General features: G+C 36.3%; 1 protein-coding gene and 1 long non-coding RNA gene across 2 annotated transcripts; one reads left to right on the forward strand and one right to left on the reverse strand.

Annotated features, from left to right (window-relative positions):
• The first annotated feature begins 5,303 nt into the window (after positions 1–5,303).
• BCAT1 (branched chain amino acid transaminase 1) lies at positions 5,304–76,317 on the forward strand. Its single transcript, XM_027838757.1, has 11 exons — positions 5,304–5,375; positions 6,696–6,755; positions 30,992–31,192; positions 37,666–37,776; positions 42,524–42,643; positions 47,030–47,193; positions 52,526–52,668; positions 61,975–62,060; positions 65,075–65,215; positions 68,547–68,621; positions 76,233–76,317. The coding sequence occupies exons 1-11, from the start codon at positions 5,334–5,336 to the stop codon at positions 76,272–76,274; spliced, it is 1,185 nt and encodes a 394-aa protein (XP_027694558.1). The 5' UTR covers positions 5,304–5,333; the 3' UTR covers positions 76,275–76,317.
• Positions 39,414–81,671, reverse strand: LOC114025339. Its single transcript, XR_003567011.1, has 6 exons — positions 81,574–81,671; positions 76,140–76,269; positions 55,475–55,601; positions 52,496–52,594; positions 41,902–42,102; positions 39,414–39,633 (listed from the first exon to the last, which is right to left on the reverse strand). It is a non-coding gene; the product is annotated as an uncharacterized LOC114025339 (long non-coding RNA).
• Between the last annotated feature and the right edge of the window lie 62,508 nt (positions 81,672–144,179).

Below are 144,179 nucleotides of genomic sequence, written 5' to 3' on the forward strand. Positions count from 1 at the left end.
GTAACTGACCTTGATGCCATGTTATCTTCATTGAAAGCATTCGACAACATGGATGAAAACATAATGCTAAAAAGCATGGGACACAGCCTTCTTTCACTCTAGAGACCTATTCACTGAATGGGTGTTACCTCACTCAAAGTGAGAACCTGAAAAGACCTTAGCTTAAAAGGGCCAGGGCCTCCCATTGCATCATGGGCCATCTCCAGTGATCCTGATGAATATCTGGCCACTGGACCCAGAAGGCTCTGGAGGAGAAAGTGAGGCTGGTGACCTTGCACAGACCTCCCTCACTCAAATTAAAGTCAATTGCAAGTCATGTTATCATCTCCCTGATGTCATGGTCCTCTTTGAGAATGAAGGGCAAACATAACAACACAAAGGAAGTGATTACATGCACAATGCCTTGAAATAGTAGAAGCTTAATAAATGCTTATTGACTGACTGCTTATGGTCACAAATCTAGTAAACGATGAAAGTAGGACTAGAAACTATGTCTTCTACCTAATACATGAATTGCTTTTTCTACTACATTATTGTGTCTGGTAGGGACTTAAATGCTCTTTAAATATTCATTTGCAAACTGATCAAGCTCTTCTAAGAAAAAAAATAGCTATTTTAATTTCAACCATTTTGTTCAAATTAGTAAAACACAAAGAACAATCTCTATGTTTAATTCTGTGTGCTACTCAAGAAGTTGTTTGAATTCATTTTTCTACTTTGGGTAGAAGATCAAAGAGGGGATAGGAACATTTCTTTTGGTGGTTAGAACAATGATAACTGTTGAGAGAGAGGAAACAAAGCTGCTCAATTCATTTTTTTTCTTCTGTTTTCTCTGCCAAGGAGAATGATCTTTTAACTGCACATCTTTGCCTGTTTGTCCCATTGGCATTTCAAACCCAACATGTCTAAAATCAAGCTTACCATCTTTCTCTTTAAACATTCACTTTCTCCAATAGTTCTGTTGAAGAAATCATCATCCTCCAGTTACCCAGGTTCTAAATTTCAGTATTGTGCTTAACTCTTTCTTCTCTCTCACACCCCGTCCACTTGCCAAGTCCTGTTAATTCAATTTCCATAGCATCTTTCAGATCAAACTCCATTGGTTTTTAGCCAATGCCATGTTTCTCCCTACTTAAAACAAAAACAAAACAAAACATTAAAAAACATGAAAAATGACAAAAACAAAAACCCAACCCTTTAGTGGCTCAGTATTACCTCAAGGATAAACTACAAACTACTTAGTCTGCCTTTCCAGGTTCTATACAATTCAGCTCCTATCTGCTTTTTCTGTCTTTCGGATCATTAATTTTAACTTGTAAGGGACTTTAGTAGTCATGGAGTCCAGCTCCCACATTTAAATAATAATTGTGATATTTATACAGGGCCTATTATGTGCCAGGCACTGTGCTAAGGGCTTATAAATATTGTCTCATTTGATCCTCACTGACAACCTTGGGAGTTAGGTGCTTTTATTATCACCCTCATTTTACAGACAAAGAAACAAGCAAATCGAGATTAAGTGATTTGCCCAAGGTCAAACAGCTGTTAAGTGTCTCAGGCTAGATTTAAATTCAGGTCTTCCTGACTCCAGGCAAAGCACTCTATCCACTGTGCCACCAAACTACCTCATTAAAAACAAAGTATAATACTTTACATTTATTTCTATCAGAATTTATCTTGTTACATTTACAAAATGCTTTCCTCTGAACCCTGAAGGGTGTAGTGTATGAAACTGAAGCTCAGAGAAATTAGGTGGTTATATGCACAGTTCTTTGAATATAGTGTTTAATAAATGTGTATGGATTGACTGACTGCTCGGGGTCATATATCCAGTAAATGCTATGAACTAGGACTAGAACCTTGTCTTCTAAGTAACAATAATTCTAATAGCTAGCATTTAAGTAGCACTAACTTTTTGCTAAGCACATTACAATTACTATTATCGCATTTGATCCTCACAACAATCCTGGAGGGGAGTTACTATTATTATCCTCATTTTACAGATGAGGAAATTTAGGCAAACAAATGACATGCCCAGGGACACATGACTACTAAGTGTCTGAGGTAGGACTATCCTGACTCCAGGCCTCACACTCTACCCAGAACACCACCAGATGCCCCAAAGGATCACTTTTTCTCTCCTGGCCTGCTGAAAAGAGGTGGCATTGATGTAGCTTAGGGGTTCAGGGGTCCTGGGACCCCAAAATTACAACACACGGGTCCTGCCCAAAAGAATTTGACCCAAGCCTTCTTTCAACCAAAGACAAGGTTTATTAGAACATCAGTCATATTGGACAGACTCTTAAGGAGTCTGAACATTACTGAGCTATTGGCTAGATTATAAGAATTTCAGCACCTTAATGGAGACAAGATGGACCTTACATACAGAAAGACTGTGGGAGGAATCTAGGAACGGCCAAGTAGTCTGGGGGTGGTGCCGGGGGACTGTGAGGTAATAGAATGCTAGGGACCTGGACCACGTGGCCAAGGGAGAATGGAGCCTACCTAGGATTAAGGGTGGGAAGTGGCCAGGGGCTATAGGGAGGTTTGACAGTAAAGGGCCAGGCTAGGTTAAGGGTAACAGAGATAGACACAATGAAAGACTAGTTGATGGGATTATAGCCTCAGGCAAACGCCAGAGATTTGGCCTTGTGGGAAAGTCCAGGGTTTTTCCTTTTTGGGGTCTAGCTCCCAACCTCACCAATTTCAGCTGATGCTTTGTGACCCCATTTGGGGTTTTCATGGCAAAGACACTGGAGTAGTTTGCCGTTTCCTTCTCCAGTTCATTTTATGTATATCAAACTTATTTGTACATATTTTGCATTCCTGTCCCCAGGAGATTATAAACTACTACTGATGAGGTCTAGAGATTTAGGGGTGCTGGAACCTTAAAATCATGACATTCGGGTGCTGCCCAAAAGAATTCCACCCAAGCCTTCTTTCAGCCAAAGACAAGGTTTATTAAAGATCCACCATATTGGCCAGACTTAAGGAATCTGAACATTTGTGAGCTATTGGCTAGGTTCTTAAGGAATCTGAGCAGTGGCTAGATTTTAAGAAACTGAGAACCTTAATGGAGACAAGATGGACCTTATATACAGAAACACTGTGGGAGAGATCTAGGAAGGATCTTGATGGGAGTGACAGGGAGGGCAAGAATGGGGTCTAGACTAGGTCAAGTGTGGGAAGTAGCCCAGGGCCATAGGGAGGTAAAACAGTGGAGGGCTAGGCTAGGTTAAGGGTAGGTGATGACAAAAGACCAGCTGATAAGGATTGTAGCCTCTGGAGAACTCCAGAGACCTCTTTGATCAAGTGGGAGAATTCAAGGAGACTCCCTTAGACAAATGGAACCCAAATTCTTTTTGGGTACATGATCTTGGTACATCACTACCAGGGCTTAGCACAGTGCCTGGCATGTAGTAAGTGGTTAATAAATGCTTTTTGACTGACTGATTACTTGAGTTCAAGGACTGTTAGGTTTTGACTTTGTACCCCCAACCCATTATCACAGTGTCTTGCACAAAGGAGATGTTTAATAATTTTTTTTTACTTGAATATAAAAGCCAAATTTTTGTTCATTTTTTTGGGGGGGGGAGTGTGAAGGTAGTTCAGAGAGGAGGAAGTAAGGGAGGAGGAAGTATACAAGTTCAGGCAAGGTCAACCATCAAAAGGAAAAAAAGCAGACACAAATGTAGACATGGAGATATAAAGGGAGAGATAAACTGATTCTGTGGGTTATGAAGATAGTGTTGATCTGATCTTATAAGGCTCATTATTAATAACAAACTTTTGTTTATTTTATTTTTGTTTTTGGTAGGGAAGGTTGTGACTTTGGATGAATGCACAGCAACTGGCACATGATAGGCACCTATTAAATGTTTATTGGATTGATTTAATGGATTGGAGGCTAAAGGGGATTGATCTGAGAGATGTTATGGAAATTAAATTAATGGGATTTGGCAAGTGGATGTGGGATGGGAGGTAGAGGAAAGAGTTAAGGACAACACTGAAATTAAGAACCTGGGTGACTGGAAGGATGGTGGTGCCTTCAACAGAATTATTGGAAGAGGTGAATATGACTATTATTAATAATGATTTAACATAAACTTATTTAAAAAATAAACCTTTGTGCTCCTTACTTTAGCTGGGGGGTTGTAGTTTCCATTCTATATTTAAAATACTAATTAGCTCTTTAACCTTTGTTTAAAGATGCTCGATTGCACTTTATCCTTAAAACCTCAAAGTTCCTAAACCTTAATTTCCTCAGCTGCAAAATGAGAGGTCAAATTAAGGGACTTTTCAAGGTTCCTTCTGACTAAATCTACAATCTTATGATTTTATGGTAGATGGAGTAGGGATGTTATACAGTGTACTCCTAACAGCTCTCCTTTCTATGGATTGATAAGATTTACAAAGCACTTTCCTCAGAACGACCCTGTGAAATAGGCTGGGTATGTATCTTTGTCCTCATTTAACAAATGAGGAAATTTGGGTGAAATGACTTGCTCAGGATTAATAGCAGCGTTTTACATACTAGTTTAAATCCATATAACCCTGGATAGAGGTCAGGCGCTCTTTCTACATCAAGGTACCTCTGATGACAGTTGGATATGCCCCAGCTGCTAGAGTATTTTCCAGGTGGCGTATCTTGCCAGTTCTTAGAGGCTAGGGTTTTGCACTGGGTGCTCAGCATTAAAGGTGTGAGTAAAGAGGCAAGAGGGAATAATTTTCCCCACGTTGCAATTCTTTAGGAAGAGGAATTGTTTCTTTGAGTTGCAAATTTTGAGCGTGTAATTAACAGAAATTAGCGTACATTGACCCTGATGTCCCATCCCAAACCTTTCTTTTAGCCACATCATAGCATAAAAAACCAAGCAGGCCTTCCCCAGAGCCCCGCCCCCAGGGTCTGCTCAGTCATTGCTAATTTGCTCTGGGTCCTCCAGATGGGGAATGGTTCTGCCCACTCTCTCGAATCCCTAAGAGTGTACGGAGTTGGAGGTAATTTGAGTCTTGGTGATTTCTGGCCAATGATCGCATTCTACGGATGAGGAGGAAAGAGGCTAAGACGTACGTCTTTTCCAGCTCACCAGGGACCGGGAGGGAAGGACTGCATTTGTCTCGTGCCGGTGGAAGGAGGGCAACAGTGCTGCGACCCTCTCGCGCCTCTTCTTGTCCCTGGCCCCGTGGAGTTGGAGCATCACGCGGCAAGTGGGCCGTGCGCTGCTGGCACAGCTGGTGGCTGCCTGGGGCGCTCGCTAGCTCTAGTTCGGAAGAAGCCTCGTGCTGCAGCAGCTAGAGCCGCGGCGCACGGCCATCGCCCTTCAGGACGCAGCATGGCCAGCCAGCCCGGAGCAGCCGAGGCCGTTTCCTGCCAGGTACATTGGGTGAGGGTGTTTGAAGTGGGAGGAGTGGGGGGTAGGGGGCTAGGAGGGTTAGGGGAGATTTAAGCTCGTCCATCTCCCCAGTCTTTCTTGCCCTTGCCTTTTGCCTCTCTGCAGCCGCTCCTGCACTCATCCCAGTTTCCCTGCGCTGCATTCACCAAGACATCATTTCTTCTACATTTCTTGCCCAAGGGTACTCCCCCCCCCCGCCGCCCCCAGTCTCCTACCTTCACCCCTTAAAAAAAACAAAAACAAAAATCTTTTCAAATGGTCCTCATCTCCCAGCCCCTACAGCAGTAAGCAAGAAAATCCTGGAATTCTGTGACATCCTTTTTTGTCCACAAGGTTAACGCTGGTGTGTTGTGGCTCCCAGTTAAGCTCCGCTGAAAGCAGCTTTTTGTGGGGGTGGGGTGGGATGCAAACGTGATGAATCTCCGAGATGGTAGCGGGACATCCCCCGGGTGGTGCCCGAGCCCCTGGCGCTGTAAAATTTTCCCGCACCTGTCAGTAGCTTTGAGAATTTTGGGCATTGCCTATTGCTTCATTAGGCTCCCATTCTCTGGCTCCCTTACCTTTTCCCTCCTTCCCTCCCACTGTTGCATGTCAATCATTGATTAAGGAATCTCTAGATCACCCGATTCCTTTGAAGATCTCCCAAATCACACCCCTGAAGAATAACCAATTTTATTTGGTTTGGAGTCCTGTTCCCCAAAACGCCTTCTAAAACATCTATTCTTTGTCATTGTGGCCACTTTCAAAGGTAGGTCTGTCATTGTATATATCTTGATTATTGATTTGGTTTCCATGAGTCTGTATTCAAAACTACTGGCTTGGAGAAAACGGAGGAAAATAAAGAGGCCACCACATCCTTTTCTACCCTTTCTATTGTGCTCCAGTGTTTAAAAGACTGAGCCTTTCCCAAGAGGATGCTGGTTAGATTGTTTAAGACTAAATGAAACCATTTATTCTGATATAAGAAAACCAAACACAAACCTGGCTTCAGTAGAGCAAAACTTAAAATGTAACAGTCCCATGGAAGTCAGAAGAAAAGCTAAATAAATAATATGGATTGTCCTGGAGTGGTGGCAGCAGTGTTGGTTGGTAGAACATAGTCAGTGGAAACATCACAATCAATACTAGGTGGAAATGAGAAGATAGAACAAGTGTTCAAGGTTTCATTTTGCTTTATGTTTCTGCTAAATGGTGTTTTCTGATTTTTATGGCCCCTCCATGTCTTGATTTTGCTGGGGACTGGACCTTCTGTGAAATTTTTGCTTTGACTTTAGCTGATTGGATTCTGATTTCTTCTTTTAGGACTGTAATCATGAATGCTGTGGGACAGGAGAACTAGAGCAAATGGCAGAGACTTTTAAGGTAAGATGCCTACAAAGGCTAGATATCTGAAATATCACAATATGCCCATTTCTTGATGTGGGCACGTTTTCTCTGTGCAGTCAAACAATAGTTTGGAGTTGCCAACATATACAAACACTAAATCCATTAGAGGGTCTCAAATTAAAGTTTTGTTGACTTCAGAGTCATTTTGGGATAACATTCAAAATGCTTGAAGTTATGTTTCATCTCTTATTTAAATAAACATTTTTTCTGTAAATTAAATAAATTTTTAAAAGGATTTTGCCTGGTTACATAATGAATCCGATTAAATTAACCCTTGTTAGTTAATCCAAGTCAAACACATGATTATTGTTGTTCACTCTCTGACTGTTTCATGACCCCATTTGGGATTTCCTTGGCAAAGATACTGGACTGGTTTGCCATTTTGTTCTCCAGTTCATTTTACACAGGAGGAAACTGAAGCAAGTAGGGGTAAGTGACTTGCCCAGGGTCCCACAGATATTAATTGTCTGAGGCCAGATTTGAACTCCGAAATGTGAGTCTTCTTGACTTCAAGGCTGGTGCTCTATCCACTGCATCAGCTAGCAGCCCCTATAAGTCTTAGTTCTAAATTTTAAATAGTATTTTAAAAGAAAAACTATTATAATTTTTTCCTTGCCCCTCCTTTTTTTTATTTTTATCATTTTTATTTAAAGTTTTGAGTTCCAAATTCTATACCTCTAATGTGTTAGATCATTGTGTTGTTGAGAATAGCAAAGTCATTCACAGTTCTTCATCAGACAATTTGCTCTTACTGTGTACAATGTTTTTCTGGTTCTGTTTACTTCACTGTGCATCATTCATGTAAGTCTTGCCAGGTTTTTCTGAAATCATCCTGCTTGTTATTTCTTATAACACAATAATATTCCTTTACAATCATATGCCAGAGCTTGTTTAGCCATTCCCCAGTTGATGGGCAACCCTTTGATTTCCAGTTCTTCACTGCTATAATTATTTTGTACAAATAGGTCCTTCCCTACTTTTTTTCCCCCATCTTTGGGATGTAGACCTACTTGCCCCCTTATTTTATTTTATTTATTTATTTTTTAATTGCCCCTTTATTTTAAAGACCTTATCTACCCAAACAGCTTTTTTTTTGTGAGGATAAAATGAGGAAATGTATTTTAAATTTAATTGAAAAATGTCAAATATCCTAAAATAATGTAGTGATATTTTAATGACTACTATTATATGAGGGGCATGCCTGGAGTTAGGAAGACTCTTCTTCCTGAGTTCAAAATATGACCTTAATACTTACTAGCCATGTGACCCTGGTCAAGTCACTTAACCCTGTTTGCCTCAGTTTCCTCATCTGTAAAATGAGTTAGGGAAAGAAATGGCAAACTACTGCAGTATCTTTGCCAAGAAAACCCTAAGTGGGGTCACCAAGAGTCAGATATGACTGAAAAAGACTGAACAATGAAAAACATATGAGGCCTTTTGTTTTAATTTGTTATCCCTCTTAATGTTAGTTTTCTGCCCAAGGATACCTCTAGCACAGGAAGGACAAGGTAGGAAAAAAGGCAAAAACTCATTTCATTCCATTTTGTTTTTTGTCTTAAGCAACTTTATTTAAAGAAAAACAAAATGGTTGGGTATGAGAAACTAATATTACCAATCAATATTTGTAATTAACTGTGAATTTAATTATGAGTTATCCTTGTTTCTCTCCTGGTTTCACTGAATAGCTGGAATATGGCAAGCCTCTAACCCCGTATTACTCACTATGTTACAATAAAAATAACATAATAGTAGTAATGCTAATTATGTTATTCACTTAAGGGGGGGCTCAAGAAAAATCAGATGGTATTAAACATAGCAAGTCTTAGATCCAGGACACTTTGGGGATGGAAAATAAACATGTTTCTGTGGAATTCAAATTCATGACATACAACAATGAAAAAAACCTTGAAGCATAGAGGAATTAACAGTTTGAGGACTCTTAGAGGTCATCTAGATCAACCCCTAGTTTTGCAAATAAACTAGGATTCAGAGAATAAAGTGAAATACAGGCTAGACAGAATTAGTGGCAGATTTGAGTATGAATGTAGGTCTTCTGCAGATTTCTCTGTTCAGGTATTCTTTTCATCATACCACTATACTTTGTGGCCTTGTGACTCTCTGTCTCTCTGTCTCTTTTTCTGTTTGTTTCTCTTTTTCTCTCTCTGACTTTCTGTGTGTCTGTCTCTGTCTCTGTCTGTCTCCATACAGACATATATACAAAGAAATGTATACATATGTGTATTGTGTATATATTTATATATACATATATACGCCAGTGTGTTTTCAACTGAGAGTCCTTTTTCTGCCATGTGTTTTCCCCAGCACTTTCTTTTCATAGCATCTGATTACCCAACCATTCATGATGAAATAGTAAAAATAGTAAAAATTTTATTTTTTATATAGCCTGCTCTGCCAATATTTTCACTGTGATTTCACAGTCCACTCATTTTGACATTCCAAATTTTTTCCAGAAGCATATGGCAACAAGCATGTAGATTGTAATCTGAGCAAAGCACTTGAAGCATCTGAAAGAGATAGATTAATTATACAGGAGAAAGTATCTTATTACAACTACTTTGAGCTAGGGAAGGAAATCTTAGGATGTTTGAGACAGAAAAAGTGAACTTAGAGACAATCTAGTCCAACTCACTAATTTTGTTGCTGATGAAAAGGAGGCAGAGAAAGTTAAATTGACTTGCTTCAAATTAAATAGCTAATAAGTGACAGGATTGCAACTTTGGATTCCAAACCCACTGTTCTTTCTCCTACATACCTTGTTAAAGTGTAGGAAAAAAGAACATTATGACTTTTAAGAACACTAATAAAAAGAAAGACCAAGATTTAGAACTGGAAAGGAACTAGAAATTCATCTAATTCATTTGCCTCATTCTACAGGTGAGGAAATTGAAACCCAAAGAGTAGAATGAATTGCTTAAGGTAACATGGTTAGTAAATAGCAAAGCCCAGGTACTCCAACTCCAAATACAGTTCTCTGGGCCTGGAGTCAAGAAGACTTGAGTTCAAACTTGGCCTTAAGACTCTGACTAGCTGTGTGACCCTGGGCAAGTCACTTAACCTTTGTTTACTAAAGTTTCCTTGACTGTAAAGTGGGGATAATAACAGCACCTAACTTCCAAGGCTGTTGTGATGGTCAAATGAGATAATATTTGTAAAGTGCTCTCTACTTACACTTAGGGACTTAATAAATGCTTGTTTGCTTCCTTCTTTTCATTATACCACACTAAAAGTGACATGCAGTTTTTTAAAAGAGGTAAATGATTGCTTACTGAATACTTGTTATGCATTATATCTTTTTCCAAGAGTTTAAAAGTGACTTTGCTGTTCTTCAGTGAATGATTTTAGTTTACTCTTAAATTTGACTCAAGAATGTAAGCTATTTAATTTTATTTTGTTCTTTTTTTTTGTTTTGTTTTGTTTTTTAGGCAATTGGGGTTAAGTGATTTGCCCAGGGTCACACAGCTAGTAAGTGTCAAGTCTTTGGTCTGAGGCCTGATTTGAACTCCGGTCCTCCTGACTTCAGGGCCGGTGCTCTATCCACTGCACTGCCTAGCTGCCCCTATTTTGTTCTTAAACAGTCTCTTTTTTGAACTCTAATATGATTCTGTAGTATATGGTCTCTACGACTGCAGGAGACTATGCTGATAAAGGGAACTGCAATTTTGGATCAAATTCTAAAATCATATCCAGGTCTGCCTTTCCTTAGGAGGTATGCTTTAGAATGTAACTGAAAAAATGCCACCTCCACATGATAACTTCCTCCCTGCATTAAGACTTCCTTTCTTGGATGTGACATGAGGCTTTCCTTTGCATGTATCTAATGCAGGCCTGCCTAACATAAGGCCTTTGGGTCACTTGCAGCTCACCAAAAGATTTCAGGCAGCCCACAAAAAATGTAGAGGATGTAAAAGAAAGTAAAGATAGAATGAGTGCTTTGGCCATCTCCCGCTTAACTTGCCTTCCACTTGTCACTATTGTGCCTGTCTTGTAACATGGCGGGTCAGTTGCTACTGTGCACTTTCTCCTGTTTGTGACATCACCAGTTGCAACTAACCATCATCAGTCTGTCTTTAGTCTGAGAGGAGTGATTTCGTGATAAATAAAAATCTTAAATAATAAGTATAATTAATTGAGATTTCCCTTTTTAAAAAATATGGTTTATTTGCAAAATAGTTTACTATTAATTATACGTTTCCTTGGAAAGTGAGCCACTAAAAAACCTATCTGTGGCTCAAAGTTTAGCCTATTTTAATTTTGGCCCCTACCTACTGCCAAGTTGTGCAGGTCTGATCTAATGCCTTACTGTTAGCAATTTTTGTGTCTGTTTCCCCCACTAGAATATAAAGTCAATGAGAGTGACTCTGCTTTTTAAAAAAAAAGTTTGTATTCATAGCAACTAAAACAGTGCTTTGCACGTAACAGTTACTTAATGTTTGTTAAATTGAACATAAGGAGGAGCTATAGGAAAGTTGAGATTTACAAAACATTGGCTCGGCCCCTCTTTAACGTACAAATAGATTATTTTAATTATTTGTTTCCAAAAGGAGTTACTAACTGCTTCTTTTATATAGCTAATGTTTCTAATGGTTTTCAAATGTGGTTTGATTATGCTTTGACCTTTGATCTAGATTAAAGTTTTAAAAGCTTAGCTTGGGTGGTCCATATGGTGTAATCAATGGAAAGGTCATTGAATTTCGGGTTAGATCTACTTTCTTAGTGCTGCCTTTAACTAGTTTCTGGCCTTTGTACAAGGCATTTAACTTTTCTGGCTCTCATTTTCCTCATTTGAAACAGGGAGATTGGAATAGATGATCTCAAAGGTCCTTTCTCCTCTAAAATTCTGTGATCCTATGATTTGATTGCATGAAATAGCTAGGTGATGCAGAAGGTCGGGTACTGGATTTGGAGTCAGGAAAACCCAAGTCCAAAACCAACCTCGCACACTAGCTTAGTGAACTTGGACAAATTACTGAACGTCTTTTTCATCTGTAAAAGTGAGGCTAATAGTAGCATCTCCCTACCTTCCAGGATTGTTGTGAGAATAAAAAGATATTTGTAAGGCACTTTGTAAAACTTAAAGTGCTATTTAAATGCTAACAAGTTATATATAAAAGCAGAAGCCCATAATTATGCGATATTCTAGGTTCCTCTTTATTAATGGTTTAAGCTGACAAGAATGCTATGGGAATGATGACTGGACAAAGATTCATATTATCATAATAAAAACAACTTATACTTACAGAAGGTGGTTAGGTTTGGAAAGCAATTTCTTCACTGCAGATCTGTGGAGTAGATAGGTAGTATTATTATCCCTACTTTACAAACTGCAGGAGAAAGTTAATCTGACATATTTAATGATATGCATAACCCTTACTGAGCTACATGGTAACTATGCATAGATGGTAAGCATACAAGTAAATGCATGCAATTAGAATTAATTTTGCACAGCCAGACCAAGCCTTCCTGGGTTCAGCTCTGGGGAGGGAAGAGGATAATAGGGCTGATTAGAATACTTCTCTGCTGTGCCACAGAAGAGCAAACTTCCCAAAGGGGGTGGATTCCCTACCTGGAAGGTATAAGGTTGGTTTAGAATGAAAGCTCTGCAATGAAACAATGGTCCCTAGCTCCTTCTAGTTAGGCTCAGAAAGAGAAGTGGGAAATTACATGAAGCGGAAAGCCTCTCAGTTCTCCTCCCTCTGAATCCCTCCAAGAAGAGATTCTTTTGTTTTAATAAACGACCCCTGCTAAGGGTCAGGGCATAAAGGTGTTGTTTCATTGGATGGTAGATTGAATTAATTGACCTTTAAGGTGCCTTTCTATTTTCTCTTATATCTGAAAATTCAAACACAGTGCCAGGTTTTAGGAAATCAGTCTGACAATATAAATTCACTATGGGAATAGGCAGTTTGCTGGGGGTGGGAGGTTGAAAGGGATGTTCATGTTTACATTAAGACTATTTGGAAGTATCCATTAAAGTCACTTTTTTTCCTTTTTTTTTTGATGGGCAATCGGGGTTAAGTGACTTACCCAAGGTCACACAGTTAGTGTTATGTGTCTGAAGCTGGATTTGAATTCAGGTTCTCCTGACTCCAAAGCCAGAGCTCTATCCACTGTGCCACCTAGCTGCCCCTTGAAGTCACTTTTGAAGGGTGCTACAGTGGTGGGAATATGTAGAGTAAGAGAATAGCAGGAGAGTACTGGACTCTAGGGGTAAGGAGTATGAGAAAGGGAGATCTGGCAGAGATCTGGCAAAGGTAGCAAGAAGTGATACTGAGCAGGGGCAAAAAAAGGAGGATTTAGGATGTTTTCAAAAACAAATTCCACATAGAAATTTTGTCCAGAGCAGTTTATTTCCCTCTTTATATTCGAGGCTGAGTATATTTATCTTGAATGCCTGTGCATTGAAAGTAGTTTGTTGAATGAATACATATTATGTAAAGTATCTTCACATAGAGGGACCAAACCATATAGCTTTTATAGAAATCTGAGGGCTCTATGGGGGGAAGCAATTTAGGGCCTTTCTTTAAAGCATATTGCTCACAATGACAGTATCTTAGAGGTGAAAGGGACTTTAGATGTCATCCAGGATGTCATCATCAACTTATAGGAATAGGAATTTCCTCCACAACTTCTCTGACAAGTGATCATATACCTCCAATTGAAGATCTTCAGTGATGAAGAGCTAACTACCTCCTAAGTCAGTCAATTAGTAATAAGTCAATAAGTTATTAAGTGCCCACTACATGTTAGGCACTATGCTAAGTGCTGGGGATACAAAGAGAGGCAAAAACCAGTCCCTGCTCTCAAAGATCTAATAGTCTAATGGGAGATAAAATGTGCAAATAACTGTGTACAAACAAGATATGTACAGAATAAATTGGAGATAGTCAACAGAGAGAAGGCATTAGTCAGGATGAAAGGAATTGGGAAAGGCTTTTTGTAGAAGATAGTGTTTTAGCTGAGAACTTGAAGGAAGCCAGGGAAGCTAGAAGGAGGAGATGCATAGAGAGAATTCCAGACAGGGTCACTTGGACAGCCTTTTTTGACTTTGCCAGTCACTTTAGGACAGCTTTTATTATTAGGAAGTTTTTTCTTATTCCCCAAATTAAGCTGAAATCTGCCTTTCTGTGATTGCTGCCCATTGTTTCTAGTTCTGCCCTCTGGGGCCAATTAGCAGAATAATTGAAATACTTCTCCCACAGGACAACCTGTCTGATACTTGAAGATAGTTATCTGGTCTCACCTAAATCTTGTCTTGTCTAAACATTACCACTTCCTTCAACAAATTCTCACAGGCTGTGGTCTCTAGTCTTCTGGGTTGCTCCTCTCTGGAGTTGCTTCAGCTGGTCAGTGTCTTGACATTAAAATGTGGTGCCTAGAACAGAACACAGTGTTTCCAATGTGGTCTGCCCAGTACAGAGTACAGTGGAAAGCTTGTCTCCCTGGTTCAGGACATTATGCCTCTAATGATGCAGCCTAAGATTCCATCAGTGGCTGCCATGTCACACTGTTGATTCATATTGAATGTGCATCCCTGTAAAACCCCATATCTTAGTTATCCTGTAAGGCCAGATTTGGGAGGCAGGAGGAAGAAAGGTAGTCTGTGTCCCAAAACACATCTACCCAAGACACATTTACCCATTAGTGTCAGAAACTTAATGAGAAATTATCTTAAATTTTGGGGAAATGAGCTGATCAAAATAATAAATACTGAGATGTACTGAAGATCTGGTTGTTTTATGTGGTTGAAGGGGGGGGAAGAGAAGTCAATTAAAGATGGGGTCAGCATGCTTGGCTAGCTTATGATACTGTGGGGCCTTTGGGTAGCCAGAGGGCAGCACAAAGGCACTAAGCTTTTGAGAGATAGACAAGGGCAGCTGTTACTTATCAGATTATTATACTCTCCTCCATTATCTGTTTTGATGGGAAGGATAGGCCAGTCAGCTTCTATAGTCCTAAAGAGGAATTTCCTTCTCCATCTTCTAACCCTGAAATAGGAGCTACTCATTTCTTGTTCTGTCCTGTTATCTACCTAATTTCCACTGGAGGAGCCCACCCCATTGTAAAACCCCCAGGTCAGATGATGTCTTTGGTTTTGGTTTATGAACATAGTAGAAAATCCTTATGTGTTAACTAATTTTTAAGCAAACATATCCTGCTCTTGCTTCCTCTGTGTGTTTATGTCTTTTCCTGTGCTAGAAATCTCTTTGCTTCCTTCCTTTGTCCACCTCATCTACCTATTAAATTTTTACACATCTTAGAGCTAAAAAAGGGGCCACAAAATCCAACTATCTGATCTGAAGCATAAATTCTGTTTATAAAATCCCTCACGAATTTTCACCAATCTTTTTGCCCAAGGGTCTTCAGTACTTAGAAACCACTTTAGGAGCTCCCCAAAGCAGCACTTTCTGATAGCTCTAATTATTAAGAAGTTTTTCTGAATTTCTAAGTCCAGATTTGCCTTTCTAGAACTTCCTGGTGTTTCTAATTTTATACTTTAGACCAAATAGCAAAAGTCCAATTTTTCTCCCACATGACAATCATTCAAATACTTGGGGCCAGTTTGCATGTTCCTCCTAAATTTAGGTTTGAATATCCTCATTCCCTTCAAGGGGATTTAAAGCCCCTTCATAATCCTGGTTGTCCTCCTTTGTTCAAGTTCTGGGCAGTCAATGTTGCAACTAAAGTGTGACACCCAAGAATTCCAGTAAGATGACTGCATGAGTCATTAACAAGTCTAGCCTGCCTTCATCTTCTCAGAATAGCAACAGCTACATCAAAGAAAATAAAAAGGATGTTGACCCCCACCCTCCCCCCACCCTCGGCTGTCTCCAAAGCAGTAAAGAATCCTCATGGGGAAGAAATGAACAAGCAAAGAAAAAAGGCCCCAGTACAATCAATTAGCAAACATTTTTGCCTGCTGTATGGGAGACATTGTGATTACAAATTTAAAAGGCAGATTCTCTGCTTTTAAGGAGAACATTCTCCTAGAAGGATATAGCATGCTTCCAGATAAGTACATAGAGGATATAGGATAGAGTTCTAAGAGGTGGAAATGAGAAGGGAGAACATTTCAGGCTGGAGGCTCAGTCTGTAAAAAAAAAAATAAACGAACAAGGAGGTAGGGGACAGAATGTCCTGTATGGGGAGCACCAAGTGGGCAAGAGTGCAGAGTGTATGGGGACTTGCAAAGTGTAATCAGGTTGGATGGATAGTCTGGAGCAAGATTGTGGAGGGCTTTAGAATTCAAGAGCATTTTGGCCTTGGTGTAGTAGAGAGGAATATCAATTTGGCACCTGTGTAGGGGAGAGACAAATGTGAAGAGGCTGTTTAGGAGGCTATTACAAAAAGTCTAGGGAAAGATGATGAGGACCGGGACTTGAGTGCTTGTGGTGTGAGTTGAAAAAAGGAAAAAAAGATGAAAGATGTTGAGGAGGTGGAATTGCCAGAACTCTGTGACATATCCATGCATGGAGGATGAATTTGCAGAGGAGGGTTTGACAGGCGTGAAGAGGACCGTAATAAATATGTCACATTGAAGCCCAAGGAGGAGACAATGTTCAGAAGTGGGGCTGATCAGCAGCAACATATGCTTTAGAGAGTCAAGAAGGATGTGGAGCAAGAAAAGACCTAAAATATACAAACAGAGGGATCATTGGTGATCTTGGAGAGAGCTGTTTTAGTGAACTTTCAGGACAGGTGAATGGGAGGTGAAGAAATGGAGACAAGTATAGACAGGTTTTTATAGCAATTTAGATGTGAAAAGGCAGAAAGGTTAAAAAACAAAACAAAACAAAAAAACCAAAAGTTTGAGGATGATGATAGTATCAAGTGATAGTTTTTTTCCCCTTTAAAAGTGGGGGAGATCTGGGCAGCAGGGAAAGAGCCAATGGGTAAGGAGCTGTCAGTCTTTAGGGGTGAGAGATGATCAAGAGAGGGGAAGGGATGACACAAGTAGAAGGAATACCATTGGGCAAGATAAGGCCACATCCTCTGAAACCGGAGCAAAGGAGGATAGGGGGATGTCTACTCCAAGCAGGTGAAGATTTCCCCAGTGGGATAGGCAGATGAGAATAATTTGTTCCAGCCCTTATAAAGGCAACTGAAGCAGGCACTGTGAAGTGATTAGAGTCTGGTCAGACATTAGAGATGCCAAGGTCATCCACTGCGTTGCTTGACTGCATTGTCTTGATTTTTGTCTTGCCACTGGTCTTTAACCACTCTGGAAGACAGAATGATGATGGCTTTGTGTAGCTCTGCCTCACTTAAATCCTATTCATAAGCAAGTTAAGATCTGTGATGTCCTCTTCAAAAATGAAGGACTAACAACAAAAGATAGGGTGTGGGATGATGTCAAGATGCCTGAAAGTGTTGGATTGGGAAGGAGAGAGAACTTGGACAGATGGGTTCAGATTTTTTCAGTGAAGTATGAGATGAGGTACTCTGTTTAGAGGGAGGGTGAGGTGATAGTGTTGGTGGATTGAAAGGGAAGGTTTGAAACAGTCACTGTTGAAACAGTCACTGTTGGAACAGAAGGAAAGAATAAGACTGTGACATCAGATATACCTCTGGAAGAGAGAATAGATTATTTCAGAAAGGCCTCTATTATAGGAGCTTTAGTACAGAAAACTGTTGGGAAAACTAGATTGCAGGTTGTCAGGCACAGAGATTAGATTAACATCTTATACTATATACAAGTGTAGAAATTAAGTAAAAAAATCAGAGGAAAATGGACAGTCACATTTCTCATATTTTAGTACCAGTCATGACATAGAGAATATTATTTCCATTGTTGTTGTGCTGTTGTTGAGTCATTTTTTCAGTTGTGTCCAACTCTTCTTGACCCAATTTGGGTTTTCTTGTCAGAGATAGTGGAGTGCTTTGCCATTTCCTTCTCCAGCTCATTTTGCGGATGAGGAAACTGAGGCAAATGGTGTTAAGTCACACAGGGTCACAGAGCTAGTGTCTGAGGCTGGGTTTGAACTCTGGTCTTCCCAACTCCAGACCCAGCTCTCTATCCACTTATGCCACCTAGTTGATGATTTCTATTACTTAATATGTTAAAAAATATTTTATCTTTTATGTACATTTCTGTGGTCTCTCCTTCATCTCCAGAACTGAAGGGAACTTGTAACAAAAGTACGATTAAGCAAAACCAGTCAATATTGTGACCTTGATTGACAAAATAAACATTCTGCCCTAGAATGTTAGAAAATGAGATGCATCATTTTCTGAGACCAACATTTTTTAGAGTTGCTCATAGTTTGCCTTTTTTTTTTTGGCAAATAAAGGGCCCTTCATGTATTTGACCCCTCTGGAATACGTGCATAATAATACCATTGGGTCAAAGGTTATGAACATTTTAATGACTTTATGAGTGTAGTTCCAAATGATTGTTCAGAATAGTGGGATAATTTCACAGCTCTAACAGTGCATTAGTATCTACCATCCCACGGCCACAGTAACCAAAACATTGTCTGTTACTAATAGCATATGCAACATTCACTACCCATAGTTCTCAACCTCTCCAGTGAATTAAGAAAGGAGCAACTTCTCATCTATTTTTCATGGCTAAGCTTGACCATTGCAATTATAGTTTAAATTAAATTAAGTTTAATGTTACTGTTCTTTTCATTTACATTACTATAGTCATTATAAATATCGATGTCCTGACTTTATTTCCTGTACTTTTGCATCAGAAGACATTGGTCATTTCTTCTAGTGTAGTAATGTTGTGTCTTGTTCATGAATCACAATTTGGCAGACAATTTTAGATGATTTTATGTAACTGTTTAGGAGCAATGTACTTTGGTTTTGGTGGGGGTGGTGGGGTATTCATTGAGATAGACCTGCTATGTCAGCATGAAAGAAAACTATCATTAAAAACAAATGGGGTATTATTAGATTCATTATTGTAACTCTTGTTCCAGGACCTCATTCTTGACAGGATAGGCCTAGGTGTACTTCAAAAAAATTTTTGTCTTGGACTTAAAATTCTAAACTGGACAAACATCAAATAAAACAAACATTTCTATATACACAGTGGAACAGCAAAAGAGGATTGTACATGCAAATTTCTGTTATATACAGCTTTTTATTTTAAAGTTTATAATAAATGCAGTATGTAACTTTAAAAGCTGTCTGTCCTGCTTATCTGATTCCTTCTGACCTTCCTCCTATTCTCTTCTATTCATTTAAAAAATGTTGCAAGGACCCTTTTTTCTTTTCTTTTTTGGCAACCTTATCTCTAGCTTCTTTCTCCCACCCACCCTCACATTGCAAAAAAAAAAAAAAAAACACAAGCAGAATCCTTGTAACATCATAGTCAGGTAAACAAATTCCTACACTGATTATGTTCCAAAATGTCCATCTTATTTTGTATTTTGAGTCCATCTTTAGGTAATTTTTTTGAAAATCATTTATCTGGCCTGCTACTCCCACCCATGTGGAACCTAGGAACCGTAGTACCAGATACTTCCCCAAGTGTTCAGTAGCTCCCTTTGTAAGTCTTCAAACTCACTAGGCTTCAAAAACAAAGAATAGGTTTTAGATATAGAGTAAAAGAAAATGAAAGAATTCACATCTGACCCATAGAAAGCTGAGAAACTGTTTCTCTCCAGGGATTTGTAGAAAGCCTGTGACATAACAGGAGTAAACTTAGTTGGGGCTCCAGCAAAGCTCAGGGAGGATTTTTGTCCTATACCTTGATATTTCTTCAGTGAATTGCCCTCTCAAAATGTTGCTTTTTCCAGGGGCTCATCATCTCTGGGCGGCTTCTCCACTGATGTTTAACTCTTCTGTGATCCTCAGTGCCACAAGGTTTTCCAAGCTTCCTGTTTTCATATTTTTCTAATGGTCTGACTTCTTTTCTTGCCTTGTGTTGTTTCTCAGAAGCTTTACCTAAAAGCATGAGGGTAAGGCAGAGGAGCAGTGCCTAGTCCCCATAAGTGCATGCAAATGTTTTCAGTTTTTACGAGTTTCATGTGAATAGATCATTTCCCATTTTCTTGGCCAGCATCTCCAGTTGTAAACCTCATCGTGCAGCTGGCCTTGCCTCTAAATCATCTCCTACCTGGGGAGGGAGGATTAGTTTAGCAATATGTAATTCACTTCCACTGATGCTGTGCTAAGTAAAGGGTCTTTATTTTCTTGTGTTACAGACTGCTTTCAGTCCCTCAGTGGTGATTACCTTGATTTCTGAGACAAGAAGCTTTTTGTTGTTGTTCAGTCATTCAGTAGTGTCCAACTCTTTGACCCCATGGACCATAGCCCTCCTGGCCCTTCTATCTTCGTCTAGCTCCAGAAGTCTCTAACTTCGTGTTCATTGTTTCTATGATACTGTCTATCCAGCTCATCCTTTGTTGTCCTCTTTTCATTTTGCCTTCAATATTTCCCAACATCAGGTCTTTTCCCATGAGTCTATCTTTTCATTATGTGGCCAAAGTATTTAAGTTTCAGCTTTAATATTTGTCCTTCCAATGAATAGTCTGAATTAATTTCTTTAAATATTGACTGATTTGATCTCCTTGATGTCCAAAGGACTTTTTTTTTTGGGTGAGGCAATTGGGGTTAAGTGACTTGCCCAGAGTCACACAGCTAGCGAGTGTTAGGTGTCTGAGGCTGGATTTGAACTCAGATCCTCCTGACTTCAGGGCCAGTGCTTTATCCATTGTACCACCTACCTGCCTGCCAAAGAACTTTCAAAAAGTCTTAATACTGTCCCTCTTTTTCCATATAACCAACCAATTACCAAATCTTGCTGTTTATACTTTCACATCTTTCGCTCCTAATCTATTTTCTCTACTTAGCCACCTTCACCTCTCACCTTGAGAGACCACAGTCTCTCAACTGGTTTCCCTGCTTCAAGTCTTTCATTACTCTACTCCATCCTAGACTTTTGCCAAAGAAAATCTCTTTAAGTATAATTTGACCACGGGATTCCTTACTTAGTCAATTCCAAGGACATCCTGTTGCCTATAGGATAAAATCAAAATTCCTGTGTAGCTTTTAAAGCCCAACACAACTTGACCCCAACCTAACTTTACAGAGGCATTGGACATTAATCCTCCACTGGGGCACTGGGATCCACTCAAACTAGCCTTCTCTTTGTTCCTCGCACATAATATTCCATCTCTCATCTCTGTGCCCTTGCACTGGCTATACTATGTGCCTGAAATGTACTCTTTCCTTAAATTTAACTTACAGGCTCTCTCTTCCTTTAAGGTGTAGCTCAAACACCATTTTCTGTATAAAGTCTTTTCTGTTTCACCCCAATGCTAATCTGTTCCCTCCTAAAGTATCTTGTATTTAACTACTCTGTGTATTTGCATTTATTCACTTTACATAAATATATTTGTATACATGTAATATAAAATTCCTCCCTCCTTCCTTCCCTCCCTCCCCTTTTCCTTCCTTTTTTCCTTCCTTCCCTCCCTTTTTCCTTCCCTCCTTTCTTCCCATTTCTCTCATTAGAAGGGAATTTCCTTGTGAAAAAATATTTTTCATTCTTTTACTTGTATTCTGAATACCTAGCATATTGCTTGCCACATAGTAGACTTTTTATAAATGTATGTTGAATGCTTGATTGATAATACTTGGAGTATTGTTGCAGAGAAGTCATGGATTGGTTGCAAAGTACATTCATGGAGCGAATATGGGCATCAATGAGATGCCAGATCCATTGAAGGATTTCAATAGTAAATACTTGCAGTGCTTGCTATCAAATGTCATTGTGAGGATCTGATGAGATTTATATTGGAATTTTTGTTTTTCTCTAATGTTGTTAACTACAGGAAGACCTTGGTAACTATATAAAGACAACAGTGGCTCTTTTCTCCTTGAGCACTTTTTCAAATCTATTTCATTTCAGCATTGTTCTGAAGGCATTTTTATTGTTAGCAAGTTGCAGTTCACTGACTTGTGTTAAATGTGAAGTGAACAGGGATTTTCATCACAAAATCCTCCCTCAGGTCTAGACTGAATCTCACCCTGTTTTGCTTGTCATCTATATTAGTGTAAAGGCCAAGTGTTGAATGAATATGGGAATTAAACCTTTTATTCACTCTCATGTGAATTGAAATTATTGCCATCACAGTGATAGCACATGCAGCAGACTATACATGCATTGCTACAGTCACTTGCATTTATATCAGTTTAATCAACTAACATTTTCAACTTTACAAGAGCTAGTTTTATGATTAGAAAATGCGTTTTAAAATGAGTATAAGTATATTTCAAAGGACTGTCATCAGAGATATCTATTTTTTTTTTCATTTGCTTGGGTATAGATTTGTAATTTTATTGGTATGGGAAACACTCCCTGGGGTAGGAAACTACCTCCTCTGATGCTGCTCCTCACCTTGTAGAATAAATAGGTGATAATGCTCATGGTTCCCCTGCTAGAATATGTTAGAGAAAATACTTGAACTCAGGTCTTCCTGACTCTAGTCACCTAACGATTACTTCGTCCATAATTCCTTTCTGAGATATTTGCATTTTATTTAAAATCACTGAGGAAAATTGAAGGTACTATATTCTGTATATTGCCCAAGATTCTGAATAAGTAGTCAAGAAGGTATATGACATATACACAAAAAAATGAGTGAATCTATAGGCGTAAGAATGTTTTGTGAATGTTTTGTAGCGAGAAAAATTCACTTTGATGGTACTATTCTATAGGATCACTTGCTATGATCTGAGGTGTTTTGACAACGTAATCTCTTCAGTCCTAAGTGATTACAGTGAGCTTTTAGAAGTAAAGGCAACATTCTATTGTGTAATGAAAACAAATTAAAGAATGGGAACCAAGATGGTAGAGTGGATGGTAGAGCGACCCAGCTGAACTCTCCCAACATTGCCCTCCAAACAACTTTAAAATAATGCCAAAAATTTTGAGCAGGAGAGTCAACAGAAGGTCAGGGTGAACATTTTTCCAGCATTAGACAGTTTAGGAGGTTGATGGGAAAGGTCTATGATGCTGGGGTCAAGGCTTGCAGCACTAGTGGTGGGCCTTGGAGGCAGCTGAATAAACATCAGTAGCAGTTTTGGGAGCTCTCAGCCTAAAGAAAGTAAGGGGCTTAGACAGCTGGTCAGAAGGATTGCAGGGGAAACTTTGCTGACACTGGGTGCAGATTGCACTGATTGGTAACGCCATTGCCCATACATAGTTAGGAGTTGCAGTTAAGCACCAAGAGGAATGCTTATGGTCAATCACAAGGGAGAAGGGGCCCCTGGTTGCGACACTAAGGCAGAGAGGAGCACTAGAGCTTGCATCTGAGGGACAGCCAGGGACTTGGTCAAGGTTCTAAGGTCAAGAGGAGCTGTAGAGCTTGTGACTGCAAGGAACTTCACAAGTTAAAACTAGAGAGAGCAATGATCACACAACCTTGGAAGCAAGGGAAAATTGCAGACTCCTAGAACTAGCTCTGAAAATGTGAATTGGTCTCAGGACCAACAAAGGAGTCCTGAAAGAGCTCAAAAGGGATTTTAAAAATCAAGAGAGCTAGAGGAAAATTGAAAATTGAAAAAAAAAAGTGGCAAGAAAATCATGAAAAAAATAGTCAAAAGTTTGGTAAAGGAGGCACAATGTGGCTGTTACTTTGTACAATGTTCTCCTGGTTTTGCTCACTTCACTCAGCATCAGTTGATATAAGTCTTCCAGGTTTTTCTGAAATCCACCTGCTCATCATTTTTATAGCACAATAGTATTCCATTACATTCATATACCACAACTTGTTCAGCCATTCCTCAGTTGATAGGCATCCCCTCAATTTCCAATTCTTTGCCACCACAGAAAGAGTTGCTATAAATATTTTTGTACATGTGGGTCCAAAAAGAAATTATTTCAAGAAATTAATAAATGCTAACTTACAAAACAGGAAAATGATAAATGCTGGAGAAGATGTGGGAAAATTGGAACACTAATGCATTATTAGTGGAGTTGTGAACTGTTCTAACCTTTCTGGAGAACAATTTGGAACTATGCCAAAGGACTATAAAGCTTTACATACCCTTTGGTCCAGCAATACCACTTCCAGGTCTGTATCCCAAAGAGATCATACAAATGGGAAAAGCACCGACGTGTACAAAAATATTTATAGCAGCTCTTTCTGTGGTGGCCAAGAATTGGAAATTGAGGGGATGCCCATTAGTTGGTGAATAACTGAACAAGTTGTGGTATATGAATGTAATGGAATACTATTATGCTATAAAAATGAACACGTGGACTTCAGAAAAACCTGGAAGACTTATATCAACTGATACTGAGTGAAGTAAGCAGAACCAGGAGAACGTTGTACACAGTAACAGTCACATTGTGCAATGACTGACTTTGATAGACTTATCTCTTAGCAATGCAAGGATCTAAGACAGCTCCAAAAGTTTCAAGATGGAAAATGCTATCCATATCCAGAAAAAAAAACTATGAAGTCTGAATGCAGATGGAAGAGTATTATTTGTTTTCTCTCTCTCTCTCTTTCTCTTTCTTTTTTGGTTCTTTCCTGTGATTTCTCCCATTGGTTTCTCCAATTCTTCATTATAAAATTAAAGTATGAGAAAGAGGGATGCACTGAGAGAAGGGGAAGGAGAGAAATAGAATTTGTAAATTATCTCACATAAAAGAAGTGCAGAAGAACTATACAGTGGAGGGGAAGATGAGGGTTAGTGGGCAATGCTTGAACCTTACTCTCATTAGAATTGGCTCAAAGAGGGAATAAAATACACACTCAGTTGGGTATAGAAATCTATCTCACCTTACAGGGAAGTAGGAAGAAAGGGGGGGGCAAAATTGGGGCTGATAGAAGAGTGGGCAGTTTGGAGTTGGGACAGGGTGGAGGAGAGAGAGAGAGAGAGAGAAGGAGAAGCAGAGAAAAATAGGATGGAAGAAAATACATAATAATCATAACAGTGAATGTGAATGGGATGAACTGATAAAACAGAAGCAGTTATGAAAGTGGATTAAAAACCAGAATTCTACAATATGTTGTTTGCAATAAACACACTTGAATTAGAGAAACACACATAGAGTAAAGGTAAAGGTATGGAGCAGGATCTATTATATTTCATCAGAAGAAAAAATGGGATAGCAATCATAATGTCAGACAAAGCAAAAGCAGAAATAGGTCTAATTAAAAGAGATAAACAGGGAAACTACATTTTACTAAAAGCAACAATAAACAGTTAAGTAAAATCAGTACTGAAAATATATGAAACAAATGGTATAGCATCCAAAATTCTTTTTTTTTTGGAAGGGGGGATATATTTATTTTAGAAAAATGAATTTATTTTTAGTTTTTAACATTCACTTCCATAAGATTTTTAGTTCCAAATATTCTCCCTCTCCATCCCCTTTCCCCACCCAAAGATGGTGTGCAATCTGATATAGGCTCTACATATACATTCATATTAAACATTTTCACATTAGTCATGTTGTGAAGAAGAATTAGAACAAATGGCAGGAACTGAGAGAAAGAAGAAACAAACAAACCAAAAAAAGTAAATAGTATGCTTCAATCTGCATTCAGACTCCATAGTTCTTTTTCTGATGTATGCAAAATATTTTTATTTTTTAAATTTATTTATTTTTAGTTTTCAATATTCACTTCCATAAGGTTTTGAGTTCCAAATTTTCTCCCCTTCCCTCCCATACCCCCACCCAAAGATGGCATGTAACTAAAAAAAAAAAAGAAAAAGAACAAATTAAAAATCCCCAATAAAACATCAAATTGGAAATCCTGAAAATCAAAGGAGAGATTAATAAATTTGAAAATAAGAAAATCATTGAACTACTAAATAACTGGTTTTATGAAAAAAAAATTCCAATAAAATAGATGGACCATTTGTTCATTTGATTAAAAAAAGAAGAAAATCAAATAACTAGTATCAAAAATGAAAAGTGAATTCACCAGCAATGAAGAAGACATTAAAACAATCATTAGGAGCTATTTTGCCTAATTATATGGCAATGAATCTGACAATCTAAGTGAAATACAAGGAGAGTACGGCAATATGTCTCAAATCATGCATTCTGACCAGATGGGATTTATACCAGGAATACAGGGCTAGCTCAGTGTTAAGAAAACTATCAGCATAACTGACCATATCAATAACAACTGACAGAAATCATGATTATCTCAATAGATATGAGAAAGCTTTTTGATTAAAACACCACACCTATTCCTTTTAAAAACACTAGAAAGCACAGGAATAAGTGGAGCTTTCCTTAAAATGATAGCTAGTATCTACCTAAAATCATCAGCAAGCATTATTTGTGATGGGATAAGCTAGGAACCTCAATAAAATCAGGGTGAAGCAAAGATGCCCATTATCACCACTGTTATTTACCTTTGTGCTAGAAATGCCAGCTATAACAATAAGAGAAGAAAAAAAATTGAAGTAATTAGAGTAGTCAATGAAGAAACAAATTGTCACTCTGCAGATGATATGATAGTATACTTGGAGAATCCTAGAGACTCAAGTAAAAATCCAGTTAAAATAATTAACAACTGCAACAAAGTTGCAGGATACAAAATAAACCCATATAAATCATCAGTGTTTCTCTGTATTACCAACAAAGTCCAGCAGCAGGAGATAGAAAGATAAATTCCATTTAAAATAACTGTAGACAATATGAAATACTTGGGAGTTTACCTGCAAAAACAAATGCAGGAAAACAATTATAAAACACTTTTTAAAATTTTTTTATTAATTTTGATTTATCAGCAATCACTTCCATAAGCTTTTGAGTTTAAATTTTTCTCCCCTTCGCCCCCACCTTGCTCCCCAAGACCACGTGCAATCTGATATAAACTATACATATACATTCCTATTAAACATATTTTCACATTAGTGATGTTGTAAGTAAGAATTAGAACCAATGGGGGAACCACCAGAAAGAGGAAACAAAACACAACAGAAGAAAAAAAATAGCAAATAGTATGCTTCGATCTGCATTCAAACTCCATAGTTCATTCTTTGGATGTGGATAGCATTTTCCATCATGAGGCCTTTTGATATGTCTTAGATCCTTGTATTGCTGGGAAGGGTTAAGTTTATCAATATTAGTCATTGCACAACGTGGCTGTTATTGTGTACAACGTTCTCCTGGTTCTGCTCACTTCACTCAGCATCAGTTCATATAAGTCTTTCCAGGTTTTTCTGAAGTCTGCCTGCTCATCATTTCTAATAGCACAATAGTATTCCATTGCATTCATATACCACAACTTGTTCAGTCATTCCCCAACTGACGGGTACCCTCTCAATTTCCAATTCTTTGCCACCACAAAAAGAGCTGTTATAAATGTTTTTATACTTGTGGGTCCTTTTCCCATTTGTATGATCTCTTTAGGTTATAGCTCTAGAAGTGTTATTGCTGGGTCAAAGGGTATGCACATTTTTATATAAAACACTTCACACAAATAAAGTCAGATCTGTACAATTGGAAAAATATTAATTGCTCATAGGTAGACTGAGCCAATATAATACAAATGATAATGCTGTCCAAATTAATTTAGTTATTCAGCATCCTACCAACCAAATTACCAAAAATTCATTTTATAGAGCCAGAAAAAATAACAAAATTAATTTGAAGGAAAAAAGGTCAAGAATATCAAAGAAATCAATAAAAAAAAAATGAAAGTGGCCTAGCCATGCCAGATCTCAAATTGTGTTACAAAGCATCAAAACAATCTCTTACTGGCTAAGAAATAGAGTAGTGATTAGTGAAATATATTAGCTACACAATAAAAATAATAAATGACTATAGTTATCTATTGCTAAACTTCAAGCTTTGGGACAAGAATTCACTATTTGACAAAAACTGCTGAGAACACTGGAAAACAGTTTGACAGAAACTAGGTATAGACTAACATTTCACACTGTATACCAAGATAAAGTCAAAATGCTACCAAAAATATGTACAAAATGGTAATGGATTTAGACATAAAGGATCACGTAAGCAAATTATGTGAGCACGGAATAGTTTAACTGTCATATCTATGGACAAAGAAATAATTTGTGACCAAACAAGGGGTGGAGAGCATTATGGTATGAAAAATTGATAATTTTGATTACATTAAATTAAATAAGTTTTGCACAAACAAACCCAGTCAAGATTAGAAGGAAAGCAGAAAACTGGGAAAATGTTTTTTACAATTATCTCTGATAAAGGGGTCATTTCTCAAATATATAGAGAACTGAGTCAAACTGAGTCATTTCCCATTTGATAAATGGTCAAAGGATATGAACAGGCAATTTTTGTTTTTGTTTTTTTGTTTTTTTTGCTGAGGCAATTGGGGTTAAGTGGCTTGCCCAGAGTCACACAGTTAGTGAGTGTTAGGTGTCTGAGGCTGGATTTGAACTCAGGTACTCCTGACTCCAGAGCCAGTGCTCTATCCACTGTGCCATCTAGCTGCCCCCAACAGGCAGTTTTTGGATGAAGAAATCAAAGCTCAAAGCTATCTATAGTCATATGAAAAAAATGCTCTAAATCACTACTGATTAGAATGATACAAATTAAAACAACTCTACGGTAGCACCTCACACTTATCAGATTGGCTAATATGACAGAAAAGGAAAATGACAAATGTTGGAGGGGATGTGGGAAAATTGGGACAACAGTGCACTGTTGGTGAAGTTGTAGAGTGATCCAGCCATTCTGGAGAGCAATTTGGAACTTCGCCCAAAGGACTATAAAACTGCATGCCCTTTGATCCAGACCTACTTAGATCTGTATCCCAAAGAAAATTTTTTAAAAAAAATGAAAAGAACCTATATGTACAAAAATATTTATAGCAGCTCTTTTTATGATGAAAAATAATTAGAAATTGAGGGGATGCTCATCAATTGGAATGGCTGGCAAGTTGTTTCATATGATTATGATAGAGTACTATTGTGGGGTAAGAAATGATGGGGACGAAGGCTTCAGAAAAAACATAACACCTATATGAACTGATGAAAAGTGATGCTTATTGACTGACTACAACTGACTACAGGTATTAATAACCCCATTCTACAGATCAGGAAGCTGAGACTCAGGTTAATTATCTTACCCAATGTCATAAAGTTGATAAATGGGAGAGGTAGGACTCCAACCTAGATCTTTTGACTTTGAATTCAGTACTCTTTTCAGTAATCAGCAGCATACTCCATCATTGGTAGCTTTTTTGAATCTACTGATTCAGAACAATCTAACTCATTCCAATCCAATTCAATAAGCATTCATTAAGGATTTACCTGTCCTAGGTTTCAGGGTCATAAAAAAAGGGGGTAACAGACGAGGTGAATCCTCTAGAGATTAGCATTCTCCTGTGTACTCTCCCCACAAGTGACTCCTCAGGAGCTGAGTAGCTTTCTTCTCTCTCTAACAGATAGTGTTGCTGGAATATGCAGTAGAATGTGTAGAGGATAGTGAAGGTAAGAAGACTCCATGACTATTAATAAGGGGCTAGGTTATGGAGAATTCTAAATACCAAATGAAGGTATTTATATTTGATCCTGGAGTCCCCAAGCCTCATCTCTGCACCTTAGAATCCCTAGTTTTCTTCAAAATTTAACTCATTTGCAGCTACCTACATGGACCTTTCCAAATTCTCTACCTGCTGGTGTTTTTCTCTCAAAATTACCTTGTATTTACTTTGTATAGATTATGTACTTGTGTTTCTATGTTCTATCTCCAGAGATAGAACGGAAGCTCCTTGAGGACAGTGTCTATTTCATTTTTGTACTTGCATTCCCAGTGCCTACCATAATGTCTTTTATGTGTCAGGTACTAAATAAGTTGTTGGCTGATTTAGTTTGGAGGGTCTCATCAAGTTCTTTACAGCATTTCTCTATGTCTTTGTCATCTGCAACAGATAATTGCATAACCTTGTAATTTCATGGAGGTCTTTAAAAAAAAAAGGAATTATGATCACTGTAATACAAGATGACCAAACTGGCCCATGAAATGTTTTTTGTTGTTGTTGTTGTTGTTGCTTTTGAGGGTATGATAAAAACAACTCTACTAACTCCTTTATTTGTCTCTAAGTAGAATTGGAAAACCACTTTTCCATTTAGCTACAATTCCTGTCTTTCAACTGCTTTAATTAGCATCTAAGTGGCTTAGTGAATAGAGTTCTGGGCCTAGAGTCATATGAATTCAAATCCAACCTCAAACACTAGTTGTGTGAACCTGGGCAAATCACTTACCTCTGCCTACCTCAACTGTGAAGTGGTGAAAATAATAGCACCTATCTTCCAGGGTTGTTGTGAGGATCAAATGAGATAATATATAATTTTTTTAAGGCAGTAGGGGTTAAGTGACTTGCCCAGGGTCACACAGCTAGTAAATGTCAAGTGTTTGGTCTGAGGTTGAATTTGAACTCAGGTCCTCCTGACTTCAGGGTCGGCACTCTATCCATTGTGCCACCTAGCTGCCCCCTGAGATAATATTTTTAAAGTGCCTAGCATGGTACCTGACACATAGAAGGCACTTAATATTAATGTCTATTTCCTTCCTTCTTTCCTTTCTTTCTTCCCTCTCTCCCTCCTTCCTTTCTTATGAGAATTTAAAAGTACTTAATTTCTCCAGTAACATGCCCTCTTGCTGGTCATTGAACAAAGATTTCACATTTAAAGTACTAACAATGTCCCCTTTTTATCACTGTCATGACAGAAGCAATGGGAGATACATATGGTTGAGGACCATCTTGTATTGTATATTGCTTCATGGTTTCCTTGGCCAAAGAATTAGTACTCAGGTGTCTACTGATCCTAAACCTTTCTATACTTATCTAGGCTTGTCCTCAGAAAGGAAACTCAATTTTCTCTTACTATTTTACTCAATAGCCATAATTTTTATTGGTGTGGTTATCTATTTTAGTGATGTAGATTGCACCCCTTCTCAAGTTGCTATGGATTAAAAAATCATTACCTGTTGGACAAACTTTGGTTTGCTACACACAATTTATACTCTTTTGGAATAGGTTTTTATACTATGATGATACACTGAAGTAGAACTTTACATGAATCCATAATGCAAAGCATTTAAACTGTTTCAGCTACATATTTGTCTTAACACTCAGCTGAATTGTGAACTTCTTTATCTTTTAAAATATCAAATTTGCCAAGAGTAAGTACATATCTGATGGATTTTTTTCAGCAAATTCAATTAAATGCTGATGATAATAAAAACCTAAATTATTTATTTTTTCTTTTAGGCTAAAGATCTGATCATTACACCAGCCACCATTTTAAAAGAAAAACCAGACCCAAATAATCTTGTATTTGGGACTGTTTACACTGATCACATGTTGACAGTGGAATGGTCTTTGAATTTTGGATGGGAAAAGCCTCGTATTAAGCCTCTTGAGAACCTGTCATTACATCCTGGCTCATCAGCCCTTCACTATGCAGTGGAAGTAAGTAATATATTCCTTATGACATGTATATTTAACTTTATTTTCTATGCATTGCATGCTTATCCCAAAATTGCTTTTGTGCAGTAGGTTTTTTTTTTTAATTCTCTTTTTTTTTGTGATGTTCATTTGGGGAAATTTGTCATCTTTTTTTACAGACAGATTAAAGAGGTCATTACATATTCTTTATATAATTGTATAGTTTATAAAGGGGGACTGAAAGAATAATTGAAAGCAAATAGTAAGGTAATTTCATAGAGAAATTTACCTAACCAAAAGTGACTAATTAACATTTTATGTATCATTTAGCCTTTCAGTCTTTTACTACTGTGGAAAAAGAGTCCAATAGTATGGCTGGATTTCAAAGTGAGCTGGATACTTTTATGACTAGTAGTAACATTTATAGTTATGAATGTTAAAAGAAGCATTTAACTTAATGTCTTTCTTCAGGCATAAGTTTAAGTTTATAAGCATAAGGGTTTGAGAAAGTAATTTTTCTCCTTCCTATCTCTTTATGGCACATCTGTATGTGTGTATGGGCATGTGTGTGTATTATGTTTTCACACATTATCTCCTCTGAAATAATGAATATAATGGGAATGACTAAGAAAAATTTTCGCCCAAATATTTGGGGAGGAAGTGAAAAAATAAATCAGTACAAGGCATCTTAGTTTCAGCCCATTGAGAAACTCCACTTCTTTTTTTAGTTGACTTTTAAAAGGAATCTCAAATTAGAGACTAGGACCCTTCCTACCAGCAGTTGTGGTTGAACTAAGGTGTCCATTAAGAGACTGAGTTGCCCAGCTGTATATGATCTATCTTCACTGCCGGCAACTCTTGATGCCAGATATGATCTTAAATGGCTCTGGAATATTTTTGCTGCCTAATATATCAACATAATAATAGTCTAATCACGTGAGGAGTTGAGGAGGCCAATGATGGTAGGTGGAAAAAGGGAAACAGGTTGATTCTCGTCTCTGAGACTTTGCAGAGGGTACCTCTAGTTTCTTCCAAAACAGCTCAGGTATCTCCTGCATCAGGCCTTTTCAGTTTCCCAGAGCTGCTAGTGCCTCATTCTCTGACTTACCACCTTGTATTTGCTTTTCATATGATTTGTCTTACCTTTACATGTACATGTTGTTTTTCTGATCAAATGTATACTCTTTTGACAGTAGGTGATGGCTGTATGGTAGGTCACAAGCAGATTATCCCTCAGGTTATGAATTCCTGCTTAGGCAGACCATTCATATTTCTTTGGGCCAGGTATATATGTGCATGAGAGTGAGTGCGTATGCATACGTGGACATATGTCCATGTTCTCATAATGGCATTATTTATCCAGTTCTTCTCGAAGGTATAAATGAACCTGTCCTCCACTCATAATCTTGAGTCTTCTACAGTTACGAAAGTCTACCTTCTCTATGAACTAATTATACACCTCTCTACCTCCTTTCCTCTGTCTCCTATATCCTGAGTTCAAATCTGGCCTTAGACACCTACTAGCTGTGTGACCCTGGACAAGTCACTTCACCTTTGTCTGCTTCAGTTTCCTCGATTATAAAATGGGCATAATAATAGCACCTACCTCCCAGGGTTGCTGTGAGACTCAAATGAAAAAATTGTAAGTTGTTTAGCACAGTGTCTGAGACAGAATAGGCACTTAATGAGTGCTATTTTCTTCCTTCCTTCTCTGTGTGTCATTTACCATCCTAAATATATAGCAGGGCAACCCTTTTAAGATCAGATTTGGAGAGCAGGTTTTCTAGCCCAATTCTCAATAACTGGATCCAAGGAAAGTGACATATACACCAAGTGGCTTTATACTCTTCTCTAAAAGAGACTACTAGTATACAGGCATGAAATCTAGAGTTTTAAGTTACCCCAAGCACATAGGCTTTACCATTCATGTGCCTCCCTGCTGGGTCTCCAAAATGTTGAGGTCATACTCTTTGAGGGTAATCATTGGTATAGTGAAAAGAATATTAGTTCTGGATTCAGAAAATTGGCATTCAAATCCTGGCACTTCTCTTTCTCAGTTCCCTCATTTGTAAGATGAGGATAATAATATTGCATTACCAACCTTGCAGCATTGTTCTGAGGAAATTTTCTTTGTAAAATGACGGTGCTCTTTTCTGGTTCTCCTCTCTGTCTGACTGTTCCTTCTTATTCTCCTTTGCTGGGTCATCCAGGTCATGTCTACTACCATTAGAATCCCCCAGGACTCTGTTCTGAGACCTGTTCTCTTTTCCTTCCATACCGTTTCGCTTGGTCATCTCCTCAGCTCCGATGGATCCCATTACCATCACTCTGCTGATAATTGTCATATCTACATATCTAGTGCTAACCTCACTCCTGCATTCCATTTCCACATCTCTGGCTGCCTATTGGATATCTCAAACTGGGTGTCCTTTGGAAACCTCAAACTCAACATGTTCAAAACCAGAACTCATTACTTTTTCCCACCAAACCCTTCATTTTTCTTAACTTACCTATTACAATTGATGGCATCACCATCTTCCCAGTTACCCAGGCTTGCAACCCAAGAGTCATCCTTGACTCCTCACTGTCTCACCTCCAATTTATAATTTGTTGCCAAATCCTGTTGATTCTACCTTCATAACATCTTTCATATACTCCCATTTCTTTCCTCTGACATTGCTTTCACCTTTCTTTACCCTCATTACCTCATGCCTATATGATTGCAATAGGTTTCTGGTTGTTTTCCTTGCCTCAAGTCTCTTACCAGTACAATTCATCCTCCACTCAGCAAAAACAGTGATCTTCCTAAAACACAGAAATTCCCCTGTAACTCCTACTTAATGAATTCAAATACCTCCCTGTTGCCTCCAGGATCCAAAATAAAACCAGATGTTCTGCATTCAGTGCCTTTCACAAGCTGGTTCTTTGCTACATTTCCAGTCTTCTTACACCTTACTCCCCCTCCATGTACTCTTATTATTCAGTGACACTGGTTTCCTCACAAAAGATATTCTACTTCAAAACTCCATGCATTTTGTATGTGTCATGACCTATCCTTGGCTGTTCTCCATGGTTAGAATTCTATCCTACATTTTCTTTACTCCTGATTTCCTTTAAGTCTCAGCTAAAATCTTACCTTCTGCAAGAATTCTTTCTGTATCCTCCTTAATGCTAATGCCTTCCTCTGAAATTATATCCAGTTATATTGTTTGTACATAGCGGTTTGTGTGCTGTTTCCCATTAGTCTATGATCTTTTTAAGAGCAGAAACTGTTTTTGTCTTTTGTATCCCTCATACTTAGCACAGTGCCTGTCATATAGTAGGTACTTAACAGATTCTTATTGATTAATTATTCCCTCTTTATTATTAAATTATTAAATATTCTCTCTTTCCCTATTATTTGACATAGTATTAGAAATGCCATCTATAGCAATATACAAAGAAATAAATTTAAAAGTAAGCATTGAAGAGTAAGAAAAATTATGCCAATTTTCAGAATATGGTTTACTTAAAATGCCCCAGAGAAAAAAAACTAGTTGAAATGATTCATGTTTTTAGTAAAATAGCAGGAAACAAATCTACAATTATCACCAACATATTTGCACAATACTAACAAATACAAGAAGGAAATGCTAGAAAGAGAAATTCTATTCCAAATATTCCTAGGGCCCTTACAATATAGCTCTCCAAAAGCTGCATCTGGTTTCAAGTCTCTCTTTGGGTCAAAACCTTTGCCTTTGTGTTCTCTCTCTCTCTCTTTTATTAGGCAGTTGGGGTTAAGTGATCTGCCCAGGGTCACACAAGTAGGTAAGTGTACAGATTTGAACTCAGGTCCTCCCAACTCCAGGGCTGGTGCTCTATTCACTGCACTACCTAGTTGCCCCCTTTGTGTTCTCTTAAAGACCAAACTGGAACAAACATAAATCATAAAATAGACTACATAGGGGAAAAAAACAACAACTCTTTTCCCTCTGTGTACAAATGGGCTTTTTCAAAGATTTCTAGGATTCTAGTGGCAAAGAAAATGTTTATTACCTGGACACTTCATGCGTACCAATGACTGTTTCAGAGTTGGAACATTTGTTTGCCTCCTAAGTTGGTGCATATAGTTTTCCATAGAACTGCTAATGTCCTATGAGATGCTTGCTTCGGTGAGTTCCCATTCACAATTAGTTGCCACTGTCGTTTGCTGCTTCTTTATTGAATTGCAGCTGGTAGGCAGTCTTCTTTAACGAGATTTCATAGCTCTTTTGTGAATCAGACCCACAGCAATATCTAGTCATCATAGTAAGAGTCCTTTACTGTAAGTCTGTCTTTTAAATATTATATATAAAATGTAAAGCATAACTTAAATGTAAGCTATATTTCCAGAGAAAGAAAAAAGCCTTGTGATCTTACAACACATTTCCCTTCTCTATTTAAAATTATATTACCCAAGGTCAAAAAGGCAGGCAGCCAAAAGGAAATACTTAATCTTAGTTTGAGAGCATTCTGCCTACCTAGCTTTTGTTTCCCAAACCCCAAGCTGAAAGTGTTGGTTCTTAGTTGGGGAGATATTTTGATCACTACACCCCAGCAAGTTGGTTAGTAGGTTGCTCTGAAGAAATGAAGTCCAGAAGCTCAAAAAGAGAAGCTATAAGCCAGTTGAAATGCCCAGTATCCACCAGTAGATCAATGCCCAGAAGAAAGGATGAATCCAATGGATATTAAAGACACAATGCCCAGGAAGAAAACCCTAAAAGTAGTGCTAGCATATTATTGAAGACATCACCAACTCTGTAGCAATCATATATGTGCTTTACCCTGGTATCCCATATTCTTTGTCCACATATGTCCTTTTTGTGTGTGTTCTCTGTTTGTCTTGGCCAAATATATTCCTGGCATGAACCTTTTTAGGTGTGTTTCTTGGCCACTTATGCTTCTTAAATGTGTGTCCTCAATATTTCTTGGTTTACTGTTTTCTCTTGGTAACTTCCCCTACTGTGGTGTGACCAGTAAGGGAGAGTATCCCATGTTCACAAGGCAGTCTTCTTGTCACCTCTTTTGTTATGCTGTTTGATTAAATGTCTTTTGCTGGAACTAATGTATCCTTTGGTTGACTGGCAAACACTTTGATGAGGGTCACATTCTATCACAAAAGATAATATATGTGTGTGTGTGTGTGTGTGTGTGTGTGTGTGTGTATTCTCTTTCTCTATTGAAGTATTAGGTAAATGATTATTTGAAGGTCTAATATGTCATCACTGAGAGGCATATTAGAGAGATTAGGAGAGAGTAAAATCCAAGAATGCGACAGCCAGTGCAGAGGCACAGAGATGGGAGACTTAGTGGTGTATATGAGAAACGGCATAGAGCAGCAAGATCAGGGATAAATGGAATGCCTGAATTTCATTTTGGCCAATAGTTTTAGCCTATTCTCTCTCATCAGAACTATTAATAAATATCCATATTGTCAAGTTATATCACCTTCTCACCTTCATTAAGCCCCACTCATGCATGATATTAGCATGACATAGACAGAACCCTGGACCTGGTGTCAGGATAACCTGAATCACATCCTTCTTCAAACCCTTTATATGTGACACTGGACAGGTTAATTAAACCCTCTGGACCTCAGTTCCCTTATTTGTAAAGTGAGAAATTTGGGCTAGATGACCCCCAAGGTCCCTTTAAATGGTCCTCTCTGTTCCTGGAGAATAGGGACCTGGTTTTCTCTATCTTTTTACCACTTAGCATTGTGGTCTGGCATGTAGTAGGCACTTAATGCATGGTAATTTTTGCATTGTATCTACAAATCTGTATGAAAGCATCATTAGATAGGAAGGAAAACAAAACTCAGATAAGTGACACAATGACCATTTAGCTCTTTGAATTTGATGGGAATAGTAGTGCCTTCTTTCCCTGTGCCAAAGTTTTTTGCTAACACTCTGCTTAGACATAACACTGCTGGTGCAGTGGAGTCTGGAGTGGTACACTTGGCCTAGAATTAGGAAGACAAGAGTTTCAGATCCAGCCTCATTTAGCTGTGTGACCCTAGGCAAGTCACTTAACCCTGCTTGCCTCTGTTCCTCATCTGTAAAATGAGCCGGAGAAGTAAATGGCAAACCTACTCTAGTATCTTTGACAAGAAAACTCCAGGGGCAGCTAGGTGGCACAGTGGATAGTGCACTGGCCCTGGATTCAGGAGGACCTGAGTTCAAATCTGGCCTCAGACACATATCACTCACTAGCTGTATGACCCTGGGCAAGTTACTCAACTCCATTGCGTAGACAAAAAAAAAAAGACAAAAAGAAAACTCCCAATGGGGTCATCAAGAGTAGGACATGATAAAAATGACTGAACAACATACTTAGATATAATTGTTCTCCCTTTAAGATAAAGGCAACTTTAAATACATAAGGAAAGATGAAACCTGGAGAAGTCAGTCTTTTGATGTAAGTGGCTCTTTTTACTAATTATCATTGGTAATAGATTTTCTATTGTCTTTAAACTTCAGTTATTTGAAGGACTGAAGGCATATCGAGGAGTAGATAAAAAAATCCGTCTGTTTCGACCAGACCTCAACATGGACAGGATGCTTCGATCTGCAGCAAGGATAACTTTGCCTGTACGTAAGTCAAACAGTTTATGTTCCTTTTTATTTGGAGAGTTCCCCAGTATACTATTTGAAATAAATTTCTATGAATTTGGATGAAAATAGGTCATTGCAGGGAACTAGCAAAATGAATTGTGTTTCTAAATAGTCTGGGTATTGTTTCTTGCCTGCTTTCTTCTCAAAAAATGACGACTGAAAACCTTCAGGAGGTAAATTTATTTATTTGGTAAGTGCATAATAAGAGGCAGTATGGCTTAGTGGATAGTTAACTAACTAGCCTTAGAAGGAAGAAGACATGGGTTCAAGTTAGGACCTTTTGTGGTTCTAGGCAAATCTAAGTCACTTAATCTCTTGATGCCTTAGGCAACTTTCTACTTTTTTTAATAGTCAAAATTCTCTTTTTTTTCTTAACTGTAGAACAATTGGTAAGAGTTTTAATGTTACAGTTTTTGAAAGATAGTTTAAACAAAAAACCCAGCAAAAAAAGAACAAGGGGGTAGCTAGATAGATAGAGCACTGGCCCTCAATTCAGGAGGACCTGAGTTCAAATCCAGCCTCAATGACACATAACACTTACTAGTTGTGTGATCCTGGGCAAGTCACTTAACCCCATCACTTAGCCAAAAAACAAAAACCAAAAAACCCCCAAAGAACAAGACCCCTACACAGTCTAAAGTATTACACTGACATGCCAGAAGGATTTGGCAGACAGACATTAATTTTAGTCTAGAATGATAATGAAAAGAAGGGGATTGGGAGGAATAAAAAGGATACTCAATAAATAAGTATCCTCTTCCTAAGACACATTGGAGTCCAGACAGCTTGCTAAGACTTGAAGTTTCAGAAGAGGTAGTCAACTTGCACTGGGGGAGGGAGTTTCCTCTTTTGGCAGTTCCCTACGCAAATTAAATCATGGATCTTGTCCCTTTTTCTCAGTAATTAGTATTTGTGTTTGTATATGTGTGGGTTCATGAGAGTGAATGAGGAGAGAGAGCTAGACCAGCAGTCAAAAAATGAGTTCAGTTCCCAGGTCAGCCACTTAAGAGTTATGGCAGATTATGGATAAGTCAGCCTTATATATACATAATTTTACCAATATATAAAATAAAGATGTTTAATTAGATAACTGAGGCTTCCTTCAAACTGAACATGCTATATCCATATATAAATCTAAAAGAAGATCTTCTGTAGTATTGAAAAGAAAAAAATGATGCTCGGAAAATGTAAGTGCTTTTTCAGGAAATTGATTGCTGTTCACACTAATAAACATGTTAGAAGTCTTAAATTACTTTTAAACTTTTTCCAAAGCTGTGTAGACTGAAACATTTTAAAATGAACGGACATATATTGGAACTGGGGCTGTTCTTTACTAGTAAGTTGAATTAATTATAAGATGTCTTGAACATATCTAAGGCAGTAGTCTTCCTTAATGGATTTTCACCTCTTATTGAGAAATTAGAAGATCGTTTTGCTACAAACTGTGGGAAATGTACTCATCCTATAATTAAGAACTCCTTAGATTTATCAGTAAGTTCTATCCATAATTCTAATTAACTTAGCTCAGTATACTTCCTGAGAAAACCAAAGTGTAGTTGAACCCAAAGAAGAAAACTTCCATTTAGCATCTTCTAATCTTTGCCTTCAGGGTTGAGTATGGGAGCTCTGGGTAGTATCCTGAAATTGGAAAGTAAACTTACGTGAGGTCCCTGACATCATATGCATATCATCTTTCTGTTTATTCTGTATACGTAGATATGTAACTTGTTGACCATTCAAATCTAAGCTCCATGAGAGTAGGGATTATTTCACTTTTTGTTTCAAATTCCAAATTCCCAGCACACATCTTGATGCCTGGCATATAGGAGAAGCCTATATAAATAAAATAAATAATATAATAAATATAATAAATAAAATATATATAATATATATATTATAATATATATAATAAAAAAAATAATTCTTAGGAGCAGCTAGGTGTACAGTGGATATAGCACCAGTCCTCAAGTCAGGAGAACTTGAGTTCAAATACAGCCTCAGACATGATTGCCTCGTGAAAAAAAAAATAAGAAAAATACCTCTTGGCTAATTGATATCTTTGTATTTTATTTTATTTTATTTTTTTGGTGAGGCAGTTGGGGTTAAGTGACTTGCCCAGAGCCACATAGCTAGTGAGGGTTGTGTGTCTGAGTCCAAATTTGAACTCAGATCCTTCTGACTCCAAGGCCAGTGCTATATCCACTGCGCCACCTAGCTGCCCCTTGATATCTTTGTAAAACTATGTTTCTACGTGTCATGTAATTCTACTCATTTTAGTTAAGCAGGTGCTTATTAAAGGCCCAATGTGACCTTGTGCTTTTAATCTCTCAGCACTCAGGCTACTCTCTGAGCTCTAAATATTGCAAAGCAGTTGCCAGTATGAATTGGTGGAGGGATTTTCAGAAAGGAGAATTACATTAGTGAAATCAGCCAAAAAAAAGTACCAGGCACTTTGTACAGCAAAGACCAAAATGAAGCAGTCCCTGCTCTCCAGGTGTTTGCATTCTACTGTAAGGAAACAACACATACACTGAGAAATAGGAAATAAGTCTACAGTAACAGGAAAAAGGGAAGGGAAGAGAATACATTCTACTAAGAAGCGTGAGACTCCGTAAAATAGTTTTAAGATCCATGGAAAGGATAGTTTGGTTGGTTTATTTGGGAAAATAGTTTTATGATTTGTGGAAAATGTATTATACCAGTAAAAAGTTACGATGATTTTTCTGGAAAAAGCCAGGATACAAGTGTACTGAGAGGTAAAGGGATGCCAGCAACAGGTACAAGAGACAGAGGGTTGACCCCTAAATTGCTAATGTTCTTGCTGGTTTGTATCTTCTGACAGAATAGGCTCAGGCAAGGAATACAAGTTATTATAAAAAAAGATACTATAAAAAAGAATCTTCTTAGACTGAAGTCATTGAATCAGAGTTTATATATTACAAACTAAGATATTAGTAATCTATTTAATATACCCTAAAGCCCCCAAATTGGACTAGTTTAACAATGTTAAGCAAATGCATTTATTAATTTATAATCAATAAAATACTTTTGTTTAAACTGAATACTTCAATTTATTTCATATTTTCTAACAGGATGAATTTTCTGATTAGTGAATCTTTTTGGCAGGGTGACAGCTTTTCAGGAAGTCATAAAAGGGCTTACTTAGGTCAATAAATGATTATTCTTTATATCAGAATTATTAATAGTCGATGAATATACTATCTTCTATTTCATGTTTCTGAATTGCCCCTCAAATTTAGGCTCTAATTAAGACAGATCATAAGGAGTAAAATCATGATATGTTCTTCTAATTTGAGACTTAAAAGTTTAGGAATCATGAAAGTGAAGGAAACGTTTGCTAATTTTTTTTCCTGGAAAAAAGTCACAGGTCTTGTGATGTTACTAGTCAAATTCTAATGAGTCTTATGTCTTATGATGGTACTAGTTTTGTTTCTTCTTATCTGCCTTTAGAATCTGGCATTCCAAACTGGAGGCAGAGAGCTATATTCCAAGTCTCTGCCTCAGTTCCTTCCTTCTTTACAGTGGTATGGCCATCATAACATCAAAGTTGAGAGCATAAATTATTAGGTCTATCTTTAGCATGTGCTAGTTCTTGCTTTTTGTTTTAAATGCCTTAAAACTCCATTTTGTAGAATGTTCATCATCTTTCTTAGGTTTATTCACCTCACAGATATAATTAGTCTCTTAAAGCATGACTTACAAAAGCTTACAGCCCTTCCACAGAAGTGAAATCATGCTGCCACAAGGCAGCTGTCATCTGGGAACCTGAAGGGTATTAGCATACATCTGAGCTGACTCTGGGGTTCTATTCTAGGCCATGGTGATTGCACTAAACATTACCATGGGGAATTGGAAAGAGACAATTTTTGGTGGGTTTTAAGGCCACAAGTACAGAGCATGAAAAATTTGTTTATGGTTTAGAGCTTTTATGGTTCTGTTCTCTTTCATTTAGGAGCCAGCTCATGCTAAAGCAGGACTTTCTAACTTAGGGTCATGAACTTTTTCTTTTTTTAGTATTTTGATAACTTCATATCAATATAATTGGCATCCTTTGTAATTTTATTTTATTTTATTATATACCTTTAAAAACATTATTTTGAGAAGGAATCCATAGGTTTCACCAGATACCCAAGAGGTCCGCAACACACAAAAAAGCGAATAACTCCTGAGAAGGATCATTGATTAGAAGTTTGAAGTCCCAGAGTGTGAATCCCAGCTCTTTCCCATACTAGTCACATTACTATGAGTAAGATACAACCTCTCTGAGCCTCTGTTCCACAGCTGAAAAACAAGAATAAGAATATTTTTTATTACCTATTTTGCAGTTGTCTCAAAGTTTTTCTTTTAAAATGCTGTATATGTCTAAACTATTATTTCATTATTTCCTGGAGTCAGGAGTGTAGCTCCTGCAGTCTCGATAATTTCTTCCCAAAACTATTAGTACTAACCACTCCCCAGTTATTTTGTGTTTATTTTTTATATATTTTTGTATATGTATACATATTGTTTTTTCCTACTTGAATGTAAACTCCTTATTGGCAGGGACTGTTTTTTGATACTGTTATTTTGTCTTTTATTCCCACTATTTAGCTCAATGCCTAGTACATACAAGGGCTTAATAAACCATTGCTGAATTGAATGCACATGAGAAAATTCTGATTTTTTTTTTCTTGTGACCTTATTTAGTTTCCTATCCTTTTAGGAATTTGACAAGAAAGAACTCTTAAAGTGCATAGAAGAACTTGTGAGATTGGATCAGGAATGGGTTCCATACTCAACATCAGCCAGCCTCTATGTCCGCCCTACCTTTATTGGAACTGAGGTATGCTATGACTCTTTGGGGCATATTTTGTCTGTGTATATTAATTCCGTTTTTCTCCCCCCTATCAAACTTTTGCCGCTTGATCCAGTTCATAATTTGAAATATATAACCACCTTAGTATACCATCAATAGATATTTTTTTTTATACTTATATAGCAATAGATTTGAAATTATTTCTGCTGTGTGTATGTACCTTTGTGGTCTTTGCTGTTCAGGTACTTCCTGAAAGGCTCTGTAAATGTATGTAATTGGGGACCATTTGAGCTCACCAGAATGGGGAAGACAGTTAAGTTTTAAGTCTGATAGGGAAGGAGACACTACACAACCCTGGCCGACTGTGTGGTAGAGTTGGAAGAAACAGTAGAGACCTGTGAGTTAAGGCTGCAAGACCTACTGGGACCAGTTTCTTTGCCCGGAACCCCTGCAGTAAAAGGTACCAACTAAAGGAATCTGAAAGAAATGGAGCCACGCATGCCAGGGAGTAAGTTGTATAGAGTTTGGAAAGTGTGTTGCCGCTTGTTCCTTCTCCAGTGAGGTAGCTGGTATCAGCAACTGAGTAATACTGAGAGGGTTGGTGAAGATGGTTTTAAAGATTGTTTCCAGTTTTAGATCTGATTACTGCGTCATCCACACTTTAGGCAGTTTAAAGACCTAGAACTGGGCCAATTCGAGAAATTTGTTGAAACTATTTACTAAATTTGTAGGATAATACTACAGTTATTTAGACAGCTCTGTGGTTAAAGTAACACATCCACCTCCCCCACCTCACAATGTAACAATCCTGCATATGCTTGCCAGAAGCTCTGTCTTTCATCTCATCCTGGTATGAGTGGTGAGACACTGAAAATTAGCCATACGATTATTATTCATTTCATGCTCTTGTGTTTACAATGTAATTTGGTTTAGAGGAGCCTACTTAAAAACTTGATTAATATATTTAGGAATCTCAGAAGATCATATTTTAGCTGTTGATAATATTGAGTGAAAATGATAAAACTTATCAACAGCTAAAATCAGACGTATTTGAGTATCAGTCCATGTGTTTGCCCCAAACTTTCCTGGTGTTACTCTAGTTCTCCCCAGATTCCATGTCAAATAAAATATATTTCAAGCTTGTCAGGTGAATTGAAAATTAATGATCTGCTGTTAGTGCAGAATCTTTATCTTACTTGTCAGAAGTCACATAAATCGGGTAGGATTGAAGGAAATTTAATTGTGTAACAATGCCAGTAAGAAGACAAGGGAGAAGAAAACTTTTTTTAATAAAAATGTAAAATGAACCCATGGCAGTGGTACCACATTGCTTATTGCTTGTGTTGAAGTAAGAGACTGGACAGCCTGTCACCAAAGTTGATTTAAACATGGTGACAACAAATATGTTTATCTGTCTACACACCTTCCTGATCTTCTACATGCAGCAGTGATGAAATGTATCCTTTTTCATCTATCCCTCAAAGAAGAAGCTCTTGGATTCTTCCTTTTCCTTCAGTTAAGTATCCCAGCTCTTAGTAAATGTGTGACCATGGCACATATTTGACATCTATCAGTCTTGTTTTTATTAATCTGTAAAGTGGTGATAATAAGTCACTTTACCTCTGTCTGCTTCAGTTTCCTCTATTGTAAAATGGAGATACTAGCAGCTGCCTTGAAAGATCAAATGAAATAGTGATTGTAAAGCACAGTGCCTGGTACATAGTAAGCATTATATCAATGTTAGTTATTATTATTTATAAAATAAGGATAATAATACTTGTATTACCTGCTTCATTCGTAAGCCTTAGAATACTATATAATAAGAATTGTTATTTTTGTTGTTTCTGCTCCTTCTGCTGTTGCTTGGTTTTCAGAATTGGTATAGACTTACTCACTCAAATAATCCTTCCCATGCTCTCCCTCTAGTGGACATCATTTTTGTTTAGATCGTGGTTTTAAGGTATGCAAGCATCTGGTAAACTAATTAAGAAAATTTAATGTACATAAAGATAATAATTATGAGGAATGGAATTTACCTTAGAAAATTTTCCGTGGTGCTAGTAATTGCTATTTATTTTTTCAGATAATCTATTACATGTTGTTATGTAATTTGTATTATATGTAATATGTGGTATGTGTTATGCGTAATTACCCATTACATAAATATTTTGTTAATACAATAATATAGACAAAAGTAGACACATCTGTTTATATCTAATATCAACAAAATACAGTTGTTAAATCAGTTATTTGTATCACAATTTGTAAATTGAGTCTTACAAAGTCTCTGAGCTAGAAGAGTCCTTATCAGGGATGGAGAAACTGTGGCCTTGAGGTCACATAACCTCGAGGTTGCAGGTTCATCATCCCTGGACCATCTAGTTCAAACCGTACCCCACACCCCAATTTTACAGATACAGAATGAGATAAGACCCAAAGAAAATAATAATAGTCAGCATTTGCAGAGCACTTTACAAATATTATCTCATTTTATCTTCACAACAACCCTGAGAATTCAGTGCTATTAGAAGTCTCATTTTACAGATTAGAAAATTGAGGCAAAAGTTGACTGACTTGCCCAGGATCACTCAAATGGTAAATGTTTGAGGTCACATTTGAAACCAGGTCTTCCTGACTCCAGGCCCAGTGCTCTATCTACTGTGCCACCTAGCTATGCAGCCGGAGAGGTTAAATCACTTGTTCATGGTGATGCAGAAATTAAGTAGCAAAGCTGGGATTTGAACCCAGATTCAAATCATCCACAGGGAATTTAGGAAATAAATATAAAAGTCCTTCTTTAATTCCTCATAGCCCAGAACTTCTAAGTTCTCTGTAAATCTTCCCTTTTGAGTAAAGTAAATATTTTGTTTCTAGTTTAACTGACAACTTAATGAAATCCCATTGAGCTTACACTTAATGTAATGGGTCATTTTTTTATTAAAACTGGGAATAAAATTAAAGACATGACTTCTTGGAGTTGGCCATCTATTTTCATTGTGGCCAGACACACCCCGTTCTGTATATGTCTTCAGGTTGTTTCATTTGATTAGGACCATACTGAAGTAAATTTTCTGTTTGTTCTAAATTTTTGTTTGTCCTTTAGAATGATGATATCTAGGTCCATCTAAAATACACATGTACATGCAACCAACTCTTCGGTATCTATGATAATGGGGACAACGGGGAAAACATGGATAATTGAAATGCACAGAAAGTCCTCAATCATTTTTTTGGGGTCAATTTCACTTAGCATTTTAACTAGAAGCAAAGTTAGATTGGTTGTTGGTTCTCATCTCTTTTTACTTTACCTACTTGCTTTTTATTATAGCTCCTTGTAGCATGAAGCAGGTCTGGTATAGACCAATCACAGTAGTCAATCCAGGTTAAATGGAACAAGAGTTTTTTTCACCACTACGGTGTGGGGTGGGGTGGGGGTGGGACTCAACCTTGTGTGTATATGTTTTATATTTTTTTATTTGTTTTTTCATTCAAGTTCACAGACCCCAATATTTGTCCAAAGGTTCATGAACCCCAGTTAATGAGCCTCTACTCTTTTTCCTTTTCTAAGAAACTTTGCAACTTCCTCTGTTGTTTAGTGCCTAAGGATCTTTTTTTAACATAACCTTTATATAGTGACTTTAAATCTTTCCCCTACAATGTGTACCACCCCAATTTCTCTTTTAATTTGGCTGCTTTTCTTCCCCAGGAAGCAGTCTGCCCTTAATTCCTTTTTAAAAAACTATTTGTTTGGAGATTTTTGCATATTTTTTATTTCACAATTGCTTCAAAGTAATGATGGGAAATGGCCTTTAATATCTTTTTACATGGAATAGTAAATTGATTAATGTGTCACTTGTCTCTGTGCCTTCCTTTGAAGAGACTTTTGAATATTTTGCCTAGTACTTAAATTCTAGTGGAACATACTCTGATGTCTGGGAATCTGTGGTAGTTGCATAGCAGTGTGTTAAGCATTTATTGCCTCAGTCCCTCACATTTGCTAGAGATATGAATGTGAACCTATAGTAACCCTAAGTAGAAGTGAACAGTATATACAGTTCTAAGTAATCAAAATTTGTTTCTATTTTCCCACCTCACACCTTCAAGCTTTAACAGATAGGTAATAGGTAGGTTATCAAAATGCATTTATATATACTTTTCGAAGATTTCCTTTCCCTCATTAACCGCTTCTGACTCTTACAAACAGAAAAACTTTAATGTCTGTTTAAAATCTTTCTGTCAAATCTTTCTTTGTTGATAAGATTAACTGTTCTGTGTACAAATTAACATTCCATAATGATAATAATCCTGTTGACGGATAGCCGGTTTTCAGAGTACAATTGAAAATTTTGATTCTTAATCTTTAAACGAAGCACAGGCAAATCCCTGCTTTTTGTGTTTTTTTCTTTATCAAAGCCTTCCCTTGGAGTAAAGAAGCCAACAAAAGCCCTACTTTTCGTAATTCTGAGTCCTGTGGGACCCTACTTTTCAAGTGGAAGCTTTAAACCTGTATCTCTGTGGGCTGATCCGAAGTACATAAGAGCCTGGAAGGGTGGAACCGGGGACTACAAAGTAGGAGGGTAAGAGGAAATCCGGATTACTCCATGATGTGAAAGAATCTCTCCTAGTTATTTGTTTACTCATTTGACTCCAGTAATCTACTTTCTCAAGTTTTCCGTGTTTTAAATTGATTAGGACGCTTAAATGACAAATTATGCAAGTTGTTGGTATGGGAGGACAATTGTAAATGATATACACCAGAACTTTTTTGAATCACCAAAATTAGAGATTGAATTAGCTGCTGCCATATGTCTGTTCTATTTTGCCATAGCAATTAGATGGGTTGAGAGAAGAGACCATCTGGTGTTTGGGGCTGAAGCTCCAAGCTGGCCCTAGTATTTTAGGAGTCATGTCTGGGGAAGGTGCCTGCTGCATTGACGTGCTGTCTTCGTTGTCACTGAATATAATCATACCTACTGCCAACTGGCTGGAGGATAGCCCTTCTTTGGCTCAGTCAGACTTCGCTGAGAATTCAATTCAGCAAGCATTAATTACCTACTGTGGGCCAGACAGGAAGGGCAGCGTGCCATAGTACATACAGGGCTGGCCTCAGGGAGAGCTGGGTTCAAGTGCTGCCACTGACACATGCAAGCTATGGGATGCTGAACAAATCTCTTAACCTCTCAGCATTCCTGGTCATTCTCCAAGTCTACAAAATTGTAGAGAAGTTCTGATACCAATTAAATCCCAGGTCTGATTAAAAAAAAAGGTACTATATTTGTCCTGTGATGCTGGAGATAAAAGGGCAAAAAGGAAAGTCTCTTCCACCAAGGTGTTTGCACAGATAAGTAAATACAAACTAATTTGAAGAGGGAGAGAGAACCATGTAGTTGGCTATAGGAAGATTTGAAAAATGTTTTTGAAAAATTGATTTGAAAAACAATATCAGGAATATACTTGGCTTTGAGTTAGAAAGTCTATGACTTGGGATCTAGGGAGTTTCCTGAGTCACATAGGCATTAAATGACTCGCCCAGGGTCTCACTGCTAATAAGCATTAGAAGAGGAATTTGAATCCAGGACTTTCTGACCCCAAGCTCAGGACTCTATCCACTGTTCCCTAGCTGCTTCATTGGGAACTAACTTATCTAGATATAATTTATTGTTGTTAAAATAAAGGATCCATTGAAGGCATAAGCCAGCTTGTACATAGCCACCTGGGATCCTATTAGTCCTGGGACATTCCACAAAGCCTGTAAAATACTACTAATAATGATAGCCAAACATTCATATAGTACTTTAAAGTTTGCAAAGGTCTTCAAACTCACCTGAGAGGCTCTTGATCTGGGCTTATACACTGTTTTATACTCAGGACAAAGGGAGCTGGAGTCCCTTACAAATGTACCAATTTAGGTTATGCAGACTCCAGGTGCTTTTGAGTATCTATCAGAAATCCTTATAAATTATATAAGGATCCACACAAAAGTTGGTAAAATTCCTTTGGATTTCTGTGGTTGCATTCAGAAATTCCTTAGTCCTTTTAGCTGTTTTTGTGTCTGTCTCTCCCACTCCTCATTTTCAAGAGAAAGAGTCTAGTCTTTTTTAAGTGAGGCAATTGGGGTTGTGACTTACCCAGAGTCACACAGCTAGGAAGTATTATGTGTCTGAGGGCAGATTTGAACTCAGGTCCTCCTGACTCCAAAGTCGGTGCTCTATCCACTGTACCATCTAGCTGCCCCAGAAAGAGTCTAGTCTTAGCAGACTATTATTATTAATCCTGTAAATATGAATGCACATCACGCATACAGGCCAAGAGCACCTGGGAAGGAAACAGAGTGAACTAGGACCTAACAAAACTCTCAGATTCCTGCTGTCCTGGAAGAATAGATAGCCAAGTGGGCATTTGTGGATGTGAGAGTGAGATGTTCAGAACTGGCTCCTTCTTGTCACCTATGACAAGGAATGGTTTTGGAAACCTAGCTGCCCTGATGTCATTTCATCCACAGCAGCAGCATCGCTCTGCAGCTGTTTCTTCTCACTGTTAAATAGAAGGAAAATCTGGATAGTGATTACAGGACTAATTTTTGAGAGGCTTCTTTCCTCACTAGTGTATATACTTCTCTATTCAGGCAAATGGAAAGAAGCACTAGTGTACTGCCTTGATGCCTTTTCTGTAGGATGGAAAGACTGGAATGCTTAAAGCAATAGTGAATGGAAGCAACTGCTATAAGTCCTTAGTGAACTCTTTAAGATAACTTTACTATGGCACACATTACAGACAGTACATTCACAACTTTGTTACATTAATAACGCCAGTTTTAAAGGAGACTTTCTTTTTTCCTCTATTTATTAATTCTTTCCTAACCCAAGGATAAACACATAATAACTATTTCCACATTTACCTTATCCCCCTTTTAAAGTTAACTCTGCAGACTGTCTGGAAAGTACAATAACATTTTTATCTGGGGGTGGTCAGAGTATCTAGGAGTTAAAACAACAATGGAATACCATACCCCAGGGCAATTAGAAAGCAGCTCTAATGAGGTTTGGAAAAGTTCCATGATCAGTATGAAAAGTCAGAATAGTCTCCCTTGTCACTTAACAAGGGAAGGAAAAAACAGAACCCATAACTCAAGTATGTTACCAGGAATGCAAAAATTGAAAGAAAAAAGAGACTTTCTTTTAATGGCAATTGTATTCATGAGAACTTCTACCTGTATTGTCTTATATCTGCATTAAGTTCCTTTCTGTCATTAGCACATAGGAACAAGACAAGTTTCTCAAGCTGAAGTTAGGCTTTTAGATTTTCCAAAGGAAAAACTAATTGGGCCAAAGAAAAAAACAGGCTGTCTCCATGTGTATCAGTACCTTCCTGGGAAGTGATTCCTCCACATCAGAGGCCATTTATTACTTGTGTATTATACTTTAAGAAAATCCAAGAATGAAAGTCAAAACAACATGTAGATAAATTTGGGGGTGGTTATTCATTTAAGATTCTTAATAGCAACTCAGGATAAAGTTCTAATAAATAATAATTTTCCTCCCCCAAAAATCTAAAATTGGAATTGATTTATATATTCTAAATGAAGTGCTTTATTGCCACTAGCAAAAAGGTCTCTGTTTAATTGTAACAAGAGTGCTTTTCTTTTCTTTTCTTCCTTCCTTTGTTCTTTTCTTTCTTTCCATCAAAGAGGAGGAAAGCTGGGGGGACAGAGATCATATTTTTGTTCATTTAAAATTAATTTAAAATAAGAAAGTGGAGAGCAAACTTGCTACTTGAAAAGAAACTTCCCCCTCCCCCCTTAGACTGACTTATATGGATACCTGGCCTTATTTAGTAACCCATTATGCCTTACCACCAATGTAATCTTGATAAAGATGTGGGAACATTTTAAACTTGGGTAAAGCCCGAAAGTCCTTCTGTGCCAACGTTGTTTTGATTTGCAGACTGTGGAGTCAAGTCCTCTGTAATAGGGTCTAGCAGAGCCTATCAAGCTGGACAGACTTCAAGTACAGGACCCGGGATGCTTGGATATATGCAGTCTGAGGACCATCCTAGCATAGTTCAGAGAATATCATCAGGTGGACTGCAGGATGATCAGTTGTTCCACTAGTAGAAGTTAAGAAGGCTGTCCACTAAGGCTTGGAGGGCTTGGAAGGGTGATCCACTTTGACCCAAGTCACGAATCCTTGAAATTTCAAAGTTTTGTGCAGTATGAAAGACTGAATCAGATAGATTACCAATTTGGATGTCTATGGCCTCAGGGAAATCACAGGGCAAGCCTAACCGGTGTCCTGCAGTATTCAAAGAGTCTCTGCCAAGGTTCAAGTCCAGGTAGTTATTAGCCCTGTCACTGGCAAGAGGAAAGCCATTTTTTTCTCTTTGAACCTCTGGCTACTGAAGTTTAAAACTTGTACTGCCTACCTCACAGAGTGGTGGTCATGAAAGTTTTTTATAAAGCAGAAAGAAAACAAATGTGACCTTTTTTTTTTTTTTAAATTATTATTTGAAATTCCATTTATTTACGTTTTGGATTCTCATTTGTCTCCTTCCCAACTCAATCATGCCCAGGCTCACACAGCTAGTGTCAAGTGTCTGAGGTTGGATTTGAACTCAGGTCCTCCTGACTCCAATGCCGGAGCTCTAACCATTCTAACCACTGTGCCAGCTCCCCCTTTCCATGTCTTTCTAATACCAACCTGCGACTCTTACAGCTGACTCTCAGTTTTTTGGTGGTAGGCTATCCAGTTCCTTCACTGCCCTAGTTCTAATGGAATTCGTTTGTAATTGCTCTACTCAGGCATCTTTTCAATTAACTTTTTGAACTTAACATTAGATCTCCTTTCTCTCCCAAAGTGACATGTTATTCTCACGAACATAGGAAACACATGAAAGGGATCAAAAACGCGTTAATGACCCCATGCACAACAAAAAGCATAGTTAACACCGGAGAGGGAACTTGAGTACAATAAAGAGCTGAGCTAAGGTAATCAGCCCACCAGGAGATGAATCTATGGGGTCCAATAATAAATACAATAAAACACCTTCACATATATATATATATAATAGCTACTCAGTATTTTTCAAATTGAATAAAAGGTGGGTATGTTGTTGATCACTTGAAGATTTGTTTTTGCCTATTTATTCCTCTGGACTCTGCGTGTACTAAGGAAAGATGTAACATTCCTTAATCCTAATATAATTTAGAGTGGACTTAGTGCTCAGAATAATGACTTTGTACATCTTGTGCTTAATCATATTGATGCAGAGCCTTTGAACTTTAAAAAAAATATGATCCAAGGTTCCCCTTCCAGGGAGCAGGCATTAATTTCACATTCATTCTGCTTCTGTCACTTAAGTTCTCTTAGCCTCAGTTTCCTTATCTGTAAAAATAAGGACAATAATAGCACTTACCTCATCCTGTTGTTTCAGGGCTCAAATGAAATAATAGATGCAAGACACTTTGCAAAAATTAAGACTCCATATATGTGTCAATGGTGATGAGGATAAGGATGACGATGATACTTTCCTTGTATGCCAGAATTCCTAAATTCTGGACTGCCCTGGTTCTAGTTTATTTATTGTAAAATGGATGTCTTGTCAGACAATCTGCTATTCAAATGAGTTTGCTTTATAGGCATCTCAAAGTTTTAAGAAATTTTATTGACATTTATTTTTATCTCCTGGGGAAGACATGGGAGGAAGATTGGAAAAGATCCACATAGTATTCAGCAGAATATCTTGGTAAAAGTATTTTAATCTAATAACTGAATAGATAACATGAAAAACATTTGGGAAAATTTAAGCTTCAGTAATACTATGAATATGTTTACCCTAAATAACAGAAATTATGGATTTTTTAGAGGGAAAGAAAATCATTACCTCTAATTGATGTTTTGCCTCCTCAATTAGCAATTATGGTGCCTCCATTTTTGCCCAAAATGAAGCATTGCGTCATGGATGTCAGCAGGTTCTTTGGCTCTGTGGAGAAGATCATCAGATAACTGAAGTGGGAACCATGAACCTTTTCCTATACTGGATAAATGAAGATGGAGGTAATAGCATTTAACTTAATAGATTTCACTCTTAAATTAAGTTAATTCGATAGACTTAACTCTTCTCTGTTCTTAGATCATGGCTGTGTGAAGCTCTCATGAGTTCAGTGAAGGGCTTAGTTCCTGATGAATACTGATGAGTATTCTCAATAACCATTTTCTGGTCAGCATGAAGATTTCTGCCTAGCCTCTTCACTATCCCATACCATCATTTAGTTAACCAAAGAAACTAACTTGGTTAATTTTCAGGTGAAGAAAAGGTTTTTGTTGTTTTAATTTGGTGCCTGTATCAGGACCACTCACTACATCACTTAGAATGAACTTGGCCTTCCTGAGTTCAGCGAATTTTAAAAATGAGGGGCAGTTTCTCCTACCCATTTAAGTTCCTTCATTTGATAGCAGATATTTCTCTACATGAATGATTATGTGTTAACCCAAGAATCTGAATCAGGCAAGTTCCACACAAATTTATCCTGCCACAGAACCTTTATAGCTCTGTAAGTAGGTACAAATACTGTTCCATCTGGCGACTTTTTCATCTTTCTCATATTACAGGCATTTTATTGCTTTCTACAAAGCTGTATGTTTATTGTGGGCTCCAAAGCTAAATGTTCTGAAAATGCTTATTTGGATATGGCAGCCTCTACCCTCCCCCACCTCTGCCAAAATAATAGCTAATTTGATTTTAGATTATATTAATCAAAGTGTAATATTTAGCACCAGGAAGGTAATGGTCCCCAGCAAGCTCCTTGAAGAAAGGACTATTTTTGTTGTTATTGTTTTGTATTTATAGTCATAGTGGCCATGCACACAAAAGCCATTTAATAAATGTTTGTTGATTGATTAATGTTGCTATAGTACTCTGCCCTGGTCAGATTGTATCTGGAATATTGTGTACAATTCTGGGTGATACATTGATAAGCTGGAGAGTGTCCAGAGGAGGGGAATGAGGATGGTGAAGTGCTTTGAGTCCATGCCAAAAAATGATGGAATTGGAAGAGTTTAGCCTGGAGGAGAGGAGACAAGACTTCAGTCGAACGTGAGAGCTTCAGGTATTTGAAGGGCTTCCAAGTGAAAAAGGACATAAGACTTGTTTTGCTTGACCCCAGAGGGCAAAATGGATGGGAGTTAAAAAAAGAAAAAAGAAAAAAATTGTGTTTGTAGTACAATTAAGTAACAATGAAGGTAACAATTAAGGTGTCTTAAAGCAGAGCCTTGATAAACACCTTTAGTTTATGTTACAGAGGGAATTCTTGGCAACAATCAAGTACAGATTGGAATAGGTGGTTACTAGCACCCCTTCCAATTCTGAGATTCTGTAATTAGGATGAGACAGCTAGAATCACAAGTCCTTTAAGTGTTAGAAGGGCGTTTTCAATAGGAAGCATGTAAAATAAAGACCCTGGTTCTTGAAAATTAGTGAGCAAACCAGCACCACCAGGCAGCCTAAAAGCAATCATTCAATGGATTAACAAATCGTCCAGGTGCCCTTTCTATTTTTCTTTTGTTTGAAGATGCACATAGGGCCATGGAATCTCTCAGCAAACTTTCGTTGTTAGGTGGAGACAGATTAGTCAATTGTGGGGAAAAAAATATAAGGAAGTGAATTCTCACTTCCTGTGGGAGGGGGAAGATGCAATATTGGTAAAGGTAGGTAGGACTGATGCAAACTTTATGAATCCTTTAAAATTTTGTGAATTTAGTGATTTTGAACTGACAGTAAATTTCTATTTCTCAATGTGAATGTGACCCTGGATACTTGAAGGCTGTACTAGAGTAGCCCAAGCTCTCAGAGAGACCAGATGGAAAGCCTTCAAGTATGGGTCCAGTTATGGAAAATCATGCTAAGACCAGCCTAGCCACACTCAGAGACAGGATCATCAGCAGAATGTTGGTTTTTAGGCAATAGATATTTTTAGTTGTTGCAATTCCCAAGTCAACCTACCAGTAAATGGGGGCCAGTGAAAGATGTATATGTAATTTCTTATAAATTTAACAATCACCAATAAACATAAATTTCAGTATGCTAAGAAGACCAAAAAAGAGGATTGCTTATGGAAACATGAACTTATTTTTTAGGTATATAATAAACTTAATATAGTAGTAACAAAATTAGAATGTTTGTGTTCTCTTGTGATATTCCTTTTGTTTTTCCTGAATGTTTTCTTAATTTTATTGATTTACTGCTGCTTCTTCCTGCTTCCCTCCCCTCCTTCTTCCTTTCCTTCCTTCTCCCTATCCTTCTTCCCTCTTTCCCTCCCTCCCTTACTCTCTCTTTGTCACTACCCATTGACTCTCAGTATAGGAAATATTCACACTAATGAAATAACAGACATTTTGAAGTATTGATTTTGAAAACTATTTTTCAGTTCTGCTTTAAGCTACTAACTTGTTTCATGATAGTGAGCAATGGAACTGTGAAAGGAGAAATCTTACTTTAAGAAATACTTAGTCATTTAAAGACCTAGTTTTGGTTTCAATATTAAATCTGAAATGTTTTCTTTGTTGGAATAGGCAGATGTGCCACCTCTAATTATTCCTGTGTCATTTGGCTACAGAAAGATGATTCCTATAAATTTGAATCAGTACTAGGACTTATTTTTAGTAATTTTTACCAGCACTGGTAAAGTGAGTCTTGACAGGGAAGACATTGAAAACATCACTCAGGGTTTTTGGTGTGGTTAGTCTCAGACACATTGAATTACAGAATCTCAGAGTTGGAAGAGGACTCATATTGAACTTAAAGTCCACCCAAACTTTCAGATGCTTTTTAGACCACAATTGAGTGACTCTTTTGGGGGCATACCTCTCGAAGGAAGTTAGGTGGCACAGTTGGTAAGAGTGCTGTACTTGCAGACAGTAGGACCTGAACCTCAGGTACTTTCTTAACTCTTTGGATAAGTCACAACCTCTGTCATCCTCTGTTTCTTCATCTGCAAAATGGGGATAATATACAAGGTTGTTGTGAGAATCAGATGAGATTTTATATATATAATATATATATATACACACACACACACACACACACATAATATTTATATATTTATAGAATGTATATTATAGACAAACGTGTGTATACATATACTACTTGATATATACATATATGTATACATACATACATACATGCATGTATATGTACATATATCTTTGCAAATCTTAAAGCACTCTATAAATGCTAGCTATTATTGTAGTTGTTTTGCGTAGTGGCAGAACCAATGTACAGATCTACCAACAGTGCTTTAATGTGTCTGTTTTTTCCCTAGCCTCCAATTTTTGTCGTTTTCGTTTTTTGCCTACTTTGCCAATCTGATGGGTGAGAGGTAGAATCTTTAATTTGAATTTTTCTAATTAGTGATTTGGAACATTTTTTCAAATATGAGTATTGATAGTTTGGTTTTTCACTTGAGGAATGGTTCTTTTGAAGCAGTTCCTCATTTCTTGGAAATGAGACCCTTATCTGAGAAATGTTTTCCCCACTTACCTGTTTTTCTTCTAATTTTGGCTGCATTGGTTTTGTCTGTGCAAAAACTTTCACATCATCAAAATTGTTCATTTTATCTTTATTGATCCTGTCAATCCTTTACTTGATCATTCTTCCCCTAGCCACAGATCTGAAAAATAATTTCTAATTTGTTTGATTTCACTCTTTATGTATATATAAAGTCATGTATACATTTGGAGCTCATCTTGGTATAAAATATGAAATTTATACCTAGTTTCTATTAGACTACTTTCCAATTTTTTCTACCAGTTTGTTTTTTCTTTAATAGCTTTAGTTTTGGGGGTTTATCCAATAACAGTCTACTCTGTGTTCACTTGAAGTGTTCTACTGATCAATATATTTTAATTTTTTTTTTGCTTTTTGATGAGGCAATTGGGATTAAGTGACTTGCCTAGGGTCACACAGATAGTAAGTGTCAAATGTCTGAGACCAGATTTGAACTCAGATCCTCCTGACTCCAAAGCCGTAGCTCTATCCATTTTGGTACCTAGCTGCCCTGATCAATCTGTTTCTTAATCATGACCAAATAATTTTAATAATTACTGCTTTGATATCTGGTACTGCTAGGCCCCTTGGTTCCCACTTTTTCTACTAATTCCCTTAATATTCTTGACCTTTTGTTCTTCTAAATGAATTGTTATTTTTTTCTAACTCAATAAAGCATTCCTTTGGTAGTGGGATTGGCACGGTACTGATGAAATTAAGAAAATATTGACTTGACTTCTCTGTGAGCAAAGAATATTTCTATTTTCCCAATTTATTGTTTTCCTTTATAAATGTTTCTTTGCCTTACAAGGCTAACTTGTTATTAGTTATAGAAGAATTGCAATATGAATCAGTGAAAGGAATATCCTTACTACTAAAATCATGGGTCCTTAAAGTATTGAAATAATATATGTGATATATATCATATATAATATGTACTACCTCTGGTATATATTTCATATAATACTTAAATATCTGTGATTATCATAGATAATAGCAGTGAGTATATTCCTTTCACTGACTTATGTATAGCATATATATATATATATATCATATATAATAATAGTATACATTATCCTAGATTTTGGGGGTGTTAGTGTTTTATTTTCCCACTTAAAAGTTTTTCCTCTGTTTAATATTTTGTTCTGTACCATTGTGAACTGAATGGTAACAAATGGAAGTCACTTTCAGTATAGCACATACATTGCCCTGTATTTGGGTGGGGCTGGTGCTAAGGATTATGACACAGAAAGGAAACCATGAATTGAGCGAGCTAATACTTGGCACCCCTCCCCACAAAGTGTAGATGAGATTTTGTGCCATGCCTCTCTGATACAAGGATTACATAACAAGTTGAAGTGTCTTGTGTTCCTTTATCCATAATTAGCTGCCTCTTTAAAGATAATAAAATCGCAAAGGTTGAGGGTATGGTATTTAGGGTGTACTCAGTGTTGTTTATCAAGATTACTTGTACACTTTCTAAGCACTAGATTGTAATTGTAACTGTATCTATTGTATTTGTTAGTTTGACCCCCCCCATACATGTTGATTTACAGAAGAACTTGGGTCTGCCACAGGAAATTTTGGGGTCCTGTTCTAGTAAAAGCATTTGGTTCTAAGTCCCTAGAATACAGAGACAATCAATTTGGTTCTCTTATATATCCCTGGTGAACTATTTGGCACTTACATACTTTTAAAAATTATGATTATTATAATTCTCTCAACTATGGCAATGTCTCATTTGGTAAAGAATAGGTCTTCTGTTGTTGTACTGCTTCTAGATAATCCAGTTCCTAAACATGATTTTTCTGTCAAAAACGAGCTGAAATTGTGGGCTTACATTCTGCTTTCCTTGTGTTGGATAATCTGAGGCCATATGGAGCTTGTTCTGGCTCCAGTAAACATGTTTGTGGTTGCAGAGGAAAATGAATATTTCTCACCCAAATGTTTTCATGTCGTCATCTCTGTCTGGCACCCAGGGGAGCAGATGTTCTGTACATTGACCCCAGGCTAATGGGTAGGATGCTGTGCAAAAGATGGATTTTATAAAGCAGGCAGTTTATACACTTCATGATCTTGTTTTTCTTAGATTCCACATGGGATGGGTGCTGGCTTCAGCATTAGGGGAAAAAATGAAAGTGAAAAAGTGAGCTGAATCTAGTCAAAGGACCTGTGTGCAAATCTTGATTCTACCACACACCTTCTCTGTGACCTTGGGCAAGTTCTCTAACTTTCCTGGCCTAAGTTTCCTCATCTATAAAATGAAGGAGTTAGACTAGATTACCTGTGAGGCCCCCCTTCCTGGTTTAAACCCATGATCCTATATCTGGTCTGTGATTCAAAAAGACTAAGCAAGTAGACCTAAAAGAAAGTGATTGCCTAGGGGTGTTAGTTCTCTTGACAGTAAAGCTATATTCAGTGGAAGATAAAAGGTAAACCAAAACAGAAAGAAACAAGCAAACAAACAAACTTTGTTCTTTAGCAGACTTTATCCCCTGGCTTGAGAAAAAAAGAATGGATCTGAATTAGTTATATTGGATATGAAAACTCCTTACTTAAGCAGAGTATTTTTTCAGGTACTTATAGAATATATAAGGGAACATGGGAAGATCCAGGACTCATCCCCTTACTGTCTATTTTCAACTAGTCTCAAGTCATCTATTGATCTATTATTTATTCCTTAGCAAACTCCTCAGAGCAGTTATTCCAGACTTTATCTTTCCTTAATCTCCAATCTTTCCCTACACTCTCAAAGAAGATGAAAATAATCACAATTCTTAAACTTTTCCTTCATGTACTCACAGAAGTAGAAGTTCAAGGCAGTTATCTGGCTAATTCAAGAGAAAACACCTGGAAAAATAGCTTTTGGTAGAGATAAGAGATATTGGAGGTACCATAGTGTTGTGGAAAGAGCACTGGACAGAAAGGTTGGAGGCTTGGTCTCTCAGCCTCACCCTGCCACTTTTAGTGTGGCCTTGGGCAAATCACTTGACTTTTTTAGTTTTCAGTTTCTCTATTTGTAAAATAAGGGGGTTGAACTAGATCAAGGCTTCTTAAACTTTTTCTACTTGCAACCCCTCAGTGCTTCTTGAACTGCGGATCGCAACCCCATATGGGTCTGGACTAGATGCACTTGACTAGTACTGGACTAGATGATACCTAAATATGAGTTTATAGTTCAGCTCTACAATTATAGAATTTGCAGTGGTATCAAAGATTGATTTCATCTCTATTTGTGTTTCCTCATCACACATGAATTCATTTTATACTGCTCTTACTGCTCATTTTCTTTGTAAATTCATCGAATAATTTCACAAGTATGTACTTGGCTTCTCTGCCTGCCTCCTTAAAGCAAGGGGCTGTATATTCTACTACTTCTTTTTTGTGTGTGTGTGTGTTTTGGTGAGGCAATCAGGGTTAAATGACTTACCCAGGGTCACACAGTTAGAAAGTGTCAAGTGCCTGAGCCAGGATTTGAACTCTTTCTTTTCTTTTATATCCCAGAATTACAGTATTTCAGACAGAAAGGTCATCACTGAAACCACGAAAAAGCAATCCACACCAAAGCACAACCAGCAAGTGACCATCTAGCCTTTTCTTTAGGGCCACCAGTGAAGGAGAACATTACCTTCTGATATAGCCTATTCCACTTTTCAGTAGTTCTAATTTTTGGGAAGACAGCTAGGTGGTGAAGTGGAGAGAATGCTGGACTTGGAGTCAGGGAGATTTCTCCTTGAATTCAAATCCAGCCTCAGACACTTACTAGCTGTATCACCCTGGGTAAGACACGTAACTCTGTTTGCCTCAGTTCCTCATCTGTAAAATAAGCCAGAGAAGGATATGGCAAATCACTCTGGTATTTTTGCCAAGAAAATCCCAAATGGGGTCACAGAGAGTTGGAAAGGACTGAAAATAACTGAACAACAGCAAACTAGTTTTCCTTACATCAAACCTAAATTTATTTCTTTGCAGTTTACACCAATAATTTTTTGTTCCGTCCTCAGGGGTCAAAGAGCACAAGTAGTATACCTGTTCCATAAGATGTCTCTTAAAATACTTGAAGACCCCTAGCTCAGCTCCCTTAGGTCTTTTTTCCAGGCGAAAGTTCCTTCAATTAATTTTTATATATGAAATGAATTCAAGGCCCTTCATCCTAATTCCTTGCTTTCAGTGGTCTCTTGTTAACCTTCTTCCTAAAATGTGATAATCAAGACTGAACCCTATGCTGTAGTTGGATTTTGACCAGTGTAGTGTGCAATGCAGATTGTATTGTTAATTGGTCAGTAGTGTTTTATTTCTTTGTGATCCCATTTGGGGTTTTCTTGGCAAAGATCCTGGAGTAGTTTGCCATTTCCTTCTCCAGCTCATTTTACAGATGAGGAAACTGAGGCAAACAGAGTTAAGTGACTTGCCCAGGGTCACATAGCTAGTAAATGTCTGAGGCCAGATGCGAACTCACAAAGATGAGTCTTCATGACTCTAAGGCAGGCACTCTATCCACTACCTTACCTAGTTGCCCTACAGTGTGGATATCAACTCTTTGTTTCTGAGATCTATCCCTCTTTTTATGTAAGCAAAATCAAATTTACCTTAGCTTTTTGGACCACAATATCCATATAGCTGTCTCATTGATCTTATATATTAAAAAAAAGCCTCTGGACTGTTTTTAGACAAACTCATCTGTAGCCATACCTTCCCTATCTTGGACTTATGAAGTTGGTTTTTTGAACCCAAATCCAAGACTTTTACATTGTACCCTATTAAATTCTATTATATACAATTCAGTATATATTCAATCTTATAAACATCTCTTTTTGGATCCTAACTCATCATCTGTTGTGTAAGCTATCCTCAGCTTTGTGTCATCTAAGAAATTTGATAATGATGCAACCATACCTTTATTGATACAAATGTTTAACAAAATAGGGCCATAGGGCAATCTACTAAAACCTTCCCTAATCTCATAGAATTATAATCCATTAAGCTGCAAACAATAAATTATGTCAACAAAACAGTGACATAATTTGTAATCTAATAGTCCATAGGTGATATTTTCATCTCTCTCTTGGTTCTGATGCTCTTCTTTGTAGAGCATGAGGATTAGGAGTGCTTATGGTATGGCACCCATTGTTAGAAGCAAAAGATATTCTGGAGACCAATTTATACTTACTCTTGAAAGGTTTCCATGTAAATTCTCATAAAGAGGGAGAAAGTGCCAGTGTAGACTTGCACATAGTAGGTGCTTAATATACCTTTGTAGAATGGATGAACAAATAAGTGGCATAAATGTATCTTATCAAAACCAATAGGTGGATCTACACATGAAGAAGAGAAATATAGTGGCCTAATCCAGCTTAGTGGAACCCTAGAAATTGACCTGTGTGCTAGCTTGTCACACATAAGCTAGAGGAGAATGATCCTTTGTGTGTCATTTATAGGACACCTTGATAATGAATAATACTTTAAAAAATCAGATTCAACATTGCTTGAGTTTTTCTCTGGCTGTATTATTCTTCATTAGGATAGTTTGTGTCTTCTCAGTTCATTTTTTGTGGGGAAAGCTGTTATCTTTTTCTGGGCCAATAGCAAACTGATGGCAATTAAATCAGTTGTCTTTTTTTTTTCGTCATGGATTTGAGTTATTTGGGAAACCTTACAATGGAAAGATGACAACAACATCTTCCCTGAATCAAAGTTATTCGTTGCCAAAATTAGTTAAGATTTAGTTACTGTTGTTGAAGTTGAAGTTCATGCATGCTATTTCTAAATTTGGAAAGTGTTCCGCCCACCTTTTAATTATCATTATTATTTTGTTGCAGAGGATGAACTGGCAACTCCACCACTAGATGGTATCATTCTTCCAGGAGTGACAAGACAAAGTATATTGGATCTGGCACACAAGTGGGTGGGTTATTTTGTCATTAACAATTTTTGTAACTGTAGAGATTTTCCACTTGCAGCTTGTCATGAGATAAACAGTAATGGATATAAGCCCAGGGTAGTGTTGAAATAATACCCTGCAGTTCCAACTAATCTTATCTCTTCTTTCAATCTTAACGTGAGTAAGAAGAGCTTGTTTAAAAGAACTGTCTTGGCAGGTTCATCAAATAAGTATAATTCATTCCAAAGGATTGAGAGAAACCTGTTAGACAAGCTCTCAGAATGAAAAAGGAAAATCCCATTCTGAAAGGTGTTACAAAAATGAGTACCACCATTTTACTTAAATTCCCTTGATTTTTACTGTTTAAACATTGTATAATGCTGAGGAATGGTTTTTCTACAATAAACATGCATAAAAGCTTTTACCTTTAGCTATATTCATACTCCCTGTTTCTGAAGGGTAATAGATTTCAGCTATTCACTCAGTAGTGATAAAAATAAAAGTATACTCACTGATAAACAAACCAATTGTTAATATATCTTACTACAAGTGGATTCCCATTACTTCAACCTTATTTTTAAATTAGAATGCTCCAGAAAATAAATCCAAAAAAATCCAAAATTGTTTATAGTAGCTCTAGTGTTCATTTGTACAACACTGGGGAACAGACTAAAACATTTTGTATTGGGAACAATGTCATGAGGAACTCATGATGAAAATGTTGAATGGAATGGTTGTCTGACAAGGATATTTGAATGGAGCTTTTGAGTCATGTGGTAAAATCGTCTCCAAGGGACCATGGATAGGCTTTGTCCATACTTTGGTCAAGCAGTGTTAATAAGAAACATGTTTATAAACACAGATTTTTTTTCTAGAAGAGTGCTAACAGTTTCTCTGGCAGAGATTTTTGAAATACAGGAAATGTGCTATAAATAATTCTACAAACCCCTGAAGTAGACAAGACCCAACTGCCACATGCTGCCTGGCACGTTGGCCATGACATTTGCAAACTGTTGGTATAATTTCAAACAGCTTGCCCTGTCCTAAATATGTTTAGAGTTGGAAAAATGTGTTTTTGACACTTGATAATTTGTGTTGTATTAAAAAAAAATCAACCAAGTACAGAAGGTTTGATGACAAGTTGCAAGTGGAAAATCTCTACAGTTCTAATGATTTGCTAGTAGAAAAAGTAGGTTATTATGGGGGAACCTTTTTTTTTTATTTTTAGCTATAATTTGTTTTAAAAGTTATTTTAAAACAGGGAGACATGAAATGCCAAGAGTGCTGTGGGTGGGTGGGGGGGTTACAAGCCCTCATCAGCCAGAGGAAATGGTCCAAAGATAAGTAAGGGTGGGCAGAGGGAAGACAGTTCAGTATGTGTGTATTTTCCACAACACAGAACTCAGCTTGTTTTTAATTGGCTTGGCTAATTTTCTGGACAGGTTTGGTTGGTGGGTTTTTTTTCTTTCATTTTATAAAGACCTTTGTAAACTCATGGTTGGAAAAAAACATAATTACAATTGCAGGGTGAGATAAACTGAAACTTAAAAATAAGCATAATTTCATTGGCAGGCATACTTTCCTTCCCTTCTTTCTTGTTTAGCTCTGTTAACCTACCTGTGATAGTAATGTATTTCCCTTCCTGAGCCTAAGAGCTGTAGTTTCTTATTTTCCCTTTCATGATGTTTTTGGGTTTTAAAATTTTTTTTTATTTTGACATTTTGTAAAAAGGGTGATCACTTATTTGGTATCCAGGAACTCAGAACATATGGTGGAAAAAAAACAAACCTTTTTTTAAACCAATTACTTAGCAGGAGTTAAAATTGATAAAATTGTGAAGAATTAAAAAGGAAACTATATTAAATGTTAAAGTATCTCTCCTTGTTGAACTTTTCAGCAAGAGTCTGTATATCTGGGCAATAACTAGTGAGATCAGTCACTGCTTACAATGGGGAAGAATATAGAAACTGAATTTTAAAAATGTTATTGGAAACAACCAAATTAATGTGTTCAGAGGGGCAGGAATGTGGGAAGTAGAATTCTCTGTTAAGAGAAAAAGGAAGGGAATGCATGTTTATATAGTGCCTGCTATGTACTAGGCCCTATGCTTTTTTAAAAAAATATTAATTTGATAAAACCACCCTGGGGGATTCATATTATCCTCATTTTACAGTTGAGGAAACTGACGCAAACATAGGGCAAATGACTTGCCCAGAGTCACACAGCTAGTAAATGTCTATAAGCCACATTTGAGCTCAAGTCTTCCTGACTCCAGACCCAATGCTCTATCCACTTCATCCAAAATCAAATTGCCATCACATTTTATCTTCTATTTGCTGCGAGTGATATACAGTGAGTATCATCTTCTTTTATTACTTCATTAGAGTTCTTGATGGCTTAAACCATGGATATTTTTTTTTGAAACAAGAAATGTGCTATAAATAATTCTGTAATTTTCTCTATCTCTTGTACATAATTCTTATTTTGGAGAAATTTAAGGTCATGAAGGTCAGAGGAATTGTCTAGTCCTCCATCTTGTTGGTCATAGCCATCATTCCTTTGTGATAAAATGCCTTCAGGAAATTATGATGATGGAGATAGAATGCATTTTGTTGCATTTTATGTCCTCAGTAAGTAGAGTAATTTAAAGGAGCTTATGCCTGACATGTGAAAAAAAAAAATCCAGGTGTTAAAGATAGATACTCTATGTAATACCTAGTGTAGTTCTATATTATCTAATAGGTTTTCTTTCTTTTTTTTTTTTTTGAGAAAAAGAGGGTTACACCAATGTAGCTGATTCTTGATAATCGTGTTTAGAAACTGGGCCACTTTAGATTAGTTCCTTCCTATCTTTAAACTACAATTTCTTCATTAAAAAAAAACAAAACAAAAACAACCTTTCCCAGATTACCTGTAAATGAGGTTATGTGAAATAATGATTGGCTTCCACATCTGAGTTTAGAAAATGTTTATGGGTAGAAGCAAGGTTAGGAATCTTATGTCTGCTAAAAATTTATTATTTTCCATCTCCTAAACAGGATGAATTTAAGGTAACTGAGAGGTACCTCACTATGAATGACTTAATCATTGCTCTGAAAGAAAACAGAGTAAAAGAGATGTTTGGCAGTGGTACGGCTTGTGTTGTTTGCCCAGTTTCTGATATACTATACAAGGATGAGGTAAGAGAAGTATTTATTTATTTTTATTATTTCTCAAGGTTCACTTATGATTTTATTAATTTTTTTTTTGCATGGGTTATGGTGCAATTTAGACACAGCTTAAAAGGGGTCTTTTTAACTTTACATGCAATTAGCCTTTGGTTTGTTTATTTCAAATGGAGCCATATTAGCAGTTTACTTACTACCATCTTGCTAAGTGATTTATTTTATGAACACATAGTTGTGAATAATTTCTGATCTCAAATAAATATACCACTGTTGGTTAAGTCTTATGGAATTCAAGTGTTTTTGATACTGCAGTAGACCCTCAGTTTTATGTATTTTCCACCAATCTAATAAGGACGACTTTTTAGGTAATTGACATTATGTTTCAGAACTAAGGAAAATTTCCATTATCCAAGTTACTTTGCTAAATTAAGAACTGCAAATAACCAGTATGACCTTTATGTGCATGGCTTGGTTTTTCTTGTGTTAAATGACAATTTTAAAGCGAAGCATATTATTTTGAAATGTATTTGTGTTTCTTTGTATGTGGCCAGACTCCTACAAGGCTGAGGCCACAAGGTCAGAAGCTAAGTCACTTCTAAATTTAGTAATTCCTAGTACTTAGCACATGGTAGGTATTAAATAAATGTGTTATCATCAAATGTAAATGTCCTAATGCATTTACAAGTCCTCTTATAGAAATGTGAAGATTTAATTGGCAGACATGTTCTGCTCCTAATAAATTCCTGTTGCCTTCACATTATTTCTGCTTACTTTCCTCATCATGCTTATTCTTTTTTTATGACATCCCAGTTTTCATGGATAACATTAGTTAAATTTATAATTAGATGGTATACAGGCATTACTCCTTGAGATAGGGATTAGTTAAATTTGCTATCTAAATTTCTTTGATTTTCACATTGAATATAATTTTTCCTGGTTGTTGAAGTGATGTTTTCTTCTCATTTTTGATGGTCTTCGTACTTATAGGTCTTTAGTATACCATAAAAAGATTTAATCATAATGAATATTATATTTTTTGTTTGCTATTCTATACTTTTCTTATTTTGAAACATTACTGACAATATTAATGGAGCTCATTAGTATCTGTTGATATAAGGACAAATACCAATCAGATGTACCATTTCCTAAAGGTATTTAAAATATGTAAATCAGTGACCATCAAGAGACTAAAAGCCTAGAAATTGCATCAGTGAGCAAAAACTTCATTTCTTTGTCAAGCAGCCTATGTCAGCAATTATTAGATTATAAATTTATTTGTAAAATCTTATGGTGGAATATTATGAACAATATCACCGTATAATACAATGAGAAACAGTACAAGAGCAAACAAGTTTAAAGAGAGCTTGGCAAGAGATTCAACTATGTGATCATGCTAAGATCGTTACAGAATAAAACTAGATGGACAAGAAAGAGATGAAAAATAGAAAAGATTTGTAAAGTTTGTTAGACTTTTTTTCTCCATCAACTGCAATGCAGCCACCATATTTGAACTCCTAATGTAAACTAAAATTTTTTGTTGTACTATGTGAGGAAGTAAAAATTACATTAATGAAACCAAGGATAGAAACAAAATCTTGATTTTAACAAAAACAGTCCTGCTTATACACAGTAGAGGTTCATGCTGGAGGCAACACTGTTTTGGTGGCAACAAAGTATCAAATCTCAAACTTTTTGAAAGAGGAAGAGATTAATGGTTTGGGGAAAATTTTTTGTATTGTTACCAAAAAAGGTAACTGTCATCAACATAAACATATATTCATATATGTATATGTGTATACTTACTTTTCTATGTTAGAAAAATTTGTGAGAATACCCTACACATACATCAAGAGCATCCTTGATGAAAATGTGAAGAATGAACAAGTAAACTTTTGCAAAATATTTTACACTAGATAACTTCTTTCTGATACAGTTGATGGAAAGGTGTAGAGAATGCAAGATATTATTGTGTCTATTTCCTCTAATTTTTTGTCATTCTTCAATCATTCTCTGTTATATCTGACTTTTCATGACCCCATTTAGGGTTTTCTTGGCAAAGAAACTGGCAAAGAAACTTAACTTTTGTAGCTCATTTCACAGATAAGGAAACTGAGGCAGACAGGGTTAAGTGACTTGTCCAGGGTTATACAGCTAGTAAGTGTCTGAGCCAGATTTGAACTCATGAGGATGAGTCTTCCTGATTCCAGGGCCAGTGCTTTATCCACTGTGCCACCTAGGTGCCTTGTTATTTATTCTTAAGAAAGCATTCAGTTTGGTAGCACAAAATATTAAAGATTTGCCTCCCATATATATACCAAAATTATACAAGATTCCTAGCAAGATATTACAATAGACATGGCTTTGGTTCATCACTCTGAACATTACTCAAGCTCTAAAATAGAAAGATGTATACTTATTACAAGCATCTGCCAACGTAATGGAGGATGTTCAACATAAAGACTAAATGAAACAAGGAATCCTTCTAAAATGGTGATGTCCTCTAGACAGTTCTCCTTTGTAAATGACATTTTGTTAATTGCAAGAAGGCATAGAATATCCTTGCACCTCCTAAATGAGATATTTAAAATTTAAGGGAGTTTGGTCAAGCTATCCACACTAAAAACAACAAGTGAATGAAGAATACCTACTGTGTCTTCTTGTTTTCATTCTATTTCATTCTATCAGCCCTCAGAGCAGGCCACAGGGTTTCCATTGGGTTTGAGAATCTGAGGAGTAGATAAGATATCCCTTATATTCTTCTGGATAGGCTCCTTTCTTTTATATGATTCCCCTGTATATTAGATGATCATGCCTGAATCTTAAGACATCTCCCTGGGAGATATTCCCTACTGATTCATGTAGATGTTCAGTGTTTGTTTTCTAACTATTCTGTGGCGTAACTCAACTCTCTGCCTGTCGTACCTAGAAACACTTCTACTGGGAATATATCATAAAGAGGTCAGGGAGCTAAAAATATTTGTTATAGTACTTTTTTTTCTTTTTAATTTATTTATTTTTAGTTTTCAACATTTATTTCCACAAGATTTTGAGTTCCAAATTTTCACCACATCTCATCCCTTCCCCCACCCCAAGATGCCATGCAATCTGCCCTCCCTTCTATCTCTCCCCCCCCTTCTCTTATCCCCTTCCCCTTCTATTTACCTTTAGGGCAGGACAGATTTCTATACTCCATTTCCTGTATTTCTTGTTTCCCAGTTATAGCACTTTTTGTCATGTCAAAAAGTGATGTAAATTGGATGACCATAAAATGAGTAATGGCTAAACCAATAAGGGTATATGAAAGGAATGTAATATTATGTACCTTCTTCCTCTTCTTTATTAGAACATTCACGTTCCAACTATGGAGAATGGTCCTAAGCTTGCCACCCGTTTTTTAAATCAACTTACTGACATCCAGGTAAGTGCTTATTTATTTACTGTCTACTAAATTCAATCAGTGGTTAGAACTAAATATAATTACTTAGAAAACTGCAAGTAATTTCAAGTTAGCAAACATTTATTACTGTGTGCCAGACGCTGCATTAAAAACTGAAGCTACAAAGACAGAAATGAAACATTTCCCCCTTTCAAGGAGCTCACTAGTACGTGTTGGGAGGAGAAAACATGCTCATGATAAGTAAATATAGAAAATAAATGCTAAATGAATAACAACTAGTTTTGGGAGGAAACACTAATGACAGGGGAAACAAGTGCCTGTGAACAAATTAGTCTCTCAATGCCCCCCTGTGCATAGTTGTTTGCATGTTCTCTCTGCTATTACAATGCGACCTACTTGAGGGAGGGGACCATATTTCTGCCTTTGTATTCTCAGCCCTTAGCATGATGCCTAGCAGACCATAAGCACATAAGAAATGCTTGTTGTTAAGTTGATTGACTGTTTCTCTCAGATGATATACTGCTCAATAGATGCTGATCTCTATTGGTAGAGTGATTTTCCTTAATGAGAGTTCCCTATACTAATAATCCATAGTCCAGAATGAAAATATCAAAAATAAATGAACAAAAATATGGCTAAGAATTCCCAAGATGGTGTGATAGGTCTATGTCTTTCTTTGTATCCTCAGAATTTAGCGCAGTGCATAGTACTCAGCAAATGCTTATTAGATGCTTATTGACTGACTGACTGTCTGAATGCATCAAAAAAGAGGGAGGGAATAAGCGTACATAATGTCTACTATGTACGAGGCACTTTTTGTGAGTAAGAAAAGGGCAAAGACAGAAAATGGATAAAAGTAATTAAAAAATCCAATAAAGGGTTAAAACTTTTATCAATGAAAAAGTTTAGAAACAAAAGGTAATGGAAGAAAGAAGGTAGAACCACACCATTTTTTTTCTCACCTCCATTCATTCAATGTGTAATTTAGTGCCTTTGGATAAGAGGAAATCAAGAATTTCTCTTTTTAGCTAAGTTCAGCTAGAACTTTTATGCAACTTATAGTAAAATATAATTATTTGTAGAGAAATCCATATTGAAAATAAAATAAAATCATATTTTGGTACAGATAGTATAATGTAGAGAGGCACCATGAGACCCATACTGTATAGGGAGCAGGACTTGGAACCAGAAAGAAGTACATGCTGCCTATATAACCAGGCACAAGTCACTTAACATCTCAGAATCCAAGGCAACTTTCTTAAGACTGTTCTGTGGAGTTACCTATCTGCACAAGGAGTTCCCCACACTGATGAAATAATAAATAATAGTTCATGCATTAAAAATAAAAAAAGACACTATTTACTCAATTTTTAAATAGCAAAGGATTATTCATTTGGAATATAAATCTGTGACTTTGATCTTTTTTCCCTTTGTGCCTGTGGGCATAGTACCGAGTGGAGTCTTGAAATTGTTCTCTCGCACAGTGGCAAATTGGTGCTGTCAGCCAAGCCACTAGGTTGTCTATTTCTCTCCAAGAAAAATAATTTAAATATCCATTCAGAGAAAAGCCTAGAATTGCTCCGTGTGGTGCATTTGATCTTTCTAACATTACATGGAGACATGGATGTTTCCCACAAAGTACTGTGTAAAAGCTTCAGAGAGCCCTGCCAGTTTGCCCCAGGGGAAACATTCCTGCCCCACCACAAATTTGGCTTTGTCTTTAACCTTCTGTATATGAGTAAGAATCCCTGTGGTTAAGCATTTAATCCCATTTAGGTAATTATGTTTTCCTCTTAGATAGATTCTACAAATACCTCCTAGGAAGAGAGCACTCTAAACTCTGATTACATTTGTTGAAGAAAGAGAAGAATTCCCTATGTGTACACCTAACCCAAATTACATTGAAGCATTATATTTAGGGAACTTTCATTATGTTGCTAGTGTTCCTTTTCTTTTGTCCTGGGGAAATAAAAAAGACACTGGAACTATCCCCACACATGGGTCACCCTGAAAATTTCAGTTTCTTTAAAGGTATTGAGATACTTTGTGCCATTACATTCTTTGAAGGAAAAAAAATCCTGAGTGTTGCCAGAGTTAAGTGTTTTTCAAGAAAATTTCCACAAATTCTGAATTAGACTTCTTCAAAATTATTTTGAGACAGCTTGAAAGTACAAATTATACTAAGTATGATTTTTACTTTAAGAAAATAAGCACCTTTCCCCAAAAGATTTCTATGTATTACCTCCATTAATTGTAGGTTTCTTTGAGAGAGACTTTCAAAACAAAAAAATATTTAAACTTAAAGTTTAAATCTGAAAATATTTATAAAATAATCAGTTCATAGTTAAAATATTTGGATGTACCAACTTTATTGCACTCAAGTCTCATCAGTGGAAAGAATCTTTTTTTTCTTCAAGATAACTAGACATTTGGAGAACAAAACTGAAAATCTAATGTCTATGAGAGAACATTTTTGAAATTCCAAAGAATAATAATAATAACCAATATTTATACAGTGCTTTAATGTTTGCAACATACTTTGCATATTTTACCTCATTTGATCATCTGAATACCACAGGGCCAGGAGTGACATGACTAAAATTGGATTACCTTCAGATGGGTTGATATTATTGCAGTCAGAAAACTTAAATTTCCCAAATGTATTTTTTCTATTGAGTTCATTAAACATTTATTAAGCACTTTCTATGTAAGGCACTAGGGATGTGAAGATGAAAAATGTGGTGATACCTTCCCCTAGGAGCATACAGGCTAAGAGATCAAATGAGATAATAGAAGTAAAGTACTTACCATATGGTCTGCCACATAGTAGGTGATATATAAATGCTTATTCCCTTCTCCCTAAAAGTAGAATTCAGGTACACAAGCAACTACTGTGCAGGTCACAAAGTGATAAACCCTAAAAAGGGATCTCTTCACCATGCCCTAAAGATATAGGAAACCACAGAAGACCTTGTGGAAGAGAGAGCATATAAGCTGGTAGTTGAAGGAAAAGAAGTCAGAGATGTGAAAGGATCATATTGTGAACATAAGGACTAGCTTGAAGGCATGAAAAGAGGAGGAAGTGCACTGGATAAGGCTAAGAAAATGACTGTTAATCCAGTATCCCTGGTACATAGGGAGATTTAAGGGGAGTACTGTGAAATAAAGCAAGAAGGGTAGGTAGGAGGGAAAGTATGGAAGATCTTAAAAAAGAAGAGTGTATTTTATCTTATAATTATCTAATTGATTAGTCACAATTAACCTAATTATGGTTAACAACAATCATTTCATTCAATATGTCCTGTATAATTTACGATTCTGAGTATTTCAAATCTTAAAAATATCAAACAAAAACATTGAATATTTGTGTTTCTGTATTCCTTTCAAGTAAGACATACTGGGTGTACTTTTCACGTTCTCTTGTCTTTAAGTTGATGAGAGAACTTCATTTTCCTTGCAAAGATCTCATCAGCCAGGTCATCTTGCTTAGAACATAATCAGTTGTCTAACTGGGCTGAAAGGACCCAGGAATACACGCATACATACACACATACGTACATACGTACATACATACATACATATATACATATATATTTACATATGTGTATTGATAGATCGTAAGAACCCAGTGAAAATTATTCTTGTTGTTTTAGCATGAGTGGCATGATTGCACCTGTGCAATAGAACAAGCATTTTCACAGTTGTGTGGTCTTAATCTGATGCTTCATCATGACTCTGAATGTATGAAGGTTATGCCTGAGGAGTACAAGCTCTGGTATGATACAAAGACTTCCAGGTAGTTCTAGTAACACGTTACAACTGCATTTCATGGACAAGCCTCACTAAGTATAGAGATGCTTTCTACAAGTAGATTGGCTTCTTGGGGATGATTTTTTTGGATATGTCAACAAAGGAAATGTAAAAATTATTCTCATTCTCATTCATTGGATGGTGACTGTGAAATGGTGGAACAAGGGACTGAAGATGCAAATAATTACAGTTTTTACGCAATCTATAAATATGAACACATGTGAATAACCCTACATGAGAGATCCTTGACAATGACCAACAAATACTTCTGCCATTAGAGGGACTCAATCAGATCAATTTAGACATTCTCATTATAAATGAAATGAGAAGACAGGAAATTTCAGCTCAGCAAAAGACTGGCTCATAAGTTTTCCTGGAGAGGCACATCAAGTAATTGTCAGTTGGTTTTACTGAGTAATCAAGGGCAATAAGAAATATAACTTCATGAGTTATTTGGTCATTTTGTTTTGTAGTGATCTTGGTAAGACTTTTCAAAAAGACCTCCATGAAAGTAATTGTGGATTATGTAGCAACAACAGTTTAGAGGATTAGGAGGCACAGAAATCTACAAAGAACTTCGTACTTCTCTCCAAAATAAATAAAAATAACTGACACTTGATGACTTTAAGGAATAAAACAGGATAACAGAATTTCATAACTGGAAGTAACTTCAGAGTCCATTTTAGTCTAACCTATATCTGAAAAAAAAAAAGGCACTTTCTTTGTCACATGACCTGTGGCAACCAACCATCATCAGTCTGTCTCTAGTCTAACCTATCTGTGGCCCAAAGAAGTTTAAGTTATCTTAATTTTGGCCCTTACCTACTGCTGAGTTGTACAGGTCTGACATACCCTCTCATGACCTACTTTTCCACCCTTATTATACATTACTGTCCTTCATGCACCCTTCAGTCCAGCCAAACTGGGTGTCTTGCTATTATCTCACATACAACATTCCACTTTCCATCTCCATGCCTTTGTATGAACTGTCCTTATGCCTAGGATGCATTCCTTCCATATTCTGCCTTTTAGAACCCCTATTGCCTTAGCTGTCCCCCTTAGGTAGCAATTCTCTTGTTCCTCCAGGTTCAAGTGACTCCCCAACCACAATGACCTTGTTTTGATTTTGTGTGTTTTGCATTTAGGTAATGTGTATGCATGATAAGCTGCTGGAAGGCAGGAACTGTTCCACTTTTACCTTTGCTTGCTTCATGTCTAGCACATAAGCACTTAATATATGCTTGCTCATTCATTGATTTGAAGAATTAATGCAGTGCTAGTTTTGCTCAACTGCTTTTCTTCTCTCTTTTCTTTCTTACAAGAGGAAGGGAGGAGAGAGGAAAGAATATACATGAAAATAAAAATAAAATATCTGTTTAAAAAAAGATTAAATAATTGTATTACCCATTAGCCAAATAAAAATTTTCATTATTGGATTGAGAATTATTATAAATTTTGAAAGGAAGTGGCAATATTCTATAAAACCATAAAGAATAGGCTTACTAGGAAAAAGTTCATCAAATGATGTATCTTCAAATCGTTGAAGAGCTTTTATGTACAAGAGGGATTAACTATATTCTGGCTGACCCCAAAAGGGAAAAATGGATAGAAATTATAAATGTGCTATTTATAATACAAAGAATAACTTCCTAACAGTCAGAGCTAGATGAAAGTAGAATGTACCAACTCAGGAGCTATTGAGTTCATCATTAATGGAGGTTTTAAAAACAGCAAAGTCATTGAGGAAAACGAGGGCCTCACAACAACCTTGAGAGGTAGGTGCTGTCATTTGGACAAGTTAAGTAACTTGTCCAAAATCAAGCTAATAGGCATCTGAGGAAGGATTGGAACTCCATTCTTCCTAATTCCAAGTCCAATACTCTATCCACTATGCCATCCAACTATCTCTTGTAGGTAGCCAAATGATAACATAAGAAAGATAGGAAGAGTGTAATATAATTGAATGGCATGTGCTTCAGAAGAGGACAGATTGTTCAATTATAATGGTATTATACATTTTAAACTTTTTAAAATTTATGAAGTATTTTCTTCACTTCAGTGATGTTTAATAGGCAATATAAGTATTATTATTCCCATTTTACAAATGAAGAGACTGAAGATGAGATTTGCCCAAGGTCAAGGTAGTTAAGACTTGACCTCAAGTCTTCTGATTCCAAGATTCTTTTCACTAGCTTCACAGTGACAATGACAGAAAAATGTTCTCAGAATGGTAATAAAGCTCAGGAGTGTAGGCATGGCTACTCCTCTTCCATTGAGAAAGGCCAAGTGTGCCTTTGGTAGAAGTCAGATTTCAGGTACTCAAGGATCTTAGAAGGAAAGTTTTGAGGATGTAGCTGAGTTGAAGTATAATAGAATAGGATGGGTCTTCTTTCAAAGGTGAAGAGAGAGCCTAGGGAAAGGTAGGTCTGAGCTTTCCAGGATGTGCTTTGGTTAAGTAAAACATACAAACCTATTTTCATATGGCTTTAATTGAGACTGAGATTTTTTTGAATGAAGAAAAGAATTGTTGGTGTAAAATATGGCATACAATTTTAGTTTGACAGTTTAGCCAGCATTTACAGATTTTTAAAGATTTTGCTGGCTAGCATGTCTGTTTTATCAATTGTTCTATTAGGCATCTATCTAATCATCTTGCATGTAGTACTTTAAGGTTTACAAAACACTTTTACATTATCTTATTTGATCTCTAAAAAAGGAAACAGCAGTCAGTTAATTTAGATCATATTATTTTTAACTATCAAAAGCCAAATGTAGACATAGGTGCATTTTAGAAAACCAAGACTGCATTTAGTATTTATTCAGCACTTAAGTCCTAGATTCTAGGAATAACAAGATGTGAACAAATAACAAAAATGAACTTGTCTTTGTCCTCAAGGAGGTTACATTCTTTTAGAGAAAATGACATCTAAAAATACACTTTATAAGATCTAATAGTTTAAAGCTGAACCAAGAATTTTGAGACACTTGCACAAGGTAGTTTCCAGGAAAGAGGCACCAGTAGCTAGGGTGTGGTGGAAAGAAGGAGCAAGTTAGAAAGACCTCATGAAAAGTCTAAGAAACACATACTTTAATGATATATTGATTTCTAGTAATGTCTCACTCCTATTCTCTATCATGGCTAGAGTGGATTGAGGACCAACCTTGGGAATCAATTGGATCTGGGTTCAAGACTGACTGTGACCTTGAGGAAGTCACTTAACTTTAATGTTTTAGGCAACTTTATAAGACTCCAAGTTTCGGATGAATTGACAATATGTATTAGTGGATTTCTATATCAGAAGCTCCTGAAAGCAGGAATATTATCTCAGGTCAAAACCTAATCTGTAAAGGCTTTGAAGAATCATTCTAGCTAAGCTTAGAAAAGTTCATATCCAGGTTGCCTTGCAGGGTGACAGAGTTTTTTGGTCTTGGCAATTCTTCAAAATGGTCTTCTAATTCATTAAAGGGTAGTGATTTACATCACTGGGGAAAATACTCACACTGACAAAAATCACAGCTCCTTAAAACAAAGTACATACAGTTTATATGAAAATATGAAGCTTGATCATTGAGTATGAATATTTTTAAAGTTTTTATTTTTTCCAGATAGCAAAAATCCAACATTAAACAAAAAAAAATCTCCCTGTATATTTTTCTTCATTTGATTTTTGATTTTTTTCTCTAAATACTTCAGTTTAATACATAACACTATAAAATTGATCTGCTTACCTTGCCTTGGCTTTTTCATAATGATTTAGTTTTATGCTTTTCCTGCACTGTCATCTTTCATTCTTGAAATATGTCTTCTTGTTTTTGTTGCAGTATGGACGAGAAGAGAGCGATTGGACAATCTTGGTGTCTTGAATGAAAAACACAGACAATATCATCTATATGTTATTGGGGCGAAACATTGTGTTTGAATTGTGATAAATATGTTTGGCTACCAGTTTATAGCTGTGTGTAATGTATTGTGTATTATCACTGTGTTCCTGGGGATGAATGCTTCCCACATGCCAGAGAATAGAAATAACAATCATGTCACTTTGTTCAGTAAGCTTGCTAGTAGAAGCTTCCTTTCTTGTAGTAAGTAGCTAAGATGAAGCCATAAAAAGTAGAAATACCCTCACAACTCTTAGTGCCTCCTTTAGTGGCCTTGACCTTACTCATGACTTAGAATGGAATATGCCCTTCTTCCTGTACCTCCTTGGCATTTCCCCCCTCTTCTTTTATTTACCAAATGAGGCTTGACTGACTAAAAGCTGGTTCAGATGAATTTTATCATGTACGTTCTGTTTCCTTCCTTACCATCTTTAGGACACTCTTCTCTGTGGTTGTCATTTTTCTGTTTTTCTTTGAGACATTGGAAGAGCTGGATTTGCTCTCTGCACTTGGGTTTTGAAGTGAATTTTCCTCTGGCACAAGCATTTTGCTTAATTCTTCTGTTCCATACAATAGAAATGTTGCCACAGAGGATAATGACATGATCCTTCTGCTCAATTTTGGATCTAAAGTATCATTAATAGCCTTCTGTTAGTCCCTTATGCTTGTTTGCCTTTATTGCATATTCACAGGGCATTTCCCCAGGGAGGCTTCAGTTTGCAAAGCTCCTTGTCATTGCACCTGGAGGCTCAGGGAATTTTCATCAATATCCCTGCTAATAATCTGCACTGTAATTCATTTTATTACTCACTCTCCCTCTTCCTTTTTAGTATACCTAACTCCCACATGCCAACATTTAGCTATAAAACACTTATCTTGTAGCTAAAAGACATTGCAAATTGATTTTTTTGAACTTCTAAATTTCTCTGTACAGTATTAGGTTCCTAAGGGACTTCCTTAGGAATGTACTCTCCCTTCTTTTTAAAGACTTCTTCAAATTTTGTAGTGATCTGAACTGTTCTCTAATCACTAAAACAATTACAGAATTGTACTGAAGAACTGAATTATCAATGACAACTGTGAATATGGGTTTTGGGTCTACATTCTCTTTAAATAGGTTATAAGCACAGAACAGCATTCAGTTTCAGAGAAGTATGACTGTATGTTCTTACTGTCTTTACATAATTGAAACTGGTTAATTGGCATTTGTGCTTGATTCTTACAGTTAGTGTATTTTTCGTACATTGTTTTTAGTTCCCATGGTCTGCTGACTCACCGGCTTGGAGAGCTACCTACAGACACACAATAAGATAAATTATTCCGATACTGACTTGTGCCTTGAAGTGAGATACAAAGTTAAAAGAAATAGAAGTGCATTTCCTAGTGAGTGAAATAATAGTGAATTGTGTAATAATTGCTCATTTTTATGTTTCTGGGTGTGAGAAGATGGAAAGACCTCTGATTTAATAGCTACTTTTTGCTACAAAGCAGGGACTATAGAGTGTGTGTGTGTGTGTGTGTGTGTGTGTGTGTGTGTGAGAGAGAGAGAGAGAGAGAGAGAGAGAGAGAATTCTGGAATGAAGAAGATAACAAAAATGCTCTTCATAGGGCTTTTATGATGAGTTGTTATCCTGGAAGATGCTATCTAATTCAGGACTTAATCTTGAGAAGTATGACTATCTTTCCCACAGTTAATATGTCTTTTATTTTTTAAAGGATTTATTTTTTTCTTAGTAAATCTTTTGACTAGCCTTGAAAAAGAGTGGCATTGAATCTGAGCTTTTCAAAAAATATTTTACTATAATTATTTCCTTTGGAATCCTATGTATTTTATTTTATGCATTAAAAAACATTATTCTCAAAAAAGGTCCACAGGCTTTATCAGATTGCCAAAGGAGTCCATTACACAAAAAACTTTTGGTCTGTGGAAAAGGAGGGGTTGCTTTTGCTAGTCCTTCAATACCCTGTCTTTTTATTTAGTTTTTCAACTATCTATGTGTGGTTTCCACAATCACTATCTGGGGCCATCTCAGGCATTTTCTGCTATACTTAAAATCTTTCAGGATACAACTGATATTTATACAGTGCTTTAAGGTCTACAAAGCAAACACAAAAACATGAAGATAGTACAAGTATTTTCATTTTCATTTTACAGTTAAGAAAGGTTAAGTGACTCTGCTCATGGTTACCCACTAGTAAGTATCAGAGGCAGGAACTGAACTCAGGTCACCTGATTGCAAGATCAGTGCCCTATCCATAATATCTGGGTGCCTCTCAGCTTGTGGGAGGAACATCAAGGAAGTTCATGTTAGGGTGTATAATTGTTCCTATCACTTTAATCAGAGCTAACTATGCTACTAACTTGTTAAATGGATTTAGAAAGAACATGTGTGCAATTTTTTTTCTTGGTGCCCTATTTGTTTAATTGTAGTGGATCAATATAGCAAGAGTAGCACATTATAACTAGGCAATTATCCATTTTTCAACAGTTAGTTGTGGTAACACTAATTGATCATTTAAGACATAAGATAATCTAACATTAGGAACATGTGAAGCTAATCTGCTCAAAAAGATCAACAAATTAATACTGTTGCTGATATTTGCATAATTGACTGCAATTATTTAATGTTTAATTGGGTTGATCAAATGAGATTCAGGAACTCACATGAGTATGCATATAAACAGAACTGATGGTACTTAAAATGATTTGTGTTTCCTTTTTTCCTCTACTTTATTGAGTGATTACTTTCAAACCAAATCTACCCCTAGCTTTCTATACATCAATAGCAATCAAGACTTTAAAAATGAAATATTATCAGACATCCACTAAAATGGAACTGTAAATACTGTTTAAACTCCCATCTGGCATCAGAAATTTTCTTTGTCAAATTCTTTTTTAAAGAGTAAAGTTGTGCCCCATCAAAGGATGAAAAATCAGATCAGCACATTCCTGAGATGGGGTACAGTATTGACCTGTCTGAATGAATAAATGAAAGTTATCAGATTCAGCTTACAAACTAGCTACAAAAAATGATGGAGTGAGTCACTGTATAATGACTTAATTCTGGCAAGGAATCTTAGGAAGACGTACAATGTAGAGAGTAGTCCCAGGATTGGGAATTGGAAGACCCATATTCTGATCTCCACTCTGCTACTAACCATCTCTGTTATCTTCAGAAAACCAATCTACCTTCCTGGGCATAAATGTCCTCAGAAAAATTCAAACTAGATATACTATATCACCCTTCAAGATTTAACATCCAGAAATTCTGTCTCTCTAGAAAGTACTCTGTTTTGAGGACAATTATCTGATAGCAAAGACTATTGTATTTTCATCTCCCCCCAACCCCCACCCCCAAGAGCATAGCACAGTGGTATGTACATAGCAGGTACTTTAAAATGTTTCTTGAGGTGAATTATAGAAGAGAAAATACACTATTCTTCCATATCAGGAGAGAAAAAAAATATATAATATCAACCTTGTGATGAAATGCAGTTTTAGTACTTTTAAGAAAGCAAGAAATGAATATCAGAACCCAGTGTTAGAAAACTGTGCCAATTTGATGGCTGGCTTTAATTTCAACACCTAAAAATAATTGTCCATTGGCCAATGGAGGTAGAACAGTCTTTCTTGGGCACATGAAATTATATCATTTTTGGGCAGAGAGTTTGTTAGAGGAGCTTCAGTTTTAAATATAGGACCTTATCATGGCAGGGAGTTAGAAGCCCCCACTAGACATTTTTAAAGTTAAATTTAAAGTTATTTATGTCCTCTCTCTCACTGAGCACATTAAACTTGTATTCTTTTTCCTGAAGCAGTTTTTCTTTATCCCTGAAAACAGTCATCTTGCACCTTGTAGGTATGGAAAAGTGTATAAGCAGAACACTAACCACTTTTGTTCTTTAACAGATAAGTTTTTTGAGTTCTGTTTTCTGAAGCACTTTGTGTGTTTCATGCAATAGTTCAGACTTCTTTTGATTCAAAGTCTATTGTCTGAAAATGAAGCAGGCCACTTTGGCAGCTGTTATGAAACCATAATTTATTAAAGGACCAGTGGTCCTTTATAGTGTATACGTGTCCATGAAATATAGTCAGTGAATTCTTTTATAAAATGATAATGTCTTTTAAAATATCTGAGCACTAAATGAATCATGAATGGTTATACTAGCCATTAGTCTTGGTGGACTTATCTAAATGGGTCAGTCAGGTTAAGATTTGCCACAAACAATTTCTTTTTCATCTGTTTCCCTGTAAAAAGTCCCTTCAATTAGTAGCATGCCTTAGAATTAACAATATTGATGTGAGTTTTAACTAGTCATAATACATTTAACAATTTAACAATAACAACCATACAATACATTTGGTTAACAATTATTGAGTGATTTAAAAGGTGCATGAGAGGGGCAGTTACGTGGCGCAATGGATAGAGCACCGGCCCTGGAGTCAGGAGGACCTGAGTTCAAATATGGTCTCAGACACATAACACTAGCTGTGTGACCCTGGGCAAGTCACTTAACCCCACTGCCCAGCAAAAACAAAGAAAAAAAAAGGTACATAAAATTCTACAATACTAGATGTGGAACTGATTTCAGAGTATGGTAATTGACCTCAAAGAGCTTGCAATCTAGTCATACAGTCTAGTAGCACAAGTCTGAAAGCATTTGATACGTGCAATCAAAAAGAATAAGTTAACTAGCAGTTAAGAAAAAAACTGAATATTTTGATCTATCATTTTCAATGAAAATTGTTTTATATTTCTTTACTTCTTGTAGGAAATTCTCTACTACTCAGCACTGAGCATGGCATAAGCTATGTTGTTTCTTCACTGACTAATGCTAATCTGATATAAGTCTTCTGGGCCGTATTAAACTGATGCAACATATTTAATAAGAAACCTCAGATAATAATATCCCCACTAGACTTGTTAATTCTTAAGAATGCTAAGGCTGAAATTCACATGCAAAATACTATCTGAAAATGAGATTTACTGGAGACTATACATTATGGAACAAGTTACTTTAACATGTTAGGTCATGTATTGAGCTACTTAGAAAATGACCAAAGCCTGAGAAATGTGTTTCTGTCCTGAAGACCAGTTCTTCTGGTCTGTAAGTTTGTGTCCTTTTTGTTGTTACCCAAAGAAAATCTTTTTCAAAATCCTGGCTGATTAACAAGGAAGTTTTAGCTTCTTTTTCATTCTTCAGTATACCTTAAAGTTGAAGTACCCACTTCAATAAAATATATATCAGATCCTTTATTTAGTTAAAAAAAAATGAAACATACCAAGGCTCAAGAAGTTGTCATCTTTACCCGCGATGATTTCCTGTGATTAGATATACACATCAAAACTCAGTCTTTTGAGAATGAATCTGTACTCCTCCCCTCCCACTGCTCTTGTTTTTTTTTTTTTTGCCAGTCAGATCAAATTATTACATCTCACTTTTTTGGCTGCGTGGTTTCCTGCACTAGAATCTCCATTGTTAACAGGACTTAATAGTTGAATAGTTTACTACACATTTTATATCATCCCCAAACTCTTGTTTGCAAAATAATGTGCAGATTCTGATTCACAAAATGCAGGGGTGGATATTTGTTCATTGACAGATAATGAGACCTAATTAATTCCTCATGTCAAAGGCTATAGTGGGCAAGTTATTTCCTACAGTTTTGTACAGAATGAAGTAAGATGTGAAAAAGAAAGTCAGTGGCAGAACAACAGTAAGAATGAAAGAGGAAGGGATACGATTCAGGAAGCAGCACAAATATTTCATTCTTCTATCCTGTCTAAAGAAAGACTATTTCCCTACCCCTGCAGAATTCTTGTACTCTGCTACTCTTTTAAACTTTGGCTTCTATGCTAAGGCTAGTTATGGGTGCCAAATCAAAACAGTGCCAATTATTATGTGTCTTCAAGAAAGTGGTTTTAAGTTTTTCTAGCATTAGAATGAGCTCGCAGACATTTTCTGACAGGGACTATGGGAAATTTCATCTTTTATTTCCCATGCCTAGTACAATGCCAAGTGTAGACAAGGCACTTAATAAGTGTGTATTGAGGTGAACTAAATTATTGGGATATCTAATAGAAACTACTTTGGAAAACTAAAGAGCTGGACTGGAGTTAATTCAAGAGATTTAAAAACCAGGGCTTTTTTTTTCTTTTTCTTTTTTTTTTTTTTTTGTGAGGCAATTGGGGTTAAGCGACTTGCCCAGAGTCACACAGCTAGTGAGTGTTAGGTGTCTAAAGCCAAATTTGAACTCGGGTCCTCCTGACTCCAGGGCCAGTGCTCTATCTACTGTACCACCTAGCTGCCCCTCCAGGGCCTTTTAAAAAACAAAACAAAACAAAAGAAAAAATGAATTCTTGTACATACTGTTGATTCTTGAGCAATCTTTTTCCTTTCAGGTTTTTTTATTATGAATTTCTTTGGGCAGAGGAAAATTATAAGGAACTAGAATCAAATTATTTATTGCAGATCTTATCTGTTCCTTAGATAGGATTACTTTGTTTTAGGAATTAGATGAATATTGTGGCTTCACTTTTAACTGTGAAATTAAATATTTAGTTGTATTTTTCTCCACCTAGTTATCAAAAGGTACATAAAAATAAACAGTAAGGTTAAGATGAATGCAAGAACTGACTTCAAACAATGCATCACTGTAAATTTCCAAGGTTGTGGGAAATGCTGTTAGATCAGATCTTGGAAAGTAAGTCTGTTAGTCTCTGAGCATATATCAAGTTTTTTTTTTTTTTTTTTTTAAAGAGGTTCCCCCAGTAAATTGAAAAAATTGATTCAACTATAGATAGATACATCTCATTTATACCATCGTTCTCACTCACAGTCTGAAATTATGTGTACTTATTTAGTAATGGACACTTGATAAAAGAGAAATTAGATTAGAAAAATAGGTTGAAGTGAATATATCCTATCCCAGAGTTTATAGAAGTTTAGGAACATTGAAAAGTTAGCTAAAAATGCAGACTTTTTGAACCTGATTTGAAGTCTGACTATAGTTATCACAGGAGTGATAAAACCTGGCCACTAGTGTCTTAAGTTTCCTATTTTATGAGGTGACTAGTTCTGTACCTGTTTGTGAAATCCTCTTTAAGTAAGAAAAATTGGTCATTCAACAGATATAAAGAAATATTTTAGAAGACTCATGTTTTCATAAATGTTTGAGGTGATGTTTTGTTATGAGGATTCAGACACATTAAAAGCACCATAATAACAGCTATAAGGAAAATATAGTGAGTAAAGTAAAGGAAACTATACCTCATTCTTCTTTAAAGGTTTTGTAGAAGCACAATTAAACTCTCATAATGGCTTTGTTACACATGAACCATCTGGTGTGAATGAACACTTTATATTTGTATGTCTAAAGAACCTGTAATAATTGTATTTTGCTGGCAATAGATACATTCTTTATTGTTTGCATTTTCCTCATCCAATCTGTAATTATGCAGTATTTCTCTCTTCAATAAAACAATTTAATGGACACCTGTTTGTGTGGTATGAAGAAATCAGCATTGTTGGATGCATGTAATAAACTTTAATTGCCATTTTTATGATGCTTCAAGGTTTTTGGTTAGAGGATGTAAAAACTGTCATTTTCACATTTTTAAAATAATGACATTGAAGAGAAGGAAAAGAAGCAAGGGTATAAGGAAGAAGACATGTAACAACATGAATGTTAAATATATTTTTTATAAAAAAATCTTAAAAACTTTTTTAAGTATATGGATTTATTTTCCGCTAACTATAGCTTCCCCGCTTCAAATTACTGTACAATATATCCTGAATAGATTGGCTCTTCCTGTTCACCTTAAAATTGTATCTACAATATTAATTAAATTGTTTGCCCACAGTAGTTAAAAAAAAGCTTTGGGACAAAAATATTGTCTAAATGTTATAAATCAGTTCTAAAGATAAAGTATTAATAGGATTAGTAGAATCTAATATTTATTTAGTGGTTCCTATGTGCCAGGCATTGTACTAAGCAATTTTATAAGTTTTATCTCATTTGATCCTCACAACAACCCTGGGAGATAAGTGCTATCATTATCCCCATTTTACTGATGAGGAAACTAAGGCAAATGGAAGTTAAGTGACATGCCAAAAGTCCCACTGATAGAAAGTATCTATGGTCACATTTGAACTCAGGTCTTCCTAACTCCTTGCCTCAGTTGCCTTATCTGTAAAATGAGCAAGAGAAGGAAATGGCAAACTACTCCAGTATCTTTGCCAAGAAAACCCCAAATGGGGTCATGAAGAGTCAGACAGGACTCAAAAATGGATTCAACAACTTCCTAATTCCAGGCTCATTGATCCATCCACTGCACCATCTGACTCTCCCTTACTTTGTCCTATAAATAAAGGACATCAATAATCCAACTTTCTAGTCAAATAAAGAACTTCGTGAAAAGATATAAGAATAATTTGTAGATTAGGCATGTTGTATTCATTTTCCCATAATTTGGACTACATGATTGCAAATGCAGCAAAACTTTAGTTTTATCAAAGAGTGACAAAGCAAAGCTTAAACAAAGCAAAGCTTAAATTCATCATGAATCTTTTCCCTATATGCTTCAACTCCTGAAGACAGTGACCTCTTAGCAAGCTAAGAACTTAGGTTAGAGCTAAGAGGGCGTGGGCAAAGGTTAGTAGTTTGGTTCAGCAATAGTGTCAGAGCACAACTCCCAGAAGAATGACAAAGATTGAGATGTCATTGCTGAAGGTGATGACTTACTGGTGTTTACATGATTTATAAGAACAGACAGCTCTGTTGAGAAAAAAAGCAGTTTTCTTCAGGGGAGAAAGTGTCTTTTCTGCATTGTCCTACTAACAAAAAGAAACAAAAGAAACAGACATTTTCTTGCCTTTGTAACTTCCCTCCCCTCACACAAACTACCTCAATTTAATCTCATGTATGTTCTCTAAGTTTGCTTATATATCCAAATCAAAATACACTGTACCAGTATATATTTTTTCAGGTCATACTGTGGAGTTCTTTTTACCCATATCTATCTTCATCTGCTTATGATGGTGATGGCTTGTGTCATGACATTCCTGTAACTTCAAATTGGTACATCAAATGAAAAAAAAACTAAAAGGGAATTCTTATTTGCATATATGTGTTTGTGAAGAATATTGCATATTCTTTGTAACAGCCCTTTCATAGCTGTGATTTTATACCTCAATGTCAACTAGAAACTTTGTAGTCCTATTTACGTGTTGGAGTCTTTGCTAATAAGTTATACATTGGCTGAGAAAACTCAGTTGATGAGTAAAAAGTATATACAAATAGTTTCTATGCCAAAACTTCCAAATTTATTGACGGGAAAAATTCTTAGGATGAGCAAATGGATATAAAAAATGGGAAAGTAATATTGCTCATCAGGTATTAATGCTAAAGCAAAAGGAGGCAGAAATATGATTACCTTGGACAATTGAGTTACCTTTCCTGGGAAGCAGATTCCTCATTCTTAAAATGGGGACATTGAAGTCATTGAATTCTGATGCCCCTTCCAGATTGAAATGTGTAATTGTGATGTGTTCACTGTAAAGTCATATATGAAAAAGTTCCAAAATGAGTAATCTTGGAAGCAATGAAAACAATTTCACCAAGAGATGTTTGAATACTGTAAGTAGAAATTCAATACCATCTCCAGATCTTCAGATTCATACTGCTGCAATAGACAGTTTGCTTAAACTTGAAAAAGTACAGTCAGTTGCGTAGTTTTTAAGTTTTAGAGGACACCGGAAGAAAAACATTCTTCACTATCATTCTGCTCTTTTGTTACCAGTGGATTAAATTCATTACTCCAAGTTATTAATGACCAATAATTCTTGGAAATGTCCATCTTTGATAACAATTTCCCACTTTTCCATCTCTCCTCACTCTTAATCCTAAAACTATTCTCCATCTTGACCTCTATCTTCAGTTCTTCCATCTCTTTCTGTTCTCTCACTTCATCACTTCTATTCTACCTCATTTTCTTCCCTTTACATTATTGACCCTTTGGATCAGTGGTCTTCAAACTTTTTTTCTGTACCAATATCAATAAAATAATTAAGCACAGCATTAACATGCATATTTGCAAGTTATATATGTATACTTCTATGCCAAAATTACATATATTATCAATGCACAAAAATGTGTATTGACTATTATTTCACATACTATAATTTCAACAAAAATAGAAATAGAAAAGAGCATGAGATGAAAAGGAAATAATCTTTGAATCATTTGGGATCCACTGGAGTTTACTGAATGGGGGGATGACGTGGTCAAACTTTTGTTTCAGTAAAACACAGCTGGCAACTGTTGAGAATGGATTGGAGAGATAAGACAAAGGAGATCAATTAGGAGCCTGATGACATAGTACAGAGGAGAGGTATTGAGAGCGTGAATGAGGGTGGTGGCTATATGAATAGGGAGAAGAGCATACATAAGAGATGTGGAAATAGAAATGGTAAGATTTGGCAACTAATTGTGTATGGATGTGAGAGTGAAATGTCAAGGATGAAATCAAGGTTTTGAACCTGTGTAATGGGGAGAGTTTCTTTATAGACAAAAGTGACTATGACTAATTAGGAATATTGGAAGTGGGATGGGTTTGGGAACACAGATAATATAATGAGATCTGTCACGTAAACTATGATTTACCCTTGTGACTCACTGTCTCCCACCAATAACAAAGTGTATTGCTGGAGTGAGGAGTGTGATCTCTTACCAAGACTAGAGTACTGAGTCAACCATAGGGTGACTTGAGATTGTAGCATAATGTTGGGGACAAGGGTACAGCTGCTGGTATGAGTGCCTTGGTCAAGCTTAAGTTATAACAACCTTGAGAGGCCTACACTAGGGCAGAAAGGGAGAAGATTCTGTGTAAGGGTCTTACACAGGTGTGGAAGACAATTGAATAGGGGAGTGTGGTTGAGTAAGAGACAACTTTCATGATTGGCTATCACAGGCAGAGTGAGTTGTGACCCATCGTCTTAACTTCTAGTTGGTTGATAAAGTACTCCACGTGGCAATGCTAATTATACTACTTGTTAATTTTGTTATAGTAGGGATTCTTTTCATTTATGGATTGGACTAAATTGATGATTGAGGTCCTTTCTAACTTTTAAATTCTGTGATTCATTCCTGGACCCCCATTTTGGAGACCACTCCTTTATTTAATCAATTCAAACATGCACTGTCTTCAACCCTTGGTTATATTGTTCTTTGTCCTTCTTCCACTCTGAGTCACTCCTACCATCTGCCTTCTTTAATCCTCTCATAAGCTGCTGAGCAATTCTGGAGGAAATCATATAGTCATATATTGGGCCCACTACCAATTGAAGTTAGTTAATAATCTCCACTGTTGAATGATGATTCATTTATTCTTCTATGACTAATCATACTCCCAAAAGCCCTGTTCTAAACTGTCTTCTCTTTTAATAAGTCCTTTATTATTAAAACACTTAATTATTATTAAAATTATTATTATTTTGAGTCCTTTAACTCTACTTAATTCTTTGGCAGAGAAAAAAGAAAAAAATAATTAGTGAGCATCTCTGTATTCTCTCTATTGTTAGTTATCATTATCTCATTAACCCTACTGTAATCTCCCCCTTTACTCAATCAATCTAAAGACAAAACTAAAAAAATAAATAGAAACAAGATCTGTGGGCTACTTTGCTTCACAGCCTCAACTCATTCTGTTTTTAATCTTGAGTCTATTTTCACATGATCATGACACCTAATAGTCATCCTATGATATGTGTTCTTTCTCCCATCTTCTGAATATGTCTTTTAAAAGTCTAAGTTGGTTGGTGAGTTCTCTCTGTATCCCATACTTCTCTTCAGACAACTCCCATTTCTCAATCTATATCAGGATTATTTCCTTCAGGTATCTTCAAACTTTCATTCTTGAGAGGTTCCTGTCATTTCTGCGATGTCTTCTGCTGTAGAATTTTTGGTCTTTGTTATTTATCCATCCTTCCTGTGAATTCTCACTAAATCTAGGGTTTGTGTTACTCCAGCTTTGTTTTTTATCTCTATCAGAATCTCTAGGAAGGAATAATTACTTCCTCCAAGGTTCTTGGTTATCTCCACTGTAGCAACTAGTTCCTCTGTCAGAGTGAAAAATCAGGTCTTGAACAGAATTTTCACTTGCTAGTTGATCTACTTTTTGAAGAATTAAATTGTCATTAAAGAAGGTCAAGAAGTTATCAATACCAATGTTTTGGTCAGAGAGAGTCCCCTAACAGATAGATGTCTGGATAATTTGAAGTCCTTCATCACTACTGTAACATTTTTCTGAGTCATACTTAAGATCTGTTGCTATTGGCAATGAAGAATAAAGAGACTACAGGCTCAATAGATGGCTTTCCTAATGGCCTATAATATTAACTGTTACACTAGCTATAGTATATGTATACTTATTTGGGTCAAAGTCCCCTATCACAATGATAATGCTTTTGGTAGCTAAAAAGACCCTGGATATAATCCTGGAAATACCCAGAACTGGGCTCCATGATCAAGAGTTAGACAAATCTTCAGTTTAAGGGTCTTTAGAATAGTATTTCTCTGGAAAACATTACTACCCAAAGGGTGATAAGAGTGTGCTCTATAAAATGAAGGAGGCTTAGGAGTGGGAATAAAGGTGGAATTGCTTCAAAGTCATACTCTTCCCATACTTTACTTCTTTATGCCACACTGGATTATTAGGGTATAGATACCTTAGAAGTGTTTTATTTCGGTCTGGCCTTGCAAATATTTGTGCCATTTCTATATACATAAGTAAGATGACTGCACAGATCTTTATAGAAGCACTGATTATATTTCCAAGGACTAGAAGAATTGACTGTGAAAGAGATAGAGGATACTGTAATTGACTCATGCTATTTCTGGTGTGGATAATAGAGAATGCTTTTTAAATCTTTGCCCTAGCTAGTTTCTTTTGGCTCTGAAATAATAACTTCATGCAATTTGTCTTCAAAATATGTAAGAGGTATAATCAGAAATTGGCTTTTTCAAGGAAAGGAAATAATAGTGTACCTTAAAAATTTCTGCCAAACCCTTTATGAGGCCATTTCAAAAAACTTTTTCACTACTCTTATATATACCACTACAATACATGTTGGGAGACATCATGTTGTGGAAAAAGCATTAGACTTTTGGAGTTAGGGAGCCTCAGTCTGAATCCTTGCTATGCTATGTAACCTTGAGAAAATACTAGACTCCTCTAGATCTCATTCTTCATCTATATAAAAGATGTTGGAACCTAAGCTAGCACTGGGTGCAGGACAGAGAGTGAACTGAGGGAATTGAAGGTGCAAGTAGTGATGGGAATTGAGTGAACCACACTGATTCCATCTTGTAACTCAATTCTGGAGCTAGCTCAGTTCCCATTCTATTCAATTATGGGTCTAGTCCAATTTCTGTCTGGTGAGAAAATTTTATTTAGTTATGGGAATTGTGAGAGGACTTGGTTGCATTGTTTGAACCTAGCCCTGCGTGGCTGGGAATCTATACCACCTATACCTGTTGCTTAGAGACCCTTAACTAAGAACTTAGGATATGCTGTCTAGAAACCTAATCAGACCTAAAGACTGATGGGAGGAGTTTTCTTACAATTATACATCTCAAACAACCCATATGTTTTATCTGAAAACTGGCCTCATACTGATGAATTAGTTATTGTTTCCAAGTTCCTTTGATTGAGTATAGACACTTGGGGGAGTGGAATACCTCTTTTCCTTATTTCAGGGAATTTCACTTGTTCCCTCTCCCCCTCCCAACTTAGAAAGTCCTTAATCTTTCCTCCAATTAGAAATCAGACTCCCTAATTTTGTATCCTGGTTAACTGTTTTCTTTTAATTAATTGGTCTTATTTGATTAATTGTTTTTAATGCTTAAAAATCTGTGTCCCATCCCCCATCCCCTGTATTCAGGATCCAGTTCTAAATTGAGAAAAGGACCTGGTCCTTATTTGTTGGGCAATTGGCACGCACTGCTTAATAAAGCAATATTCTTGGAAGCTTGAACTTTTGTTTCCTCAGTGATTTAATTTTTCACCCACCACAACAGGTAGTTGTTTGACAACTACATTGTGTTTACCCACTTTTGTGTCACAGTTTCAGGTCCAGGAGGAGTGATTGCAGTCACAAGGAAGCAGGAGGCCTTTCTGAGTAAGAACCAGAGGGCAGACTAAGAGATTAGTGATCCCACCTCTCTTTCAATCGTAACATGTTGGAAGCACCTAGGACTTCCAAACCTCTAGAACTAGCTCTGAAAATAGCAGTTCAAAAAAAGCCAGAAGCTTGGGACAGTGCCCCCAACTCACACCCCGAGAACAGAGTCCAACTTTAATATAAAATTCAAAGTCTAAAAATAGTGTGGGAAAATAATCAATTACAAAAAAACAAAAACAAAAACAAAAAAACAAAAAAACCTGATCATAAAAAGTGCTACTATGATGACATGGAAGATCAAGACACAAACAGAAAAGACAATGTTAAAATAGCTACAAGCAAGTCTCAACAACAACAAAAAAGTGAATTGGATGCAAGTCCAACAAAGATTCATTGAAGAGCTAACAAATGATTTTAAAAATCAGAGTGGTAGAGGAAAAATGGGGCGGAGGGAGTGGGAGTGGAATGAACAATACAAGAAAATAATGAAAAGACAATTAACAGCCTGGTAAAAGAGACACAAAAAAATTGAAAAACATGACACCTTAAGTAATAGAATTGGCCAAATGGAAAAAGAGGTACAAAAATTCACTGATGAAAATAACTCCTTAAAAAGCAGAATTAGCCACATGCAAAAAGAGGTATAAAAGCTCACTGAATAAAATAATTCCTTAAATATTAGAATTAGGCAAGTGAAAGCTAATGACTCTGTGAAACATGAAGAAACAATAAAACAAAGTTAAAACAATGAAAAAAGGAGAAAATGTGGGATATCTCAGAGGAAAAACAACCAATATGGAAAATAGATATAAAAGAGATAATTTAAGAATTATTGGACTACCTGAAAATCATGATCAAAGAACGACCTTAGACATAATATTCTAGAAAATTAGATGGGAAAACTTCCCCAATATCCTAGAACCAGAAGGTTAAAAATAGAAATTGAAAGATCCACCTTTTGAAAGAGATCCCAAAATAAAAACTCTCAGGAATATTTTAGCTGAATTCCATTGCTCCTAGGTCAAAGGGAGAATATTTCAAGCAGTCAAAAATAAACCATTCAATTATGGGACAGTCAGGATCATACAAGATTTAGCAACTATCACATTAAAGGAGGGCTTCAAAAACAATATTCCAGAAGTCAAAAGAGCTAGGATTACAACCTAAAATTATGTAGTTAGTAAAACTGAGTATAATCATTCAGGGGAAAATGCATATTTAGTGAAATAGAGGGCATTCAAGAATTCTTTTTTCTTTCTTTTTTTTTAGGCAATTGGGGTTAAGTGACTTGCCCAGGGTCACACAGCTAGTAAGTGTTAAGTGTTTGATCTGAGGTTGGATTTGAACTCAGGTCCTCCTGACTTCATGGCTGGTGCTCTATCCACTGTGTCACCTAGCTGCCCCACATTCAAGCATTCTTGATGAAAAGACCAGAAATGAATAGACAATCTAAATTTTAAATACAAGGCTCAAGAGAAGCATAAAAAAGTAAATGTGAAAGAGGAATCCTAAGGGACTCAATAAGATTAAAATGTTTATATTCCTATATGGGAAGATGATACATGTAAATTCTAAGAACTTTATCACTATTAGGGCAGTTAGAAGGACTCTACATAGACAGAAGGCACAAGAGTGAGTAAATTATGTTGGGATTATATAAAGAAAAGATGGGTGTGAAAGAGGAATGCAATAGGAGAAAATGGGGGAAGTTATCTTACATAAAAGAGGTTCACAAGGAAGATCTTTTACAATGGATAAGAAAATGGTAGGGGGCAGACAATGCTTGAACTTTACTCTCATCTAAATTGGGTTAAAGAGAGAAAAATATGTGTGTAAACTTATTCAGATATAGTAATCTATTTTACCCAATAGGGAAATAGGAAGGGAAGGGAATAAGGGAAAGTGGGAGTCATAAAAGGGAGCGAAGATTAAAAGAGGCAAAGGACAAAAGCAGAACATCCTTTTGAGAAGAGACAGGGTAAAAAGAGAGAAAAAGAAGGATAAACTAAAAAAAGTAGGATACAAGGAAAGACACAGTTAGTAATCATAACTTTGAATGCAAATGGGATGAATTCACATAAAACAGAAGCAGATAACAGAATGTATTGAAAACCAGAACCCCAAAATATGTTGTTTACAAGAAACATACTTGAATCAGAGAGACACACTCAGAGTTAAAATAAAGAGCTGGAGCAGAATCTATTATGCTTCAGCTGAAGTTAAAAAAAAAAAAGTAGGTGTAGCAATCATGATCTAGAAGAAAATGCAAAAATTTTAAATAAAATAGTAGCAAGGAGACCACAGCAATATAGCACACAGATCATATACAGTGACCAGGTGGGATTTACACCAGGAATGCAGGGCTGGTTCAATATTAGGAAAACTATTAGCACAATTGACCATATCAATAACAAGACAACAAAAATGTGATTATATCAATAGATACAGAAAAAGATTTTGACAAAATGAAATACCTGTTCCTATTAAAAACTGAAAAGCACAGGAATAAATGGAGCCTTTCTTAAAATGTTAAGTAGTAGCTAGCCAAAACCAAGAGCAAGCATTATTTGTAATGGGAATAGGCCAGAATCCTTCCTAATAAGATCAGGGGTGAAACAAATATTTCTATTATCAACATTATTATTCAATATTGTATTAGAAATGCTAGCTATAGCAATAAGACAATGAAAAGAAATTAAAGGAATAAAAAGGAAGGAATGAGGAAACAAAACTATCATTCTTAGCCACTGATATGATAGTATAGAGAATCCTAGAGAATTAACTAAAAATCTAGTTGAACCAATTAATTTTACCATAGTTGCAGGATACAAAATAAATCCATATAAATCATCACCATTTCTATATATTACCAACAAAACGGAGCAAAAAGAAATAGAAAGAGAAATTTCATTTAAAATAATTACCAACAATATAAAATACTTGAAAGTCTATCTGTCAAGACAAACCTAGGGACTGTATGAACACAGTTACAAAACACTTTTTACACAAATTCAGACAGATATAAACAATTGGAGAATATTAATTGCTAATGGGTATGCTTGGCCAATATAGTAAAATGACAATTCTACCTAAAATGATTTACTTATTCAGTGCCATGTCAATCAAACTACCAAGGAATTATTTTATAGAGCTATAAAAAAATAACAAAATTCATCTGGATGAACAAAAGGTCAAGAATATCAAGAGAATCAATGAAAAAAATGTGAAGGAAACTAGCCTATTAGTAACAGATTTTAAAGTATTTTATAAAGTGGTGATCATGAAAACAATCTGGTATTGGTTAATAGAGGAGTGGATCAGTAGAATAAGTTAGGTATACACTACACAGTAGTAAATGACCATAGTAATCTAGTGTTTGATAAACTCAAAGATCTAACCTTTTGCGGGTAAGAACTCACCATTTGACAAAAATTTCTGGGAAAACTGGGAAATGCCTTGGCAAAAGCTAAGTGTAGACCAGCTTCTTACACTATATAGTAATATAAGGTTAAAATAGGTTTAAACATAAAGCATGACTTTATAAATAAGTTAGGGTATCATGGAAAAAAGATTTATGGTTAAGAGAAGAGTTTATGACCAAACAAGGTATAAATTGGATCATAGAAAGTAAAATGAATAATTTTCATTATATGAAATTAAAGTTTTTGTACAAACAAAACTAATGAGGCCAAAAATTAGAAGAAAAACAGGAAATTGGGGGAAATTTTATAGCATGGTTCTCTGATAAAGGCCTAATTTCTCAAATATGTAGGTAACTGAACCCAATTTATAAAAATAAGAGCCATCCCCCCCAATTGATAAATGGTGAAATTGATAAAAGTATGAAAGTTTACAGAATTAGAAATCTTATGAAAAAATGTTCTAAATAACTATTGATTAGACAAATGCAAATTAAAACAAGTCATACCTATCATATTGGCTAACATGCCAGAAAAGGTAAATGACAAATGCTTGGGGGGGGAGGGGGATGTGAGAAAACAGGTACACTAATGCATTGTTGGTGGAGTTGTGAATTGGTCCAACCATTCTGGACAACAATTTGGAACTATGTCCAAAGGGCTATAAAGCCATGCATACCCTTCAACCCAACCTAGTTCTATATCCCGAAGAAATCAAAGAAAAGGGGAAAGCACCTACATGCACAAAAATATTTATAGTAGCTCTTGTGTTGGCAAAAAATTGGAGTTTAAGGGGATGCCCAGTAATTGGGGAATGGCTGAACAGGTTGTTCCATACGATTGTAGATAGAATGCTATTGTTTTATAAGAAATTTGTATAAACTGACATAAAGTGAACTGAGCAGAACGAGAACACTTACACAGTAACAACAATATTGTAAGGATGATCAACTGTGAAAGACTTAGCTACTCTGATCAAGACAATGATTCAAGATGCTTTTAAAAGACACATGATGACAAATGCTATCCACACCCAGAGAGAAAACTATAAACTCTGAGTATAGACTGAAGCATACTTTTTCCACTTTATGTTTCTTGCTTTTTATTGTTTGTTTTGTAACATGGCTGATATGGAAATATGTGTTGCATGACTTCACATGCATAATTGATATATTGCTTGCCTTCTCAAGGGGTGGGGGAGGGGTGGTAGGGAGAGAATTTGTTGCTCAAAAATTTTTTCAAAATGAATGTTAAGAATAAATAAATGAATAAAATTTGAAAAAGGTTAATCTGCTAAAGTAAAACAAATTATAAGCCAAAAATGGCTGTCTCAAAATGGTTATATAGAATTTCACAATTTATAACATTTTGTCATGGCAATTACATAGCAAATTACTTCTATAAATTACAATGTAGCTACTTAACTATTATATCTTTAATCAACATTACCATGTACTCATTAGTTTGCTGCTTTAGCAGCTAGCAGATGACTCATTATTTTCACCTATTAAATTCCTGACAAGTTTTTCCAAAATTTTGAGATCTTTAATTCTTCTCCTAAGCTTCTGGTTTCACATCTAAAATCAAATATTATATATCAGATAATAATCATTGCATAATCCAAGGAAAAATTAATGTCAGCCAAACATTTAAAAATAGCATTTTAGTATGTGCCAACAACAGTAGTTAGAAGAACTCAAAATAAACTGAAACCATTAAGTCAGCAAGTTAATTCCTCTTCCACCCATGAAAAATGGTCATGCCCATGAAAACATGTTGTGTACATTACAAAATGGTCAAGGAATCATAGATTCAGCTTTCAGGATTTTTGGAAGCAAACCTCAAAACCCATAGTAATATGTGATTTACTTCACGATGCAAGCAATTCTTCCATACGACAATTAACTATAGGATTCAGTATTTATTATTTATTCCAAAACATTTGAAATAAAGAGCTTCAATTATTTGCATTACCTTCCAGGTTGTTCTCAATAACTGATTTTCCTTTATCTCTGGTTGTGATCTCTTGTGGAAGCAGGGTCACCCATTGACTCAGGGTCTTTTGTTACTTACACTCAATCAACTCAATGGCACTTTGACTTAAACACATAATTTAAAATACAAAAATTAAAGACAACATTTCTCACACAAGGGAAAGAAAAAAAACAAATAAAAGAAGAGCTGACATTGATAGATTGTTTTAAGTTTTGCTAAAAATTTATGTACATTACCATACTCATTCTCATTTCTAGTTCCTGGTGAAACTGCCAGACTAGCAACTATGTTGTCCTTTTTTCTAACTTACTTTTGTAATGTGGGCAAAAGTATCTTCTTCCATAAGGATGCCCCTAACCTTTGCTGCTATGGATATCACTATGACAAATTTCTAATTCTATTATACATTATGGCCAATTCCTAATTCTGATTTGCTGTTCAGATGTCTTTACAGTCCCACATTTCATCACTAGACCAACAGAAATTCACTTAAAATCACACAAACTGATTACTTCAGATATTCTTCACTGAACATCATAAACTAATGCTGTAAGACTTCAGTATTAAATTGCCAAAATATAGGAAGGGTCAAAGTTGGAAGGGCTGTGGAAATACAGGTACACTATGGTGGAACTGTGGAGTGGTACAACTCTTCTGGAAAGCAATATAAAATTATGCTGATGAAATAATTAAAATGTCCATCCAGAGATTCTACTGCTAGGAATTTACATATTTATCATATACAACAAAATATTTGTAATAGCACTTTTTGTAGTAGCAAAGAACTGGAAACATAGTAGATGATCATCAGTTGCAGAATAGCTAAAAAATCTGTAGCACATTAATGTGACAGAATATTACTGTGCTGTAAGAAATGACAAACTTGATGAATACAAACCCTGACAGACTTCTATGAACTGATGCAAAGTGAATTAAGCAAATCCAAGAAAACAATATTTACAACATCTACATCAATATAAATGAAAAAAATAAAAACAAAACAACTGAATCTGAATGTTACAAAGTTATAAAAACATAATTGCATATAAAGAAGATATAAGAAAAGACAGCTCTTTCTGCCCCTTTGCGGGGGGGGGGTGGTCCATTGGTTCAAAAAATTACATAAAACATCAGGTTTTTATTTACTGTGCTGATTAGTTTTGCTGAAATCTTTTCTCTTTTTAAAAATATTATTTTTCATAATTGGTGACTTTGGGGATAGGAGAGAGAAGGTCCAAGGGAGAATGTATGTTATGTTAAAAACAAAAGCTATCAATATAAATCTATTTTTTCTAAAATTACATTGCCAGAAGTTTAGAAAGCCTTTCCCCCCTAACTTCCCCACTGGCAAACATTCAAGGCTGAAACTGATACGTTAAAAACCACAGATACTGTAACTTATATTTCCGGATGATGGTTCTGCTATTTAGAATTCCTTTCTCTACTCTCAAAAAAGGGGGCTTTTGCCACTGTTCAATTGTTTCCAGGATTCACCCAAAATTGGGGAAAATGACAAATGCCAATCAGGAATGGAAAAAAGGAACTCATATATTGCTTGGGGGTAAGAGACAAACCTAGGGGTTACCAGGCCAATGACCATCCCAGATTCTTGACTCAGGGTAGTTAAACAAAATAGCCAGTAATAACCATAATAACAATAATAATAATTATTATTATTACTGTTATTTTTCCTTATTAAGAAATGTCACAAAGTGACTAGTGATAGCACATTCAAATCTTGGGCCCACCAATTTACTAATTTTAAGACATAACTTCATAGCAATTTTAAACACATCCATAAATCTATCATCACATTTCAAGAAATATTACAAATCTAGCATTCATAGCTCTTTCCCAATTTAAACATAGAAATACTCCTTTAGAGCCTTGACAGAAACAAGAAACTGGAGCAAGTCTAGCCAAGACTATTACTATCTAACCAGGTCTGTAGAAACTCAAAAACACATGCATGTCCACATTTGTGCCGCTTGTGTCCCTGTACTGTTTATGGAAATGAACAGATATGTGCCTATGTTCATCTTCCATTAATAATTATTAACAAGACTTTTCTTGTGAACGTGTGCTTATTTTTCATATGTTCAAGGGTCTTGTGAACTTTGTGGGGGAGAGAGAAAGTGAAAGGGAGAGAGAGAGAGAGAGAGGAGAGGAAGGAGGAGGAGAGGGAGAAGAAAGAGAGGTAGTTGGAGATGGAGAGGAAAGGAGAGAAGAAAGGGAAAGGAGACAGAATTACACAGTAAGAGAGAAGAACTTTCCCTATCAGACTTGCAGTACTCATTGTAGTTTGGGAACAGGTAGCTCTGGAATACACTGAACACAAATTATTCAAATTATTCGGTCCCCAAGTCTCCAATTTAATAATTCCTTAATTTACCATTTTTGGAAGCATCCAGAAAAATCACAATAGAGAAACATATGAAATTCACCTTATACCCCCTCTGGGTAGGTGGAATTCTATTTTTTTTAAAAAAAAATCAATAAGTATGTATCCAATATGTCACTGATAATGAGTTTGAATTTCAAACATTGATGACATAGCCCCAAATTCCATTTCTATCCATTACAATTTACTGTTTACCACAATGTATTCAATAAGATTATTCCCATAAAGAATCCCAATTAATATAATAAAATGCAAATAGAAATTTTATATATGGAGACATTTTGAAAGCATGATTATTGTCAAAACTATCCTTTTATCTGAAGGAATTCCAATGTAAAAAAAATTCAAAACAAGTAAGCAGAAAATTAAAAAACAATAGAAAACAGGATTGAAATATTCCTTGGTTCTGTGTGTGAAAAGAAATTATTTTCAAATACAAACACATCCTTACATATACATTTACTAATTCCATGTAGCCTTCAAACACCATCAACTTAATTCTGGAGCTGAAACATCATCTTTGGTGTCCAAATGTAAGAGGATGAGTAGCTAAAACTTTGTAATATGAAGTTTTATAAACTTTGAGTGCCAAAAACACAGGATCTCTGACTAAAATTCAAATAGTAACTGTGAAGGCTTTTCTTTTCTTTCTTAAGCTGTCAGATTCCCCACCTGCCACACATACTAACTCAGAGTCTGGAGCTTGATAATTTTTCCCCAAAATGTTTTTTTAATCAACTTGTTAGTAAAAGGAATAGTAAGTTCTAAACCAAGTTCACTCCTAAGGTACTAGTCTTTACATATTTAAAGAGTAGGTTTACACATATCAGACATAGATACATATACAGAACATACACACTAAACCACAAAAATTATTAACATACTCAACTGCCAGTGGGATAGACATCAAGTCAGCAAAGGTGAAGTAAAACTCTCTTTCCTTAGTCCATCCAGATTTTCTGTTTTGATTCCTCTTCACAAGCACATTTCCTGGTGGGATATGGGAGGGAAGCAGTATCATTATCTCCTTTTTCCAGTTGCTCAGTTTACCCCTCCCTGGGGCTATCTTGATTTTGGCTCTCCATTCTATTCTCCTTTGTACACGGAGGGTTTTGCCTCTACCACTGATGAGCCTTTTAAAAAAAATTGATATCTTTTGTTTTGACATATCATTCACTTCCCAACCAATACCTTCCCTTACATAATACCTTCTTATAACCACCTGCTCCCAAAGCAAAACTGTCTAGTAATTTGATTGCAACTGATAGTACGATGTCATTTTTCATTTCTGTAATTTACTGACATTAGTCACTATATTTGACATTTGCTGTGGTCTTTTAGTGTTTTCTTAATTTGCATTGTTGTAGAAATTATGTACTCCTTTGATTCTGCTTTCTATATTCTACATCAGCTCATATAAGTTCATCATATTTCTCCAAATTTTTCATAATTGTCATTCCTTATACTATATATATATATTTTTACATTCATATACCACCATATCTTTAGCCATTCTCTACCTATTGTTAGTTTCTAGCTTTTTAATATTATGAATAGGGCCAATATAAATGTATACATGTGTCCTGTCCTTTTCATTGGCCACTTTGAGGTAGAAATTGAATGGTAGAATTATAGGATTGATGGGCATGAATAATTTAGTGCCTTTTCTCGCATAATTATACATTGTTTTCAAAAGCAGTTGGATCAATTAATTAATATCTTCAACAGTGATGAATCATCACTGATGAGGCAATTGCTAGTCAATTTCTGCCTGTTTAGAGAAAGTGAACAGAGATTCTTGCAGTAGGGTTCATTATAGAGGCATGTAGTACTGTAGTAAGCTCCCTGCGGTGGCAGGGAAGTTGTTGCTGTCCCTTTTCATACTGCACTTTATTCCTGAGGGATCAGATCTTTCCTCTTTTTTTTCCTACTTTCTTATACAACTCCAGGGAAGTGATGATCATTCTTCTCAAACCTTCCCCATTAGTGAATATATTTTCCTGGTGCCATGGAAAAACTTGCAAAAAATTAGTTTGTTGCAAAGCCATTACAAACTAGGAGTGTAGTCTTTCAACTCAGTAAGGGGCCATCATCGCCTTCCCTGTCACCTTCCTGTTTTCCCTTGTGACAGACTTCTCTTGCCTCACCCTAGCTCATAAGTTCAGTTCCTGGACATGGTATTCATTTGTGTCAGCCTGCTGTACTAATCTCCCAATGCTCAGGTTCAAATTATGAGGAACAACCAGCTATGCAATCATTGTGTGATCTGAACCAGTAGGTTTCTTTCTACTACACCATTGGCATTTGTTTTTTGACTGGGGAATATTCCTTAACTGGAAGGATTGTAGTTGTGTGTTGAAATCACTTTAGATGTTTGCTTAAAAACCTTGTTTTATTCTGTTTAAGGCTTTTTAAATGTCAATTTTAGTGCAAAAATGAATAATCACTTTTTTTTGAAAGAAATATCTTTGTTAGAGACTGTACAAAGTTATAGGACATCCAAGATTTTTAGTATTTAATAAGTAAACCTAAGAATTATGCTGATAAAGAACACCATAAACTTTTACCTATTTAACTAAGATTGATCTGCTGATGAAGTCTTTAAGTGGAACATTTTATTTATTTTTAGTTTTCAACATTTACTTTTATAAGATTTTGAGTTCTAGATTTCCCCCGCTGCCACCCCCCCAAGACAGCATGCAATCTAATATAGGCTATACATGTATGATCATATTAAACATATTTACAAATTAGTCAGGTTGTGAAAGCAGAATTAGACCGAAAGGGAAAAACCACGAGAAAAAAAAAAACAAAAGCAACAAAAAAAGAGAAAATAGTATGCTTTGATCTGCATTCAGACTCCGTAGTTGTTTCTCTGTATGTGGATAGCATTTTCCATCATGAGTCTTTTGGAATTGTCTTAGATCATTGCATTGCTCAGAAGAGCTAAGTCTAACAAAATTGGTCAACACACAATGATGCTGTTACTATGTACAGTGCTCTCCTGGTTCTGCTCACTTCACTAGTTCATGCAAGTCTTTTGAGGTTTTTCTGAAGTCTGCCTGCACCATTTCTTATGGAACAATAATATTCCATTACATTCATATACCACAACTTGTTCAGCCATTCCCCAATTGCTGGGCATCCCCTCGATTTCCAATTCTTTGGCATCACAAAAAGAGAGCTGCTATAAATATTTTTGTACATGTAGATCCTTTTCCTTTTTTTTAAATCTCTTTGGGATATGGACCTGGTAGTGGTATTGCTGGATCAAAGAGTATGCACAGTTTTATAGCCCTTTGGGCATAGTTCCAAATTGTTCTCCAGAATGGTTGAATCAGTTCACAACTCCACCAACAATACATTAGTTAAGTGGAACACTTTTGATGGGGAAGGAAAACTGCATGATTTATTCATATTGCATATGTGCATATGCACTGTATATGACTTTTTTCAGTTTCTGCCAATCTGTCTGAAGTAATGCTGAAAAGCATATTCTTCCTTGAGCAATGAAAAAGGGAAGAACTAAAAACAAGATGGAGAAGGTTAGTAAAGAACAAGAGAGTTAAATACTACTGATAGAGAAAGATGTGGCATTCAAAATATTACTTCACCAAGGAAGTTAAAAATCTGCTGTAGAAGAAAGGTGGTACGGTTTTGGACACTTGGAAAAACCCTGGAGCCAAATACAAATCTTGAGTGGAGTTTAACTCCAAGAAAGTTTAAGGATGAATTAGAAAGGGTGTTCTTCCTAAAGCTTCCGTATAGAACTAAGGGTAGGCTAAGCATTGATAACTATTCAAAATTAGTAAGGAAGGTACCCAGTTGAAATTGTTTCTCTTATTTAACTTGCCTTCTAAATTACAAATGTAATTTATATATAAAACACTAATTTATATATAAATGCTAATTTATATATAAGTATACTAAAATATTTATGCTTGTTTATTAATAGAGCTATTTTATCAAAAAGTAAAACTGTGTGGGAATATGGGCTACAGTCTATTTGAATTTCCTTCTCATATTTTCCTCTTGAAATTCTTCATACCCTTCAAGTTTTACCCCAAACCTTCCTCACTGATGCCTTTCTCTATCTACTTAATTTGGAAAAAAATCTTTCCTTCTTCAGACCTAGCATAACATCTTGCTTTGTACCTTGCTTATTTTACTAAGGCTGGATATAAAGGTATTATGTCCCACCTGCATTATAGTATTTGTTATATTACTATGAAACAAAGGTTTTTGAAACATCAAGCAATATTTAAGTGAGATTTATGCTCTTTTTAACATCCTTCACCTTGCACAATATAAGCAGCCTCAGTGGTAATAAAAGAAATCTTGTCATCTTACTCAAAATAGGAACGGACATATTGAATTTAAGCAAAACATAATAATTATTTCCCAAGCCTTCAACTTTAAATCTTTATGAATCTTTTTTTGGAGGTTTTTCATGTGTGCAGCAAATTACTGAATTTTCAAAATCTATCTGGAAACCTAATTCTGTTTTATGATTAAGTTTATCTCATAAATATACGTTTGTTGTTATTGTTGTTCAGTTGTTTCCCTCATATTTAACTCTTTTTTTTTCCATTTAGAGTTTTCTTGGCAAAGATACTGCAGTGGTTTGTCATTTCCTTCTCCAATTCATTTTGCACATGAGGAACTGAGGCAAACAGGGTTAAGTGACTTGCTCAAGGTCACACAGTTAGTGTCTAAGGCCAGATTTGAACTCAGGAAGTTGAGTCTTCCTGACTTTAGGCCTGGCACTCTATTCATTACACCACCTAGCTGTCCCATGAACATATTGGTTTGTAGCAAATATAAGTCACCACATTTGGGCTTTAACATTGTAGTCCCAATGTGCTTATAGGGGAGAAGAAACAATAATAAACAGAACAAAGATGTGAAATGGAACAATATCTGACCAAAATTGTATAGAGGAGATCCATACTGGAAAGAATACAATTGTACAGTTCTTAGAAAGTTAAGATGAGGCAAAATTTAGACATTATTATTTAAAAATGACCAATAGAGCACCAATAACTTGATCTGTGTGCTACTTTCTCATTTAGAAAAGATTCTTGTGAGATTTATCTATTCATTAAGGAATACTTGATGAAAGGATATTACAAATCAATTAATAAGCATTTATTTAGTGCCTACTGAGTGTCAGGCAGTGTACTGGGCACTAGGGATACAAAGACAAAACAATGAAACAATCACTGCTCTGATAAGTTTACATTGTATTGGAGGAGACACATATATCCATATAAGCTTATACAAAATAGATATATACAGGTTAAATAAAATTAAACATAAGGTACCTAAAGATAAGGTAATATTGTAGGAAGAGCACTAGGAGTTGGAGAGGTCAGGAAAATCTTTAGGTAAAAAATGGTGCTTGAGTCTGGCTATATGAATATGTATTTCATCTTTCTAGAGATAATAATGAAGCTCATGGGAGCTAATGAGGAGAGGAGGAGAAGAAGAAGAAGAAGAAGAAGAAGAGAATATAAATGTAGTGCACATATATTTATATACATATGTGTATATATATTGCTTATTTTAAAAATATAGAATTACAAAAAAAGAAATATCTCCTCCCATTCTTCTCTAAGATGAAAAAAAAGATTCTGTGACTTTTCATATTTAAATCATGTATTCATTATGAGCTTATGATGGTATATGGCATAAGATGTTGTTATAAATCCAATTTCTGTCCAATTGCTTTCTAGTTTTTTTTTTTTTAGTAATTCTTATTGAAAGGTAGTCTTTTCTCCAGTAAGATATGTACTTAGAGGGCAGCTAGGTGGCACAGTGGATAGAGTGCTGGCCCTGGATTCAGGAAGACCTGAGTTTAAATCTGGCCTCAGACACATAACACTTACTAGCTGTGTGGCCCTGGGCAAGCCACTGAATCCCATTGCCTAGTCAAAGAAAAAAAAAAAGAAAGATACGTGGTTAGATTTATAAAACACGGGGCTATTGTTTGCAGCTGTTTTTTATTCTTCCTTATCAATTTTATTCTAGTATTTTCTTTTTGTTTTTTTAAAAAACCTTTTTCAAGTAATTTTGAATTTCACTAATTTATAATATAGTTTGAAAACTAGTGATACTATTCCCCTTTATTCACACATTTTAACATATTTCCATTGTGATTACAGACTTGTTTCTTTGAATGAATTTTAAAATCTTTTTATTTTTGGTAATTTGATTGACATAGAGCTAATTTATTATATGCACACTGCCTAACCATGAACAGTGAGCAGCCTTCTAATTAATTATGTCTCCTTTTATTTCAGTAGAATATTTCTAATTGTACCTTGTCTGCCTTGACAAGTTAATTACTAGATATTTCATGAATTTTTGTATTTATCATGAATATTTCTCTTATTATCATTCCCCCCAGTTTTGTTAGTATAATATGGAAATGAAATATTATTTTATGCCTTTATTTTGTATCCTCAAAGGCAGTATGATATGTTTGAAAGAGAGGTCTGGCCTTGGAGTTAAGATTTGAATTCAAGTCCTGCCTCTGATACCTACTGGCTGTGGGATAATAGATGAATAACTTAACCTCTCAGGGCCTCCAAGAAACTCTTTAAGACAAATTTATAAGCTGCCAAAAATTTACTTAGTGAGAATTTCCTTACTGGGACTCCTGATCCAATATCATTGGAAGTTCAGAGCCAAAAAACCGAAAAGAAAATCCTTCTAATTTACTAAAGCTATTAACTATTGGTCAGCTAACAAGTATTTATTAAGTGCTTACTATTTATCAGGCATTGTGCTTAGTCTTGGAAATAGAAAGAAAGAAAGAAACAGTAGCTGTCCTCAGGGAGCTCACATTCTAATGAAAAAGAAAGCATGTAAACAACATAAATAAAGTGTAAATTGGAGGGGATCTCAAAGGGAAGGCACTATCATTAAGAGGGTTGGGGGAGGGAGCTAGAAAAGCCACCTGTAGAAGGTAGAATTTTAGCTGGGACTCCAAAATCAATTGTGAAACTCACACCTCCTCAGTACCCCCAGCCCTTCTCTTCCTTTAATTAGAGTGGAGGATGGACACTAGAGAGCTCTCAGATCCTCTATTTAAAGAAGGGGCCTAGGGCAGATACCTTACAATTTCCAACCTGGCTGTAAGATCTTCAGTACCCCTACCATTCCCCCGTCTTTTCAACTTTTCTTTATGTACTGATTTCTCCCATTATGTTGTGGGTTCCTTGAACACAAGAACTGTCCTTTGTCTTTTTTTTTGTATCCCCAACATAGCACAGTGCCTAGCATATGGTAGGTACTTAATAAATTTCTGACTAACTGACTTGAAGGAAGCTAGGAAAACAAAGAAGCAGAAGCAAGAAGGCAGAGCATTTCAGACATGGAGTATGGCCAGTGAAAATAAACAGAGTAGGGAGAGGGAATATCCTATGAAATAGAAAAAACGTCTGCGTCATTGGATTGTAGAATTTGGGGAGTGCATTAAAGTAGAAGAAGATTGAAAAGAAAGAAAGGGGGTAGGTTATGAAGGACTTTACAGAACTAACAGAGGATTTTCTATTTGATCCCAGAGGTAGTAGGGAGTCATTGCAGTTCACTGAGTAGGAGTTACTTTGGCCAAATGTATGCTTTAGGACTATCACTTTGATAGCTAAGTGGAAGAAGGATCAGAGAAGGGAGAGATTTGAAGCAGGGAGGGCAATCAGAAAACTACAGCAATAGTCCAAGCATGAGGTGATGATGGCCTCCACCAGGGTAATGGCTGTGTCAGAGGTGAGAAGGGGGTGAATATGAGAGATATCAAAAAGTTGGGATCAGCAGGCTTCCTAACAGATTAATAATGAAGGGGTAGGGGAATAGAAACTGAGGATGACCATTGCTGCATATTGCTGAGGTGGCATAAAGGAGGTCAGAGAAAATAAATATATTCTGGAATAGGGAAGTGACAGTATTCAAGGGTGTATCATTATGTATAAGGGCAAGAATTGGGTGAAAAAGATATATGTGCGTATATATATATATATATACATATATATATATATATACACACATATACATGTACAATTTTATACCTCATTGTTTGCTGCTTTAACTCTCACATCTTTCGTCTCCCTGGAGGTATGAGAGATGGGAAGTTGAATATCTTGCCCACCCTGCTGCTGCTTCATGAGGGGTGTGTCCTGCCACCTTCTTCCTTTCCATGTGATTTCTCCTCTTTTTGAATGTGATCTCTCCTTTTAGTCTTGTCACAGTCCAAATCATGTGATATTCCCTTACCTAAGGAGATGATAAAACCTCTGAATCTCAGAAATCTATACACATATAGAACCTACCCAGACAATGCATAATAATAATGCATCTTTCTAAGGGCTTAAAGAATATCTTTTTCCTGGTCTTTGCTTTTATCATTATGTTTAGCATGTTTATCTTATCTGAACTTTCTGTATAAGATAGTCCTCTTCCAAATTTAATGATAATATTTTATAGCAGGAGAAACCACTTCTAAGAATTCAGTTAAAGGATTCTTTTTTTGATCAGCCAGATAATTTTAGTCCTGACTATGCCTAAGGGAGAACCGCTTAATTTCTTTATACCTCTCTTTCCTTATCTTCTCATTGGAATGGCTAGATTTTTTAAATGAGGTCTATAAAGCTTCAAGAGAGCTGCAAGGCAAATGACAAGACCTGTAACATTCTTGGTTTGGCAGAAGGCTAGCAGATAACTTCCAAATGAAAGAGTTATTGAGAAACTTTTTCTGAAGTTAAGCAGGTCTTAGAAATGGTCCTCATTTGCAAGATGGGGATGGAGTTTCTGAACCTCAGGATTCTCTTCTAACAGTGAGTAGGTCTTTGTGTTATTAAATTACACATGACTTCTTACTGTGAATAATAATAGTAAGAGCTACAATTTCTATAGATTACTAGGTTTCATAAAGTGATTTATAGATGTTAGCTGAATCTTCCACAGAGCGGATATACACAGGCACAATATTAAAATATTAAAAAAAAACCCTAATGTCTGAACCCCTTGAATATTCTCCTAATACTTCCTTTTTGATTGTATGTGATCTAATTCTCACGTGATTTTATGATCATAGAGTTCTCCGTTAATAATTAACATGCTTGAATAACAAGAGATTCTTAATCACTGCTTACCTGTTTGCTATTCATTTCCCCCTCTCAATTTATAAGATCTTGAACTTTCTATAGAGCCTCTGGGTGTATTTATACAATTTAAAAGCATAAACAAGATTACCAGCTGAATCACAGTTGCTTTGGCAGTTCTTGGAATACTAAACTTGGCAAGCTCTTCTTTTCATTGTTAAATTTGTTCTCTTGTGAGGACACATATAACAGATGTCATGCTAGCCCTAAATGGTTTCAGTGGGTTGTATAAGTTCACTTGCCAATGTTATTGGCCACCTTAATTCTGAAATTGGAATGTGGAGGGAGAACTAATTGACTGTGTTACTTCTTGGGCTTACCTAGCACCAAAAACCATGGTTTTTTAAATTCAGGGGTGGTCATTGGGTAGAATTTTCAAATTGGACCATATCTAACCCATCCAATAGGAGATGAAACTCGATCATATTTTGATAGCCTTCAGAGAAGATGTTATTGAAATTCGTATTAAATCATTCTCAAGGCTCTCAGGAAAATTTTCTGGTAAAACCTAAATAACTTTTGAGAAGCAATTTCCATATACATGTATACATATACATACATTTTACTTTACAGAGTACCTTATACACATTACCTTATTTGATCCTTACAACAGCATTGTGAAGTAGAAAGTACAAGTAATATTACCCACATTTTAAAGATGAGAAAACTGACACTGAGATTAATTGCTTGCCAAAAATCACAGAGCTAATAGTGAAACCAGAACTTAAACCAATTTATTTCTTCTCAATCCAAAGCCAGAGCTCTTTCCACCACATCTCTCTATCTCTCTCTGTTTCTGTCTCTCTGTCTCTCTGCTAACCTCTTTGGTCACTTTCCACTTAGCCCCCCCCCTTTTTTTTCCTCTGGGTAAAATAGTCTAACTCCTTTAGTTACTCTTTATATCTTTCTTTTGAATTTTCTTAGTATCTCTCCTCTTAACCCTCTGCTCAAGTTCTGGAGTCTGAGACTTGATTTGATATGTTAGTAATATCATGACCATTGAGGGGTACATGGATACATAAGCTAAGCTCAATAAATAGTTGTTGAATTGAATCACATTTAAGCTGTTTGTTTTCTTAATGGTTTCCCCCCTCTATTAGACTTCATTTTCTCTGTTTAAGATTAATCTGCCAAGGCCATTTTGAATGTAATTTTTTGGCCTCCAGCTTGATGATCATAATAAAGAGAGGTGATGCAGATTAATTGCTAAACAATAAACTGAAAACTCTGGACTCACAGTGGCTATTAACTTTTTTTTTTTTGCATCATGACTATTTTTATCTTTCAGACATCTAGAACAGGATGTCAAATAGACATTTAAAATTCAACATATCCAATACTGAGCTCATTATTGTTTCCCCTACACCCTTCCTACCTCATAACTTCCCTATTAGTGTAGAAGATAAAACAATTCTCCTAGTACATCAGGCTCACAATCTAGGTATTATCCTTGACTCCTTACTATCTCTCACCTCTTATATTTGACATCTGTTGCAAGGCCTATTGATTCCACTTTTGTAATGTCTCTTGAATATACCTTCTCTCTTCTGACACTGTCAATACTCTGGTGCAGACTTTCATCACCTGATGCCTGGACTACTGAAATAGCCTGCTGGTGGGTCTGACTGCCTCGAATCTCTCCCCATTCCAACCTATCTTCCATTCAGAAACCAAAATGATTTCATCCCCTGCTTCATTCCCACTCAATAAACTCCAGTAGTTACCTATCACCTCTAGCATCAAATACAAAATCCTCTGTTTGACTTTCAAAGACCTTTATAACCTAACCCTTTCCTACCTTTCCAGTCTTCTTATACCTTATTCCCTACCATATAGTCTTAGATCTAGTAACATTGGCCTCCTTACTGTTCATGAATAAGACATTCCATCTCAGCTCTGGTAATTTTCTCTGGCTACCCCCCTTGCCTGGAACACTCTTCCTTTTCATCTCTGCCTACTGGCTTCCTCTAAGACCAAATAGAGTTCTAGCTTCTACAGGAAGTCTTTCCAACCCCTCTTAATTCTAGTGTGTTACCTTATTTAAATTCTTATTTAACTCCTATTTAGCCACTGTATAGCTTGTTTATACATATTTATTTGTTTTTTGTCTTCCCCAATGTATTTCAAGCTCTTTGAAGGCAAGGATTGTCTTTTGACTCTTTTTGTATCTTCAGCCCCTAGCACAGTGCCTGGTATGTAGTAGATACTTAATAGATGTTTATTTACTGATTGACTTCACCATTTTGCAGTCCAGTAAAGCCTGTGGATCCCACCTCAGAATATTTTTAAATGCATCAAGGTATATAGGATTACAGAAGAAACCAATTATATTGATACAGTTATCTATATCTATCTATCTATCTTTTTTGGTGATGCAATTGGGGTTAAGTGACTTGCCCGGAGTCACACATCTAGTGAGTGTTATGTGTCTGAGGCCAAATTTGAACTCAGGTCCTCCTGACTCTAGGGCCAGTGCTCTATCTGCTGACATCTAGCTGCCCCTAAAAATAGATATTTTTAAAAGTTCATAGTCCCAAGGTTAAGAACTTCTGTAAGTCTCATATTTTGGGTAGGACCTGACAACTCTGAAAAATTTGCCACAGGTGATCTTTTTAAGTGAGATAAGTGAATTCTCCCTGTCCCCATCTATTCCTTCTGAACCCCTTTCTCCAACATGGCAATGTTCCTCTTGCTCTTCCCCTTATCAAGCTTCCAATGCCAACATGCTTTCTATTGTATCAAGATATATCACCAGAAAAGAATCTCTGGTAATTCGTTCTATTATTGGTATGAATTTTTCAGTGTTACCTCTCCCAGGTATTGCATTTGAACCCTATCAATAACTGTAGGGAAAAAATTGAAGACCCCATTAAGTGCATTACCTGCTACCAATAGGACTTTTACGTTCAAACTTCTTGAGCTTATTTATGATTGATGTATTAAAAGTTGCTGAGAGTCTATTTATCTTAGAATAGTATATTTGTAAAGGACTCCAGGTCCTTTGACCTTCTTGGTAAAAAACAGTATTATGCTCAACACCAGCCATGGCCCACTTGGAACTAGCTTTCAATTCTGGTTTAATAATTAGGATTAGTAACTAATTAGGATGAATTAATAATTAATAAGGATTAACAATAGTATCTAGCACTTATATAGCACTTGGAACTAGCTTTCAGTTCTGGTTTAATAATTAGGATTAATAATTAGTTAATAAGGATTAATAATAGTATTTAGTACATACATAGCACTTGAAGGTTTTCAGAGCACTCTGAAGATATCATCTCATTTGATCTTCACAAAAGCCCTCTAAGATCGATGCTATTATAATCTCCATTTAAAAGATGAAGAAATTGAGGCTGAAAGAAATAAAATGACTTTTCTAGGGTCACACAGCCAAGTTAAGTGTCTGAGGAGGAATTCAAACTCAGATCTTCCTGATTCCAAATCCAACTCTCTATTCACTTGGTCACCTCATTGCCTCTAAGGATTAAAAATTATCTGAGCAGCTAATTTCCTAGGACTATTATTGTTCCGTCATTTCACCCAGGTCCAACTCTTTGTGACCCCATGTGGGGTTTTCTTTAGCAAAGATACTGGAATGGTTAGCCATTTCCTTCTCCAGCTCATTTTACAGATGAAGAAACTGAGGCAAACAGGGTTAAGTGACTTGCCCAGGATTGCATAGCTAGTATCTGAGGCCAGATTTGAATTCAGGTCCTACCACTTAGCTGCCCAGCACTTATTACTCATGCAGATTTATCTCAGAACCAGATCTGAGGGTAATGAAGCAGATCAATTAATATCGCATTTTATGTTGTTTATCCCATTGGCAATGTGTGCACCCTATTTGTGGAAATTTATGTATATCATCTAGCAAAAACACTAGGCAAGGATGGATTCAAGACACCTAGATTCTACCATAACTAGCTGTGCATAATTACTTAACTTCTGTTTGTCTTGGTTTTTTCACCTTTAAAATGAAGGTGTTGGAAAAAGTCATTTCTAAGGTCTTTTCTAGCTCTAACTTGCTGATTCCCAATGGGGTGGAAAATACTGGAGGCCTGGGGGCCTTTTCCAGTGCTCATAAATCATATTCCTTCTCTCAGTCACCACCTACTCCACCCTTGTGTAAAGGCTGGCCCTGGCAGTTATGATACATAGTCACATCTGGGTATCATTCATACATCAATCGTTATTTTCTGTTTTGTTGGTGGATTACACAGAGTTCAAGCTGTAATCTCTGTTCCCTTAACCTCACTCTTGTTTAGTTTCCCCTGCCAGAATAGGGCCCAGAGGTATAAATGTATTTATCTATGGAAGCCATTTAAAAAGAAATAAACTGGGCTAATATGAATCATCACCTCCTCTTTATCTAGTAAAGGAATCTCTAATAGCAGTCCTTTGAGTTATTAGGCAAGAGCTCAATCCACCCATTACTTTTGTTTATGAATGAACTATTCATTCTCTACTGAGCCATAGTTTGTATAGTAAGCTCCTTGTGAGTAAGGATTGTTTCATTCATCAAATCTGTATCCTCAGCACCTAGCACAGTACCCAGAACATAAGTAGGCATTTAATAAATGTTTGTGGATTGATTGATGTTCGCACTTATCCTCATTATAGGCTGAACAAAGCAAAAGAGCCATGTGACTTCCTTTGCTATTTGCCTGGCAGTGCAGATTAATATGCAGTATGGGCTTTCATTTTCAAAATCTGTAAGAAATGAGAGGTTAGGCAAATAAACATTCTAAAAGGAAATATGTAAAACATAAACCCTCTGTTTTAGCCAGGCATACCACATGTTTTCAGGTTGAAGATGCTCACTATGGCCCAGTGCTGAGGGAAGGGTAAGTGTGGAAAGGGATGATAATAGTATGTTTTGTAGGATGATTAAAGAAAAAAACAAAACCTAGCCATGAGGTAATTTAGTGTTTAGTTTTGCTAAAAACAATCCAAAGCACAGGAAAATTATTTTTTTTAGTAACATAGGAAACTTTTGGGATCATTTATTGAATAATATAAACACGGATTATGAAAAGAGAATGCCAGACAATAAAGTCTAAATCCAAGAAAACCGAGGAATAAACTAACTCAGACACAGGGAAAATGAACGAGATTGATTGTGCTTGCTTTTGATAAGTTGTTAGATCTGCCACTGATGTGAAATGCTTCCTGCACTCCATCATTACTGGCACTATGTATTCTTTGGTGATAAAAGGAAGGGAAAAAAGGTACTTACATGAAGCATTTTTAATTATCTGTTAATTGGATGAAATGGCAATTAAAGTGCCTAAAGGCCAAATGCATATTCATAGATTGTCTTCAAAGACTACAATTACCAAAGCACATGAAAGAGATTATGAGTTAATATTGGATTGTGAATTGGGGTGGGGGTGGGGGTGGGGGTGGGGGAGAAGCCCACAAGTTTAGTGATCCATCCCAAAATGGCTTCTAAAATTAATTTGTCTCTCTGTTTTTATATGACTATGTGTAGTGCTACAATCTGCCTAAAAGCACTATATGTTTGTAAAAAGAATCTTTTCCATAGAGGAGCAGTCCGTTGATAATTTTCATGAAATCTCCAATTGTATAATACTTGAAAAAGAGGGGGAAGGAATGAATTTCCTATCCCACCCAAAGTTTACATATTATTTTCCATGACATTTAAGCGTCTAATATTATTTCTACTGGAAACAATAAATTTTGCTTATAGTAAGAGCTCAGTGTAATATTCCCTTTGTGAACTTCTGTGACAGAATGAAAATAGTTCTTTAACAGTAGTTCATAAAAATTTCCTTTCAGGGCTGGTAAAAACAATATGCAAAAGAGATTTTGTAACTTGAGCTTCGGTTTTCTCACTGACTTGAAGAGCAGAGGTTGAAATTGTATTCTGAAAACAACTATTTCTTTATTTGGTTTCCTGTTGGCACTACAGTAAGCAAAAAACATCCTTTGTCAAAGCCTCAGATGGTTGAGTGCTATAAAATATTTATGCTGAGTCTCTTCTATGTTTCTGAGGGGTGAGGGTTGGGGGGAGAAAGGTGTTTATTACATGAAGAATTAACAAGTAGTAGAGATTATAGAAGAAAAAAGAAGTAATTATAGGAATGTATCAGCCAGTGCACCTGGATTTTCTTTACTGTTTTCCTGACATTGAGGCCAACTCAAGGCCATTAACTGAGTTACAAATACCCAGGCATTAAGAAATTGGGATGTCTTAAGATTCACGTGCCCAAAACAATTAGGGATAGGCTAACAAAAATTATTTTCAGGGGTGTTTTGGAATTGCAGTTTCAAATGGCATAAAGCTTTTCTACCACTATCCCTCAACTTCTGTTTTCAAAACAGTTTAGTAATTAAATTCCCATGGACTGTACTTTTTCCTGCAGGGACATACAACTCAATACAGAATATTAGGAGATAATCTCACATTCTTCTCTATTTAGAGTGATAGTTCCAACAGGTCTTATCCATGCCCAGCAGAGCTATTGTAATGCTTCCACAATCTAGAAGGTAAGCCACCACAAGTCCCGAGATCCCAAACACTATAAACTCAAAACAAACAAATGAAGAAAGCTTTGTAGAGATAACTTGCTGGTCATAGCAAACACTCTTTTCCAACAACCTATAAAGTGACTCCACTCATGGACGTTATTAGGTGGTCAATATAGGAATCAGATTGATTATATACTTTGCAGCCAAAGGTGGAAAAACAGCTAAAACAAGACCTGGAGCTGACTGTGCCTCAGGTCATGAACTTCTTATTGCAAAATTCAGACTTAAATTGAAGAAAGTAGGGAAAACCATTGTATTGTATAGGTATGACCTAACATATCTTGTGAATATGAAGTGGAGGTGATGAATAGATTTAATGGATTAGATCTGGTAGACAGAGTGCCTAGAAAATTATGGACAGAGGTTCACAATATTGTACCAGAGTCAGTAACAAAAAATATTCCAAAGAAAAAGATCAAGAAAGCAAAATGGCTCTCTGAAATGGCTTTATAAATAGTCAAAGAAAGAAGGAAAGCTAAGAGCAAAGGAGAAAGGGAAAAATAAACCCAACTGGATACAGAATTCCAGAGAACAGCAAGGAGAGATTAAAAAGGTTTTTTGAATGAGTAACACAAAGAAATAGAATAGGAATAGTAAATAGAATAGGAAAGACAAGAGATCTCTTCAAGAAAATTAGAGATATCAAGGGAACATTTCATGTAAAAATGGTCATGATAAAAGACAAAAATCGTAGAGACTTAACAGAAGTAGAAGAGATTAAGAAAAGGTGGCAAGAGTACACAAAAAACCTATACAAGAAAGATCTTAAAATCACCAATAAACACAATGGTGTGGCTACTGATCTAGAGTCAAACATCTTGGAGAATGAAATCGAGTGGGCCTTAGGAAACATTACAAAGAGTAAGACTAGCAGATGTGATGGAATTCCAGATGAGCTATTTAAAATTCTAAAAGATGATGCTGTAAAGTGCTGCATTTAATATACTGGCAAATTTGGAAAATTCACCAGTGGCCACTGGATTGGAAAAGATCACTTTATGTCCCAATGCTAAAGAAGAACAATGTCAAGGAATGTTCAAATTACTGAAGAATTGTGCTCATTTCACATGCCTAGAAGGTTATGCTTATAATTATGAAAGCTAGACTTTAACAAAATATGAACTGAGGATATGAACTGACGCTGGTTTTTGAAGAGGCAGAAGAACTAGAGACCAAATTGCCAACATTCACTGGATTATGGAGAAACCAAGTGAGTTCCAGAAAAATATCTACTTTTCCTTCATTGGCTACACTAAAGCCTTGGACTGTGTGGATCACAGCAAAATGTGTCAAGTCCTCAAAGAGATGGGAGTACCAGATCATCTCACTTGTCTCCTAAGGAACCTGTATTCGGACCAAGAAGCAACAATTAGAACCAAACATGAAAGAACTGATTGTTTTAAGGTTGGAAAAGGAGTACAACAAGGCTGTATGTTGTCACCTTATTTATTTAACTTATATGCAGAATACATCATGTGAAGTGCCAGGCTGGGTGAATTAAAAGCCAGAATTAGGGTTGCTGGGAAAAATATCAACAATTCCAGATATGCAGATGATACCACTCTAATGGCAGAGAGTGAAGAGGAATTAAGAAGTCTCTTGATGAGGATGAAAGAGGAGAGTGTAAAAACTGGCTTGAAGCTTAACAAAAAAATAAGATCTTGGCAACTTGTCCCATCAGTTTCTGGCAAACAGAGGGAGAAGAAATGGAATCAGTGTCAGATTTTATATTCTTGGGCTCAAAGATCACTGCAGCCGGCAACTGCAGCCATGAAATTAAAAGTTTTCCTTGGAAGGAAAGCTATGGCAAATCTGAACAGCATACTAAAAAGCAGAGTTATCATCTTTCTGACAAAGGTCTATATAGTCAAAATTATTTTTTTTTTCCAGTAGCAATGTATGTCTGTGAGAGTTGGAATCTAAGGAAAGCTGAGTACTGAAGAATCAATGTTTTTGAATTGTGGTGTTGGAGAAGACTTTTAAGAGTCACTTGGACAGCAAGAAGATCAAATTAGTCAATACTGAAAGAATTTAATTCAGGCTATTCACTGGAGGGTCAAATACTGAAGCTGAAGCTTAAATAATTTGTCTACATGATGAGAAGACAGGACTCATTCAAAAAGATCAACCTGATGCTAGGAAAAATTGAAGGTAAAAGGAAAAGGGGATGTCAGAGGATGTCATGGATAGGTAGTCATTGAAACAATGAATGTGAACTTTTACAGACTTTGAGAGATAGTGGAGATGAAAGGGTGTGGTGTGCTATAATCCATGGGGTCTTGAAGAGTCAGAAATGACTGAACAACTGAACAACAAAAAACAACAAATATTATCAACTATATAGGCCAAATGCAGACGTGATTTTCTTGAATAAGGATTATTCAGTCAGTTATGAAATGGAATTATTTGCCCAATATGGAACTTTATTGATAGGGGGAAAAAAGTGACCAAGGAATCTACTGTGGATTCATACTTCTTTGAATGCAAATTGTACAGATCAATTTCTGGGGAAAAAAAGATGAATGCATGATTGTTGCTCACTACAGTGATTTCCCTGTTTGTCTCACACATCCTACCTTTGAGTTAAAATATTCTGGTGAGGAATTTCTTTTTTTTTGCCCACATAAACTGCTACATCTTTGGGAGCTTTCTTATTCATATTGTTCAAACCTTTCTCACAAATAGTGAGGGTCTCCACTTGAAAACTTTGATTTATGAAAGGTTTTTCTTGGGTATCTAACTGACTGAAGATATTTATATTACTGGGAGCTTTTATCTAAAGCACTGCTGTTTCTAGCTTGGGCATAAAGATTCCTATTAACTTAAGCAGTTTTCCTCTAGAGAGCTTCTGTCGTCCTGGCTTGTCTCTCTTTGATAGTTTCTGACAGAAACGTTGCCAGCAAGAACATGCTTGTGGTATTCCTGGAACTGCTGTGTAAAACTAATTTATTCAAGGTATTTTGAGGTCAAATACTGAGAATTATCTTCTGTTCAGGATTTTTTGCTGAATATACCACGATACACACACACATACACACACACACACACACATACACACACACACACGCTTATGTATTTTCTAACCTTGAGCTTTCCCAAGGATAATTTGTGAGTTAGATGTTAAGTGGTGAAGCATTGAGCCTCTACAAAAGATGTTTTGTTTGTAAGAGTTTGGATCAATTGACTTATCAATTTTCTGAGTGGCTCTTTCCCAGGTAAACAGTACTGAATGTCTCCTATGTAATTTTTACTTAGTTGGAAGAAGAGAGGTGATTAGTTTTGTCAAGTATTCAGTTATGGTGGTAGACTCAGGTCAAACTCTACTCAATATTCGTCTTTATTAAAAACCTTTATAGACTTCTAACAAAATTATTATTTGAGGGCTAGAAAAGGACTTCTAGAATGCTATACATTTATGAATGTTCATAGAGATGAATATTGATAATTGAGAATGATTCTACACTTCACACACCAGTTGACTGACATTGATACTTCAATCACCCTGTGATTTAATTGATGTGGGTTCTCCTTATAATGCTGCAGACTGTAACCTATCATACCTTCCTATCCTGTGCAAGGCTTATTGCTATTCTATGGGCACCCTCTTTTAGCTCCCTTGACATCCTGTGGATCTCGGTGGAGCACATGTGCTATAATATTATATGAACATATTACTTATCTCTTACTCTCACTACATGTTTGGCCATCTTGTTTTTCATAATATGTCTCTGAATAAATCCTTTATGTTGAATGATGAAATGTTTTTTGAAAATGGATATTTTGCTGGTAAGATACTTCTAGTAAGATATAATGTCCTTCAACAGCAATGAACAGAGCCATTAAGTTGTTTTATAAATTAAACATAATGGAGAAATTATAGAAAAGTAGCTCTAATCCTTTGAATTGAAATTCTCTCAGTAGTGACTTTATTCATATATTCAACATTTGGAATCACAGAATTTCAGAGAAAGACAGGACCTCAGACATAATTTCATGCTACCTGGACTAGAATAAAAATCTGGCCTAGAAATTTACCCAATACATTCATCCTTCATTTGAAGACCCATTGTCACCTGAAGCAGCCTGTTTTATTTTTGGATAGGTCTAATTATTGGCAGATTGTTCTTAGAAGAAGCCTCAACTGATCTTTCTGTAATGTCTTTTCATTATTAGCATTCATTTCTAGGATAACTTGAAAGACATTGCTAAGTTACTTCTTCATTTCATCATCATGAAAATTCTGTCTCACATAGGCTAAACTAATAAATTTGATATATGATAAAACTATTGGATTTGGAATAAGGATCCTTCATCCAGCACCAGTTATTTGATTCCTAGTAAGTAATTTAATTTCTCTGGGTCTTAGTTTTCCTGTTTGTAAAATGACAAGTTTAGTTAGACTCACCTGGATCCTTGTGTTTCTCTTCCAACTGTAAAATTTTACAAACAACTCACGGTCAGTCCAAGAAGTTCCTAGAATACTCTAGGATACACTATACCTTAGAGTACACTGAGTATGTTAATAATGATCATTTTCATTATGCCATTGATAATTACTATCTTGGAATATCTTACTTGGCTTAGATTTCACTAGATTTAATTTTTTTTCTAGAACAAATTTTCTTAATTTGGGTTCCATGAACTTAACAAATGTACTTGATAACTGTATTTCAATATAACTGATTTCTTTTGTAATCCTACGTATTTTGTTTGATACATTTAAAAACATCATTCTGAGAAAGGGTCCAGGGGCTTTGCCAGAATGCTAAAGGGCTTCGTGATATAAAAAGGTTAATAACATCAGTTATAGGAGCACGCTTACTCTCCCTTTGGCCATAAATATTGTACTTTGTCTTTTTAATGGCTGACATTTATTTCCATTGAATTCCCTAGCAAGAAGACTTAAGAATTCTAAGTTAAGTTCTTTTCCTTTTTCTTTATTTGCTTCAGACTCTGCACTTCCACTGGCGACATGCCCTCCATGCCTGGAATGCTTTCCTTCCACTCTTCAGCATCCTAACTGTTCTGGTTTCTTTCAAGTCTCAAATAAAGTACTACCTTCTGTGAGAAGCCTTTTGGTCAATCAGTCAATAAACATTTATTGAGAGCCTACCATGTACCAGGCACTGTGCTACGTCTTTCCCAATCATTCTTAATATTAATGTCTTCCATCTACATTTATCTCCAATTTATCACATATGTATATGTAAATACGTATATGGACAATTATATTGATACAAAGGTATATCTACATATAGATATATCGATTATATATATTATTCATACATAGTTATTTGCATGTTGTCTTCTTTCTCCTACCCTCACATTAGATTGGGAGATCCTTGGGGGCAGGAACCACTTTTGCTCCCCTCCCCTTTTATCCCCAGCTTTTAGCATAATGCTTGCTACATAGTAGGTGTTTATTAGGTGCTTGTTGAATTGACTTGACTCATAGTGAATGTATTTGTATAGGGAAGTAGAGCTATCAACCTACTGAATTTTTATCTTTATGTTACCACAACATTTCAAATCCTTTTGTTCTTTTTCCCATATGGGACTGTACTAAAAATCATCTCATATAGGCTTGAAGATCTACAAGATAGGATATGTATGTACATACATGTATATAGGTGTAGGCACACATATATGTAAGCACGTGCACACATATTTACATGTACATATACACATTATGCCCCAAAAGTCTTAGTGCAGTGATAAGCTATAAAAGTTTTGAGATACTCTGTATATATGTGCATATATATTTGTGTAGCTATTCCTTTCCCCCCAATAATAAGTATTTATTTTCTGTCCTGCCTGATTCCCCATCATTACAAAAAGAAAAAAAGAAAACCTTTTAACAAATATACACACACATGTACAGATATATATATATATATATATATATACATATAGTCAGTAAAATATTTCCACATGGGACATATAAAAATCTGTTTCATTATTTATCAAGTCTACCATCCTTCTATTAGGAGGTGAATAGCACATATCATCATAGGTCCTCTGGAATTGTGGTTAGCATTGGTCAGAGTCAAAATATAGATCTGATACTATATTTAAGTGTCTAATAATCCTTATCTCAAAAAAAGCAAGAAGAAGCAAAAAACATTTCATTTCCTGGAATAAATGAATGTGAAACATTTATCTCCTCATTTCTCTAATTCAAATGAGTAGCTCCTTAATTTCTCCAAACAAATATTACTAACTAGAAAACTTTTAGAAACTATTGTAAAAATGGAGAACAAGTGGTCAACCAAAGTCACCAAATTAAAGTTTATTTAAGTCAACCAAATCACTCCACGCCCACTGAAAGTATTATGTGACAAATGCTAGGTCCTGATATGTTTGTCAGTGGAGAATATGCAATCATTCCCATCAAAGGCATGAACTGGGTGTGATGAACATGACCTAGACATCACTCATAAAAGAAATGGCACCGTACAGGAAATCTGTAAAGTTTGTTTGAGAAATTTGGTCACATTATATAGGGCTCATATAAACCCAGTAAGCTAGTTGAAATCTGAGATTTGAGTAGCCAAGAGCTTAGCAGTAGAAGCTGCTGCCAAGACCCTGAGGAATTATCTGGGGAGGTTGAAGAGAGCACCTTAGTCTCTCCTCCTGATCCCACACATATACATCTGGGCTAGAAGAGCCCTTATGAACTGGATGATTCACAAAGGATATGTTCACCACATTCTAGACTATTTGAACAAGATGGTATCTATCTTATTTATTTTTTTTTAGGCAATTGGGGTTAAGTGACTTGCCCAGGGTCACACAGCTAGTAAGTGTCAAGTGTTTAGTCTGAGGCTGGATTTTAACTCAGGTCCTCCTGACTGCGGGGTCGGTGCTCTATCCACTGTGCCCCATAACTGCCCCAGACAGCAACTATCTTAGATAGCACTTTATGGTTACTAAGAGTTTTAATATCTTACTTCATTTGACCTTCACTATAACTCTGTACAGTATAAATTACAAATATTTTAATTCCTCAGTTGGTGAAACTGAGGCACAGAGAGATTATGTTTCTTTCCCAAGGCCACACACATACTAAGTGGTAGAATCAGACATTAAACTTAGATCTTCTAACTTTAAGTCCCATTCTCTTTCCACTAAATAGAAACAGAGAGAAGTAGAGTTTTAATCCTTTCTCTGATATTTGCTAGCTGTATAAATTTTGGTAAGTCATTTAACCTCACTATTATCTGTAAAATGAGAGGGTTGGATCAGATGATTTCTAATCTCTCTTCTGACTCTAAAACAACAACAACAACAACAACAACAGCAACAAATGCAACACTTAAAATTCATAACCTGGAGAGGCTGAAATGGTAGAATATATAAACAGATTCAAAGAAAGAAAAAGTAATGATTGATACTCTAAGTACTTTGAAGACCATAGCATGGAAGGAGCTAAGATCCTCTCCCATAACATATCAATTAACATGATAGATAAATTCTTGAAGGCTATATTAGTGGAGTGGAAACTTGTCAGGTTCTCTTATACTGGAAAGGGTTGGAGTATAGTCCCAGGAACAGAATGAGTCTGCTTCCTAAAGAGCAGGCTACCTAAAAATGGAAAGGATTGTTATTAGTTGACTGGACACTTAGTGATGAATTCTTCAGCTATGGCAATAAGGAAAAATACAAAACGGCCCTCAGTTCTGTATAGTCTTCTTCTACTTCTGTAGTGATGTTGGTAGAATGATAGAGAACAGAGGTTGTTATCAATCACACAGCTTTAAAACTATCTATAAACTTTAACTTAGCTATTACTGCTGCTTAAAATGCAAGATCCTTGTCCAAAGACCACTTAGTGGACATACTGCTGAGTTGTATCTTGATATTCTCACTGTAAACAAAAGCAGAAGACAGAAGGAAGTTTCAGCTAAACAGAAGGATGGTTAACAGGTTCTCCTTGAAGAAGCAAATAAATGGGTTGATTTTGGCATACATAAGAAAAAAAAAACAACCCAGTGAGAAACACCATTTTATTGGACATTTGGTCTTCTCTACAGCCAGGTCCCAATAAGGGCAAATAATTAATTCCCTGAATAGTCACATTATTCAAATTCACACTGCACATTTCCTTTGAAACCAGCTATCATTTTTACATAATTATAATTTTAAACAGTGTGAATTTAAATACATGGAATCACTTCATGGGATTCATTATTCTCACCAATTAAGACTAGCTATATTTGCAAAAAGACCACCATGAAAATTGGAGCCTTACCCATCAACATCTGCTAAAGAAAATGAAGGGTTGGGGAAATTCAATTCAAATTAAATGAGGTAACATAGGTAAAATACTTACAAACCCTAGAATCCTATGTAAATACTCACTATTTATTATTATTAAAAGGGAAAATATCAAAGGATGACCAGATTCTCAAATCTTATAAATTTTAAAAAATGCCACTGAGGAAACATCAACAACTAGCAATTCATTTGACTACTTTCCCATCTATATAAAATATTTAAAAGAATAAAATAAATATATATTTATTATCCTTAATGAGAGTGTTAGTAGGGAATAAGGAGGCTTTTGCAAATGATATTCCATGACAGACCACATATTTATTGTCACATAATTGCCTGAAATATATAGATAACGTATGAACCTACTGTGCTTATTGTTCATTGACCATTTTTTTACACATCTCTAAAATACATTTTTAAAGGCTCTTTTCCAATAAGGTGACTCCCAGGCACATGTCAATATTATGGAAGATTTCTTGGTAGATATAACAATGGGAATAACCTTGTTGATAATCCTCTGATCAGTAGAATAAGATGAGGCATAAAACTATGGGCTCTATGCTTGGCAAAAATGTTTACCATTGTCAAAGTGATATAATACAGAATCCAAGTTAAAGAGAGATTTTCTTTGGGTTGCAATATTCCATAGATGTTCCTGTTTATAGATGTCATTTTGCTAGTTGCATTAAGGCCCAGAACACTGTAGAGTTACCTGTACAGGAACAATAACCACTCAGATGAGTCTGGCCTAACCATCCATACAGGAAAAACCAAATAGATTAAGAATACCTAGTATCCATTTCATGCCATGCTGTTGGATAGACAACCTATAGAGAATTGATCCCTGAATGTATAACACGAGGTTCATTGGTCTCTCCCAAAGTCACTAAGGATAGTTTGTGTGTACACATGTATTTGTGTATGTGTGTTGGGTTGATGCTACAAATGGACAAGTTGAACCCATGGTTTCATCAAAGAAGAAAGGCATATTATCTTGCCTATGAGAAACTGTAACACTCTTTTAATGACCTCATTTTAAAAAATACAAATATTCTGCTGATACTGTTAATAAGATCATACACTTAGACCACAGAAAGGACCTCAGAGGTCACATAGTCCAACCCCCTCATTGCAGAGATGAGGAAACTGAGGTACAGAGACATTATATAACTCACCCAAGGTCACACATGAAGTAAGTTACAGAAACAGGATTTAAACTCCTTTGACTCTGGATACAATGCTCCTTCCATTCTCAATACCTCTCTGTGTTCTCTATCATATGTAACACTACACGCATGGGAGAGTTAAAATTGAGTATTGCTCAATGGATTAGACACATGATGGGTGCAAATAGACTGTACCCCATATCCTAGGGGCAGGGAACCTGTAGCCTTGAGGCCACATGTGGCCCTCTAAGTTCTTGGGTGTGGCCTTTTGACTGAGTCCAAGTTTTACAGAACAAATCCTTTTATTAAGGGGATTTGTTTTGTAAAGTTTGGATTCAGCCAAAGAGCTGCACTTGAGGGCTGAGAGGGCCACATAGAACCTTGAGGCTGAAGGTTCCCCACCCCCACCATAACCAGTAAGAAGTTATGGAGATGAACCAGGGTGAAATATATCATCAAGGCAATGTATGATCAAAAAGATAGACCATCCATGTGCTCTACTGTGATCTTCGTAATGTGAGCAAGAAAATGAAGAAGGTGCTTGCATTTTGGTTGGACTTCATGAGGTGAATTTATGTGAAGATATCAAGAAGAGGTCCCTAGAATGAGCAGGCATTGATGGGTTGAAATCTGCATCGATGGAGTGAATGTACACATTAATGTGATTACAAATTCATTTGAGTGTTAGAGTGAGCTTCTTGTGTGCAAGGACTGCCCATTTACTTTTTACATGTACCAATTCACAAGTCTCCTACATAGAAAACAGGAGGCACAGGGGCTTCTCAATCCCAGTTCTAAATTGAGCCTAACAAACAAGATTTCATATTTTCTGTTAGTACAGATGCTCAGATTTTTAATGTGGATAAAAAAGATAAGAATTTTTATGCAGTACACACTGTAACTTCTAACTTAACTGTGAACATTAGTATAGCCAACCCTGAAGTCTTCCCATAATCCCCTATTACTTTGATTTTGTGTCTTGTCCTTATTTTGGCTTTTCTAGAATAATCTAGTTTTCAATGCTTGAGCAGTTGGAACATACATTGTCCGGTAAAATGTAGTCCCTAACTTTTACTCCTTTTACTTAACATATTAAAACCATCTTGTTTCCAGTGATCAGAGAAGTTGGCTTTGATTTTGGTTGCTAGGATTGCTCCAGATTATTTTTCATATCACAATTTTGGTAGGTTTTCTTTTTTTAGTTCTACAAAATTACTCTCTTACCTTCAGAGAAGCCATCCAAGACTTTGTTCCTACCCTAAGTCTGTTTCCAAGGCTCAATTTATCCCCTTGCACAATGTTCTCAGGTAGGGAGCAGTAACATGGTGTAGTAGAAAGGGTATTGAGTCTAGAATCAAAGCCCTGGAATTTGTGCTCTTCCATTTGTGACCTTTGAGGAATTTAGCAGGTTATTTTCTCTCTCTGGGCCTTGGTTTCCTGAGTAAAATTCGAGGTGGCCAAATAGCAATCCTGAGAGATGAACATTTCGAAACTTGGTGGTTACCTAGGGGGCTTGGGAATTTCTGGATTCCTGATTTGGTGCATCCTACTAAGACATTGCTTCTCATTAGAGAAGATGGGCACCTTTAGGAAGATACTGCATCTGGAAGACCTGAGAAAGCACAAAACCATGTTTGTTCTGGAAGACCAGAACTTGTGACTTTTCAGAGAGGCAGGTTTGAAGTGAAAGTCAAATATGTCAAAGTAGACTTTACCTCCCAGGAGAGTATAATAGATACAATAAGGTATTGTTTTATGTTTTAACTATTTTTAAAGTACACATATTTTAAACATTGTGGGTGTGTTGGAGAAAAAACATAGTTGTTTTATACATGATAGCTACTTTGTGTACTGAGAGGGACCCTGTTAATTGCTTTTAGGAAAGACCCTAAAAATGAGCCATATCTAAGCTTTGTTGTAGAGATTTTCCCCATAATTCCCTGAAACTCTGGGGTAGAAGCATAATTAGCCAGAAAGTAGAAAGAGGAAAAAGCCTTAATTTCCCTCTTTGGGATCAGGCTCACCTAGTTTGTGTGAGCCCAAAGCTAGAGCACATTAAGGGTCATAAATGAGGGGTGACTTCACTGAAGTGGAAAGGAGGAGACAGGAATAGAATGAGTAGGGAGAGAATGAAAGAGTGAATAGAATTAATCTGAGTCTTTTTTTTTTGTGGGAATGAGGATGTGTGGCATTTTGTAAAAAATATTAGAAAAGAAATTGGGAAATTTGGGGGTTTTGTTCTTAGCTTTGCTACTGTTGTGTGTGACCTAGAGTAAGTCACCACTTTTAGTGCTAAATTTCATCTAGTCTAACTCCCCTCATTTTACAGATGAGGCCCAGAGGTGTTATATAACCTAACAAAAGGAATGTGGCTAATTAGCGGCAGATCCAGGACTGAAACCCAGGTCTTTATCCTCCTAATCTGCTGTTATCCCCACTACCATGCTTCTTGTACTTCCCTAGTTCTTAGTTTCATCGTCTATAAAATGAAAGAGTAAGCTAGATAATTTCTAGATAATTTCCTCCCTTAATATTCTATGATTATATAAAACAGAATAGCAGCTTGAATTTAATTGAAATTGTCACACAACCTAAGAATTGCAAGAATCTGAGGCCTTCTAGTCTACTTTTAGGGATAGATACTTGGTCAATGTTTTCAGCGATATAGGTAGCATCCTGGTGAGGAGACTTCTACCTGCATGTGGGAAGGTGCATGTTAGCACCTTCTCTGCAAGTTATAATGTTTCAGAGTTGCCTAGGGAATCAAGAAGTTGAGTAACTTGCTCAGAGATGCAGTGCCCATATTCATGAGCTGGAACTTAAACCCAAGTCTTCTTGGTTCTTAGGCCAGCTGTCTGTCCACAATGCCATGTTATACTTTTTAGATGGAACTAACTTCTGAGAAGTTTTCTTCTACCTATTTTTTCTTGTTATGACTTCTGGTGCCAAAAAACAAAAATCAAAGGTCAGCTCTCTTTTCCATATGACAACCCTTTAAATATCTGACAACATTTTTCACGTATCCCTTAAGTCTTTGCTAGGCTTCCTCAATTGACTCAACTGTTCCTCACATGGCAAGGTCCTTAGGTCCCTTCATCATCTTGGTTGTTTTCCTATGGACCTTCTCTCCAACTCATCAATGTCCTTCTTGTAATGTGACACCCAGGTATGAGCTCCATCCTTCAGATGGTAGCATAGTACAAGAGAACTATCATCTTAGTGATTCCTGGTACTCTGTCTCACCTTTGCAGCCCAAGATTGCATTACCTTTTTTGGCCACCATATCACACTGTTGACTCATACTGATATTGTAGACTATGAAAACCTCCAGATCTTTTTTTTTTTTCCAGATCACTCTCTGTTAAGCCACACCTCCCCTACTTTGTAATTATGGAGTTGATTTTTTGAACTCAGTATTAACACTTAAGAAATCCCTTTCAAATTTCAAGTTATTAGATTTGGCTCACCATTCTAGGCTGTCATCATCTCTGGATACCTATTCTGCCCTTTGAGCTATCTCTCCTAGTTTTTGCAATATACAAATTTGTTAAGCACGTCACTGATGCATTCGTCTAAGTGACTGACAAAAATACTAAACTGTATGGGGCAAAGGACAGATCTTGAGGGAACTCAAAGTCTCTTTCTGGGCTGGCATCAGAACAAGAACGATGGATCTGGCCATACACCTACTTCTGCATTTGTCATTTAGACTCTAAATGAAGTACCACCAAGCCTGGCATCCATCACTCCATTTTTCCTATAAGACTAGTAGGAGGAGCCTTGTCAGATGCTTTGCTGTCTAGATTATTTATATTTATAGCATTTCCCTGGTCTACCATTTGTGTATCAAGTCAAAAAAGGAAATGAGCTTCATCTGGCATAACCTGTACTTTATGAAGCTTTGCTATTTTTTCATGATTGCTGTTGTCTTTTCTACAAGTATACTGTGATCTCTTTAATTTTACATGTAAACATGTAAAATGTAAAAATACATTTAAGAAATTTTGTCAGGAATCAAAGTCAAGTTCACTGGCCTGTAGTTTGTAGGTCCCATTCTCTCTCTCTTTTAAATCAGGACAATGTTTTCTCTTCTTTAATGCTATAGCACCTCTACCATTCTTGACAGTCTTTCAAGTATCACTGAGAGTGGTTCAGAAAACACACCTACCTATTCTTTCAATATCTTGGGATGTAGGGGAAATCAAAAGACTGCACAGAGAAGATGAGCTCCCTTTACTGCTTTTGGTAGATTTTTGATCCTCATTTATTTGCTTAAGTTTCTTATCTCTAATATGGGGAGAGTGAGTGATCCTTTTTGTATTTACATTTACATATACTATGGGGAAATGGTATGTATCCATTCTGATTCATTCATATTTTTGAAATTACATTTTTGCTTGGGAAACAAAAGAGAAGAAAGACATATAAAGTCATTAAGAGGATTCATGCTTCAAACATGATCTTGTGAATAATAAATCATGTCAAGACAATTTGCTTTCCTTCTCTGTTAGAATGAAAAGACATGCAGACAGAGATGAGATCAAATACCTGAAAAACAAACATCTTTTGTTCCTCATGAAATTCTCAGTGGCAAATTGAGGTCCAACATAGAGGGTGTTATGACAAGAATATTATGACAAAGAAAGAATATACTAGCAATATTTACCTCTGTGGTAAATATTAGGTAGGATAAATATTAGCCTCATTTCACAGATGAGGAAACTGAAACTCCAAGACATTAAGAGCCTGTTTAAAATCACATGGCTAACAAGTGTTGGAAGACGAATCTGCAGCCTTTCTTTCTGATTTCAAGTTTAATGCACATTCTGTCCATATCACACGTGTACATAAGAGTGAGGAAAAGGAATGAAAAGCCAAGTAAAACAACATTTTATTGGCTTGAAGAGAACAAATAAAAATATAGGAAGACACGCAGTAAGAGACTGGTTAAAAGAAGGCAGGGCATAGATTGGATGGAGGTGTTATTTTTATTTATTTTGGGCTATGAGTAGGTACTCACTTAATTCTGAGATCTTATCTGTATACCGTCATGCAAAATGAGACAGTAAGTTCTTGTACTAAGGATTAATCCAAACCACAAATTCTTTGATAATCAAGAATGAAAGATTAATGTTAGTTTTTATGTAACATTCATTGCCTAAATCAATGTATGTATGAATAGGCTTTCTGTATCAAACTTAACCTATTCAACTTCATCTTAGTAAGCCATGATGTTTATTATACTGTATTTTGGAGTATACATATAACCTGTACGTCACCCTAGTTGATATAAATAATGTATTTCTGAACAGAACTGCTGTAGTGTCACGTAAATAGCTCTAGAATGGGCATAGTCAAGGAACAGAAATCAGGATAACTTGATTAGGGAAAATGCTATTTGGTTCAAAACTTTTTCAAATAACCTTAGTAGGTATCAATTGTCATTCAATTTTGAGAAAGTAGACAAAGATGTAATAGCAAATGTAATAGTGTAGTACTACTAATAGCTCAGAGGTCAGCCTGCAGCTTTTCTCCTCTTGAATTGTTGAACAATTAGGGCATTAATATACACTGTCCAGTGCCCACAAATAAGAATTTCATCCACTGAATCCTTTATAATAACTAGTTGTTAAGAGACAACCCTTTGATCATTTTCATAATTCAGCATTTTAAGATATCTTAAAATAGTGATTTATTCTTTTAAATTACTTTTATAAGTTTGAAATGGCTCACATGGTATTGTGGCTTATTTTCTTTAAAGTGTTTGGTGCACATGACTCAATACATGCTACCTATTTTTGAATTCTTAATGGAGTTTTAAAAAAATATATACATGAATTCTTTTATCAGTACATTTTATACATTGAATCATAACAATATTCAAAACCTTTGAAATATTGAGATGGTCTAGTTTAATGGCTCACAACCTTATCTATGATAACCATGACAATATTGTAGAAGTGCTTTGTACAACTCCATAATTCTCTGCGAATCTCATTTTTCTAACTACCTAATCAGAAAATTTGTTTTCCACCAGATAATTTGTCCAGGATCTGAATGCAGTCTCATATCAATATAGTGTGCTTATTGCTACATATACCCTTATGCCATTCCAGAGGTAAACTGGGTTCCATTTAATGCCAAGTCCATTTTTCACTTCAACATATACACATAAGGATAGAATAGGGATCTAAGATCATTAAAAGATTTTTAATTGAATTCTGCCCTTCAGACTTATAGGGATGACTGCCTTTTGTTAGTAGTTTTGTGATCTGGAGAGAACCAAGTTTCTACCAATTACACACAGTAATAGAATCATCCTCTTTTAAATATTTCAAGTGACCTAAGGCACTCAGCATTACATTTTCTCACAATGAATTTCTTCTTTTCAGAAAGTGATAAAATAATGCAGCATTGGTAAGCTAAGAAAATTAGCATGTGTCCATGTATCTTCTAAAATAAGTCAGGATGGTCTTCATAAAAATGAGGCACTGAACCATGATGAAATTTAACAAATTATCTCTATTCTTTCTATAGCATTTTTGCCTATTTGTAGCAGGTAAATTGAAACTCTTTGGGGGTAGTAAGATGATAACGTTGTAGTAGATGTTCATTCTTCATTTTTTTGGGGGGCTAGGCAACAGGGTTAAGTGACTTGCCCAGGGTCACACAGCTAGTAAGTGTGTCTGTGGCCATTAAGTTTGTCAGGTCACATCAAGGATGATGTCTTGACTTGCTCGTGAATTGGATTTAAGTGAGGCAGGGTTGCACAAAGTCATCAGCCACACTCTCCAAGAGTCATCAAAATTCCAGTGGCAAGACAAGAGTCAAAAATACTGGAGATAGCCCAGGATGCAGTGGGTACCCTTGGTTTCTTCCATGTCTGACCAAGCTCTAAGTGCTCCACAGTGCCTGCTTCAGCCTCCTTCATGGCTGTTGGAACAAACCATTCTCTGGATGTAGTAGATGAATGAAACAGGAGATATATAAGAGAACACAGGAAAAGATAACATTTAGAAGTACCAAAAGGGCTACTGAACTTTTTAATAGCTTTAAAAATTGTTGATCCTCTATGAGACTGGTCTGAGGTTATGTGAATACGTGGTGAATGATTTACAGTGTGACTTGGCCGATGTATATGCTCAGGCAGCCAATACTGATCACTACTACCATATCAAGCATGAGACAATCTGTACTGATGGTTCACACCGCAATTAAAGGATTAGTCACATTGCCAACAGTTCATTTCACAACTACAGGCATGACCCATGCCATCTCCCATCCGGGAATTTTACAAGTTTTTAAAAGACCAGATTTATGTGGCAGTTGTAATATTTGACTTAAGAGTGGGAAATAGGAAAGGGCTGTCATAGCAACCATTTATACTTACATCTTCAGGAAGGCAGGTAAACAGTCATTTGGTCTATGGCCAAACAAGATTTTTCCATTTCAGCTTTAAAGATAGATAAAGAGCTCCTGTATTCCTTTAATTCCCCTAATAAAGAGGATTGCAAAATAATAAACCTAGCAATTTCTCAATGGTTTCCATTCATTCTCAAACAGCAACATAAACCTCATGCTATGCAACAGGGTAAGAAATACAGATTTGTTTTCCTATATTTCAAGAATGTTACAAATTACTTGAAGATACTGAGAATCTCTGCTTTTATGACACCCAAAGCCATTTGTACCTAAAAGACACAATTCTAAACTGGCACATTCCTTCTTAGGACAAACCTGAAACATTATCCCTAAGTGCCAACTTTAACCATCTGTCTCTTCCATGAAGTAAAAAACAAAACAAAAAACCCTTCAGGTAGCAAGGTGGCACAATGGATGGAGCACTGGATCTGGAGACAAAAAATCTATGTTAAAATCCAGTCTGAGATGTATATTCTGAGGGTAGCTGTATAAACTTGGGCAAATCACTTTAACCTCTGTTTGCCTCAGTTTCCTCAACTGTAAAATAGGAATAATAACAGCACCTACCTCCCATGGTTGCTGTGAGGATCAAATGAGATAACATTTGTAAATCCTTTGCAAACCTTAATGTGCTATAAAAATGCTAGCTATTGTTATTGTTGTTGTTGCTAGTTGGTTAGCTTTTCTCTTATGCCCGCAGTAGCTATGACAATATAGCAGTTACTGTTCCTATAAGTAGAAAAACAACTCAAAGCATATACTGACATTATCATTTCAATGTGACAATGAGGTACAGTGGAAAGAGTACTGAATTTGTAGCCAAAAGACCTGAATTTGCATCTTTCATCAGTATTTACAAGCTATGTGACTTTGTGCAAGCCATTATGACTCTGTGATTCTCGGTTTTTTACAAGTAATTTCACTTAAACTGAGTCCTCTCTCTTCCTCTGCCACTTTTCCATACTACCTTGCTATTCACATCTATTTGATGTGAAGATGGGCCTAGGATAAAGAGACCTTACCCATGACTCCCCTCTCACCCTGAGTCAATAGCCTTGCCATCTCCCTAACTCATCCCTAAGTTCTGCAATAGAGGATATGCACCTATGTCCCAAGTCTCTTTCCAATCAACTATCTCCTAGATCTTGCATTAAAAGGCGAGGGGAAGAGATTACATTTTGTATTTTGCATGGTAAATTTACATTTATAGTTTATTATTTTACAATTTTCTCATTTGTAAAATGAAAGGGATGATGTCCAAGGCCCCTTCTAGCTCTCAGATTTTATATGCTTTGCCACTTCCGTGATTGTACCCCCTTTAAATGTCAGCAGCCAGTGCCCAGGAACCAGCAACTACTTCATTCTGGTCTTCTTCCTTTCCTGTCTTTTACCTTCAAAGATTTCTATTTCTTCTTCCAGATGTAAAAATATGAACTTGTAATGACTGTCTTAACTTTAAACTCTCAAAGTCAAGATTGACATATGAGCATATCTCCTTTTAACCCCTGCCTGCCAGATTTGAAGTTGCATTTACGTGGATATATTTATTCTTCTGGTTTTCAATTCATTGTTGAGTTTGGACTTACTTAAGGGATGGGTACAGGCTATCACTCAATTTAGCAATGCCCCCACTCTGTGTGGTGATGTCACCAGTCAATAGCTGTTTCTCACTGTTGGGGCCCATAGTATCCTAGGATAGGAGTACACAAACTAGGTGTCATCCTTGACTCCTCATTATCTCTTGCTTCCCATTTTAAATTTATTGCCAAAGTCTGTTGATTGCACCTTTTCCTTTGATACCACCACTTCCCTAGGGTGGGTCATGCCTAGACTTCTACAATACCCTGATGGTTGATCTGTCTGCCGCAAGTCTCTCTGAACTCCAGCCCATCATCCATTCAGTCACCAAAGGAATTTCCTAATGCACAGATGCAACTATGTATCCACCCTACTCAGTAAACTCCAGTGTTTCCTTTTCACCTCCAGTATTAAATATAAAACCTTTGGTTTGACATTAAAAACCCTTCATAACCTAGCCCTCTCCTACTTTTCCAGTCTTCTTATAGCTTACCCCCAATATACATTTTTCGATCCAGTGGCACTGGCCTCCTGGCTGTTCCATAAACAAGCCTGAGTATTTTCACTGGCTGTCTCCCATGCCTGGAATGATCTTCCTCCTCATCTCTATCTCCTGTCTTCCTTTAAGTCCCAGCTAAAATTCTACCTTCTACAGAAAGCTCTTCCAGATGTCTCTGAATTCTAGTTCCTTACCTCTCTTGATAATTTCCGATTCATCCCGTATATAGCTTGTTTATACATAGTTTACATCTTATCTCCCCTATTAGATTGTGAATTTTTGAAGACAGAGACTATTTGCCTTTCTTTGTATCCCTATCACTTAACACGGTGTTTGCTATATAGTTGCAAGTGCTTAATAAATGTCCCTTGACTGACTGGTGCAATTCTGCATTGGCATGTCTCCTATGTCCTTCCTACACTGCTAGTCCAACATTTTGCTCCCCTGGATTCTCTTTCCATTACAGATATGGATGTTATAGATGAATCAAGAGATTCTTATGTCTGAATTGATGCTGTAAGCTCAAAATCCAGAGGCTGGGTTCCTACCATTAGAGGAGACTCACTTTCTGTTTTCTCTTTCCTAACTGTGGAATTTGGAGCAGAAGTCCTGAAGCAGAAAGTATGTTAATCATCAATCAGTTAGCCACATTTATTCTGCATCCAATGTAATCACAGAACACTTTACCACAGGTCATGGGGGAATTAGAAAGCATCAAGCAACAGCCCCTTCCCTTAAAGAGACATTTAAGACCTAGTTGTGGAAAGACAGAATAAACACACCTGAGAAAGTCTCAAAAACAATCATCTCACTGTATCAACAAATTAACAAAGAACGCTCCAAGTTGCGGGATTAGAATGTAACTTTTCCTTTCAGTGCAAGTAACCAAATGAAAAAGTAATGCCTCTATCACAATGGACACTTTGAAGATGACAGGACAGAATTTGAAAGACTCTAGGGGATTTGACAGATTTGAATATTCCCTATCTGGGACTCCCACAAAAAAATCCTCAGTCCCTAGTGCCCTCTTACCTTATTTACCATACAGTTGTTTTGTTCTTGAACAATAGGTGGTGCTAAGCACCCATGTTTCCAGGGCTGTCAGCTAGACATCCTGATTTTAAATAATTGGAACCATATGACAGCAGTTGAAAGAGTTATTCATGAAAGTCTACAAATCATGTAGCTGCAGAGTCAGAAAAACCTACATCAGTTGAATTAGAGAGATGGTTTCTTTCCCACTTTATTTCTATGGCTGCCAGAAGCAGGACATTAAAGGGTTCAGGTTGGTTGCTGTAATTCAGTTAAGAGGTAAGTGTCTATTAAAAATCCGCCAAATAAGGAAGAAGATTTGTCTCTTGGCTAAACTGCAATAGCTATATTCTTGGAAAATACCAGAATTCTGGCCTCCCCGAAACCTGCTTAAAGCCACCAAACACACACTGAAATCACACAGTATGCAGAATTGAATGAGTCTTTATAAACTGAAGGAAATCTGCAGAAGTTAATGAAATTTTTCAAAAATTCCTCACATAAATGTTGTTGCACGAGCACTTTCTAATATCAATTTGCTAACATTTAGCAAAATACTGGATCATCAATTCTCAGAGAGCAGGTCCACATCTGTTTGATTTAGCTTTACAGCCCTGAGGGCATGTGGATTCTTGATATTTGATGACACTGATGATTTCAGATGTTGTGCAGTGATAATACAGCAGCTGATTCCTTTTCGCGTTCTATATTCAACTCTAATCAGTTCAATTTAGTATAAAGATGGTTGATCTTTTTCAATCCGCTGCTTAACAGAATACAGTATAATGTTGCACTGTGATCTCTTAAGAGCCGCAGAGATTTATTAAGAGAGGAGAATGAGGTGTGCTAAGGTCTCAGGGAGAAATGTTTGAGGAAACATTCAGGAGTGTTTGAAAATCTCAGTCTTAATCTCTGTTGGGACTCTTATTTCTTTCTTTCTATAATCAGAGAATTCAACGTACTCATTTTCTAAATCATGCTCACTCTGCATGATAAACATTCTTCAACTTAGAGAAGAGAGAAAACAGGTGATGTTTGATAAGAGCACATTTACTCTCATAAAGCAACTAGAAACTGGCAAATATGGAACATTCTGAGACTCAGAGAATATCAGCACTGGAAACACTGATAACAGAAGAAATGTCAAGGGGACAACTTATAATGTCAAGGAGACATGTCACTTTCTTTCAAGTAAATAACTTCTCAACCTCTTCTGAGCACAATTACAAACCTTCCTGGAAATGACAACCCTCCTTCTTGATCACCCAAAAGTGGCTCCTTAAAGACTTTCCCTCACATTGTCTCCTAAGTATGAAAAAATAGCAAAGAAATGTGCAGAATGGTAGTTGTGGGTAAGAGTCTGTATTTAAGTTTCTCATCACGGAGTCACCTATTGGTTAAATGTAGGGAAGTCTAATTGAGAAAGCATAGGTGTGCGAAAGGCATCCCAGATTGTTGTTAACCATTTTAAAAGAGGAAAGAAGAGGGGAGTGGAAGAGGAGAGAGATACGAGTAATCAATCTCTCAACTAATCACTAAAAAGACTCTGATCTGATCCAATCAAGCAAGCATTAAATAATAGTTATATACAAAAAAAAGCAGTGCCGTATAGGGGATACAGAGCTAAACTTGAGGTCCTAAAGATCTGAATTCAAGTGCTGCCTCTGATACCTACCAGTTGTGTGACCTCAGCTAAGTAGGTCACCACCTCTCAAGGGTCTCCAGGGGTGGTTGAGGCCATGTGTGGCCTTTTAGGTCCTTGGGTGTGGCCTTTTGACTGAGTCCCAGTTTTACAGAACAAATTCTTTTATTAAGAGGATTTGTTCTGTCAAGTTTGGATTCAGCCAAAGGGTCGAGCTTGAGGACCTAGAGGGCCACATGTGGCCTCGAGACTTCAGGTTCCCCACCCCTGGTTCTAGGCAAATTTCCAAGACTATATGTTTCTGAGAAGGTACCCACCTGCATTGGTAGATGAAATCTCAGCTAGTTCCTAGACCAACAAAATCATAGTTCTAGTACTTAAACTGTTTGCATTTTGTCTCCCCATTAGACCGTGAGCTTCTTGAGAGCAGGGACTCTTTCCTGACTTTCTTTGTATCATTAGTGCTTAGCATAATGCCTGGCACATAGAAGGAACTTAATAAACGCTTACTGACTTGACAGCCCTGCGTACAAGACACTGCTACTTGCCCAGAGGTACAAAGGCAAAAAAAATTTTTTTTTTTAAGACTCTAAAGTTCATTCATCAACAATCCAGAAATAATGAAAGTAGAAAGATTTTAAAATACTGGAAAATTACTGAAATACAGTAAATAGGCTCACCAGTAGGTTAAAAAACTGCCCCCTAACCACTTTTAAATGTTTGTTTAACTGTTGGGTCCAGTATGATTTCTCTGCTAACAATAAATAATACTGGTGAGCATATGCCATTTGAAATGACCATAGTTCTAATATCTCCTTTTTGCCAGAAGGTGTTGCTATAACATAACTCTGTTTGGGGACAAAGTAATGTGGAATGAAATGTGGTAAAACTGGATAAAAAATGTAAACCATACTAAGTATATAGAATTTAGACACAAGGATTTCTATTATATGGGGAAAAGAGGGCCTTTACTGTAGTGTGTGTCCACACTATAAATAGTTCAGCAAAATGTAAACATGAAATATTTCCACAGTGATCTTTGCAGCCTTATAAACAGTAGCTCTACTTTTCTTCTCATTAAGTCTCATTTTTAATAAAGGGATTTCTGTGGGGTGAAATTTTAGGGGAAAATAGCAATGTTCTGTAACTTTTATAACAGTGTATACAGTACATGGATAAAAAATGGTGACATTTAAAACCTGTAGGTTTGTTTTTTTTAAGCAGCAAAGTTTCATATGGTATTAAAAGAAACTCAGTGTATGCATTAAGGAAGACAAACCTAAGAAGGATTAAAGAATCCAAAAAATAGGGATGCTTCTAATATTGGTAAACAAAATTTAAAATGAATAATCCTATTTGAAAGAAAAAAAAACCCCAAAACACTATTTGCAAAGACCTTGAAAAGTATGTTAACAATAATGTTTTTAAATTAAGATCAAGTGAACCTACAGGCTAAACTAAAGCATATAATTTTACATTTAGTTCAGACCACAATAATATATATTTATAGAAGCATATTTATGTACATACTCATATAGTTTGCCTATGAGGATTGCACTACAAGAAAGGCAAAGAAATCAGAAATTTTGAATATTTGACTCTCCTGCTATTAGCCATGGTCATTTTGAGCAGAAATAACATAATGATAATAATAATAAAAAAATCTTTAGTTGATTAAGGTTTGTAAAGTGCTTTATAATATTATCTCATTTTATCTTCATAAAAATCTTATAAGGCAGGTGCTATTATTAATCTCATTTTACAGATGAGGAAACTGAGACAGACAGAAGTTAAGTGACTTGTCCAGTGTCACACAGCTAAATGTGTCTGAAGTCAGATTTAACTTCAGGTCTTGCTGATACCAGGACCAATGTTCTATCCACTGTGCCACAAAGTGGCCACGAGTAACTTCTAATGGGAAAAATTCAAACAAGAAACATAGATAATCCCATTATGAGACAGTCCAGTCTTTCTGATCAAGAAAGTAAAAGTACTTACATTCAAGAAGCAATAGATTCAAGCTGGACCTGAAGGCAGAAAGACCTGAATTCAAATGAGTCTGTGGGCAAGTCTTCACCTAACCTTTTTGAGTCTTAGTTTTGTCATCTGTTAAAAAAAAAAAAAGGAGGAGTGGGGTAGGTGCGTGGGTAACTATAGCAGCTATGTCCCAGGGTTGTTAGGACAAAATAAGGTGATATTTGTAAAGTGTTTTGAAAGCCCTGGAGAGCTATATAGATGGTTGCTTCCTCCTCTTCCTCCTCCTCCTCCTCCTCTTTTTTTTTGGTCTGGACCTAAAATTTCATTGGTAAAGGGAGTTCCCATTGAGGTAAATCCCTCTGCTAATGCAGGATTGCCAACTGTTCTTCTACTTATTATTACCTATAGCAACTCCATCAGGCTCAGGATCCTATTATTTACTCTTATATATTCTTGAGAAGTTGCTTAATCTCCATGGGCCTCAGTATTTTCATCTGCAAAGTAAGCAGCATGGACTAGATGATCTTTGAAGGAAATTTTTTTATTGCTATAATTTTTTTTCAGAAATGATGAAAATGAAAAACGTGTACCTGATTGTGTGTGTGTCCATGTGATACGTGTGTTGTCCTGCATACATGACATCCTGGGCAAGGATGAAAAAGTTCAACTTCCTCTGTCCATCATTCAGGACCCTCCATATTCTGGCACTGCTCCACCCTTCCATCCTTAGCTCAAATGATACCCCTTTACACATTCAAAGCTCCAAGAAAACAACTACTTTCTTTTTCCTGAAACATGCAGTGTGTTGTCTTGGGGAGTACTATGGACAGAAGGGTAAAGTTGGAGTTGCCAGACTTGAGTTTGGATTCTGGCTTTTACTATCTGATTGTTTACTACCTAATTTAACTTGAACAATGTCAGCTGGTTAACAAGCATTTATTAGGTGCACTAGGGGTACAAAGAAAGGCAAAACCAGTTCCTGTCCTAAAAGAACTCACAATCTAATGAAGAAGACAACACATACATAACTAGGTACATACAAGTACCTATGGTGGAGACAGAAGGCGACAAGAGGGGGAACACATTAAGCAGTGGATGGTTAGGAACCTCTTATAGAAGGTGGGACTTGAACCCAAACTTGGAGGAAGCCAGACATTTTGAGAGGCAGAAGTGAAAGGACAGAACATTTCAGACATGGGGGACAGCCAGTATGGAAATGGGAGCTGGAGTGTAGTGTTTAAAGAAGTGTAAGAGCGCTAGCTTTGCTGGATCATAGAATCCGTGGAGAGGAGTAAAGTATAAGAAGACTGCAAAGGTAGGGAGGGGCCAGGTTACGAAGAGCTTTAAACGCTGAACAGAAGAGTTTATGTTTTTTGACTCTGGAGATAACAGGGAGCCACTGGAACTCACTGAGCAGGGTGGTGACACAGTTAGATATATGTGTTAGAAAAAACCATTTTGGCAGCTGAGTGGATTATCACTTCACTTCTTTGGGAGTCAGGTTTCTCATTTGTAATATGAGGGGGACTGAAATGTATGGAAAGGTCTTTTCCAGCTTTGGATCTGTGGTTTTAAGATCGTATTACTTTGTGTTCTTTTGCTCAAGCTATTTCCTTCATTTGGGATGATTCTCTCCAACCCCTTTAAGTTGTTGAATTCCTTTCCTACTGGTCCCTTAAATCCTGATTTACATGCCACCAATTTCGTGAAGTCTGTTCTCATCATCCTTAGATCTCACCTAGAACTTTGTTCTGTAATTCTCAAAGTTATTGATCGAATAATATTGGGCATTATCTGTGTTGATGGAGATACCAACTATAGTAGAAGGTATGCTATATGAGTCTAGGAATAACTTTTAATTTAAACTTAGTATCTCCCAGAGACTAGAGTGTAGTATACTCTGTAGAACCGGCACTTGATCAATGTTTGTTATATTGCCTTATGCTGTATTAAGTTGATATATTAAGGCACAACAATATTAAAGTTGTATCCACACAGCATAAAGGGAAGATGTACACTTAGAATGTAATTAAGATAGAGGGCCTTTTTCTTTTTTGGTTGGACCTATGATTTCATTGGATCTCACTGGGAGATGCCTCTACTAATGCAGTATTGCTAACTATTCATGTGTAGGGCATGGAGAGGTTATGATTTGCTTAGGGCCATGCAGACATAGACTTGAACCCAGGACTTCTCGACTCTAGAAGACTAGTTCTCTATCAAATATACTATGCTACCTCTTTCAGAGAACCCTCTGGGCAAATAAACCTCCCAAATGATCCAGTTTGACTTTTAAAAATTGACCTGATAAATTGGATCATAGCTATTTCGTTCCATGCTATACAGACTTAGCTCAAATGTATAGTTTCTCCAAAATATTCCCAATGTTGAAAAATGTTAACAGCTATTATCTAATTCAATGATTTCAACAAATATATATTAAAAGTTTACTGCTATGCATGAGCATTCTGTTAGGTATTGGGAGTTCAAAGATTTGAAAAAAAAATATGAGTAAGTTATGGTTCTTGTGAATCTAGGAGCTTACAACTGGTGTAATCCAAGTGCTATGGAGTTAGAAAATAATATTTAGTAGGAAAGCAGTGAGCATCCCAGGAATAGAAATCAGGTTTCATAACTTGTAGATCTTGGGGATCTCTTGAGATTGATTTCTTCTAAGGGGAAGAGGATACATGAGGATAGTGACGGGTCAGGGGAAAAAAAAGGTAAGAGAACAAGACTGGGATTAAAATCCCCAAAACCAGAAATAATGAGGGGTAAGAAGTTTTTGAAAGGAGCCAGGCAACACATAAGACACTGAAAAAGAATAAAGAAACAAGTGAAATGGGACATGAGGACACAGTAAACCAGAAATTTTGGCAGATGTTAAAAGGAAAATATACATATATACATATATATATATATATACACACAGGCACACAAATATATACATATAAAACAACATAATGGCTTCATTGGATTACACTCAAATTATATGTGATTTCTTCATAACAAGTAGATTTTTTATTAGCAAATAACAAACAGAACAAAATGAATTTTTAAAAAATGTTGAAATGTTGCCACATGGCCTAGTCACTTCTACTCCTCAACAATAACTGACTTTAACTTAACCTAAGCATTTTGGCACAATTCCCTAATAATTTTGCTATTCTTTGATTTCTTTCCTTAGAGAAAATTCTTATTTGATGTGCTAAACATCATATATACATAAATTGTAAGTATTAATCATTGTGACCAACATGAGAGTTGGAACAAATTATATCTTTTAACAAACATTGAATAAATACTAGGAAAACCCCCCCAGAGCTCTGTTCCTCATTGTAACAAACATAAGTGTTTTTCTTTTCTAACACTTTTTCAATGGCTTTTGGTTTTAATGCTTGCTTAGAGAAAGGAAGTGTAATTGGGCAAGAAAGAAAGTGTCACGATCATGGAAGTTCACAATTCCTCCAGTGGACAGACTAATAAACACATTTTATTTTAAATATTGTATAAATCTACATCCTATCACAAGAAATACAATGGTACATCTCAGCCCTCTTACAAATGGATAAACGTAAAGTTGAGAGCACAAGCTCTCACAAGTGTATCTACTCACCAATTCAAACACCTGAACATTTTCCATTTGATCAACAGCAAAATCAGAGACAAGGAAAAGTTTTTGGAATGAAAATAAAATAACTGTGCCTGTGTTTGTAGGACAAACATTGGTTTGAAGACTAGAAATAGTGAAATGACTGTTTCTGATCCTACTGAACCAATTTTGAGACAATTTTTAACTTCTCTGATCCTCATCAAAAATCAATGAAATTTTTAATTCTTTTTGGCATTTTGCATAAAATCTCTTCTCCAGAATAGGAGAATTAGGTATTCCAATCACTAGACTTGAGGCTTATCACAGAGTCCAACAAAAGGTTCTTTCCCCAATAGTGATCTTTCTTAGATGTTAAGTAGTCATAATGGCTCATGCAACTATGTCACCACATTCTCTGCAATTATCCTAGGAAGTAGATAGTACAAGCATCACTGCCATTGAATCATAGAATATCACTAGCTAGAAGAAATCTTAGAGAAAATTTAGTCCTTCCCTCTTGTTTTATGGAAGGAGAAACTGAGGTCCTGAATGTTAGTGCTTTGGCTTGGTCATAAAACAGAGCCAGAATTAAAATCTGACTCCATACACACTGCTTTCCTCACTATTCTATGGGTTTTACAATTGAGGAAACTGAGGTTCAGAGAAGTTAAATGTTAGAAGTAAATTTACGCCAAAGAGTATCAGTTGTGGGACTTGAACTCAGGTCTTATGACTTAAGGCTCAATGTTCTTAGATGTATTCAGAATTGGCTACTGTAGCTATTAGTAGATGACAATACAATAATATCAGAAATATCTCTTGAAAGAATGTACATGACTTCTCCCCCACCTCTTCTATATTCCTTTACTCTATGTCATTAATTGAGACTAACTTGTGGCTATTGACTTGTAACAGAAGAAAAAAAAGTCTGTTTTTCTAAATATTGTACATTAATCTCTCTGATTTCTTTTTTTTCTTTGTAGAAATGCTATCTTTCCCTACCTCTGAAACACTGCAAGAAGATAGTACAGTGTAATGTGGCCTTCCAAAAAGCCCATGTTCCAACCTTGTTAGTGCTTCCCATGTGAAAATTAGAATAACTTTTCAGTGTAAAAACTTGACTTGTTCTACCATTTCTTTTGGAAGTTGATTTTCCCTTTGCCTTTGCTTCCATATCTGTCAAGTAAAGGCATTGGACTATAAGGCCTTTAAATTTATTTCCCGCTCTAAATCAATGACTTCTGAATTGCCAAAACATTAGCTCTCAGAGGAGAAAAACTATCTAACTTTTGTCTTTGTATACCCTGAACACAGCACTTTCCTGGCACACGGGGTATTAACTCTTCTCTTTCAGACACTCAAATAGTTCGATAATCCCATTGATTTGAGAGTTCCCTCAAGTAGGTGCTTAATAAATGATTATTGATTGGTTGATAATTGAGCTCTGATCATAATGCCAACAAAGCATAAGAATGAACAAAAATGGGTCATTTCCCTATCTTTCTCCTTTATTTTTCTTGTATTGAAACTTTCAAATGTGGTGCTGGGTGGTACTGCTCTTTGGTGTCTCCTAAATTTACCCAGAAGACTTCGAGGTAGGCCAAATGGAGTTGAACAGAGAGAAATTAAGTTTGCTTTGCAAGGCATCAGGCCAATGTAAAAGGCAGTTTGACAATTACTCCAGTGGGCTAACTAATGAACACATTTCATTCTGAATACTGTACAAATCTACACCTTGTCACAAAGGAGTCCAGAGGCACATCTCAGCACTCTTATAAATGGGCAAACATAAAGTTGAGAGCAGGAGCTCCCATCAGGGTAACTATGACCCACAGACCAATTCAAATCTCTGGACATTTTTTATTTGATCGACAGCAAAATCTGAGACAAAGAAAAGTTTTTGGCATGGAAATAAAATAACAGTGCCTTTGTTTGTAGCACTTCACCCATATAAATACCACATCCTCAAAGGAATACCAAGTCACAGTCTGCCACCTCCTCCCTTTCACCACCCCTTTCCTCTACACCCCTCCCCAATAATATTCAGGGAAAAGCAAAGCCAAGAACAATTGTGTGTTTCTTCCAGTCCAGGCAAAGTCACAAGTAGAAAAGAGTCCACCTGCCTTCCAATCATATGATAGATCATCTGACTGTGATTCCATGGCAATAGCTTTTCTCTGTTCCATTTCCCAGCATTTAGCTTACCACAACTTTGAACAGGGTTAAGATAATGAAGACAGTGAGGTATAACGGAAGAGGCTGAGAATAAGGAGACCTCAGTTCAGTTCCTGCTTTGCTAAAAGCAAAGGTGAAACTTTATTTTGGAGTTTATTTTACTTTTGATGACCTCAGTTTTCCCATTTGTAAATTTAGAGGGTTGGATCATTGATCTCTCCTAGCTCTAAAATTTTTTGTGAATTTTAGGTGCTTCTGATGAGCATGAGGTTTTTACGGAATAGAGGCATAAAAGCTATTTCTATTGTTAAATGGGTATTTGGATTCCAAATTTTAATTGAAAAAAGATTAAAAAAATTTACTGAGTAGTGGGGTAGTAGAAATGAAAATGAAAAGAGAGCCAATTTTCAACAAACTCATAAAGTTGACAAATTTTGTAAGGTAAATGGCCTATCCTATACAGATTGTTTGCAGAATTCAGCATCAGGGTAGAGCTAGCTGTGAATCTATGCTGTTTTCAACCACTGGTCCTCCCAGAAATCAGTTCGGTGCTTTAGAGGATACAGGGATGAATCCAGTGCTGCCCTAATAAGGGATTAAGATGAGAATGTTGTTTCTACAAAAGGATATTCTATAAACTGTGACTTCCTCATTGCTTTTGATAAAACATTTTGTTTATTTGTTTTCCTGCTGAAACAAAGGACTGAGAGTGGGGATAGAAGTCCAGGACTAATAGAACAGTTTTTCTCTGAGACTTGAACTGAGTCTTTTTCCTCATGTTAAAGACTACTTTTTTTTCTTTTTCACAAACCTCC

The sequence above is a fragment of the Vombatus ursinus genome, unplaced genomic scaffold, assembly GCF_900497805.2.
Source record: "Vombatus ursinus unplaced genomic scaffold, bare-nosed wombat genome assembly UNPS02014830.1, whole genome shotgun sequence".
Classification (NCBI taxonomy): Eukaryota; Metazoa; Chordata; class Mammalia; order Diprotodontia; family Vombatidae; genus Vombatus; species Vombatus ursinus.

Bases quoted from the DNA above. Each gene is read 5' to 3' on its own strand.
- BCAT1 (XM_027838757.1), top strand. From the start codon at position 5,334: ATGGCCAGCCAGCCCGGAGCAGCCGAGGCCGTTTCCTGCCAG. The intron at 42,644-47,029 runs GTATGCTATGAC...TCTTTATCAAAG, and splicing joins CTACCTTTATTGGAACTGAG to CCTTCCCTTGGAGTAAAGAA. The intron at 47,194-52,525 runs GTAAGAGGAAAT...CTCCTCAATTAG, and splicing joins GGGGACTACAAAGTAGGAGG to CAATTATGGTGCCTCCATTT.